Source organism: Loxodonta africana, chromosome 3 (assembly GCF_030014295.1).
Source record: "Loxodonta africana isolate mLoxAfr1 chromosome 3, mLoxAfr1.hap2, whole genome shotgun sequence".
In the NCBI taxonomy this organism is placed as follows: Eukaryota; Metazoa; Chordata; class Mammalia; order Proboscidea; family Elephantidae; genus Loxodonta; species Loxodonta africana.
Window position 1 is genome coordinate 62,648,988 of NC_087344.1, and position 140,159 is coordinate 62,789,146.

The window sequence follows — 140,159 nt, forward strand, 5'->3', positions numbered from 1 at the left end:
ACTGTACTTATGTGTTCTTGTGAAGGCTGTATTCTGGGTGGGTAAGTAGTTAAAATGTATACAGATATATAGTGCTATGTATGTGTGTGGCTGGATTTAGGCATGTGTATGTTCGAATTGCATGAGTATTTATGTGTGAGGTGTGTGTAATAGCATATGTGTGCAGCTGTGTGCGCATTATGTCTGTGATGGCTCTGAGGTCCATCTGTGGAGTTGCCTGTAAGAGTCTTGACTATGAATTGTGTGTACAGTTGTGTGTATTGTGGGGCAGAGAACATTAGGGAGCTGTTTTCACATGTCGTTGTGTATGTGGGTCCTGAGGCACCTATTTTGTTTATTGTCTAACTTGCCCCACCAGAATGTAAGCTCTTTGAGGGCTGGAATTTGTGTCTATTTTCCTCACGGTATCCCTGGCGCTAGAACGGTGCCCAAGAAATATGTTGTTTCTTGAATGAATGGTGAATGACTGTGTGCACAGTTAGCTATGTATGAATTGTGCGGTTGGCATATGTGTGTGCCTGGGTGTGTGAGTGGATGAATATTTTATGTGTCTAGGTGTGTGAGGTTTAAGGCATAAGTGGCATATGAACCAAGTGTGTGCACAGGTGCATGTGTGTGTTGAGGTGTGTGATTGTATACCTGAAGCTGGGCTACTTATGTGAGCATTGCAAGTGTTGGAGGACGTGGTCGTGTACGTGCACAGTTGTGTGTACATGTGCATGGGGGCGGGAAGGCGCTGTCTGCTTCTCCCAGCCTTCAGCACTCACTCAGCTTCACCCCAGGTCGCCTGCTGTGAAATGTCAGTGGCAGAGAAGCTAAAAATATCTGCTCTCCTCCTTCTGCTCACTGCTTGGGCTGATGGGACTGTGGGGCCCCAGGCGGCCCCTTGGGCCCTGGGGGGAGGAGGAACTGCTGGATGAGGCGGCCTGGTATGGGGAAGAAAAGAAGGCCCTCCTCAGGACACCCTCCCCCCTTTCCTCTTTGGCTCCAAAGCCAGGCCCCAGGCTCACCTCTTTCAGGAAGCCCTCAGGAACCCACCAGGAGCTGCCACATGTGTCTGTGGTATCCAGAGCCGCCTGGACTGTGTTCATGCAAGAGTTGCTGGAGGAGATATGGCCTCTATCAGTCTAGGGACTCATCTGGGCAGGGCTGTGCCTCCTCTGTCAGTCTAGGGACTCCAGAGGACAGAGTTGTCTTTTCCTTCAGACAGGGGGCCCCTGGGGATGGCTGTATCTTGGGTTGTATCTTCTCCCTCAGTCATGGCAGTGGTGGTGGAGGACCTCCCAGGACAGAGCTGGTGCTATTTCCTTCCTTGGGCTGAGGGTTAGGGGTGCAGTCCAGGCCATACATGGGTATGGCTTTATCTGGCCCTGGCCCAGAGGCCACTAGGGCCCTCTGACCTCAGGGCGGGTCTGCTGCTAATCAGAGCTTGTGGGCAGGGAGGAGTCTCAGCTCTGCCCACACCCTGGGCCAGTGTGTGTTTGTGCTGTGGGTACTTGTGTGGGTGTGGGTGGGGCATGTCAGGGCCCGTGGTCCTTCAGGGACCTTGCCTCATCACATGTTGGGCTCCTGGGTGTGTCTTTGCCTGTGCCAGTGACTGCCTGCCTTGTGCACTGTAGGCAATCAATAAAAGTTTGGTGAGTTGTGTTTCCTTGTGGTGATGTATATGCATGTGGGGGACTCTGTATGTGGGTCTGGGTCTCTGCCTTTCACAAAGCAGGCCTGAAAACACTAGCTGGAATGAACTGAGTTCATATGAGAGTTGCTGGTGTTAGCATGCAGGGTTTCTGTTTGTGTGTCAGTGTGTTTATGTGTTTGACCCTATTAGCTGGTCAGTGCCTGTTTATCCTCTGTTCGAAATGTCTGTGGGTGTATCTGTGTGTTGGTGTTTTGGTCACTTGATTACTGTCTTTCTGTGTATGCGTGTGTCTGATTGCCTGGATGTCATTATGTCTATGGGCATCTCTGTGCCTGTGTCCACATGTGTGTATGTATGTATGTGCCTGTCAGTTTGATTTTGTGAGTCTGTGTGTGTCCAATATGTCCCTGTGCATGTTAGTAGTCTCTGAGTGGGTTGGAATCTGTATACAAACTGGGCACTACTCTCTTTTTTCTTCTCTCACCCATGCCTTCTCTTAGCCTCTCACTATTTCTGCATTGAAGGCCTCAGGCTGTACGTGTGCAGGTGTGTGTATGTGTGTATGTCTACCCCTCCACCCACCCAAGGCCTCTAGCCCTGAGATCTGCCCTCCCACTCTCTCTCTATTGGACTTGAGGTGGATGCTTAGCAAAGAGGGCAGGCAGGCATAGAGCCCACGGCAGCCGGGGGGCCGGCGGCCAGGCTGCCACAAGGGCCCTGCCTCAGCTTTCCTCCAAGCAAGCGCTAAGCCAGAGCCTCGGTTACATGTAAACACCAGCTGTGTCAAGACGAAGCAGCTTCTTCTAGGTCAACAGACAGCTGTGGGGTTGCTAGGCAACCGCCTGGCTCCCCCCCATTAGCCCCCCCTCCCACAGCCTCTACCTGCAAACCCTCTGCTGGCTCCCCCCACCCCAGAGTACCACCACACCCCTCCATGCCAATTAACACAGCAGGGCAGAAGGGGCAGGGGGGTTAGGTGAGTGTGACCGGGGGACTCTAGGGCTGGGTTCAAGGTGTGGGGAGGTGTTAACTCTTCTACTGCCATTGCTCCCTTCCAGTCTTCGGTATACTTCTCCACAGCCCCCCCTCCCCACCAGTCCCACTAGGGCAGGACTGGAGTGATGAGAAGCAGGCGCTGTGGGAGGGGGAACGAGCTGTGGTGGTAGCTGCCCACCCCCCCCCCGCCCCACTCCCAGGTAGGTCAAGGCAGGACTGGAGAGATGCAGGAAGCAGAAGGAACCTTAGGGGTGCCAATTGTATTAAGGATTGGTCAAGTTCCCTCCTCCTCCCCAGCTAAGCCTGGAGAAGACTGAGGGCCCCCTAGCAATCAAAAGGTTAAGTTCCCCTTTATTTTCCCCCTCCCACGCCCTCCCAGGATAACCACCCCCATTTCCAAGGCAGCACCTGCGGTCCCAGCTGCTTTGCTGCTCTGTGTCCGTGCCCAGGCCGGGCAGCCCCCACAGCGCCTCAGGCCCTCACTCTGGTCCAGGCCCAGAGCCGCCTTTGACCTGGCCTGGGTCTTCTCTGGGGTGCGGGGAGACTAGGGTCCCGCAGCCCTGGGACTTCCAGACCGCCTCCCAGGCTCCAGGAAAGCGGCTCCCGCCCTCTGAGTGGGGCGCGCGGGGCGAGGCCGCGGGCCCGGCGACTTCGGAAGAACTGGAGGAAGGAGTGGGAGGAGGGTGACCGGCCGGCAGGGGGGCAACTGTGGGGGCAGCGCCCGTGGCCGCGCTATTAGTAAGCGGCCGCGCTCTGCGCGCCATGGCAACCGCTCCCCCCGCGCCGCGCCAGCCGGGCCGCCCCGGGCGCAGTGCGCTCCTCTCCTCCCACAGGTGGCGGCGTGCGCGGGCGGACACGCACGCACGGGCACGCACACACACTAGGGCTGCGGGAACGCCCGGGGGCGCGCCGTGGGCGCCAGGTGTGCTGGGTATCCCTGCCCTCCCTCTACCTATGGGCGTGTCCCCAGGTGCTCCTGATTGAGCCCGAGGGGTGTGTGTACTCGAGAATGTTCTGCTTGTGTCTGGGTGTGTCCTGGGCGTTTGTGTGTGCATTCCTCAGTGTGCCTGTTGTGCCTGTCTCTGTCCTTGAGGGTATGTTTGTGCTCGTTTGCCTTATTATCCCTAAATATGTGTCTCTGATTGTGACTGCGTTAGTGTAACTGAGTCTACCTCTTTGTGTGTGTGTGTGTGTGTGTGTGTTTCCAGTGTGACTGTGTCTGCTAGTGCCTGGAGGTGTGTGTGTGTGTCCTAAGTGCATGTGTTTATGGCCCTGGATTTTCCTCTGGATGAACTCCCTGGGTGTGTCTGTGACTGTGTGTGCTTGGATGAGTATTTGTGTGTGGATCTGAGCATATGTCTTGTGTGTGTGATCCCCTGGTGTCTGCAAGTGACCCTGTGTCTGGCAGGGCAACTCCATCTTTGTGTGATCCTGTCTGTATGTCCCTGTAAATGTCCTCAGGAGTCTGTCTCCCTATATATGTCACTGTGCCTTCCCGGGAGTGCCGTAAGTGTGTGTCCGGGACTGTGGCTGTGTGTCCAGGGGCTGCTGGCTCTATGCCCTCCCTGGCTTCACTCCCTGCTGCCTGAGCCAGCCAACACCTGCTCCCTGAGCACTGGCCCCCTCCCCCAACCTGGCAAGGACAGGGAAGGACACGGAGACAGACTCCGACAAGGAGTCAGAGACTGAGAGATAGGAGGAGGACACAGAGAGAGCAGAGGAGGCTGGAGAGGTGGACACCCAGAATCATGTGATCAGCCTCAGAGACCGAGACCCAGAAGTGAGAAACAAATGTCAAGATCCAGATACTTGAGAGAGAGACACCCAGAGGTGCAGAGACCTGGAGACTCGGAGACACACAGGGCCCAGAGCACCAAGTCCGGAAGTGCTGAGGCAGACCAGAGATCAAGGCAACCTAGCTTCCCTCCCTCCCTCCCTCCTTCTCACTCTAGAGTTTCTAGCCCCAAAAGTGCCTCCCTCACATACCCAAAGCAGAGTTAGCCTGACCCTGGGAGTCTGGGGCCCTGGGGCTAGAACCCAACCTCCACCTCACAACTGGCTTGTGTGTGTGTGCCGAGTGTGTGTGTGCTGTTCTGGGCTGGAGCCTACCTTGCACACAGCCCTCCCCTATTTTAAACCACCCTCCACACGCTGTTACCCACATTTTTTACAGGCTCAGATCATGTACACCTTTACACACATACCACACAGTTGACCACATTCATTCAAACCCAGAAACATGCCCTGGCTCTCCCTATCTCAAAACACATCTGCGCACAGGGCCAGAAGCTCTGCCACGCACACAGCTATACCAGCAAGTCTCTCATCTTCCTAAGCTCCTCACCTGGCCATTCACCCCTCAGCAACCCCCAGGACAGTTTCCAAACTCCTGCCCCTCACAGGGAAAGACACATGACCAAAGGTGTCAACTCCATCAGACTATACACTCAAAGGCAGTGACCCTGCCTGTCCTGTTTGCTGTTGTATCAAGTGCTTGGAACTTTATAGGTGCATAAGAAATACTTTTTAAATGAATGAATGAATTCACTCAAGGTCTATCTTACTCAAAATATCCATAGTAATTTACAGCCACCCTGAGTGAAAAACACTAATGGATATTACAGTGTACACACCAGAAGGCACCATGCATACACCCAGGACAACACATCTAAATGTAGGTGTGTGCAAATACCCAGCACAATAGCTAGGTTAGAGGTTCTCAGCTTTATAACACAGCACATTATAACTCCCTGGGGAGCATTAAAAAAAATCCCAATGTCCAGACCCCACCCTGAACCAACAAAATAGGAATCTCTCGGGAGAGGACTTGGGCATCAGCATTTTTGAACTATACACTCAAAGGTGTCTACACTCTCCAGGCGATTCCTGTCTACAGTAAGGTTGAGAATCACTGTCTAGAGGGATAGACTGTAAAATGTTGACGCAGGGGTTGTTACCAGGAACAGGGGTGGAGTGGCCTTTCGTTTGTAATAGTACAGTGAAGCACCAACTCTGGAACCAGGTTACTTGGGTCTGAACCCTGATGTCACCACTTACTACTGAGTCCAAACCAAAAAAACCAAACATGTTGCCGTTGAGTTGATTTTGACTCACAGAGACCTTATAGGACAGAGTAGAACTGCCCCACAGGGTTTCCAAGGAGTGCCTGGTGGATTCAAACTGCCAGCGTTTTGGTTAGCAGCCATACTGAGTAGTCTTTGCAAATCACCTCTCTTCATTTGAATTTCCTGTACGTAAAATGGGGATAATAATAGTTACAATAAAGCCTCACAGGGTTGGTGTGGAGACCAAATCAGTTAATAATATACATAAAGTGTTTAGAACAGTGCCTGGTACATAGTAAGTGCTATATAATTGCTATTGTTTCTGTCATATGAAATTTATTACAGAATGGATTAATTTTTGGATAAATTTTATAAGCAGAATTTTTTCCCTTTAAATTGTTATGAAAAAGCAAGAGCTTGGAGTCAGACCCTGGGCCAACTTAACATGTGATCTTGGACAAGTTATTTACTCCACGCCTCCAAATATGTCTTTTCATCTGTGTTGTTGTGTGCCTTCGAGTCGATTCCGACTCATGGCGACCTTATATGACAGAGTAAAACTGCCTCATAGGGTCTCCTAGGCTGTAATCTTTATGAGAGGAGATTGCTAAGTCTTTTCTTCTAAAGAGCGGCTGGTGGGTTCAAATTGCAGAGGGATACTTCAGTTAGCAGCCAAGCGCTTAACCATTGTGCTACCACCGGATGCCTTTCTTATCTGTAAATGAGATGAATATCTTTCTCCACCTCAAAGACTGTTTCAAGGAATAAACACCTCAGGGAGGTGTTTAACAAATGGTGGAAAAACCCCCAAATCCAGGAACCATGTTGCCATGATGCATTCTGGGACCAGGTGTGGTACTGTGGCTGTGCCCATCAGCTGAAAAAGAACAGACCAGGATGGGGTAACCCCACCCTGTCCTACTCACCTGGGTCCTTTTCCCCAGAGACCCCAGGGCCTAAGGACACAGAGCACCTTGCTTCTAAAACGATGGGCCCTGGGCCCTGGTAGGTCTCCCCTGAATCGGGTTTCCAAAAGACACCTCAGACCTCTACACTTTACTAAGCCACAGAACTGTGGACTGAGACCCTGCCCCTCCCTGAGCTCCCATTCTCTAGCTGCTACTTCCCTTCACCTCTCACAGAGCCTCTGTTCTCCTCACCAACCTCCCTCTCATCCCAGAAACCACAACTCCTTCTCTGGGTTCCTGTTCCTCTCCAGGAGCCCCAACTCTCCAAGTGAATCCACAAGCCCCCTTCAAGCTAATGAGTCTCCATGTCCCTTCACTGAGCTATAATCACCTCCCTAAACCCCCATTTCCTTCATGGGTCTCCCTTCTACACCCCTCCCCCTTTCCTGAGCCCCAGGGCCCATACCCTTCAATACTTTTCCTCTCCTTCTCAAGCCCCATTCTCATTGTTGAGCCCCAATCCCTTTTCACTGAATAATCCTCCAGCCCCCAGGCCCCTCGGCGCTCCTCCGGAGCCTCACCCTCTTACTGAGCCCAGCCCAGCCTGCCCCACCTGGACAGCCTCCCCACCAGCCACTGAACACATTCATTTTCTCCATGCAGGCGGCTCTGGGGCTGAACACAGGCTTCCCATTGGTTCCTCTGATGCCACCCCCTCTAACCGCCTCCACCCTGCTGGAGTGACCTTGCCAGAGCCTTCTCCCCTCCCCAAACACACACACAGTATCTCCTCCAAACAGACAACTGTGTGGCACCTACCTCCGGCCACCCTCTCACACCTCCAGTCCTTCGCCCACGCTCCTTCCTCCTCCAGGAGCTCCCTCATTTTTCTGCCAGGAACCCTAGCTAGCCTCCATTCTTTAAAGGCTTTCTCCTCTGAGAAGCTCACCTCCTCACCCTCATGGGGTCTTAACTGCTCCTCGCCCCCACTTCCAGCACCATACTGGATTGTCAGCTTGAGTGCAGCGTTGATGGTGTCTCCCTCACCGGCCAGGGAGGGTAGGGACAGTGTCGTCATCTCTGAGCATGGAGGGGGCTTATGCATGAGCCTTTACATTCAGCACAGAGGCTGCAGTTTTAGGGGACTGCTACCTGCTCTTGTCTGAGTCTTCCTGCCTCCTCTCTCGGATAGGGATGCCCTCAGACCAGGGGTTCCTCTGAGGCTCTTGAGGCCTGGGCCTTACTGGGTTGGGTTAGGAAGGGCAGGCCAGGTAGAGGCATCACTTGGTGTCCCCCTGAGCTTCAGCAGGGAGGGACACAGAAAAGCCACTTTCAGCAGAGCTTTAACATAAAATGGGTATATGGGAAAAACTGCTTCTTCAAGACCAGAAAGCCTGAGGGGGACACTTCTGGGTGGAGGGCAGCCAAGAGCTCAAGCCAAGAGCTCACCAAGGTAAGGGAATGGAAAATAGCACATCCTTCCAGGCCCACCAGAAATAGCCACAGGATTAGAATTGTCTTTTTTTCAAAGTTCACACAAGTTGGGAGGAAACACGGACCCAGCATGTGGGTTTCAGGGTGGAGAAAGGGGAAGGCAGAAAATGAAAAGTTGGGGTGACTTCTTGGGTCACACTCTGGGTTCTGCATAAGCAGACATGGGTGTTAGGGTAGAATGGGGGCTTGGAGGCAGAGGAGATCCAGGAGCTGAGGCAGAATGGAGACACACAAATAGGAGATACTTCAGTCCTAGTGGGAAAGGGGGGTTCCTCAAGGGTTCTTGGGCTTAGGATTAAACAAGTGTCTCACAGACAGGTATCCCTGAACCAGGGTAGAACTGTGGGGCCCAAAGGCTGGGGAGACATGGGACAAATGAAAGGATTAGAGGCAGAGACCTAGGGCCTGAGATGGAAAGGTAGTCTAGAACCAGGAGAGACCCAAGATCTGGCTTATAATGGCGGCTCATGGGGCAGAATAGGGGTCCTGGAGGCAAGCATCCCTGCACTTTGGAAAGAACGTATGGTCCAGGGGTAGAGGAGACCTGGGGACATAAAGAAGGGCTTATAGAAAGAGAGACCTAGGGTGAAATGGGGGGTGGGTAGGGGGCCCAGATGGCCCATATCTCAGGCAGAGGGCAAACTCAGAGGTAGGGGACCCGTGTAGACATTTCCACTTCTCCAGGGAACCAGTAGCTGGTGACAAATGTCAGCCGCGTCCCTTCCATTCCACCCACCCCCACTTGCCCCCTTTCACAAGACACAAGTTTTTGGTTTTTTTTTTTTTTTTTTTTGCTTTTTTTTCATTTCTTTTTAATACAAACTTGGATCTTTGGGTGTGTCCTGCCAACAGAAAACAACAACAACAACAGAAGAGAAAACCCAAAAGAGTGAAAAATAAGAAAGAAAAAAAAAAAAAGCTCCAGCAAGAGGTTCTTCTCCCTCCCCCCCCACCATGCGAAGTTGCACACCACGGGACCACAGCAGGTTTACAGAATGCAATATACAATCCACGATTTATAATAAAACAGTATATACAATAAATAGGATATTGTTCATTTTTGTCAAACGACCTGTAGATAAATTTCTCAGTGCATACTTGCAGGGGCTCTGGACACCTCGGGGCCCCGCTCGCAACCTCTTGCACACGCTCGCTCTCTCTCTCTCTTTTTTTTTTTTTGTCTTTTTCTAAAACTGTGTTTTGTTTTTAAGTTTTGTACATTTTTAAAAAGTATTTACAATTGCTGGTTTTGTGCAGAAAGGGCTCACCTTCGGCTTCTGCGTGGAGGAAATGGGCAGGGAGGGGTGTGGTGGGGGGAGATGGGGCACAGGGGGTGCAGGTGGGACAGGGTGGGAGGCAGAGGGGCAGGTGTTCCTGCCAGAGGACGATATGGACGCTGGGAGGGGTCTTGGTGTTGGTTTTCTGAAAGCTGCAAAGAAACACAAGAGAAGCGGCAGATGTTAGTGGAAGGTAGACACTGAGCTCTGAGAAAAGAGAGGATTGTGGGAGGAGCTGGTCCCATTGCTCCTTCTCCCAAAAAACTCCAAACTGGCCCCCATGTGACTTTGGGACTGCTTCCAGCCCTGTCTGAGCTCAGTTTCCCTATCTGTAAAACAGGTGTGTGTCCAAGCCCCTCATACCACTGAGAAGTGAAGGATGCACTAGGCGGGGAGTCGGGTTCCAGGCTGTGGAATTTGTTAAGAACTTGGGCTCTGGAGCCATACACAGTTGAGTTCAAATGCTGGCACCACCACTTACTAGCTCTATGTCCTTGGGCAAGTCATTGAACCCCTGTGAGCCTCAGCTTACTCACCTGTAAAATGAAGATAACCGAACTATCCCATAGGTTTGTTGGGAGAATTCGGTAGGTTAAGGACAGTAAACCCTGGCACATAATAAGGGCATAATAAATGATACTAATTACTATTTGTCATTATTGTTCCAGGGCCTGGGCCAGTCCCTAGCTCTCCAAGCCTCAGCTTCCTCATGTAACAATGAGCTTAGTGATTCCCCCAACCTAGGCTTTTCTGAGGGATGGCATAACGGGAAAGACAGCGCCTCAGCGCAGCACAGGTGTGAGCTGCTGCTTTAATTTCTTCTAAATTCCACCTTTTCCCAGCCCCCACCAGTGCCATTCTGTTCCTTGGAGAGGTGAGCTGATGAGGAAGTCTGTCTGAATGAAGGAATAAAGAAATTGCCCAACATAAAGCCATCTGTGTTTGGCTGAACCCTGCCTTCCTGAAACTCAGAAACTCCCAAGTCCCCAGTCCCTACAATCACCAGACACTTGAGGTCTGAAGTACCCCCTTTTCCTAGCTGCTCCTAATTGCGGGACCCTGGGGACCTGATTTCCCCATCCAGACCCTCAAACTTGGCTAGACCCTCTGAATTCACAACTCCGCTGGGGTGAGCAAGAAGGTGCCTGGAGGGACAAGGCTTGGCATGGTCATTCCCAAGACAGCCATTAGGCTGGCCTTTTCAGAGTTCTGTCCTCCTCTCAGAGCCCTGAGATTTACGCCTCCCACCCTTAGGGTGTGGCCATCCACCAGAATTAAGGGGCATGGGTCGGGGGGGGCGCTGCTAAAACTGCCCTCCAAGCCTCTTCAGCAAGCTCATCCATCCTCCCCCATACCTGCAGGGACCAGGCAGCAACAGAAAGCCTCTCCTCCCTTGTACTCTTTTCTTGGCTTCCCTTCCCAACAGGGCCACATTGAAATTCCGCTCAGCCTCGGCTGCTGTCTGCTGGGCAGTCAGTCCTGGGGACTTTTGTCCTGAGGCTGGACTTGCCAGGACTTTCCCAGGCCAGGGGAACCAGGTGGGCTCCTGCAGGCCCTGATCCTGGCACATCAGACCAGGCAGCAGACAGAGGCGTGAGAGGGAGGGCGAGAGCTGCATCTTTTGTTAAGCTGTCAGGTTTCCTGCACGTAAGGAGACGGAATATCACAGTAGTGGTAAGAGATGGGCCTGTTAGGGTGACAAATACATTACAACTGGGGTGACCAGCAGAAAAGCAGCTGTTGGGGCAGGGGGTACTTTGCCGGCGTGGGAGTCAGTTCCCCACACTTAAGAGTGGTATACAGGAACAGCTGCAGAGGTAAAAGGGGTATCCATTACGGGGGCAGGTCTTTTGTATCTGGGGTGACAGGTTCTGCTATAGGGTTAAGGGGCGTTCACCCGTAGGATGGCTTTACTGTGGTTGAAGAATAGCTGCCAAGCTAAGGAGGGAGCTCTGTTGGGGTGACAGGTATAGTGTATTGGGGTGACAATCGAGACAGAGATTTAGGAAGAGCTGCTTCAAATCACTGGGTAAGCCGACTGTGCCGAACCCCAGCCCCCCTGCTTCCCCAAGGGCCTCTGCACAAATCCCTGCTGCCCCCGCCCCCTCCAGCCCTTAGCCCCTGCCAGTGACCCTCTCCAAGCCAGGTCTCCATGGTGATCTCAGCCCAGCGGGTGGCTCCTGCCAGAACTGTTCCCGCGGTGCCCAGCGGCCAGGCAGCAGGGAGGCTTTCTCACCCTCTGCTAAGCCAGCCTGCCGTGGTCTCACCTTCCTCCTCCCACCACTCCCCCAGCTCCCATGACTTGGCCAGCCCCAGGCTCTGGCAGAATCTGGGGGCTGGGAACAAGGGAAGGGGATCCAAATCCAGGGGCTCTTTGGGTGCCAGGGAGGGGGAATGGTGCAGCTTTATAGAACCTTGACCTCACTAGGGTCAACTCTCTACAAAACAACCAATGCTCATGTGCCAGGCGGCCCAGTGCTGAGCACTGGGGACAAGTGGAGAACAAAATAGACCTCTTCCCTGCCTTCAGGGGCTCATAGACCAGAGGAGGCGGCAGACCCCAAACTAAGCTAATCACGATGCAGGGCAGTGGGGGCTGTGCCAAGGGAAGCCCTGGGGGCAGAGGGAGTACATAGGGAGCTCCTAACCAGCCTCGGCAAGGGGAGTAGCTCTTGAACTCAATGCTGAGCACAGTGCCCAGCACACAAGTAGGGGTCTAGAATGTGTGTTGATTGAATGACAGAGCAATGACTGATGCAAGTCTGATTAGCGTGTCACAGTCCAGCTCAGGTCTTGCATACCTCCAGGACGCCACCTTAGACCCCCTGTTGCCATAGCTACCGGTGCACTTGTCATTCCCTACCACCCTGCTCCTCCAGGGCAGAGATCTGTGTGTGGCACCTCCATATCCCCAATGCCAGCATAAACTGGTCCCCAGGACACCAGCCACTGTTTATAAGACGACCTTTTAAAAAAAACAAACTCACTGTCATCGAGTAAATTCTGACTCACGGCAACCCTACAGGATAGAGTAGAAGTGCCCCATAGGATTTCCAAGGCTGTAAATCTTTATGGAAGCAGACTGCCACATCTTTCTCCCGTGGAGCGGCTGGTGAGTTTGAACTGCCAACCTTTCAGTTAGCTGCCAAGCTCTTAACCACAGCATCACCAGAGCTCCCACACCACTGCAAAGCCACAAGTCACTGAGTTCTCATGCCCCGACAGCTTTACCATCTGAGGTGCCAGGGCATTAAGAGGTCTCTACCTGTCAGTGGGGGCTGGCACCAGGGGCACAGAGGGGTAGCTGAGTTGGGATTAAAAAAGAAGCATGCTCCCATGTATTCATTTAAGCAACCAGCAAACAAGTATTCACATTAACTGCCAGGCAATGAACTAAGGACTAGGAGATGCACTGAAGAGACAGTCTCTGCCCTTTAGGAGGAATGGTCTCAACATCAAACAAGGCAGTGGAGCAGAAGGCAAGGAGAATGCACTAGAATGAGAGACTGATGTGCTGTGTGACCTAGGGCAAGTCCCTTCCCTCTCTGGGCTTCAGTTTCTATGTCTGTAAAGAAAGGGGGTTGAACAGGTGATGGGAGAGACCTTCAGGCACTGAGATGGTGTCCCAAAGACGAAAGGGCTACAGGCAAACCACAGCTGCCCAAAGGCTGGTCTACCCCCTCCAACATTTTCAGGCAAAGCCAAGCTTGAGGGTCCCTTAAATGTAGAGAAGAAACTGCCTCCCTGGGGCTCAGACTACACCTGACAATGGAGACATCCCCAAGTAGGGTGGATCTGGAATTCTCTCAGGGATGAGGCTTCCAGTTGGGGATGGGGAGGCTGTAGGGTGTGGGATTTTCCCTCCACTCTGGGGAAGTTTTCAAAACCTGTGCCACCAGCAACCAAAGGTATACCTTAAACTCTGGCTCGGCTAGTCCTTCCCGCCTTAGGGATCTTCCCCCACCTGCCCGACTGCTGGGCATAAAAAAGGCCTAAAATACTTGCTAGTGGGGCCAAGTAGGGTTCACAGCCATGGTCATCTACTAACCTTGTGTGCCCTTGTGGACATCTCCCATCTCTCACCTGTCCTCGGAGGGGGCTACATGCTCCCCCACCACTCCCCACCGTCCTGGCTGGGAGATGCTGGGTAAAGACAGGCGTTGCTGATGGGTTGTGCTGGACATGCAACAAGTGGAGGCTGGGATAAGGGCAGGAACAGGGGAACTGGGCGGTCCCCAAGGGCCTTTCCTGGCTCTAACATTCCATGATTCACTGAGTGGGTGGCCGTGTGTCCTTGGCTAAGTCCCTTTCCTCTCTGTAAGCTGGGAGGGGCTGTTCTTGGAGAACTCCAAAAACCCAGTTAGCCCTGAGAATACGAATTTGTTTACTTACACACTGCTTCCCTGCCCCATTTTTAGGAGCGTATCCTGATGCTGGTTTGCACTTGACTACTAACTAAAAGGCTGGTGGTTTGAATGCACCCAGCAGCACCACAGAAGACCTGGTGATCTATTCTGTAAGATTATAGCCATTAAAAACCCTGTGGAGATCAGTTCTACTCTGAAACACATGAGGTCGCCATGAGTTGGAAATGACTCGAGGGCAACAGGTTTGGTTTGGCTTTGGGACTGAGAGAAATTATCCCATATTTACTCCCCAGTGCTCTATCTTTACCACCCCCCCCCCCCAATTCTCCCTACTCTACACACTCTTCCTTCTTCAACTGAAGAAAAAAACAAAATAACCCTGAAGTCTGAAATGTACATGGTATGGCATGTTGGGATACCAGTAGCAGGGAAATGGGATGTGGGACAGTGGGCAGAGCTGAGTAACCAGCCTAAAAAAGTTGATGGCGTGGTGAGGACATTCCCAGGAAGGGCTGTCATGGGTGCATAACAGGCAAGAGATTAATTAGGCCTGGGAAGGATCCTGGAATGCTTCTTGGAGGAGGTGATGTCTGAGTGAAAGACAAGAAATGACAGGTGGAAGATAGATGCAGGGCCGGAAAGGGCAACCCAGGCCAGGGAACAGCTAGAACAAAGGCACAGGACACATTCAGGAAAGAGCCCCTCGGAAAGCTTCCTCCTGATTCAACACATTCTCTGGCTGGTAAGGGAGGGTGTGAGGAGTGTGTGTGTGAAGGTCAGGGCCAAGAGGCTGGGTGCCATGATGGCAGCCTTGGCTACCTTGAATGCCATGTTAGGAAGCTGGCCTTTACTTTGTAGATAAGGAAGCTGGTGAAGGGAGGGATGCAATCGGAAGGTGTAAGACAATTGAGCCACAGGATGAGACGTGTTTCAATCGACTCATTCAGTAAATATTTCGGAGGTGCCAGACACTGTGCACCCAAAGATGCTGAAGAAAAAGCACTTTGGTGGCCACAGCAGGGAGAATAGACCCAAGGGAGCAGGTGTAGACGGTGGTTGCACTGACACAGTTTGCTGAGTCAGGGAAAACAGCCCCTGAAGCCTCAAGTCTGTTCATTTACTGCCTCTGGGAAGTTTCTGCTGCCTGTTCTACTCACATGGTTCAAGGGGATGATCCTTGATGTGTCTCGTGAGGATGTTTCAGCCCCTCACCTGGAGAGTGATGCCCACAGGGAGGTTTTTAACGAACACCTGTTTATAGGCTGCAAGCTCCACAAGGGCAGGGCTCTGCCTATCTTGTTCAGTGGCAGCCCCAGCACTGATACAACGCCTGGCTGACCAGCTGGCTGGTTCATCAACACTGAAGACAAATTTAACCTACTTTCCTCTGCCCTCTAGCACAGAGGGCACTATGGCATCAAAGGTTATGACAAAGACGGCAAATCTGCAGGGGAAAATCATGACTTATTACAAAGTCCCAAGGAGATATTTTTCAGCTGATCTGTACCAGGAAGGAGGGCTGGTGAGGATCACCAAGTAGACAGGGTTTCTAGCTGACCTAAGTCATTTATGAATCTGGGTGCTGTTGCCTATCAGGGTGGGGCCTATGACTCACCTTTTCCCTGGGCCCCCCAGGGACAACTCAGCCCAGTTGCTAAGACTAGGTGGTATTTCAAAGCTTCCCTCCAAAGGCTCCAACCACACACTAGAATACAAGATCCTTCCTAGCCAGGAAGCAGGGAGGACATGTGAAGGAGACCTGGCTACACAGTCCTAAGCAGAAGGAAAGAGTTGGAGGTGCGTGACTCAAACTGTGCGTAGAGGCCACAGAATTCAGTGTGTGGGGAGGTATTTACCCACCTGATTAAGTACATACTATGTACCAGGGGGAGTTCCTGGGTAGTACAAATGGTTAACTCACTCAGTGGCTAACCAAAAGTTGGAGGTTCAAGTCTACCCAGACGCAGCTCGGAAGAAAAGCCTGGCGATCTACTACTGAAAACCAGCCACTGAAAACCCTATGGGGCACAGTTCTACTCTGACATACCTGGTGTCACCATGAGTCAGAATTGGCTCAATGGCAACTGGTTTGTATGTGCCAGGAACTAGGTAAGCACTTCACGTATAATCTCATTTAATTCTCACAAGAGATGCAGAGAGGTGAAGTGACTAACCAGATCACGTAGCTGGTAAGGGATGGAACCAGTCTGTGCACAAAGGCCTGTCTCCATCCACAGGTAAACTGCTAGCGGCTACCCTCATTTCATGCCCTGTTCCCTTGGGTTCTTCCGAGTTCACACGGATGTGGGGAGATGGGAGAGGAGGAGCATGAGAGGGCATGTTCAGAGAGATTACACTTCCAGGAAATGAGGGCTCAGCACAAGAAGGCCTGGCCTGTAAATGGCTGTGGGGGAGGCAAGAGATAGGATCTAGGGGAGGACGACCTTGCAGAGAGCTGGGTAGAGATGCCCAGAAGAGGCAGGGCAGGAATGGCTGACCCCTGACGTGAGGGCCTCTTGCTCAGAGCCAGAGGCAAGATCGAGTGACTTCTTGAGGTTTCAAGATGTGGAGACAAAGCCCAGAGCAGCCGGGGCCTGGCCCAGGTCTGGGCATGCCCGCTGACCCCGGCTGGATGGTGGCCTTGGAAGCTGCTTCCTGCCCCTTTCAGGCCCCAGCTGGCGTAACCTTGGAGGACCTGTGACATTTCTCCCGGCCTTGAGTTCAGGCCAGAGAGGGAGTGGGGAGGGGAAAGGCCCTCAAAATTCCTCAACACCTTGAAGGACCCTTCCTAACCTCTCACCACTGTCCCCAGGGTCTGGTCAGGCTGATCTTCAGCCCATAAGGCTGCCCAATGAGGAGCCAGCCTGTCTGGCTCTGTTTTCCATCTAGGAGGCTGGGGAAGATGTCTGAACTGGCCCACGGCCCACCTCCCACCGCGTTCCCTCTCCTGACTCCTATCCTTCCCTGTCCCATCAGCCTTGGCTCTTAGGACCAGCCGGGTCCCAGATTCCCCACTCTGGCCCCTCCGAGTTTTCATCTACTCTTTCATACTGGGGTATAACCTGCCTGGAATGCCCTTCCCCCCAGTCTTTGTGTGTCCAAATCTTGCCTATTCTTCAAAGTTGAGCTCAAATGCGGCTTCTTCCACAGAAACTCAAAATCCATTTAAAATGTCAGACCCAGAAAGACTTTCAGGGATCCTTCAATCCAACCCCTCATTTTGCAGATGGAGAGTCAGGTGGTTGCAGGTGGAGAAAGCCAGCAGAATGGGAGAATACCCAGGGTATGGAGGGAGCAGTACAGGGTTCCAATCTTGGCTAAGTGTCAGCCAGCTCCACAGCAGCACCTGTTTCCTCAGCTCTGTGTTGGGTGGGGAGCACATCCACCCCCAAGACTGTGGTACAGTCAGTGAAGCAGTGCTACATAAAGGGCCTGGAACAAATGTGTGTCCCTTTTCTCACTAAGGTGGGAGGGAGATGGCTTCTGACCCCAACACCCACCTTCCTGGGCACAATCTTTGTTTCTCCCTGTTTCTGGGCACCTGTCACTTCCTACTAGGTATTTTCAAGTTGGAGGACCTGTGACATTTCTCCTGGCCTTGAGTCCAGGCTTCCTGGGGTGGATGCTGAACTCAGAACAGGGGCTGCGTCTGTTTCGTCACCCCGGTGCCTGGTACTGGGGCAGGCATGGAGGGGCTCATGAGGTGAGGCCGAGCTGAATTACTACTTCTCCAGTGCCCGGTGTCCACATTGCTCACCGTCTGTTGATGAATGGGCATGTTATTGCCCTCTGTTGACAGTGTGATGCCTTTAATTAACGCCTTTCTCTTTGCCACTCTCCTTCTCTACATCCCCAACTCTTCCTCACTCCTACAGATTTTAATCAATCCTTGGCGCAATCCCAGCTGTGTGTCATCTTAGAAAAAGATGGAGACAGCTCTACCACCACCTTGGTCCAAGCTACCATCGTTGCTTGCCTGGCTCTGCAGCTGGTCTCCCTACTTCAGTGCTTGTCCTGCTCCAATGTGACCCACAGCATTCCAGTTGAAAACCCTTCAATGGTTTCCTATTTGTCTTGGAATAAAGTCTGAACTCCTTCCAATGCCCTGCATGATCGAGCCCTGCTTACCTCGCCCCAGCACTCGGCATTACTGACTTCCCATCAGTTCTTCAAAGCTCATCTCCTTCCTGCCCCAGGACTTTACACACTGCTGTTCCCTCTGCCCACAACGCTCTTTCTACTCCCTGTCTAGCTGACACCCACTCATTCTTCAGGCCTGAGCTTCAAGGTCTGGTCAGCCTGTTGTAGGCTCTCATGGCCTCCTATCTTTTTCTCTCTTGCACAGTTCTCTCTATGGTTATCTTTACCAAATGCTTTGTGTCATTCTGTTTACTGTCTCTCCCTCTAGATTAAAAGCCCCCTGAGGGCCAAGGCCTTGTTTGTGGTGTTCCCTGCGGTGCCCCCAATGCCTGATGTGTAAAAGGTGCTAGACAGATGTCTCTGGAACAACCAAACGCGTTGGTTTGAGGATAGTGCCGTCAACTCACAGCCCTGAGAGGGGAGCAGGGCCAGAATGTGGGGCTGGATGGCGTCCCAGTTCCTCCTGCGTTCAGGCCTCATTGGGTGGTTCCATTATGTATTTCACTGAGCTGTGACCTGCCTGAACACCCAGCCCCCACACCCGTCCATTTTCCCATCCAGATCATGGGAGGAACAGTTTTTGGATTATTTCACATTTCTGGATTATCCATGAGACATCTCCCCTCTAGTGAGAAAGATCAAGAGTTTGACATTTTAAACCCTAAGCAGCTTCTCTCTGGCCTGCTTCAGATCTGTGGCTGTACAGTTTACAATGAGACACATGGGGAATGGAAGGCCATTTTAATCTTGGCCTGGCTTCATTAGCAGGGAAAATATACTGCGCCCCCCTCCCCCCTGCAAAAAAGTTTGATCCATTGTCTATGCCAAGCAGAGTTGCTGGGACCAAAGAGATGAACTAAGTCAATTTCCTTGAACAGATGAAGAAACTGAGGTCCAGTGAGGGGCAAAGGCTTGGCCAAGGGCATGTACTAAGTTGGTGGCCAACTGGGATATAGTCCTACTCCAGGCCTCCTGACTCCCAAGTGCTGTCCCTTGCCCCCTTCAGGCACCAGGGGAGCTGGGGCCAGGCAGAGAGGGGTAATAAGTTTCCATTGCTGATGACTCCAGGACCCTGAGTCACCCTGGCTTCAAATAGCCTCCCCAGAGCAGGGACGGGGCTTTCCAGGAGCCTTGCTACTGCCTTGGACTTCTCCAGGAAGAGAGGCTCTCAGGAGGCTGCAGTGGCAGCAGAGTGGAGGGTATGGGATTCAGACATGCCCCTAGCCCACCCTACTACCACCTACCACATCTGGGCCAATTTTGTGACAGGTCTGTTATCCAAAAGTGAGATCTGATGGGCCAGTTGTGACTGTATTTCTGGAGTAGGTTGTTCTTCAAGGAAACAAATTCCTCAGACCCTGTCCCCTTTTTACTGTTTTGGGGGCATTTCTGTCTCTTATTTTCCTTTCTGTAGATACCAAAGCTTGAGAATACTAAAACTGTGACCTCAGCTAATGAGGTCACAGGGCCTGACACAAACAGTATCTAAAACTGGACTCTCGGAAAGCACTAGGCCTTAGGAGAGTGACCGGCTTTTTCTAGGGCTGAAACAACCTGCCTGGGGATAGAGTACTGACTGCAGGCTTCCAGGGATGGCAGGATCCCAGCACCGCTTCTCCATTTTTGGATCCTTACCTGGCATGCCCCTGTATACCCTGAGCCTACCTCAGGTCAAAGACGTTGAATCATAGCCTCCAGGGGTGACCTGGAAGACTAGAAAAGGGTACTTTGAGCCATTCTGTAAAGCCCTTTGCATAGTGTGGCTAAGCCATATTGGCCACACCCTCGGCCTGACGCTCGCCACAAAAGGCACCATGAAATAAACGAAGCACCTGGGGAAATGAGGGTACCCGAAAGCGTCAGTAAAACACTAGGTCAAACCCTGATAAGGCCACTGGATAGGCCTTAGAGGGGTGATCACCTTGTTCAACCTGCTTCTCCCTTCTCTGGTCTCACACAGGGGGATGCAAATGTCCTCCCTTGCAAGAGGTCAAGTGGTGAGTGAGTGCTTCCTGGAGTTCAGGTGGCCGCTTCCCAGGACCTAGCATGGATGAGGAAACTAAATGCTTGTGACTCAAAGGAGGTGGCCCCATCCAGTCTGTAGTCCTCTGGCCATTTCAATAACAGGATCCCTTGAAATGCCCAAGCCCCCTGCTGGGTTTTCTACCCAGGTTCCCCATCTGCTCCAGACTCCTACCTGGATTTTTACTCCCTGTTATCAGGCCCCAGTCTTCTCTTCCCCCTCCCAATCTTATTTTTTAATGCTGCAATTTCTCCCACTCATCTCTATACCTCTTCCCCTTGCCCAAGCTCTAATGTCCTCACCCCTCAGCCCCCCAGGACCACCTCCCCCAAGCCTCTGCCCACTGCACCTGCATCCCCAGACTCACCCAGGAACAAAACCTCACGGTCCAGTCGGCACTTCAGTTGGCACTACAGGGAGGTGACGGTGAATGTGTCCTCGGGGTGAGGTTCTGCCATAGGCCCCAGGAAGCCGCTCTTGGGGCCCCCGCCCAGACCAGGATGCGCATGCGGCATAAAGCCTGGATACCTGTAGGCGGTGTCCTGCAGGGGCAGCAGCGAGTCCCTTGGCACAGGAGACAGGGTCAAGTCACTAAGGAGCGGGCAGCCATAGCCTGCAGCGGCTGCAGCAGGGCCACGGTGTGCGCCGGGTGGCCGGGCCATCTCCAGTGGCTCCTTGTCGGCCTTAGGCGTGGCCGGTGGGCTGGCCAGGTGTGGGGCACTGAGGCACACGGCCTCCGTCCTGCCCAGGAAGTCAGCCAGCAGCCCTGTGCCCACCTTGCCCTCATAGGGTGGGCTGCGGGCAGCTGAGCCCGGTGGGTACCAATAGGCTGTGCCCTTGCAGCTGGGGGAGTCGTAGTGGGGCTGGCCCAGTGGCAGGTCCCGGCAGCTTAGGTGGGCCTGGGCTGCGGCTGCATGGCCCAGGCTGGCCCCCTGGAGCCCATGCTTGAGGGGCTCGCAGGCGGCCAGCTTCGTGGGTGGCGGCCGCAGCTCCTCCTTGAAGCCAAGTGTGGGGGAGCAAGTGGGTGAGTATGCCTTTTGCAGGCCAGCATCAAACACTGTGGGCGGGTGGGCCAGTGGCGGGAAGTGCTTGCCGTCCAGCTCAGGCGCACCCAGGCTGGGCGAGTCGCAGTGGAAGCCTTGGCCAAAGGTGCCATCAGAAGGCGTGGATGGGTTCATGGAGTAGGGTCCCATGAAGTCACAGGGGTCTCGTTCACCCACACTGAAGGCCCTTGACTGTGAGGGCAGCGGTGACATGCTGCTGTCCCCACTGTAGTAGTCCAGGCCAAGGTCTGGGCTGTCCTGGAACAGCGGGTTGACAGGCTGTGGCTTGGGGATGAACTTGGCTTTGGCAGCTGCACCACCCCGCTCCTTCTTGGCTGAGCAGGCCCCGCCACCCCGTCCACCCCTTGGCTGCCGGGGTCCAGTGCTCCGTTTGGATGGGTAGCCTGAGGCAGCAGCCGAAGCAGAGGATGGGAAGCCCAGGTGTGAGGCCTCAAACAGGTCCACCTTCTTCCGCCGTCCTCGGCCTGGCTTGGAGCTGCTCTGGAAGAGGACGCTCTGGTTCCAGTTGTAGCCTGGGGCAGATGATGCCTCGTTCCAGTCCATCATCAGTTTCTCCAGGCTGGACAGGCTGGACTGGCCCTCACTGCTTGAGGCCTCACTGTTGGCACGCCGAAAGCCACTGCTGCCGACTGGCTGATTGAACTGGGTGCTGTCAGAGGACGACTCGGAGAAGGTCTCCGACACAGCTGTCTGCTGCTTTACCTTCTGTGGCGTGTAGTTGGAGATGTCCAGAATTACGTTGGGCTCGCTGACGTGGCAGTCGAAACCAGGATTGTAGAGCTGACTGAAGGCCTCCGAGGCCCAGTCCAGGCCTCCATAGCCCTGCCGGAAAGGCCACTGAGAAGCCCCCGCAAACTGCCGACAGTTCTCGGGCGAGGGCTGGAAGGAGGAGGAAGAGGAGGAGGCAGCGGAGGCGGCGGAGGTGGCAGAGGCTGTGGTGCCCTTAGGCACCATGTAGCCACCGGGTGAGACAGTGCTGGCCCGGCTGTCACAGCGCAAGGGAGTGGGAGCTGAACCGGAAAAGGGGGCTCCCTCAGAGCTGTTGAAGAAGGAAGCCTTGCTGGGTGGCAGGCAGGGGCCACCGGTGGGCGGTGGGGCATAGCCGGCACTGTGGGCGCTGCTGGGTGAGGCAGGAAGGCTGTTGCCACTACCATAGGCAAAGCTACAGTCCTTGCTATTGGCACAGTCCTGGCCCGTAAAGGGCTTAGCTGGGGCAAACACACTTTGACCAGCCCCGTAGCCACCATACTGGGGGGGGTATGTGTTGGTGGGCGGGTGGGTAGTAGGTGAGCGGGCCACAGCTGAAGGCGGGGGAGCCAGCTTCGGGAAGGTCTCGGCTGCCCGGCAGTCAGAAGCTGCTGGGGTTATCCCATAGCTTGATGCCCGCCCTGGCGGGAAGGTCTGGCGAGTGGGCAGGACAGGCTGGAAGGGCGGGTCCGCCCCAGCCCCACTGCTGCCTACTGCCACTGGGCTAGCCTTGGTTCCCCGGCTGGGGAAAGTGGCCAGGCCACGCTGGGCAGGCAAGGCGCTGGTGGGGGGACCTGCATAGGTGCCTGATGCCTTCCGGGACTCCGGGCGCGAGGCTGAGAGAGCGAAGTCCAAGAGGTCGGACGAGTCATCCGAGTCAAGCAGTGAGCGGAAGTAGCCGGTGAAGAGGTTTTGGCGCTCCTGGCTGAGTTCATTCTGGCCCGAGGGTGCACCTGTGCTGTAGTAGCTGCTCCGGCCTGATGCCCCACTCTCCAGCCCAGTGGAGGCAAAGGCTCGGGCCTCAGTCCCCTGGAACCCGCAGTTTCGGCCAGCCTGCCCACCTGGGTGCCCATGGTGAGGAGCCCAGCCACCACCCTTGTCCCCGGCCCACTCAGCGCCCACCTCCCCAAAGCCTGGGCCACTGGGCACCTGTTCTGGGAACAGAGTCCCGTTCTTCCGGGACCGTCTCTTGCGCTTGGGTTTCCCAGTTGTGGCATCCACCTCCCCTCGGCCCCGTTTGCGGGGGTGTCCTAACTCAGTGAGGCCGGGGCCCCCGACCCCAGCAGGTGCCACTGCCACCACTTTCTTTTTCTTGCCGATGCCCTCAAAGAAGTCACTGAAGGAGCATCGGGCTCCCTTGGCTGCATGGCCCCCACCTCGGCCACCAAAACCGCCGGCTTTGCCACCCCGCCGCCGGAAACCCTGCACACGATGCAGGAAGTGTGAGATGCTCTGGGTGTCTGGTGCCTGGTGCACTGACTCAGGCTCACTGGGCGTCCAGCAGCGAGGCGGTGAGCAGCGCCCAGCACACTGGCTCTGGCGGTTCAGGAAGGCCAGCTTCGCGAGGACATCAGAGTACTCGGCCTTGCTGTCGTTGGCATCTGCTGCATAGGACGGCTGGGGAGACGCCAGCTTCTGCTTCCGCCGCCGCCGTTTCTTCACCTCTGGCATGGCCATGGTGGCCGCTGTCACGGTGGCCGCCTCAGCTGCCACTACTACTGGCTCCTTGGGCTTGCCGGGACCCAGCAGCAGGTTCTTGGGTGGGCGGCCGCGCTTACGCTTGAGGATAATGGGCATCTCACCAGGTGGGAAGACTACCACCACATTCCGCCCATTGTTCTTCATCTTCAGCAGTGGGGTGGGCTCTGCAGACACACGCAGGCCCAGCTCCTTGCCTTCCACACTCAGACTGCTGCTCAAGGAGGACACCTTGTACGTGGTCTTGTTCCGCCGACCCAATGATACAGGGATTTTAGCCATCTTCACCACCATTCGCCGCACACCCCGGCACTTGTTTTTGCGAGGAGGGACCACCGGGGGATGGGAAGATTCCTGCTCCAGCTCTGGGACCAGGCCTGGCCCTGGCAGGGAAGGAGGTGGTGGTGGAGGGGGTTCGGCCAGGGCGGCTACCAGCCCTGTGGGCATAGGCAGGGGCAGCAGGCGGCCCTCAGGTCCAGCGTCTGCCTTGCGCCCCCGTCCGGCCTTCCGCCGGCGACACAGGATCTTTGGCCTATCAGTGCGCCGCAAGGCATACTTGGGGTGACCCTCAGGCCCAGGAGGGCCGTGGGGTGAGCACAAGTCCAGGCGCAAGGGCTCGGCCAGTGGGCAGGGTCCCAAGGTCTGCTGGGGCTCCAGACGGCGGCCTGAGACGTCAAGCAACTTGGGCAGGGGGTCAAGCGCCTGGGGATCGAGCAGTTGTGACTCTAGGGAGTCAGGCAGGCTATCCAGAGCCTGCAGAGCCAGGCCCGGCAGCCCCAGAGGATCAGCAAGAGGTTGCAGGGGTGGCAGCTCCAAAGCTTCCCCAAGCGGCTCTAGGGCCTGTGGGTCCAGGAAGTGGGGCTGGGGGTCCAGGAGCTGAGGCTCTGGCTCAGGTGATGGTGGCTCAAGGGCCTGGGCCTCTAGCAGCTGGGCCTCAGGGCAAGTAAGGGAGGCCAGCTCACTAAGGATGTCAGCATCAGCGAGCTCTGAGTAATCAGGCCCGTCTGGCTCAGGCTCTGGGGGCAGACCAGTGGCCACCGCTGTGGCTCCAGGGCTATGGCCTTGGCCAGGCTGGGGGCTGTCCCTAGGCTCTGGCTCAGGCTCATAGAGGGGGTGGCTGGGTCGCTCAGACTTGGGGTGGGGGGCGGCCCGCTCCTCGGGGCTGCGGATGCTGTTGGCCAGGCTGGGTGAGGAGAAGAAGCTGTACTGTAGGTCGCCGGGTGGCGGGGCGGGTGGGCGGCTGAGCCGGAGACCACCACAGTCCAAGTGCACGCCACTGTGCTGCAGGTCCTGGGAGAGCCGAGTCAGGTCCTTCATGATGTCAATCAGCTGTACCACTGGACGTAGGTTCACCCGCCCGTTGTCCCAACGGTGTCGGGAGTGGGAGCTGCTGCTGTCTCCGGCAGGTGTGGGGCAGCGGGCCTGTGAGATGGGACGGGCCGCACGCGGGGGCAGTGGGTCGTCCCCCTTGGGAAGGACTGGTGGGCGCCGGGTGCTGGGGTCCCGGCGTGGGGGTGGGCGTGGATTCTCGGAGAAGGTATGGGCGAAGGCCTTGTCAGGTGGGCTGGCAGGGGGCCGGGTGGGAAGCAAGGGCCGGGGGGTGGGGGGGCCGCCGGGGTAGTACTTGGGCTCCCGGAGGTAGTCAGGAGAGCTGCACACGGCACTGGAAGTCACCACCAGGCCCTGGGGCTTCACACGCATCCTGACCTTGTCCTCCGCGGGCCGCCGGGCGGGGCCGGGGCTGACATGAGGGTGCGAGAAGCCGGGACCAGGACCTGCTGGGCAGGATGGGCAGGAGGTCCCTCACTGAACACCCAAGTCCATCAGCTTCCCATATCCTCATTGAGCCCCTGTCCCCCCAACAAGGTTTTATTCCCTTTACCAAGCTCCAGTCCCCTCCTTAAGCCCAACCCCCTTGTTGAGCCCTTGCCTTTCCCAAACCACCACCTGCTCAATGAACCCCTCACCAGTCCCAGTTCCACTTATTCACAGTTCTCCCTCTTCTAGACCTCGAGCATCTCTGGGCTCAGGGAGAACAGGAACCCCGCGTTGAGAAGGAAACTCCTCAGCAGGGCAGGGTGACCGCTCCAGATCAAACTCTGAGAGGACTCTGCCTCTGCTAGAGGGCCAGGAAGCCCTATTAAGGGACATGGCCTCCCTCTTCCTTGTCTCCATCTCCAGGACTCCAGGAGCACCCAAGCTACTCACCCTCGGCTCTGCCGCCTGGGCTGTCACACTGGAGATCTCTGTGGGCAACAAGACAGGCAACAGAAGTCTAAATACCTCAAATGGTCTGGTGGCCATAGGGCTACCCCACCCACGTGCCCAGTTGCCCGGCCTCCTTCAGGTACCACCCCCAGCTTCCTCTGTGCTCCCCCTAGTATGCACACCTGGCTGACCTGGAAGAGAGGGGGCCCCCAGGCCTGGGGGCTCTGCCAGTCGTTGGCTGTCAGCTGGGGGTGCTGTGGAGCAGCTTTGGCCTGAGCCCAGGCCTCGGGGAGTGGACAGCACCTGGAAAGGACCATGACAGCTCAGGTTTAGTGTGTACCTACTGTGTGCCACACATTGGGGTGGAAGCTGTCCAGGCATCATTTAATTAATTCTTCATACCAATCCTGTGAGGTAGGGGCTATTAATAACCTCATTTTGCAGATGAGGAAATGGAGGCTCAGAGATGAAATAATATCATTTATTCACACACTCACTATTTATGGAGGGTCTACTTTGCAGAAGATCTAGGTAGACAGACTTTTATCAGATAATCATAAATGATTTAATTATTGATGGGATAAGAGCTGCAAAGAAAAAGTGAAGAGGGCCCGAGGTCAGCGATCTAATAATCACACCAGGGATCAACAATACAAGCTCATACTTTGGGGGCACTAGCATTTTATATAGATTATCTCATCTAATCCCACCTGTAAACCTGAGATCAATATGATTATCACCCCTATTTTTACAGATGAGGAAAACATCTACTGCAAGTTGGTAAGTACCAAGAGGGCAAGGATTTCTTTCTCATTCGCTGCTGTATCTCCAAACACCCAGAACAGTACACAGCTCACAGGGGTGCTTCAAAAATAGTTGATGGATGGATGGGTGGATGGATGGATGCAATGGATGGATGGATGGGATGGATGGATGGATGAGATGGATGGATGGATGGGATGGATGGATGGGATGGATGGATGGATGGACAGAAGACGGTCAGAGCAATTAGACTTGCCTCGTCCTGCGAAGACTTACTTCTTTCCAGACCCAAAAGTGTAACCCAAGAAGGATGCTGAGGGAGGGAGTGAGATAAGAATATGGAAAGGGATACTCTAACCCCTCTTCCACCTTCAACAGAAAGGCTCTAAGCCACCATCCCACCCTCAGCCTTGGTCTGGCCCTTCTCAGAGCCCTCTCTATTTTACCTTCATAGCACTTACCACCACTGTAATCAGTTACTCATGTGACTGGTTGTTTAGTGTGTCTCCCTCTGGGGTGTGGGCTCTTCAGTACCAGGGATCACGTCTGTCTTGCTTCCTGTTGTATCCCTTGGCCCCAGTACAGGGCCTGGACTATGGATGCTCCATAAATATCTACCAACTGACTCCCTGAGCTGATCAGGGCAGACCTGGGGTTTAGGCCCAGGCAAGTCTGACTCCCAAGGGAACCTGGGCACTCAGAGCCCTGGCTATTCCCAGGAGTTGGGATCTCGGGGAGTTGGGAGCTGAATGGGCCATGACCACCATGAAGGTATTAAAGGCTGACTCCAACCACTGCCTAGTGCTTGGCCGTGGCCAGACCCCTACGGCCTACCCCTCACAGACACACGTAGACTCTCTCCAGCTGCCATCCTGGCCAGTGTCATTACTCCACAGGAAAGCTTTGGGGCTGACTTGGGGACAGGATGGTGGAAGGGGACACTCCTCCGTTCCCCTTCGGTGGGCAGCAGTTTGCCAACTACAAAGCACCTCCACATATACGACCCACTGAATCTTCACAGCAACCCAGGAGGCATGGGTTATTATCCCCATGTTACAGAGAAAACCGGCTCAGAGCTGTTGTGTAACTTGCCTGAAGTCACATAGCTGCTAGGTAGCAGGATTCCTAATTCTGTCCTAAGTCCAAAGCCTCCTTCTACTCCCAGTTCCTGCAACTCTCCTTCAGTTACTCCTGAAAATGTTCCTTCTAGAGCTATGGTCTAATTTAAGGCTGGGAGGAACCTTAAAATCATCTAACCCACTGGCTTCCAAACTCTGGGCTGGGGTGGGGGGGTAGTTTGGGGGGAGCTGTGTAACATTCCAGATACCCAGGCCCTAGTCCAGGGGAGTGTGACTCATAGATCTGAATAGACATCTGGGGATCTGTATTTTTAGTTGGCTACCCCGGTGGGGACATTGTTCTAGTGCCATTTTGTGCCCCTCCCATTTTACAGATGAGGAAACTGAGACCAGAAGAAGGAAAGAGACTTTGACCAAGGCCACAGAATGGCATGGGAGGGGCTCTTCTGTTGCTCATCCAGGTGAAGCAGCTTTCTGTCCACTATCCCTTCCCTAGCTTCAGGGTCCAGGTTCGGCTCTTCCTCATCCCACCTACTCATTCATTCAGATTCTGCTCTCTCCCATGCCTGGCTGTGGACTGTGGACTGCCTCCCTCCCCTCAAGGGCCAGGCTCTCAGTGCTCTAAGAACTTCACTCCTGCTCTTGTAGGAAGGACCTCACAAAGAAGGGAAGGGGCTCAGACTGTGGAATCTCCCAGTCTGATTTCTAACAGTATGGGTGACCCATGGCTCTTGAGGCCCTCTTGGAGATGCCCACCAGAGGCTACCATCCCCCTTTATCGAGGGTGGGGCTCATCAAGCCTCCCCCTTCTGAGACATCGCACTTGGGGCCTGAGGGTGTGATCTTGGCAGAAAGGAAAAACTTCCTTTCCAGTGGGTGCTTCTGCTCCACCCACTCGTGAAGACCTTTGGGCATGTCCTCAGGCCAGATCTGGCTGTCTACTGCTCTCTATTTCAGCCTCCAGGATCTGAGGGAGAGCAGTTGGCTCCCCTCCTCACCACAACCCAGCAGCCATACTCTTGGCCCCCTCCCTGATCTGTGAACCAAGTCAAAAGGGCCCTTCTGTCCGTCTCTGTCTGCTTCTGGGTCAGTATGTCTGAACCTGCCCATGGGGACACCAGCTGGCTGGCAGGGGGCTGGGGGCCCCAACCTGCTGTGCACAGTGCCGGGAAGCGCCAGCCCACATCCTTGAGTCCCCAGCCCCACCCTCCCCACTGCGGCTGTGACCACCCCACCCCTTCCCCAGCTGCCTCCCCTCCCCCACCCACAGCCTCCCCAGGGGAGCCTGGCTGCCAGCCCCAGCTCTCACTTCCGGCCTCATGACCCTCTCTCCAGCCTGCACACTCCTCCCCCCACACCATTTCCCTCCCAGCCTGGAGTGAAGTCCCAGGGATGTCCTCAAATGGAAAACACTGCATCAAAGGGGCTCTTACTGCTGCTGTTAGACCTTCCCCATCACTTCCCCTCCTCAGATCTGTGCCCCTCTAGGACTTGCTCACCACCCTTCCCAGTCTCTTCTCCTGCAACCCTTCACCCACTCAACCTGATTCCAGCCTAGTGTCATAATTTTTAAAAATGGTGAAAATAATAATGGCAGCTGCCACTTATTTAGTATTTAAACAGAGACACAGAGAGGTTAAGTTATGAACTTAAGGACAAACAGCCATGACATGGAAGAGGTGGAGTCTGAATTTAGGTTTGTTGGGCTCCTTTAAACCAAACCGCCTTGTTGCCCAGAGTCAACCGTCTCCTCTGCAGCCTACTCCAACTGTCCTAGTCCTACTAGTTTTAATTTTTGACTTCTAATTTATCCCCCTCCCAGGTTCTAGCCAGCCCCTCCTACTGCGGCCATCAGATGCGCTACCCTCCCTTGCCACTAGGTGTCCCCTTGGAGCCATCGATGCCCCCAAGGGGAGCTAGCCCCGCCCCACCCCCTGGAGCTATCAGTGCCCCCCCCCCAGCACAGCACACCCCACCCTACCCTACCCCTGTCCACACAGAGCTCCTTTGTGCAGCCCTCGCCCACCCCCTTCCTCCCCAGAGCAGGGCACCTGGCAAGCAGGTCTGCCCCAGCCCCACCCCCTGCCAGCCCCCTGCCCTGGGTGCCAGGTGTGCGGGCGCCGCCAGCTCTGGCTGGACCCGAGGGTCACCCTGCCGGGCGGCCCTCCCTTCCTCCCTCCGAGGTCACCCAGGGACTGCTTCCCGTCCTGCTCCGCCCCCATCCCCTCCTGGCCTTGGCCCTTCCAGACTCTGGTCCTTGTCTTTCCTTCGGTCTCCCTAAGGATTCCCCTCCTCCAGCCCCACCAGGCCCTTCCCTCAGCCTCTCACCCCCGCCCACCTCCTTCCCCTGAGAGCTCCTTGTTCCGCACCCCCCTCCTCGCCCAGGTCTGAAGGACTCCTCCTCTTGGAAAGTTGCTGCTGGAAAGGAAGTGACTTCAGCGATTTGGCCACAAGGCTGGGCACTGCTGAGCCCAGCTCAGCTAAAGACTCACCCAGCCTACCCCCAAAGCACAAATGGAGCTGCGTGCACACACCGCCCCCAGTGTGCACCCAGGACCCTGAACACACACCCACTGGACACACAGATCCCTGTGTATACACATCGTACCATCCCAGTGTACCTACACACCACCCCAGTGTATTCAGATTCTTGTCTACACACATCTCTCAAGTGTATACGAGCTCCTTGCACACATACACCATCCAGTATGCAATACACAACATGCCAGTATTCACACACCTGTTCAGTATACACCTTGAATGTGCACACTCACCATTCCAATGTACCACATACGCAGCCCTCGAACGTCTCCCCAACACTGTCCCCCTATATGACTCCTGTGTACAGAGCCCTGTGCACCTAACCAAGCACCTGCTTGCACACAAGATGACCTGTACATTTACAGTCAGGTATACACATACATACACATCCTCATATCCTCCCACAGACATACGTCCCCACCCTTACAATCCCAGGAGGCCCCGCCCCCAGACCTCAGGCCCCAGGAATGCTCCTTTGGAAGTTGGGTGGGGTCCACCGGCAGGCTGGGCTCTGGGGAGCTTCCTGGAGCCCGCAGGCTTCATGTGTCAGTTCAGGGAGTTGCCTCTGCAGGGCAGGGCAGCCTTACCTGGCCTTTGCAGCTCCTGAGCCTGGGTGGGCTCACCACAGTGCCTGTTAGGAAGGCAGGTCCTGTCCCTGCCCCACCCTGTCCTGTGAGTGCAGCCTAGCGTACCTGTGCTGCCCAGGCCCTCCTGGCACCTCACCTTGGCCTCCTAGCTCCGTTTCCACAGACTCCAGGAGGGAGGGTCCTAGGGGAGCAGCAGTACACATCGGGCACTCTGGCTTCCACCTCAGCCCTGAGTTCTGGTACTGTCACAACCCCTTTCTCCTTCCAGCTCTCTCAGGCCATCAGGACACTGGGAAGAGTCCTCAGGCTAGGAGGCAGAACTCCGGGAGACTCACTGTATGTCCTTGGGCTTCACTTGCCCTTTCTGGATAGTGGGGAGTTTGAGTAGGTTGGGTTAACACCTTTTGATTCTATAAAGGGCCTCAGCCTAAGCTGGGAGGGGATCCCTGCCGGGACTGGGAAGCAGGTCCCCTGATGCCCACTTCCCTGGGGGTGGCCCTCCTGACACCGTTACCTGGGCAGGCTGTGCAGACAGGCCCAGCTCAACAGGAAGGGCCTGTCTCCTCCAGTGTCTCTGGGGTGGTTTCTGCTGCAGTCTGAGCGTTGCCCCGCACCCGGGGCCCTTTGCACATGCTCAGCTGGGGGCGCTGTGAGGTCCAGGCCGGTGGGTAGGCAGGCAGGCAAGCTCCCATCTATTGAAACAAACACAGCATTCCAGGCATAAGCACAGACACAGAATGAGCCAAGTGAAGGCACAGAGTGCAGAGGGACAGAGCACTAGGAGGCTGTCCTAGGTAGGGGTTCAATTCATCTCCAGTTTCATCCTATGGGGAGGTATGAGCCTGTGTCTTGGAACCTCAGGCTCAAGCAGTGTCTTTGGATGTAGGTAAAAGAATGCATGTATATGACATATTGTGGTAGAAGGAAGCTGGCCTCTGAAGTCTCACGGCCCTTGGCTCAACCCTCACTAGCTGCGTGGCCTTGGGCAAGTCAGTTGATCTCTCAGGTTCTCAGGTTTTTCATCTGGAAAGTGGGGAGAGTAAGATCTAGTGCATAGGAAGGAGCTGCTAGGGGAGGCTGTAAATGCTAAGAGCTTCTTTACAACGCAGGTGTGAGAACTGCTGTTCACAGAGGAGCAATGGTGAATGCAGATTCCATGAGGGGTGTGTATGCAGCTGGCCGCTGCCCTTCTCCATCAGCAACTGGTTATGTCTCTTGTTTTCTTTAATAGCCATGGCCCTCCTCACCATCCCCCTGCTTCCTGCCCATTTGTCTGTCTCCCTGAGGCCTGTACTGGAGCCCAGAGGGGGTCTGGGAACCAGGCCTCATGCACTGCTTCTAGGTTCTGGTTGCCTGGGAGTGTGTATGTGCGTGATGGAGAGCCTGCCTGTATAAGTGCATACCCGTGAATGTTGAGCTGTGCGTGTAAACGCACCTGTATGTGTGCTCCTGGGTCTGTTTAGCCTGTCTGTTATGCACCTCTGTGTGTATTTTTGATGTCTGTGTGGATACATGCATGTCTAAGGGTGTACATGTGTGGGAGATTGTACATTTGCTCAGTTGTGGTCTCTGTGGTTAGCCACGTATGTGTGTGCATGCCTAGGTTCAGTTACGTGTGTAGGTATGTAACCTGAGTCTCTTCAGCTTTGTGTGTGTGTCCAGCTGAGCCTGTGTTTGTACGCCTGTGGGGGCACACAGGTGTTAAGTGTGTGCCTATGTGTGCTCAGGTGTGGTCAGGGTATGAGTGTGCATGTGTGTGCATACCCTCTGCCTGGCTCTGTATCTCACTGTGTCAGGAGCCGCCCTGGCTCCTGCCTGGCTCAGAGCTCTCTGGATGTGTTTGGTGGGAGGTGGGAGCATGTGGTTGACCCTCTGCTGTCCCTGCAGGTTTCCAATCTCGGGGCCTGTGACTGCGGGCACTCGTGTCACTGTGGATCAGTGTTGTCTCCCTCCTTCCTCTGTCTTTCTCTGGGTTTTCAGGGTCATGGTGTGACTGGTCATGGTGTCCCTGTAGGTCTGTTTCACCAGGGGTCAGAATGTGCTTGCGTGTATCCATGCATGCGTGTGTTTCAGTGACCTTATCATTGTATGTAGGTGCATTGCCGTGTGTTTCTGTGTATGTCAGTGGGTCCCTCTGCTGTTATTGTGTGTCAGTGTCAACATGTGTGAGAGGGTCTGTGCCTTGGTGTTTGGGTGGTACATCTGTGTAACTGGTCAGTGCATGCATGTGTGTGTGTGTGTGTGTGTGTATGTGAGAGAGAGAGACCCTTTGTGAGACAGTGTGTCTGTGTCACTGTTTGTGTATGCCTGCTCCCCTCCTCCCTCCCTATCTCCTGCTCACGGCTCTCTCTCTCTCTCTCTTTCTCTCTCTCTGTAGGAGCCAGACAACTCCCCAAGCCTGGATTAGGGACAATTTATCCACAGGCAGAGAAGGAGAATTCCAACCTGCCAGAGCCTCCCTCCTCTGATCCGTCCCCCCTTTCCCGTGGTTGGGTGGGCACGGAAATGCAGCCCAGCAGCTCCCAAGCCCTTGGGGAGCCCCCACCCCTATAGCTCCCTAGAGGCCAAGGAGGGTGGAAAAGGTGGAAATCCTGGTGGCCCCTGAGCCCTCCAATAGGGGTGGACAGGCTGCCCCCCCATCTAGGCCCCCACAGCCCAGTTCATCTTGGCCCTGTTCTCTGACATGTGGTGGTGGGAGAGGTCTGCATGGGGTCTACCAGACCGTGGGGACTGGGGGGGCCTAAGGAGCAAAGCTGCCCCCAGCCCCTCCCAAACCTGACACTAAACGTCAGCTCCCCCCACCCCCTGAAAATGTAAATGGCTGAGGAACTTGCAACTGTGCCCACACAGGCTGGGGGGGAACTCGAGGAGGCGGGGGACAGTGGGGGGGGGTGCGGCGAGCGGGGAGCAGGGGCTGAGCTGGGACTAAGGCTCCCTTCACGGTGCTCCAGGCGCAATGCAGAATCACATGTTTCCCATTAGCTGCTCTGGCCTCCTTGTTCAGGGGGTGTTGGCTGGGGGAGATTTGTTCTGGTTGCAGACACCAGCCGAGACCACACAAGAGAGAGAGGAAAAGACAGAGAGGGAGAGAGAGCCTGAGGGAGAGAGGAAAGACAGAGAGCGAGAGCAAGAAGGATACACAGGGAGCCACAGAGACACACAGAGGGAAACAGAGACAGAGAGATGTGAGAGATAGAGACAGACAGTGACAGACAGAGACTGTGAGACTGGCACGCACAAACACACAGGCGGAGAAATAGAGCCTGGCGGTGGAGAGAGGTTAATGGAGTGGGGGACAGCAACAGGGACAGGGAGACATGGTCAGAGAGAGAGGATGAGATGGAGACTGAAAGTGGAGAGATGGGCGTCAGCTCGGCACGGGTGCTGGTCTGAGGCCAGGGAGGAAAACAGCACTGGGGTAGACAGCCTAACAGAGATGGAAAAAGAAGTGGGGAACCAAGGACTGACAGTTATAGAGTGAGAAGGGGAGATGGGCTAAAAAAGAGATAAGGAGGCTGAGACAGCATGGCGAGTGGCTGATGGGCCAGGGAACAGGGTTGAGGTGAGAGCCTGGTGTGGGCAGTAGACGGGCCAGAAGGGCAGGAAGGGTGTGGGCGGGTACACTGGGCATAGGTGGCAGAGATGGCCGGCCGTGTGTGGGCAGGGGGAGTGGATGTGGCTCCCAGGCTTGGCCGGGCGGAGGCGGTCAGGGCGCTCCGGAGCCTCCCGCCTTCTGACCCTCGAGCTTCAGAGAGATAACAGGCCTGAATAGTGCTGACTTGCGGTTCAGAAATCCAATATCCTCCCCAGCGCACTAATCGACTACCTGAGCTCCCGGCCCGCGCCGAGCTGCCCTGATTAATCCTGCGGCTCCACAGCCTTAATTAGTTTAACAGTTTCAGGGGCAGAAGAGGCAGAGGGTCCCCCAGGCCTGCAGGGATACTGCCCCCCATGCGAACCCTGCCTGATGCCACACCTCCCCAATCATACACCTGCTCCAGCCCCACAGGCCCCTTTTCACACTGTCTGAAAAACACTGGGTCCTTCCTACTGGGGAACAGTCCCAAGGGCTGGCATCTAGGTCAGGAGGTAGATGACAGGGGCAGAGATATCCCCAACTCACACTTGTCCCTGTGCTCAGGGCCTCTGGCCAGCAGCCCTTTGGGGCATTGTAGTCTTCATGGGAAGGCTTCCCCAACTGTTGACCCCATACTACTGGTCAACACATTGTCTCCTCAGGGTAAGAGAGAAGCTCCCATGTTATTGTCAACCTCCCAACAGCAAGAGATAATCACACAACATGTCATCCCTACAACAGCATGAGATGGGTACATGGTGGCGGTGGCATCCCTCATACACACACTCCCCCAACAATCAGAGAGACAGGCGTAAGGCATATAAGTCAGTGACAACCCTCTAATAGGATGAGCTAAGCATATAATCTGTCACTCTCCCCAAGGCATGAGATGGGCACCTCTTACGCCCCCAGACTGTATGAGACAGTAGGTACACAGGTTGTCACCCCTCACTATGGTATAACCAGCACACAAATGGGCACCTCCACACCCACTAACTGTACATGAGATACACAGTGAACCTGTCACATACACCTCACAAAAAGCCATACATGCAGACACAATATGAGACAAGTCTTATCCTTCAGGTGTGAATAAGGTACAGACCCTTCCAGCCCACTCCACAGTATGAGGCAAGGACGCAACCTTACCCCTTCCCCCTGAGCCCTCCCTCAAGACTGTAGGATGGGTACATGACATGTCACCTGCCTGACTGCTTGGGACAGGTGACAGCCCACTCCCTCCAACCCCTCCCCCATCACTATCGCCAGCCTGGGTGGTGCTGTCCTCTGCCTGCAGAGGCGTCACAGCTCACAGGGCATGAATGTCACCCCGGCACTGCCAGAGCCAGGCACAGCCGCATGTTGCCCCAGTGACAAACACCACTGGCCCCAGGAGGAGGTGGAGTTGCACAGGGCTCTGGGCGTGACCTTGGTCCCTGGACACCAGGAGGCGAGGCTCTGCAGCCTCCCTCCTGGGTAGCCCAGCGGCCCAGTGTGGGGCGAGAACTGCTGGGAAGGAAGCCACCTGGGCATACAGACAGCTTGGAAATGCCACCGCCCCCAGCCCCCACCCCCATTTCTTATTCAGTGTACCTTGCCTATGGAGGGAGTAGGCAGAATGAGTGCTGGGAGGGCTGTCCCTGAGGCCTGAGGAGCTATTGCTATAAGACTGCTTAGAGATCAATGGTGTGTGTAGGGGAAGATTTGGGGAGTTATAGTCGCCATGCCCTCAGGGCTCAGGACTGAGGAGGGGGTGGGAAAATGGCTTGAGGTCCCCATTGCTGCCAGGGAGTCCCCGTTCCTTACAAAGGTTTCCTCTCCAAACTTTAGGCCACAGAGCAGGGGACAAGAAGACCAAAGTTCAGGGGCATGACTCACTCAGGGAACAGGCCCAGCCTGCTGGCCAGAGGGTGGTGAGGGAGGCCAAGAGCCAAGAGGCCTGGGTTCAAGTCTGAGCTGCTCTCGGGCCAAGCTGGGTGACCTTGGAGCAGCAGCACAGCCTTTCTGGGTTTGGGGAAGGAGTGACCGACTGTGGCCGGGGAAGTGCCAGCATTGAAAAGAAGCTGAAGCTGGAGACCAGCAACCACACACTGGGGACCACAGGAACTAGAATATAATGGGTCCAACTCCTGGCTTCACTGCTTCCACACAAGGAACTTCACCTTTCTGTACCTTAGTTTCTTCATTGGCAAAGTGTGGACAATAACACCCGCCTCATGAGGCAATGTGGCATAAAGTGGGCAGGTGCTCAGAAAATGGGAGCTTTTTATTGAAGAGGGGGAAATAGGCCAAGAGAGGGCAAGAGATTTGCCCAACGTCACAGAGCAAATTAGTATCAGCTGAATTCAGCCTCTACCTCCCAGCTTTTTGCCTGGAGCTCGTTTCTGTAAGATTGCTTGGAGATCCCTGGTGTGTGTGTCTGTTGTCTAAGGGAATTTTAAGGGGTTCCTGGACACAGAGTTGCTCCACTGTCCAGTGAAGACCGGGGAGTCTTATATGAATCTGTTACACACATCCATATTTACCCTAAACCACACTTGGCCCCGCCTTCAAACCTTGGACCAGAGGGGGAGCTCTGAGGGAGGAAGGGGCCCACACCCCAGCCACCCATGACAAGCTCCAGCACTTGGTACTTGGAATGATGGAGGATGTGGGACATCAAAACTGTGCAGGGCCCTTTCCTACAAGAGCCCAGAGAGGGATAGCCCTAGCCTGAGGTCACACAGCATGACAGCAGTACAGTCTGGAACCCTGGCCAGGGACAACCTTAGAGCAGATTCCCTCCAGCCCCTGGGGGTGGCTGAAGCTGGGGGGCCCTGAGGGACTGAGCAAAACGTGGCGACAGATGGCCTGCCGAGGCAGCGGCGATCTGGGCGGCTGGCAGGCATGCTTGCTCCCGCGCAGGGAAGCGGCTAATTTTAGCTGAGGCCTCGATGCCAGCTTTGTTCCCCCCACCCCGTCCGCTGAGGGGGCCCAGCATGCCTTGCGTGCAACCCGCCTCCCCCAGGCACCCCTGCTCCCCCGCCTGGCCCCTTGGTGAGTAGTGCTCAGACCCCAGGGCCCTAGAACTGTCTGCCTGACCAGAACTCACCACACCCAGAGGCAAAGGCTAGGCCTTGGAGGCCTGGCTCCCACACCCCAGGGTCTGTTTCCCTGTGACTCCAAGTTCATTCCTTGAAGAGGGGCGGCAGGGAGGAGGGCCAGAGGCTGCTGTCCAGACTGGGAGGGAGGGCTGGACGGCAGGGGCTGCCAGTCTTGGGGGGAGGCGGGGCACTGTCCTCCACCCAACACTTAAGGAGACAGGACCCATTTCCACCCCTGCCCTAAGACAAACAAATTCTGTACTGGAGCCCCCCTAGTGTTAGTGAACAAAGTCACTCTCCCCTTCCTTGTTTCTCATAACTCTGACTTTGCTCCAGGATCTCAACATACCTTATAGAAGTCAGAGAGAGCAAGGGCAGGGCTCCTGGGGGATACTGAGGCATACTATGAGACAGTCATCATTGCAGCGGGGGGAGGACAAATCCCAGGAACTACTAATGAGACCTAGACATGCTCTTCTCAGTCCTTATAGGTAGAGGACTTCTTGGGCTGGCTCTGTCCCTACCTGGGCTGGTGGAAGGTAGGTTAGATGGATGAAGCCCATCCTTTGACCCCTTGGAAGGGAAGTGTAGCACTTTACCTGGTGTCCCGCTCTCTGTAGACTCTTTAACATTAGGCCCCCCCTCCCATCTTGGGCTAAGGACATGTACCCAGTGAGGCTGCCAGGGATCTGGCCCCTACTTGAAAGCAGGCTCCTTTGGAGTGACTCTGGAGGGCCCCCTCTCCTCCTCCCAACCAGGGGGCTGTGAGAAGAATGACCATGTAAGAAATAGAGGAATGAGACTTGAAAGGCTCATCCCTGAAAGAAATCTATATATGTAGGGGAAGGAGCCAGAGAGAAGAGGAGAAAATGAGAGAGAAACCAAGGCAGAGAATTAGATCCAGGAAGAGAGAGAGGAAGAAGGCGAGGCAAGAGAAACAGGGCAGAATGAGGGAGAGAGAGAGAAAAGGAGGGAGGGAGGGAGAGAGAGAGAGGAAGGAAAACAGAGACTCAGGAAGAGGGACAGAGAAGGAGGAAGAAAAAGACGCAAAGAGATAGGCAAGATAAAACAGAGACAAAGACAGAGACACAGAGACAGAACAAGATACACACAGAGGGGAAGAGATGGAGAAGGAGCCTGCCATAGACAGGGCAAGGCAGAGAATCAGTGACCCAGGGAGCTGGAGGCAGACGGAGGGAGTGACACACCCAGAGACCAACAGAGACAGTCACAGAGGGTGAGACACACTCAAAGATAATGGGGGCAGGAAGAAGGGGAAGACACTCAGTGATAGAGTGTGGGGGGAACAGCAGGAGTAGGCAGAGGCAAGGAGGGAGGGGGCGTGAGGAGGAGAGGGAGGGGAGATGTCATCACCAGAGCTGGGGGGGACAGAGGACAGAAATGGAATGTGGGTCTGGGCATGAGGCTCACAGATGCATCAGCTCCGGTTTCAGCCGGGGCAGTTGGCTGCTAGTGTGTGGGGGGAACAAGGAGCAGAGCTGGTGCGGGGGGGGCTTGTTGCCATGGCGGCGGGCACGGCAGGGGCACAGTCTGCTGGCACTTGGAGCTCTGGGCATGGTAGGGGGCTGACTGAGGAGGAAAAAAGGGAGGCAGCAATGAGGAGGCCTCGCCCCTGCCCTCACGACTCTGCCAGGAAGAAAGTTTCCAAGAGTGAATGGGAGATACAAGGGACAGAGGAGGCCTCTGGGCCCTGCTCCATCCCATGGAGGCTGCCTGTGGGCACCCCAGGTTTTCACCAGTGCCTCAGGTTGGCCCCTTAGGACACTCCGTCTCTGTCTTCTCCATTCTAGCTGAAGATCCTGCATGCTGCCGCTGCTGCCGCTGATTCTGCTTGCAGGGGAGCCAAAAGATTGTGAATTCAGGGTCTGTAATCCTAACGCAGAGCCCAGGCCTACAGGGCTCCAGTTGCCAAGGCGACGGTGGGTCAGAGGGCAGTGCGGGGCGCCCGCTCCTCCAAGTCAGAATCCCAATTGTTAAAGCCCAAGAATAAACAGCTGAAGCGGCCGTGGGGGGGCTGAGGTCTGCATCGGCTCAGTGTGGTGTTGTCAAGCGAGATGTCACTAATTGTCTGAAGGAACGGGCTGAGGCAGCTCTTAACTGCTTCTGTGCCAACGGAGACACCTTGGCTGCCTGGCCCATCCCCCGGGCCTCCGAGGGTTCCACAGGGCCCCAAGCTTGTTGGTGGGGGGAGTGCTGGCCCAGCATATCTGCCTCCGTTGCACTGAATCCCCACATACTTTGGCTCCCAGCACTCCTCTTGGCCCAACTTGGGACCTTCTATTCACAAGCTAAATCCTTATGTCCCCAGAACCAGTATCCCCAGTCATTGGGCCCATGATATTCCTTGTAGCCCAGACCTTTCTCTTTGGTCTGCAAAAGGCCTCCCAGCTCCCCCAACATCACCTTCTCCTCTTTCCCGAAGTCAGGGGTTCTAGTATAAGACATACGGATTTGGAGGGGGAGACAGATTTAGGGTTCTTCTGATCTTTGGGGAACAGAGACTTTCCCATGGCAGAAAGGAAGGCCTTTAGCATCTCTCTCTGCAGCTCCCTACTCCTGGTCACACATCAGAGTCAAAGAGGTAAAGGGAGCCAGGAGACCTGGTTTTGAGCTCTGACTGTTCAACATACTTGCTGGTGTGACTTTGGGCAAGGTACTTTCCCTCCATGGGTCTCTGTCTCATCTCTCATTCATCCTAAACGCTCAGTAGTGCCTATTCTGAGCCAGGCCCAGAAGAACTTCCAATTGAAGGGAGAAGAAAGGCTCACTAGTACATGGTAGAAAGCAATCAGAGATCCATTAGGTGAGATATTCTGAAAAAACACTGAGCTATGTCTGGTACACAGTAACTGCTCAGTGAATGGCAACTGGTGTTTGTGGTAGTAGTGGTATTGCCGCTGTTACAGGGAACCACTAAAAGAGTGCAGGTAATCAGGATGAGATTTAGAGGGTCGGTTCTAGGAAGACTTGCAGAATGTGGTGCCCGGTAAGATTTGGACAGGGGATAAAGAAGGTAGAGACATGTCTTGCGAGGTTCTTTAGGGGAGCTGGCTGTAAGGTCTCGGGCCCAGAGCAGGAAGAGCGAAGACTCCAATGGTCTCCCCGCCCCCTGGGCGGACCCAGCAGTCTCCTTCTCCACCTCCCGCGGACTCCACCCACCGCACGTTCCGGACACTAGGGAGCGGTGCCTGAAAGGCGGGCCGTTCGCAGGCAGGGCTCCCGGAGATTGGTAGTACCTGTGGTGATGTCACGAGGGGCGGGGGCTTCAGGCACGCCTGCTGCCCTAGACCCCTTTCCCAAGCCTGCAGTGCCGACGTGGGGGCAAAGGGGGACACCGAGGTCTCCTGGCTGCGCCCCTCAGGTGGGGGCCTCTGGAGGGAAGGGCCGGGGCTCTGTCTGTGGGCGGGGAGCTGGGCACGGAAACAGGGGATCCCCCAGAGAGGGCTCAGTCCAGCCCCAGGGCTGGACTGGTACAAAAGGCAACTTGTTCTTTCTCTGGATGCCTGCGCCTTCTCAAACATACCTACAGCCGCACTCCGGGGACAGCTACACCCACACACAGCCGCACAAAGCCCGCCGGGGTGGGGAGTGGGGACTGTCGCCTGCCCCAGAGGACGGCTGTAAGAAGAATCTTGCCCCATACTCAACACCATTCACCTCACCCCGTTCCACCCCCAGTCACCCGGATAGCCCACAGCCTCATGCGTGTAGCCCAGGGGACACTGACCTATTCACATTCCCGAAGTGACCCTCTCCCTCATACCATCTACAGCTTACTGATGTCCTGCTCCAAAGTCAGACTGCCAACTTCTATTCGAGCTCCACGCTGGTTGTGACTTGGGCCAGTTACTTGGCTCCATGCTTGGCACTGTAAGGCTCATGAAGGTTAACATTTTACTGAGTCTTTATTCTTCACCAATCCTCAAATTCTCAAAATTACCCTATATGGTGAATACCACAGTCCCATTTTGTAGATGAGGAAACAGAGGCTTAGGTTAAATCTCTTGCCTAAGGCAGAGGTAAAGATTTGAACCTGGGTCAAGCTCGACTCCAGAGAACGTGTTCTTCCAGGTATTATCATCTTTACCTCCCATTACACCATCTTACACCCTAATAGCCCACCACATTAACACAGCCACAGACAGCAGAGCCATCTCACAGTTTAAGTGTAATTTTCCACCCCAAACACATCTCACTGTCACAGTATAGTATCAGATGGTTTCCCTCACTAATCAGACAGAGCCACCCATTTACCACATGTTGGGGGAGAGTCTCTCCCACCTCTAAGCTCTCCCCACCCCCAATGTTAGCTGTCAGAGTCATTAAAAATGGGGCACAGAGTGAGAACAGGCTACCTCAAACCTTTCCAGCAGGCTCACCTCCACCTCCCTTGACCCCAGGATGACAAAGCACTGCCATAATGCTTGAAGCTCTCCCTGACCCCGTGGGTCTGGACCCTCCCCCAGCTCCCAACTCCTTCTGTGAACAAGTTGAAACAAACTCCTTCCGAGGGATGTCAAAGCACCTTTCCTGGGGGAGGCAGCTCTGTGATCCCCTGAGCCTGGCTGGAGAGAAGGATCGGGTTACTCTTTCCCCAGCTGTGCCTGGACTCCTTGGGGCTGACCTTTCACCTCATCCAGGCCAGGACCCAAAGGAGGCTGGAGTCCAGCCCTCACCTCCTGTTTAACCCTCTGCATTCCTCATCTTTCTATTCCTGGGCCCCTGCCAGGGCCTTGCAGGTCCCAGGAAGCCCAGCTGGGCATGCCAACCTTTCCCCACCCTCCAATCCTGGGGTCTGGTCCTGTTTCCCAGGGAACGTTACAGAATGCTCCTCCCTGCCCCCTGCCCAAGCTGCCCTGCCCTGCCAGGATCAGATACCTCCGCCCAAGCAGCTGAAAATGACCTGGGCTATTTTCGCTCTGGGATCACGTTGCAGACACCCCCTTGAGCTGGCAACTTCCCATGCCCCTCCAAACCATGATCCCCCGACCCCTTATCCCTCATCTAGAGTCACTGGCTAATAGGAGAGGAGGGCTTTTAGAGACCACTGGCCCAAGCCCCTCAAATGGGGACACTGAGGCCATGAGGAGTCAGGCACAGGGCCGGGCAGAGAACCAGGCTTATTGGGGCCCGCCCAGGTCTCTTTCTACCATCCAGCATAGCCTGCTCTGTACCTTAGATCTCAGAGCCTCTGACCCAACCAAAAACCCAGCCAACCTCCCCCAACCATCAGAAAGTCACACTAGAGGCTATCCAAAAGTCCCTGTACCTCCCTGCATGTCAGGAACTGTCTCTGCCACACTCTGTTTAGAATTGGGACCAGGTCTGTACCTGTGCCACAGAAATGTGGGCCACGAGAAAAGTTTTTAGGGGTACAATCAGGGAGATTGAAGCTCAGATGAGTGGAAGATACATTCAGGCTCAATACTTTCATATTCTCAGCAGCCCCTTGCCACAGTCTCTTGGTCCCCTACCCTCTCTTCCACTCCTACAAGCCCAGCCCGCTCCAGGCCCCTACCCCTCCACCCTAAGCCCCAGCCCTCCTGGGCAGGAATGTGACTGTTCAAGTCTGGGCTGACCACATGAGTGGCTATAAGGCGACAGACCCCCATCCTCCCATCCCCTCCAGCCTGGGGGAGCGCACATACCAAGGCAAGTGGGGGAGCTGCTTTAACCCTTTGCAGCCTGGCTTTCAGAGAGAAAAGAAGGGTACTCAAACTTTCTATGGTCCCTTCCATAAGAGGGCTTCCAGGTGAGGGCAGTGTGGGTAAAATCACCTTACTGAGGTTGGTAGGAGAATCTGCCTCGCTAGTCCCCTATTAAGAAAAATTATCCTTCACCCCCACAAATGTTTAGCCTAATTTCCTGTGACATTTGGAAAAACAGCCATGAGCTGCAGCTGGCGGGAGAGGAGAAAAGGAGGCACTATGACCCCAACCTCAGGAGCCTCTAGTCTGATGGGAGAAACACAACCCTGCCCTGGGGAGTCTGATGGGGGAGACCAGGCCCAGAGGCTGGGACAAAGAGCTGAGAGCAGAGAAGCATGGAGCTGCTGCACAAGTGGGAGGACACCAGGGCAGGAGCAGTGTGAGCCAGGTGGGGTCAGATCGGGCAGGCTTCCCAGAGGCCCCTAGGCCCACATTCCTCCCCCCAGGCTCTGGAATCTCGGGGGTCAGAGCTGAGGGACAGCCCCGCCCCCTGCTCCCCTCAGGCTCAGGAATTCCACCAGCCTGGGGCGGGGGGGTGCTGCTTAGGCCTCAGTCCAAGTAGGCTCCCACTGGACCGGGAACTGCAGCTCCTCCTCAGCCCCCCACCCCCACCCATGCGCCTGGGCTGGTCCCAGGCCCCCTCCCTGCTGGCACGGTGTGTGCCAGGCGCTGGTGGAAAACAAACCCGCCGGGGTGGGTTTGCAGGGAGCGGGGTAACCTTGACACAGTTGCGGCAGTCGCTAATGGCAGACACACACTCCGCCTGTTCTGGGGGGACTGTTGCCGTTGCTAGGAAACCAGCAGCCGCGTGAATGGAAATGGGTCAGTAAACCTGGGGAGAGATAGTGTGACACTCGAACCACTGCAGCTGCTCCAGCCCACACCGAAATCCCTCCTCTTCAATATTTATCACTCCCGCCTGGGCCCTCAGCTCCTGCCAGACCCTGCGCCAACCTGGCCTTCAGGCCCCCCCGCAAGGCCCAACAGGGGTGGTAAGGGAAAAAGAAGGTGGAGGGGTTTGCTTATTCACTCTGTGACGGGGGGCGGGGGGGGGGGGCCGGGCACCAGGCGGGATGGAACTGGTTCGGGAGGAGATCGAACAGGAAACAGAGTCTAATCCCGTGGTGGGGAAGGGGTTAAAAGGTCAATTCACGCCTGTTCCTGACTTAGGCACCGTGGTAAAATTACTGCTAGAGTGAGCGGGCTGCGGCTGCCTGCCAGCCTACCTGTGGAGGGACTGATTAAGATGATTAAGACAGGGGCCTTCCCTCTCTGTTTCCTGGGGCCTCCCTCTGTACAAGGGATGAAGGGGGAAGAAGCACCCAAAGTGTGGCCAGGAGTCCCTCACAGCCTGACAGCACCCTCCTGTACAGCCTGGCAATCACCCTAATACAGCCCAAGGCTTCCTAACACCCAGAACAGATGACCCCAGTGTAATCTACTAGCACCTCAAAGGGCCAGGTGCTGCGTTTTGCCTTACAACACCCTCCTGCACAGCCATACACACCCCAAGCAACCAGACTCTGTCAGAAAACCTTGAAAACACCCCTACACTGATAACCTCTCCAATAGTAGGTGACAACTACAATTCAAAACTGTGCCGTTCAGCTCAACACCCATACACAAGCCGACAAATCTAGGCACGGGCAAAACTGCACTGTCAGACTGTGCAGAATCTTCTGTCACTTCTCCATAAGGCTGGAGCCTTCCCAAACGGCCTGCCCTGACCCAAAGCCTGGTTCTTTGGTTCACTCTTTGTCATTTGGTCCCTCCCATTGCCAGCCTCCTTGTCTTGCACACACTCCAATGGATTGCCCCTGCGGTCACTCTTCTGGACACTCTAGCCCACAAGCTAGCTGCCTCATGTGCTGCACCCCCCACTCCCTGGAGGCTGACTGGTCACTGACACACACATTCCCTTCCCCTAGAAGCATGCATGGTCTTAGCCCTGCCTGACACAGCTCTTGTTCTTAGGCGCAGGCCTCTCTATAGACTATAGGGACCCTGGGAACCAGCAGTACCAGCTGCTTGGGTGATATGCCTCCTCCACCCACCAGTCTCTGCCAGCATCCCAGAGGGTGTGTTTTGGGAAGGGAGGTGCTCCAACCTTCTGGTGGGGGGTTGTTGTACCTCTCCAGGAATCTCCCAGTTGCCTCTGTTCTCTGTATGCTCCTATCTCCTAGGATACATCAGTCAACACAGGCTCTCAGAGCCTGTCAGAGCTAGAAGGCGCCTTAGGGAGCCACCAATCCAGCCTCCTCCGCTATGCAGGAGGAAACTGAGGCCCAGAGAGGGGAAGCACCTGCCCATAGTCACACAGCCCAACTGCTGGTTGCAGTCCCTTTCTCTTCTATAGCCCTTCACCAGGTGCCCTCCATATGTTGGAGAGAAACTCAAGGGGTGGGGGTAGTCAGCCCCAGGAAGGCTTCTCTGAGGCAGAAGGAGGTGGGACTGGGCTAGGTGGGAGGGGAAGGCTGTAGTCCTTGAGAGGAGATTATGAGAACTACCCAGCAGTGTGTTCAGAGACGTGAGCACGTGGGAACCCTGGGATCTGGGCCACATACATTTGGTCTAATCTGGACTTTGCCAAAACACTTTGGTGGACATTCGTCGCTGCCCCACTTCCTATCCTGGGAGCCCCAGGGCCAGAGAAGGCTGTCTCCCCCAAACCAAAGGAATAGGAAGGTTGCTCCATTTCCCTACACTTGTCCTTGAATATAAGTTCCCACTTTGTTCCAGGGCATCCTGACTTTTATTATTTAAATAGGTCTCTTCCAGGAAGTCTCAGGGATGCAGGAGTGGAAAGGTGTTCTGCAAGACAGTTTTTATTTCAACTCCATTTTGCTGACAAGCAAATTGAGGCTCAACAAAGGTGGGGTAATCTGCCTAAGCTCACACAGACAACAAATGGAACCCTGAGTTTCTTCCAATACACCAGCGTTTTTCTCACTGGATAAGGAAACAGGGAGAAGGTGGGTACAAGGTTGAGGAGATAACATAGTACCAGGCCCAGCATCCTGGGCTGAGGGGAAGCTACAGGCATTTGAATTTGAATCTGGGTTCCAATCCCACCTACTCTGGCAGTGGTGGAATAAGTGAAGGGTCAGCATGGGCTTGGGGAGATGAAACCAGAACTCGACCAGTGTTTCAGCCTCCCTGGGCCATACTCCAGGGAGCCAGGCCAGGGGCTGTCCCACCTTCCCCCAGCCCAGAGCTTTCTGCCCTCCACCACTTCCCCAGTGGAAGAGCAGAAGGTGCACTGTGAGGAGGCCCAGGCTCTTCATGGGCTTCAGTTTCCCATCTGTACTAAGAAGGGCTGACCTGGCAGGATGGGCTTCTATAAAGACCCTTCCAGCTTTAATATACAGTGACCAGTCTTAGTCCTCAGACCCCACCACAAATTTAGAGTCGTTGCCCCAGTTGGAGCTACCTGAGAGCAACAATAAATATATGTTTAATGAATAAATGAACGCTCAATAAAACCAATGTCTTTCCCTTCTTCCCAGCCCAACTGATAGGTACTACTTACCTTGGGAAGGCAAATGTCACAGAGCTGTTGGAGGGGAAGGGGATTCAAATACTTTGAATACTGCCTCTATTCCTCTGGATGGGGCTGTATATTACACAGACGCCCTTTATTTCCAGCCCTTGTTATATGCCAGACACTATGCTAATTGCTTTAAATGTGGTATGACTTTTAAACCCGGCAACAAGGCTATGGCTTACCTACTATTATCTAGTTTTTCAGATGAGGAAAGGTAAACTCAGGAGTAAATGGACTTGCTCAAGGTCACACAGCCAGTGAGTGGCAGAGAAGGGACTGGAACACCTGTCTATCCTCACTGCTTTTGTTTATGGTGCAGTGGTTAAGAGCTACACCATACAGCTGCTAACCAAAAGATCAGAAGTTGGAATCCACCAGCTGCTCCTTGGAAGCCCTATGGCGCAGTTCTACTCTGTCGTATAGGGTTGCAGGGAGTCGGAATCAACTCCATGGCTATGGATTTTTGGTGAGGGTGTACTGGGTTAGGGCAGGAAACAAGAGTTGAACAGGGGCCATTAGCAGGGAGAGAGGGGGCCCACCCCAGGTGGGGGAGGTGCCTGCTGAGTTGCCAAAGGGCTTATCAGTTTGCAGAGCCAAATGGTGCTGGGAAAAGGCAAAGTTGTGGGAAAGCATCCCTTCCCCTCCCCCCACAGACGGCAGGGTAGACCTCCTTCCCTCACCCAACCCAGAGTGCCAAGAGTGAGCCCTGAGGTCACTTACTTAACCCCCTGGATTTCAGGGCTTTGGTAAAAGGAAGCCCCTCGCTCCTGAGGGCCTTTTTCTGGACTGCTAGCCCTGAAAGGTACCAAAGGTGCAGAAGCACCCTCAAAGAAAGCTGGGGCTGCTCGCCTCCGAAGTTATCTAGGATTTATTCAGCATGTCCGCCCCCAACCCGCTCAGCAGTTGGGAGTGTTGCCTCACCTCTCTCCTAAAAGCCCTCAGACGTCCCCTGCTTGTGCAGGAGCCAGATTCCCCATTAGGGGACTACAACCCCTCCCAGCCTGGGCCTCTGGGAGGCTCTGGTCTGCAGGCCTAGCGGTTCCCAGACCCGAATGGTCCGCCTCCGTGTTTCCCGCCGCCGCCCCTTGGGCTACCTGGCAGGCCTGTGCTGCCCTCTGATCCTGCCACCCCCGCCCTCCCAGATGAGGCCGCGGAGCATCTGACTCTAGGAGGAGGTGACGGCGGAGAGGGAAACCAGGCCGCTGGGGGAGGGGCGCTGCCTGCACCTGGCCCCTCTCCCTAGCTCAGGCTGGGAGCGGCGGGACTGGACCCCCGCCAGACACGGAAAGAGGCGGAGAAGGGAGGTGTGCCTCTCTCCTCGCACTCAGTCTGGGGGGCCGGTATGGATGTCTCCCCCGCAAGGCCGGTCGCAGAAGCGCCCCCTAGAGTCGCGCCGCGAGGCACCCCTTTCCAAGCTGCGCCCGCTCCCCCGGCCTGCCGCGCTCTCCAGCTGCAGGAAATTCCAGAAGCTCTCCATCATCCCGGCGCAGCCCGTAGCCCGGGCTGCCAAGGCTCCCCGAAGGAGAGCCACATGCCGGCCGGCCGCGCAGCCCGCCCTCGCCCCCCCCCACCAACCCCGGCCGGGCAGCCACGTCGGGCCGGGCGCCCCTTCCCGCGCCCCGGGCCCAGCGGAATGCGTGGCAGCCCCGGCCGGGGGCTATTTTGAGCGGGAGGGGAGCGGCCCAGCCTCGGTGTTTTCGGCTTTTTCCTGGCCCCGGGCCCACCAGCCCGGGCCCTAGGCTGCCCGCGGAGTTGGGGGGGGGGGTGTCACGTGGCGAGGGGAGGGGAGGGGTGCCGCGATCTCGATCCTGCTCCGGCCCGGGCCGTGGTCCGAGAGGCGCCCGGCGGCGGTCAGGACCTGCGCTCTCCGCCCGCGGAGCGGCAGGATTATTAATAGCGCGCCAGTCGGGCACTGGCTCCTTGGCGCCCGCTACCTGCACGCCCCTCCTATGGTGAGCGCTGGCGGCCAGGGCACTCCCTCCCCAGAGGCGGATTCAGGCCTCACTGGATAGGGCCACTGTGCACCAGCAGCCAATCACCAGCCTTGATTTCCTCACCTGTAAATTGGTGATGAGATACCTGGCATGAGGTGGGGCACCATATAGAAGTTTTGTTGCTGTGTGCCTCTCCCTAGACTAGCCTCTTCCCTGTTCGGGCCTGTTTTTCTATTTATATAATAAGGGGGTCTTAGAGGGCCCTTTCCAGGGGGAAGAATCCCTTACATTTGAACAATGCATTTTCACTTATAGCCCATTTGCGCCTAGCGACTACCCAATGGTAATAGTCAACACTGAGCACTTGCCTTGCATGATTAACAAGTATTAACTCACTTGCTTATAAGGTCGCCATTAAAAAAAAAAAAAAAATCCAAAAAAACCAAACCCACTGACAGAGCAGAACTGCCCCACAGAGGAGCGCCTGGGGGATTCAAACCGCTGACCTTTTGGTTAGCAGCCCTAGCTCTTAGCCACTACGCCACCAGGGTTTTCTATAAAGTTCCCATTAAACCAAAAACCCACTGCCGTCGAGTCGATTTCAACTCATAGGACATAGTAGAACTGCCCCATAGGGTTTCCAAGGAGCGCCTGGCAGATTCGAACTGCCGACCGTTTGGTTAGCAGCCGTAGCCCTTAACCACTACGCCACCAGGGTTTCCAAAGTCCCCGAAAAAAGGGTAATATTATCCCCTTTTTGCTGCTGAGGAAACTGAGGGTTACTGGACTTGCCAAAGGTCATACAGTGACAGTGCCCAGTGTTAGCTAAACTCTGGCATGGGAGTCTGAGTTAACCACTAACCTATACTGCCCTGAGACAAACAGGATGAACATTGCCCCCTTCTTACAGAGAAGGAAACTGAGGTTCAAAGTGTGATTTGCCCAAACTTGCTTGGCCAGTTAGTGATAGAGCTTTTTAGCATCCAACACAGATCCTCCAACTCCTAGTCAGAATACCCCACTGCAGCACTCTGAACTTGGCAGCTCCTGCCCTGGGGTAGCAAGGAGGGCCCTCAGGATACAAAAATTAGGGCCCTAGAAATGAACACATAGGCGCTGCCCCATGAGCACCAACTGTGTCCAGAGCCCTGTGGACCACCCTTTCCTCCCAAGTGTCAGTCCTGGACTCCCAGACCCCCAGCGTTCACTGATCCACCAAATTCTAGACCCAGCCCAGGTTCAGAGCCACGGGGGTGGAGGCATCTGGGGGTCAGGAGAGATGGCATGCAGGGGGAACTGCCTGGGACAGAGCCTGGAGCTGCTTCCTGTCTCCCTCACAGCAAAGAAGCACAAAAGGCTGGCAGGCCCCCCACTCCGCCCCGGAAACCTGGAAGTTTATTTCTGTCTCTGGGCCCCCTGTTTCCACAGAGTCTGTCCAGGAAGGCTGGCAGCAGCTGGCTTGGAGGGGTGGAGCTACTGCTCTCTCAAAGGTCCAGCTGCCACCCTGCCCCCCGCCCCCCCGCAACCTGCCAGGCCAGACTCCAGAATCAAAGGTGACATTGGGAGGAGGAAGGGAGGAGATGGAGGCCAGTGCTCAGAGGTGCTGCAGGAATATCCTGGGACGCCCAGAACCCTGGCAGAGACTCTCCTGGGAGACCAGTCAGGATTCCAAAGGAGGGAACCCCCCCATTCCTCAACCCCAAACCCAGATGCTGTCCCAGGCCGAGCCAGTCTATCCCAGTTTGTCTGTTCAGACTGTAACCTCTGGTGCATTCAATCCTATCTAGTCCAGATCACTCCAGCTCATGATTCCTCTGGACCTTGGTCCCAAAGAAAAGCCTGATTTTAAACCTGTCCTGTCCAATACGGTAGCCACTAGCCACATGCGGCTACTGAGCACTGAGAATGTAGCTAGTTGGAACTGGAATATGCTGTAAATGTAAAATGGATACCAAATTTTCAAGTCTTAGTATGGAAGGGAAAGAAAAAAAAAAAAGTAAAATATCTCATTAAAAATTTTTACACTGATTTTATGTTGAAATACTATTTTGGATATATTGGGAGAAATAAAATATATTATTAAAAGTAATTTTATTTCTTTTTATTTTGTTTAAATTATACATGTGGCTCCCATTACATTTCTATTGGACAATGCTGTTCTAGATCATCTGGTGCTCTAGCTTAGGGCTCCAGCTTTGCCTGTTCTAGATGAATAATTTGTGTGGCTTTAGCTCACTCACTTCCCCATATCCAGACCACATGTGGGTCTAGATCTCATCTCCTGCCCCAGCTTCTGTGAATCGAGGCTCAGCCAGAGATTATGGCTTAGTCTTCTTTAAACCACTGTCTAGTACACTTCTTCTTCACCAATTCCCAATATCTAGATTCCAACAAGAGTACAGCTCTAGACCACATGCCATATTAATCTGCCACGGATCTAGGCTCTAGCCTGAGATCCCGATCTTGTTTGCTTAGAATGTTGTCTAGTAAGATTTAAGATACAGACACCCCTCAGGAGGAATACAGTTCTAGATCAGGGGTTGGCAAATTATGGCCTGTGAGTCAAATCTAGTCTACTGCCTGTTTTTGCAAATTACATTTGTTTGGAACACAGCCAAGCTCATTTGTTTATATATTGTCCATGGTTGCTTTTGTGTACAATGGCAGAACTGAGTGTTCATGACAGAGGTCGAATGACCCACAAAACCTAAAATATTTACTATCTGGCTCTTTATAGGAAAAGTTTCCCAACCCTGTTCTAGATGACCAACAAGGCCAACTCACCATAAATCTAGATTCTAGCCTGAGATCATGGCCTAGTCTAATCTAGATCACCTTCTACTATCGTTGTAGATAGTACACCTGACCAGGATCTAGACCTGAGCCTAACATGGGTCCCATGCTGTTCTGGTTGATGATTCTACTCTGATCTCCTTAGATAGGCCCCAGAACTCCTCTCTGGGATAGAAAGGGTATCTCTACTTCTGAACTCCCATAGAGAGATCAAGGCTCATTTGACCTTCTCAACAGCCTTGGGATGGGAGGAGGGAGGTGGATTCCAGAAACAGCATTGGAAGCTGAGTCAGGGGGTCAGGGATAAGCCCTTCCCTGAGAAGGGGGCAGGAAATAATCAGACCAAGAAGATAAGAGGAGCTCCATGTTCCACCCCTTCCCAGCAGACTCCGGGGCAGGTCGCTTAGCTGGTAGTCATGTGAGGACAAATACCGACCCTTCTGGAAGCCAGGCTGGGGCTCAAAACTGAATCTTCATTTCTAGCCAGCCCCTCACCTCCAACCACCTGGTGCCTATCACCTCAGGGCTAAGCTCGCACCACTGTCCTCCATTCCCACAGTTTAGCTCTGCTTTCTCCATGGCTGTCTTGGAAAACCCTTTCACATCTGCCCTCTCCCCTACCATTTCTCCTTCCTCTCTTCTAGGTGGTTAACATCTTGGGCTCTGGAGCTGACAAAGTGAGGTTTAAATTCCAGTTCTGACTTTGGACAAGTCAATTCACCTCTCTAAGCCTCCTCAGTTTCCTCATCTATAAAATGGTAACTTCTTCATAAGAAAGGAACCCTGGTGGTGCAGTGGATAAGTGCTTGGCTGCTAACCAAAAAGGTGGTGGTTAGAAACTACCAGCCACTCTGAGGCAGAAAGATATGGCAGCCTGCTTCCATAAAGATTACGAGTCTTGGAAACTCTATGGGGCAGTTCTACTCTGTCCTGTAGTGTCACTGTGAGTCAGAACCAACTCAATGGAAATGGGATGGGACTTCATAAGGTTGTTGTAATGACTGAATGAGATCGTGATGTATATCGCTTTGCCCAGCACCTGGCCCATAATAAGCATTTAATGCTAGCTGTTTTTATTGCTATTGATCATATAGCTTGGTTCTATGGATGGACTTTGGCAGGTTTGTAAACCACAAAGTTTTAATGAAAATTTGTTTTTGCCTTTTTCTGGAGAGAAGGCCCAAGTTCTCATCATCTTCTCAAAATGAATTCTTAGCCCAAACGGTACAAAATAAATTAATTAAATTAAAAATTGCTTTTATTTCAACCCAAATGAGGAAATAGAGGTACATATAAAGGAAGAGACTAGCCCAGGGTACCTTAGAAAATCTGAGGCAGACCCAAGGCTAGAGCCCAGAGTTCCATCTCCCAGAACCCACTTCTTCTACCAATCTAAGCTGTCCCTCTGACCTGGCCCCAACATTTCTCACCTGCTCAGCCATGACAGCGTCCTGGTGGACTCCCTACCTCCAGCTGCCTCATCGAACCTCCTTCACCTAGTGCCAGATTCATCTTCCTCAAATCCCATTCTCATGACACTGTGCCTCTGCTCCAAAACCTTTAATAGCTCCCTACTGCCGCCAACAACATCAAGGCCAAGGTCTTCAGCCTGACATTCAAGGACCTTCTCAATCAGTCCTGGCCCCTGTCAACCTCCTTGCTGTTCCTTCTCTTCTGGTCAGTGGGGTTGACTTCTCCATCTCCTTTCTTCCCCTCCCACAGTCTCAACACCACCCACATACTCACCCAGTTCCAGACAGATTTTGCCCCTTTGCTCAATCACACAGTGTCTTAGGCTCAACCTGCTGCCTCTGCTCTGCCCTCAGGGTTGCCCTTGGGTCCAGCTGCTCTCTGGACTCAGCCTGACCAGGACAGGCCAGGGGATGCTGACTACGATTCTGGTTCCAGGAACCAGGCCTCTGTCCCTACTCTCCAGTTCAGCTCCATCACTGGACACTAACCCACCATAACCACTGCTCACACCCTCCCCACCCTCCCACCCCCAACCCCTCCAAGCCACCCCCCCCCCGACTAACCAAACAGCTCTGCATTTTGTCCTCTAGAGTTTCAGGAACAGTGCTCCCCTCTGTCACAGGGAGTCACAGGGAGGCAGTGGGCATAATATTGTCCTCAGTCATGACTCCTGGGTCAGATTCTCCTCTTTAAGCCTCAGTATCCTCATCTATAATATGGGTACAGCAATACCTATACCTCACATGATTCTCATGAAAAATAAACACCTTGTAAACTGGAAAGGGATTTTTCTACTAAAACTTGCTAAACAAATAATACTAACAATAATCTCCATTTATACATTCATTTAAAATTGCAACAATCTTGCAACCTTGGCATTCCCTAGGCCCCTTCCCTGCTTCATTTTTCTCCTTGGCACTCATCATGTTCTAACAAACTGTACGCAGTGTCATGATAAACATAAAAAATATTGAAGTTCCCCAAATTCTCGTAAAAAGACCAGATTTAATGGTCTGACTGAGACTAGAAGGACCAGTGGTCATGGCCCTCAGACCTTCTGTTGGCCCAGGACAGGAACCATGCCCAAAGCCAACTCTTCAGACAGGGATTGGACTGGACAATGGGATGGAGAGGGATCCTGGTGAGGAGTGAGCTTCTTGGATGAGGTGGATACTTGAGACTATGTTGGCATCTCATGCCTGGAAGGGAGATCAGAGGGTAGAGGGGGTTAGAAGCTGGTGAAATGGACATGAAAAGACAGAGTGGAGGGAGGAAGCAGACTGTCTCATTGAGGGAAGAGCAATTGGGAGTATGTAGCAAGATGTATATAAGTTTTTGTGTGAGAGACTGACTTGATTTGTAAACTTCCACTTAAAGCACAATAAAAATTAAAAAAATATATATTGAAGTTGTCAGGGATTTCATTACACTTGATCCACAATCAACGCCCATGGAAGCAGCAGTCAAGAAATCAAACGATGTATTGCATTGGGCAAATCTGCTGGAAAAGGCCTCTTTAAAGTGTTAAAAAGCAAAGATGTCACTCTGAGGACTAAGGTGTGCCTGACCCAAACCATGGTATTTTTAATTGCCTCACATGCATGTGAAAGCTGGAGAGTGAATAAGGAAGACTGAAGAAGTATTGATGCATTTGAATTATGGTGTTGGTGAAGAATATTGAATATACCATGGAGTGCCAAAAGAATAAACAAATCTGTCTTGGAAGAAGTACAGCCAGAATGTCCTTAGAAGTGAGGATGGCGAGACTTTGTCTTATGTACTTTGGACATGCTTTTGGGAGGGACCAATCCCTGGAGAAGGACATTGTGTTTGGTGAAGCAGAGGGTCAGCAAAAGAAAGGAAGACCCTCAATGAGATGGATCAACACAACGGCTGCAACAATGGGCTCAAACATAGCATCGATTGTGAGGATGGCACACCATCAGACAGTATTTTGTTCTCTTGTACATAGGGTCACTATGAGTTGGAACCGACTCGACAGCACCTAACAACAAACAAACCATGTGTTTTACTTATTTTTCATGTTAACTGTCTGTTTCACCCTCTAAATATATGCTCCTTGAGGGCAGGGATTTTTATCTATTTTATTCACTACTGTGTTGTTGTAGTTGGGTGCCTTGGAGTCGATTCTGACTCATAGTGACTCCATGTGACACAGTAGAACTGCCCTCATAGGGTTTTCTTGGCAGTAATCTTTATGGAGGCAGATCACCAGGTCTTTTTTCTGCAGAGTCCCTGGGTGAGTTCGAACTGCCAACCTTTTGTGCCATTCCCTAGGAAACTGCCTAGTACCATGCACGCATTTAACATCAAATGAAGGAACCAAGTGCTTACTATGTGCTAGTCACTGTTCTTTCATTGCCACTCATTTTGAAAATGAGCTGTCAAGTGACTTGCCTGGACCACATTGTGGGAAGCAGCAGAACTAGGATTTGACTCCAGAGACTGCAGTCTTGATCACTATGCTACACTTCCTGTCCAGACTGGGCGGGGTGAGTATTTCTATTTCTATATTAACGAAGCCTCTTGGAGTTGTCACCTTCCCTATGCCCCTGATGCTACCAGCCCTCCCAGGATTCAATGCCCAAACTCTTCTGACCCTTCCCAGGCATTTCCTTTCTCTTCTTAAACCCTTCCAGTCATGCTGCTTGTTCCTACCCCCAGGGCCTTTGCTGAGACCATCTGCCCTACCTGGAAAGCCCTGGTTCCCCGCCTCTTTCAGCTCTGCCCATTTCTCAACACCCACCCCTTCTGGGAAGCCTCTCCTCCAGCCTTCACAGCTTGCTCCCTTCTCTGAGCACCTGTCTTGCTGTTTACTGCTAGGAAAACCCACTTGGGAGCAAATGCTGACTTGGTCCCTTCTCTAATTGTTTACTGAACTTGGCAGCCTTGCCTACCTCTCTCCCTTCCTTTCCATGCCTGTCCTTCTCCTGGCCAGGTCCCCCCTTCCCCCCGCCCCATCTCTTAATCAGGTTTACAGCTTTATGATTAAATGCATGGCTTTTGAGGCTCTCAAATTCCAACTCCATCCCCCACTAGCTGTGCTTCTTTAGACATGTCACTGCACCTCTCTGAACCCATTTCTTATCTGCAAAATGGGGGGATAATAAGGAACCTGTCTTGTGAACTAATGTGCCTGGCAATAGTAAGCACTTAATAAATATCAGCCATTATCAGTTCTACAGCATTTTATCATGACATTCATCCCCATTCTAAAGGCCTCAGCCTCTTCTTTTTCTTCTCCCCAGTCCCCCATCTCTCCAGAATATGATGACGATAATAAAATCACTAACATCTATTACTGTCTGATGTGCCTAGAAACATGCCTGGCATCTAGCAGGTGGTCAATAATATTTGATGAATGAATAAAATAATAAATTCAATCTTCACAACACCCTATGGGGGGGGGGACATTATTACTATACCCATTTTACAGACAAGGAATTCAAGGCCCAGAGTGATTAAACAACTTGCCATGATTGGGATGAAAACCCAAGCAGTCTGACTCCAAACCCAGGATTATCCTTGCCCTCCCCATCCTCACTACCGCCACTATTGAGCCCTTTGTCTTTTATGAAACTGCTCTGATGCCGAACTCAGGGGCAGGACCCTTGCTTTCTCCAGACTTTGGATCTTAGCATCTGGATAGATGCTTACTGAACCCCTGCTCCAGGGCTCAAACCCCTCAGATTTGATCTCATCTGAGCCTCACAGAGCCCTATGGAGTCAGTGCCGTTACTATTTCCCCTTGACAGATAAGGAAAGTAAGGCTCAGAGGGAAGTCAAGTAACTAGGGTCACACAGCTAATTTGTGGCAGAGCCAGGATTCAATGCCCAAACTCTTTGAGCTCCATGTTTTTCCTGATATTTTCTTCCCACTGTCTTACACAACTGTTGATAACTGTTCACACACATCTGCCTTGTTTTTGCAGTTAGACAGCAAGCTCTCTGATGGCACAACCTGAGGCCAACCCTTCATGTCCCCCCACCAGTGGCCAGCATGTAGTAGTGTGGGCTATGTTCCATGAAGGCTTCCTAACCACTGACAGGTCTCAACTGGTGGGCTATGTCTGCCCTATCAGACTTAGGGTTGGCGAGGGCAGGGCTGGGTCTTCCCCTCAACCTAGACTAGTGGCTCCCCAAGGATGCCATACTCATTGCCATCGAGTTGATTCCGACTCAAAGTGACCCTACAGGACACAGTAAAACTGCCCCATAGAGTCTGCAAGGCTTGTAATCTCGACAGAAGCAGAATGCTGGATCTTTCTCCTGCAGAGAGGCTGTTGGGTTCGAACTGCTGACCTTTTAGTTAGCAGCCTAGCACTTAACCACTGCACCACTAAGGGCTCCTTAAAGACGCCATATCTCCCAGGGGGTTATCTCCCACTTAGGGCATCAAGACAGCAGAATAGTGCTACATCACCAGCAACCTCAATGGCACAGAGGGTGATTTTGTGTTGAAAACATCGATTTGATAATTTTGATGAAAAGGGACTCTAAACATGAAGAAAGTTTAGGAGTGAGCGAATTTAATTCATTTGTATTTTTTTCCTTTTTATATGTGCCCGAGAATGTGATAAAACTCTATGTCAATTAATTATAAAAGAGCTTTTAAAATACCTTAAAATAAAAATTCCATGTGACTGAAAAAAATTTTTTTAAAGAGGCCAGGATAGTGTGGTAGTTCAGAACAAGGACTTGGGATCTCTGTGCTCCTAGTTCAAAGGCTGCCTGGACCAGTTACTGGCTGTGTGACCTTGAGGAAGTCACTTAACTTTTTGAAGCCTCTGATCTGCAAAATGGGGATGATAATAGATAAGGCTGTTATCTATTTGTAAAGCTCTTAGAAGAATGTCTACGTAAATGCTTGTTAAATAAGTAATATTAGGACTCCACCTAGCCACTGAAGGGAATGTCTTGGTAGGGTACAGAGCAAGTAACAAAGCAAGCCCCAGTCCCAAGCAGACAACTGAAGACACACAGAGAAATGGAAACAGGTGGCAGAGGCCTCACACCTCAGGAAGTGCCATGTGGCAGGGACCCAATCCTCCTCCCCTCCATATCCTCCAGAGCCAGAGGACACCATTTCCTGGCCCCATCAGTCTCTGGCCTAATCCCCCCATCCCAAACCCTAAGCCACTCCCCTCCCCTCCCCCCAACTGTTAATTCTTTCCATGCAACCAGACAGATTACAGCCAGAATCCAGGTCCTGCTTCTCTTAGTTGCTCTGTGATCTTGGCCAAGTTACTCAGCCTCTCTGAGCTTCGGCTTCTCATCTCTACAAGGGGATTAATTCCCCGCTGAAGGTCTGTCCTAGGGATTAAGTAAGAACTGAAATCATGCCCATGGATGTATGGGGCAGTTCTACTCTGTCCTATAGGTCACTATGAGTCGGAATTGACTTGACGGCAGTGGGTTGGTTGGGTTGGATGTATCCACAGGTACATGGACGTGTTAATGTCCCACAGGCCTGACCATATGATTGGCGGGCTGTTTAGGCGCTGGGGTGGAGGAGGAGGTTGCTGTTAAAAACTGATCCAAGTTTTCCCAACAGTCCCTAAACATCGTCCAAGCCAAGTTCCCTGTCCTTTAAACTACTACCCTATGAATTAAGATATTGTTTTTTGTGGGGGATAGGTAGAGGCAGGGGCCTCATGTCAGGCCTCTTATCCCCATAGTTATTGCATCTGAGGCCCTGAAGCAGACCTGGGGAGAAAGGGATGGATAGGAGGGACCACAAATGAGGAGGGAGGGTCAGGGGGAGTGGTGCAGACCCCTAAGTGGTAGAGGCAGAAGGGGAGAAAAACATGTCCCCAAGGCCCCCCTCTCCCCAACAGCTAACCCAGCAATCGCCTGTCCTGGCCTCCCACTCCTCGGAAAAGGTAGAGGAGCCTGCGGCAGCAAGTTATGATAGGCGATTACCCGTCGTTAATTAATTAAAATAAACAGCAAATTAAATACAGCAAAATTAAAATAGCTCAGGAAATTAATTCTCTACCAGCCCCACCTCACAGGTGAGATACTTAAAGGGCCCCTTGCGCCAGGATCCAGGGCAACTGGAGGGTCATGGGAACTCGCCTTACATCATAATTCCTGGCAACCCCAAATATCAATGCGGGCATTCACCTGGTCTTGCCACCTCACAATCAGCCTCCTGGCTCCTTACCTCCAGGGGACTCCAAGCCCTGGGTCACATTACTGAACCCCAGCCTTACTGCACAGTCAGTGGGTAGGAAGGGCCCTGACAACCTTGGGGCCAGAGTGTGGGTGCTGTGTCCTCTTGGGCACATGGCCCACATCTATCACCATATACGTCAGGGCAGGAGGGAAGAAGGACCTTGGCCCTCTCTCCTGGGTCCCCTCTGGGGCTTGGAGTCAGATCCTAGCAAGGACTCCTCCCGCTGTATGCTGAGCTCTTGGACCCTCATTTGGAGCACCCAAGATCCATCTCTGCGGAACCCTCACTTTGCTGCTTTCTTTTGCTTGGAATGTTCAGGAAGAATGCACTGCTGAAGCCGAGAGTCCCAGACCAGAAGATGCCTGACAAAGTTGGCCAGACCAACCCCTAGGGCACGATGCCAGAACTCCTTCCTATCCAAGACTAACCACCTCATCACACAGATGGGGAAACTGAGGCCAGGGAGGGCAAGGCATTTGTTTGTGGTCAGTGACCTAATGGCAGAGCCTGGAGCAGAATCTCTAACATACATGTTCCATGTCACCAAAAAACACTGGATTTCTAGAGTGCAGCTCAACTACAGGCTGACCTCCATTCAGCCTGGCAATCAAGGCCTTACCTCCATAATCTCATCCAACAACCCCCAAGTTTTCTGCCTTCACACAATTGTTCACACAGGTTCCTCTACTTGAAGCTCCTTCCCCAACCTCTGACTGCCCAAATTCTACCAGCCCCCTTAGGGTCTGAGCCATCCAGCCTCTCAGGTGCTTCCTCATCTTCCTCTAAGTTCCCAGCATGCTTCACCTCCACCCCTGCCCTTGGCCTCACTGCTCTCTTTGTGCGCTGTGGTCATCTGAAGCCACAGACCACCGCACCTCAGGGCCCTAGCACCTGGCACAGGACCCAGCACTCAGTAGATGCTCACTAAATCTCCTCCTCACCTCACTCCCTGTGTCCAACTGATAACGGACAATAATAGCTATAATTTATTGAGCATTTACTACAGGCCTGGCACCCGCAATGTCTCATCCTAGCTCAGGTTGTGTGACCTTCCTGAGCTGTAGAATTAGAACCCCACTGGTCCTTGGCCCTAAAAGAATCTCCTCTCCACCTGGTTTGCTTCTTCTACGTCAAACCACCATTATCTCCCACCTGTACTCCTCAAGCCTCTTGACTAGCCTCCCTGCTTCCAGTTTCGCCCCTTCCTGGTCTTGTCATTAAGACTTCCCATGGCTCCCTGTGGCCCACTAGACAAAAATCCAAACCCCTGAGCATGGCATCTGAACTCTGTGACATCTGGCTTCTTGTCCTCTCTGCAGCTTCTCCTTTGGACTCTGAACATCACCCTATTTTCCCAGCGTACCATACTTTGACTCACTTCCAGGCTTTGCAAATGTTCTCTCTGCTTGGAATGCTCTTCCCCCATTTTTCCTCTTGTGAACTCTTATACATTCCTCAAATCCAAGATCAAGGTTACCTTATAATCTAGTTGGAAGAGACAAGCAACAAACAAACAAACAGGCTGGTCACAAAACTGAGAGTTCTGTGAGGGAAGGGCCCATCCCTATCTTGGTCATCAGAGTATACCCAATGCTTAAGCCATAATCAATGCTCAATCAATATTCGTTAAATGAAATGAATGAACGCTCCCTACACAATTGCTGACTAAATGGAGAAATAACAAAAGAATACAAGGCCACAGTATTCTGGGGTCAGGGGTACAGGGGAAGGGACTGAGGCCAAGGAGGCTGTGGAAAGCAGAGGCAAATACTGTCAGAGGCTGCTCTGCAGCAGAGCTTACTCTTGGCAGAGTGTTTCTGAGAGACGAGGAAGGGAAGTGATGGTGGAAGGGAGGCTCTGAAAGTGTATGTGAGCATGTGCATGAGTGTGAGAAAGAGGTGAAGATGTATGTGAGGGACTGTATGTGTTTTGCATTTGTAAATTAGTCTGTGAGAGAGGTGAGGGTGTACGTGAAGGAGTGCCATGTGTGTGTTATATTTGCGTGTGGGTCTGTGAGAGAGGTGAGGGTGTACGTGAAGGAGTGCATGTGTGTGTTATATTTGCGTGTGGGTCTGTGAGAGAGGTGAGGGTGTACGTGAAGGAGTGCATGTGTGTGTTATATTTGCGTGTGGGTCTGTGAGAGAGGTGAGGGTGTACGTGAAGGAGTGCATGTGTGTGTTATATTTGCGTGTGGGTCTGTGAGAGAGGTGAGGGTGTACATGAAGAAGTGCATGTGTGTATGTTGTATCTGTGTAGGGGTCTGTGTGAGAGAAGGTGATATGTATGCCATGAAGGCTGTGGGTACACAGAAGTGTGAAGGTGAAGGAGTCTAAGTGAGGAAGGCTACGTGTGCACAAAATGCTTTAAGTGTGCCTGTGTGACATAGAGGTTGTACTTGTCTGCTGGAGAGCGGGGAGGAGTGATTGAGAAAGAAAGCCAGAGGAGGGGCACATGAGGGAGGGGTGTGAGGGAGAGGCTGTAAGTGTGTGGGTGTAGGGGAGTGTTGTGAGCATGTGCAGGGGGAGATGGTGTGCCTGTGAGTGTGTCCAATGAGGAAGGGAAGGTAGATGTCAGGGCTCTGCTAAGGGTGTGGCTGCTGTGGCCTCAGCCACAGGCTCAGTGCCAGAGGTGGGGGCTGGCTGTGGGCCCAGAGTGGGGGGCTCTGACAGAGCAGAAGATTTCTCAGAGTCCTCTCTAGAGCCACAGGCGCCAGATTACCATGTCCCTAGGCAGGGAGGTCGAGGAGGCCCAGATGTGTGTGTGCCTCTACATCTGTCCACAGCAAAACCTCGGGGCATTTATTTGTCTTTGTCTGTGTCCGGGTGTGCACGCCCATGCTTGTGTGAGCACTGCCGTCTGTGTGTCTGTGCCTGTCTTTCTCGCTGTGTATATCTGGGCCTTTGTTTCAGTGTGTGTGACTGTTGCTCTATGCCTGTTTGCAGGACCATGTCTGGTTTTGTGTGTCTAAGTGTATCTGTGTGTCCTTGGCTCTGCTCGCCTCAGTTGTGGGTGCAAGCATCTCCCTGGCCTGCGTGTTGTATTTGTGGGTCCATGTAGCCTCCATGTACAAGGGGGAATGCTGTGCTTTTGAAGCTCTAGGCCTAGATCTCAGTGTGTCTAAGTGTGAGTGCATGTTTGTGTTTCTGTATGAGAGACTATGCCGTGTTATAGTGTGGGAATGCTTACCTGTAACTGTGTGATGTGTTTGTGAGGCCAAGGATATGTGTGTGTCTCTGTGCCTCTGTGCGTGTGTGTGTTTGTCACAGACTGGTGAGCAAGTTAATCTCAGACTCTGTGACACGTGGAATAAAATCACGCTCCCATAATGGGATCATTCGTCTTCCTGTCCAAGGAGAGAACCAACTCTTCACCCTCTGCCCTGGGGGAGCCAGTGGGGCCAGGGCCAGGTACCAGCCCCCATCCAGGCCCCCTTCTGGCCCTAGCACCCCGCAGCCTCCCCCCCAGCCCCACGGGACCAGGCTCATCCTGCCTCCAGAGTACCCTGGTGCCCACTGCAGGCTGGGCTGCACTCCAAGACATGTGACCAGGCCTTAGAAGTCTGTCCTGGGGGATGGGGGGGCTGGCCCCACCTACTCTCTAGGAGGGCCCTGCCCTGAGATGGGAGGGGAGGGTGCAGGAAGGAATCTTTGGGCCCCTCCTCCTCCCGGAGGGGAGGGATGAGCTGCAGGCCTGGCCGGGATTTTCCATCTCTCAGCAACAAGATTCCTGGTGAGCAGGCTGCGGGGTTTGGCAGGGTGCCTGCTGGAGACCCGCCCTCACCCGCCAGGACGCCTGGGTCCCCAGGGCCAGGCAGCAACGGGTTCTCTGGGGAGCTGGGAGGGCCCCAGAACTCCAGCCTGCTGTTGCCCGGGGCCTGTGGGAAACCAGACCCTTTCATGCCCCTGCCCCCAGCCAAAGATGGCTCCCTAGCCCCCCAGGCAAACCCTCACCCTTCATCTGGCCTCCCTCAAGCCTCAGCCTAGCTTCAGAAAGCCTCCACAGGTCAGCCACCCAACACCACCCACTCCAGCCTGAACCTCAGCACACACCCAGCCTGGGTCCTAGACCTCACCTCTGGCCTTGAGGGCTTCCAAGGGCAGGGCTGGCTTCTCCCCTCAGAGCAGGACTTATGAGGACAAGACTCTGTGTCCTGCATCTGCTAAATCCCTTTTGGTGCAAAATCCCTCTTGGTCTTAGTTCTCCTTCCTGGCTGTGCTAAGAGGCACCAGGAGATTTCAAACCCAGAGTTGGGGAAACTGAGGCAGTGAAGCCCTCTGCCCCACCTACCACTATGAATCAGAGGCAAAATCTATAGTCTGGTTAAAAGGCTGTCTTAATCCTGCCCAACTGCAGTGGCTGCAAATCCTTCCTCCCTGTGCAGGGAGGGGGATACAATTTCAGGAGGGAGTGGGCATCAGCTGGAGGGAGAGGGGAATGAGCTGGTGAACCCCCTTAACCCCCAGCTCCTTGGATGAGCAGCTGGAGAACAGGTTTGGTAAGAGATTATTGTTGAGAAGCGAGATACTCCGAGATTTATGGCCCTAATTCTCCCTTAAATTCCCCTCCAAGCCCCCCAGTCCCAGCCTGGTCCCTCTAGGGCCATTCTGTGGCTCCAGGCCAATGTCAACTGTTGCCCATCCATCAACTGTTGCCAGGGAGTTTCCATCCCACCAGGTTCCAAAGGGAGAGGCTCAAATGATACTAGGGGTCTAGATTGATGGGGAGGGGGCATGCCCCTAAAGAGACAGCCAACAGCCCCCTGAACCTTCCCAGGACCTGGGGGCTCACAGACCCCAGGGAAGAAGCTAGGCTGATGGGTGGGGCCCAGGAGGAGGTAGCCTCTCAGCCCTGGCACCACACCAGCCCCACCCTTTCAATAGGCCAGGAGATCTGGGATCCCATAGGCTCTACAGCTCACAGGGTTTGTGACCTTGGGCAGTTGCTGCTCCTCCCTGGACCTCAGCCTCCCCAATGCACAATGCAACAAGTGGCTCAGATATCTCAGGTGTTCCCCCTTCAGTTCAGCCCTCTCAATGGTAAGCCCTGTCCTCTCTCCAGTCTAGGGGGATCACCCAGAATCTAGGCCAGATGGGATGAACCTGTGGCAGCCACAGGGAGGAGTCCCTGAAGCTTCCCAAGTCAGAGCCAAACAGCCAGATTCAAAGTGGTTACCCTCCACCACACAGGCATTTTATAGAAGAGTGAAACGGAGACCCAGAGAGAGGGTCTGGGGCTGTCCCAAGCCTGAGCTCTACTGGTGGACTGGACCCCTAGTGTTAACTGAGTCTCCCTGGAGACAGAAAGATCTGGATTAAAATCCCACCTGCTCCAGTAACTTGTTATGTGAATTCCCTCACCTTCTCTGGGCCTCAGTTTCCTCACCTGTAAAATGGGATCATCAGGGAACATAGCATAGTGGCTGAGACCTTCCGTCTGGAGGAGTACACACCTGAATTCAGTTTCTGCCTCCTCTTCCTCTTGGCTCTGCAATCTTGGGCACAAGTTACTGTAACCCTCAGAGCCTCAGACTCCTCATCTGCAAAATGGGGTAATAGTGCCTCCCTCCTAGGACTATTGAATTGAAATGAGAAAATGCATGGAAAGGGCTTGGCACAGTGCCTGACACATAGTAAGCACTTGAACAATGATAACTATCATGACTGTGGTTAGTATTAATATAAATCTAAGTAGCTGGGTGAAGGGGAGCAGGGATTCAGGCCAACCTCATCTTCAGCCAGTTCAGGACCTCCAGGGCCTCTACCCAGGAGGCCCAGCTGAATTCCTCACAGCCCCCCAGCTGGCTTCCCTATTCGTTAGAAGCATCTCATTAGTGAGCCTGGGCGCCTGCCCCTCCACCTGTAATAAGCCTCATTAGTATCTTAGCCCCAAGCTCTGAGCCCAGAGCCTATGCACATGCACACACATGAGGTGGGGGAGCTGCAACAGGCCACCAGCCAGGAGACAGCATCCCCGCCAACCACACCCCCTGCCTGTCATCCACAGGGCCCGTCACCACCCAGCTTGTCACCTGCCTGCCTCGCACCCGCGCCACCTGTCACCCACCCAGCTCATCACCCACCCAGCCCATCACCTGCACCACCTGTCACCCACCCAGCCTGTCACCAGAGCTGCCTGACAGGCATCTGGGTGGGGGACAGGAGATAGGGAAGAGAAGACCACAGGGGTGTGGAGCTGGGGGCCCCAGAGACCCTGTGGGACCCCCACTTCAGCTCGGCATCCTGCAGCATCGCCATGGCAACCTATCAGCGGCAACCACTTTCCCAAACATCTACCGCCCCCCCCCAAGGCCCTGCTCTTGCTGAGCTGAGGCTGAGAAGAGCCTGAGTGACAGCAGAATGGGGCAGAAAGGAGGGGTTCATCAGCTGGGTGGCCTTGGCCATCCTTCCGCCTCTCTGGACTTGGTTACCCCATCTGCAAAATGGAGGGGCTGGAATGGGTGAGGCGCCTGTAGAGCAGTCCATCCCTCTCCAGCCTGGATTGGCAGAGCCAACTGCCAGTTAATCTGTGAGAGTTGGGGGGTGGGACAAAAGGCCAGGGTTTTCTGGGTTCTTCCATACTCCTTTGCCCCTAGTCCAGCCCAGAGAGGCTAAGCCTCTGGCCCAAGATCACACAGCAGAAGGAGAGGAGTGGATTGGAAGGGAAAGGGGCTCTGCAGCAGGACTGCCAGCTGGAGACGCCATACTGGGTGACCCAAGGTGACCAGGGGCTGAATTGGCCCCCACTTCCGAGCTGCATTATTTATAAAACCCAGAGCTCGGGAGCTGAGCAACAGCTGCGGCACTGCCCCTCTGGGGGGCACATGCCACAATGGGATGGAGAAGACAAGGTACCTCCTCAGAGAAGGCCTCTGGGATCCCTGGCCTTCCTCCAGGCTGGCTGGGGCAGGGACTGAGGTGCGAAGGGGCAGCAGCTCTATCCCTCCCCTCTGCCCCCACCCCCTCTCTCCTCCAGGCAGGCAGCGATAGGATTACTTCTGCATGACTGCCTGCTCCACGGGGTTCCAGAGACCCTCCTGCCTGCAGCAATCTTTAAAATTCCTCCAGCCCAACCTCACTCCCTCTCTTCCCGCAGTGAAGGCTCCAGCGTCTACCGCAGTGTGTGCCCGCTGCCCACTGCTGCCGCCACCACCACCACCACCGCCAAGCGGGCTGGCGTTCAGGTCCCTTCTATCTGTGGACAAAGGTGGACCCATCCTTGGGGTGCAGCCCAGTGTCCCTCAGAACCCTCTGAGACAAGGCACTGACCCCTCTCCTCTGGTACCCTGGTGCTGGTTTAGCCCCACAGACCATGGTTGGGGCTGGGGTCAGGCATGGCAGCTGAGTCAAGGCAGATGGGCACCCACATGCAAATACACCCAGTGGGTCTTGGCATGCCTGCCTGTGTCCTCTGCTGTCAGAACCTGGCTGCCCCCACCTCTGTTCTGACCCCCTCTTCGCCCCATACCTCCAATCCCTGCTACCCGTAGGGTAAACAGGCAGCTGGGTCAAGACAGCGCCTGTGGCTCCCCAGGGCACAAAAGGCAGGCAGGAGATCGAGATCGATCCACTGAATTTTTTAAGGCCCTAATGGAACCAGCATCCCAGGACTTGCTGGACTGGGACACAGGCAGATGTCTTGGGGACACCCCCCCCCCAGCATTGCAATTGCTTCCCCTTTCAGGACTTGGGTCAGGGGAAACTCTCTGAGCCTTCCCCCAGCAAGAGAAGAGGCACAAGAGACCCCTGGGAAAGAGACGGCATTGGGGGGCTGTGAGTGATACCCAGAGGCTCCCCCAACCCCCCCAGCCCGAATGCAGGCAGAAGCAGCTCAGCCTCTAAATCACTCCCCTCACGCTGCCCTCTGAGGCGGATTCTGTGCGTCTGTAATTAGGGGGTGGAACAGATGGCGGAGATTCCGTTTAAAATCATGCATCTAGTAAAGTAACCTTCACTGTCGGAACTGACTCCCAGGGAGACCAAGCCCTGCAGCCGGATCTGGGGGTGGGAGGTGGGGGGACATCTCAAGCCAGAACCTTCCCCTTCCTGTTCCCTGAAGCCCCAGGCCCAAAGTCCCTCTCAGGTGAGCCAAAGAGGGGAGGAGGATTTGGCAGGCACCTGGGAAAGTGCAGGCGGGGGGTAACTCCCCCTAGTACTCCCGCCCTCCTACATGCCAGAGCCAGGGCAGGACTAGGTGCTCAGAGTTCTTGGCTGAGAGACCAGGGCGACCAGGTGCCAAGGGGGTCTGCCCCACCCCCAAAGAGGCCCAGAGCCCCCAGGCCCAGGCTGGGATACCAAGGAACCAGGGTCTTGGGTGGGGCAGCTTTGAACCAGATGTCCAGCTTCACTATCCAGGAATGAAAGGCCTGGGGCAGTGAGGGGGTGGAGGTGCCTCCCCAGGCAGGAGAGGCTGTGGGAAGTGGGGGAGGACTGGGCAGCAGGGAAAGAGAGAAAGCACACAAGAGCAAGTAAGTGTGTGTGAAAGGGAAGGGACAGGAACAAGGTGGGTGGGAAGCTGTGGAGAGTGCTGTGGAGAGAGGGTGTGCAGCAATGTGTGATTGGTGGGAGTGACGGCTGCAGAATTGAGGTGGGGTATGGGGGAGCTGGTGGGGTAGCTGTGGGTGCAAGAAAGAGCTGCTCATGAGCTCAGGGGTGAATGGGTCCAGAGCGGTGACAGTGCTGAGGCTGCGTTTGTGTATGACCCTGGTGCCTGCATATGGACAGGTGTAGGCACTGTCCTTGGGCCCTTAGACGGTGGAGGGAAGCACTGGGAACTGGAGCTGAGACTGTGTTTGGGGAGGTATTGGGGCTGTACAGAGAACTGCTTGTTTGAAGAGATGTTGGGATCTACGGGGGACCGTGTGTGTGTGTGTGTGTTCATGTGTGCGCACCCACGTACACACAAGAACTTGGGTAGAAGCTTGTTGGGACATTATCTATGTGGAGACATACAAGAACTGAAGCTATATCTATCTGTGAGGTGAATGTGGCTACACAGGGTGTTGAAGCAGTATGTATATGTGTGTGGGTAGGTTGTATGTTTGGAAAGGTGTAGGGGGCTATATCGGTGTGTTTGAGGAGGTGCTGGGGGAAATCTGGGGCCATTGGGAGAGTGTGTACATATGTGTCTGGAGAGATGTCGGGGCTCTGAGAGTCTGAATATGTGGGATGGTATTATGGCTGTAGCTGGGTCCTGGATGTATCTGGGGAAGTGCCGCTGACATTGTAGAAGGAGCTGATATGTTTGAGGATGTGGTAGGAGGGGTGTGTGTGTGTGTGTGTGTGTGTGTGTGTTGGGGTGTTCAAGATGTACTGGAGGTCATAACAATCTGAGAGTTTTGTGATGTGTCTGGAAAGGTACATGGCTGCACTGCGTGTTGGGCACGCACTGTGTATTTAGGGAGGAGCTGGGGGCTGTGCGTCCTGAAAGGTTACTAGAGCTGTAACCTGGTACCTGTATGGGTCTGGGGAGGCACTGGGGCTAAAAGGGGGCTGTAGGTTTGAGAGTGTAGAAGGAACTCTATGTATGTGTGTGCATTTGGGGAGGTGTTAGAAGCCTTAATACCTCTGTATTTGGGAAGAAAAGAATGGGCCTCTGACATAAGGGATGTTCTGGGGACTATAAACTATAGGTGTTGAAAGGTATTAGGACTATAATTGTGTTTTTGGTGTTTGGAGAAGTGTTGCAGATAGGTGTGTAGGTGTGTGATTGTTGTTTGGGAGTGTTGGGGCTGTGTGTGTATGTGGGGGAGTTGGATGTTGGAGAGGCGTTTGAATATGGAGCGGTTGTGTATTTGAGGAGGTACTAGGGGATGTGTGTGTGAGTAGGGTGGTTGTGTCTGTAGCAGTGTTGGAGCTGTGTGTTTTAAGTGAAGTAGTTGTGTGCTTAGGAAGGTATTGGAGCTGTGAGTGTGTATGTGGGTGACTGTATAGAAAGAGGGCTTGGAGCTGTGTGTATATGGAGTGATTGTATAGAAGGAGGGGTTGGAGCTTTGAGTGTATATGTTGGTAGCTGTATAGAAGGAAGTGTTGGAGCTTTGAGTGTATATGTTGGTAGCTGTATAGAAGGAAGTGTTGGAGCTGTGACTGTGCACGTGGAGTGATTGTATATAAGGAAGTGTTGGAGCTGTGAGTGTGTATGTGGAGTGATTGTATATAAGGAGGGGTTGGAGCTGTAGTTGGGTCCCAGGGCTCAGAAAGATGGTGGGGCTGCAGAGTAGGAATGGGTACCCCTCTGAGGAGATGAAGAGCAGAGCCCAAGCCTTTGTTCAGGGGCCCAACTGGGGGCTGTCCACTGGAGCTCCTCTGCTGGGGTACCGGCACCCCCCCAGGCCCTGCGTGGGGGCAGCGAGACAGCCGGTCCATCTGTCTCAGCCTGTACCCAGGCCTGAGGAGCAGAGCCGCCTCCTCGTTCCCTGGGGGATGGCAGCGGATCCCAGCCCACCCATCTGCCTTCAGATGGTCGAGGCAGGAGCCTCCGTGAAGCTGCCTGGAGGGCATCACTGTGCTTGAAGAGGCACAGTCTGGGGTGGGGGTACTGCGCAGTAAACAGTCCTCATGGAGGAGGCTCCTTTGCAAACCACTGACGCCAGAAGAGAGGAAGAGGGAGGACAGGGACTGGTAGGTCTGTCCTTGTGCTTCTGTGTGGGTCAGTGCCCAACGGTGAGCCCTGAAGCCCCTGTCCATGTGTTCCTGCTGACAGCCTGTTCCAGCTGCACCCTAGCCTTGGAGAACACACCTCCAGCTCAGACAACAAGCTCTCAGACACCCGAGCACAGACCCTCACACATGCAGCTGCACCCTCATATATGCACACCCTACACGCTCATACACAAACACCCCATATACCTCTACACATGCACACAACTACACCTCACATGTGCACACTCACATGGAACTCACCCCCATGCCCTTATACCTTCCCATTTGTACACCTCATTATGCATACCCCTATTATGTATCCCCACTCTACAAAACCCTTGCACAGTCACACACACCCACCTCACACACCTGTTACATACACAGGTATCCACACATACATACCTGACAACTACCTATCACACATATTGTTCATACACCCAAACACTCCACATACCTTGGCCTCCCTGTCAACCCCTACCCTGTCTCACATGCTCTTAGTCTCTGCTAGACACACACCTTGACTTGTCATCCCTTATACCTGCATATACGTGCACATGCTTGCACACATGCACCCCCTCACCAACTCTCAGATAGCTCTTTCATACCACCCAGCCCACCAGGCCAGGCCCTCCCTGCATTTTCTCAGGAGGGCTGCCACCAGCTGAGAGGCCTACTGCCTCCCACCCTGCTAGCTGGGTGGGTGGCTGTGGGAATGGAGGGGGGAGTGAACCAACCCCACCTGTACTCCAGACACCACTGCTCTCTAGAACTCTGCTCTTTACTCCGAGAGAACCCTCTCTCTGCACTGGTGTGACCGCCACTTTTTGTGTGAGGGGGCGAGCATGTGTGACATGTCCATGACAGGGCCTGCTGCGTGTCGCCACCTGTATGAGTAAGGAAGTGTAGGTGCATGTTCACCAGTTATGTTTGTGAGAATCAAGATGAGTGTGAGGGTGGAGGTTTGTACGTACAAAGCGTGTGGCAGGGGCACGTGTAGACAGGTGTAAGTATGGGGAGACATACACCCGGTGAGTGTGACGGGCTATGTTCTGAGAGGCAAGAGGTAAGCACATCTGCACGTAGGGGTCAGGGCCAGAGAGTCACTCTCAGCAACTCCCTCCCCCTACGAACAGGAGAGCAGGGAGGAGGGGTCTCTGAGATGCCTCTCTCTCACTCTGACCTCTTTAGCAGCTGGAAACTGAGCCAAGGGTGGAAGGAATGGAGACTTGGCTGGCCTGGGGGTTTGGGGAGGGAAGCGGGAGAAAACACCTTCCAGATTCTCATCAACTCCCTGTTTGTGGTTTATAGCCTCAAATCTCTCCTCTCTCTCTTTCTGTCTGGGTTTCCCCCTTTCTTTATCTCTCCCTGTCTCTCAACATCTCATATCTCTCCTTCTCCCATCTCAGTCACCCTGTTTCTCTCCTTGGATCTCCCTGTCTCCAAGTCTCTGCCTCTCTGTTTCACCCTCCCCAGGCCCTTCCATGTTTCTGACTCCTCTCTCTGCCAGCACTTGTCTGTCCGTCTCTCCTTGTCCTAATCCATCTGTCTGTCTTTGTCTGCCTGTGTGTGGGTGTCTCTGTCCATCTGTTCTACTACCCATCTGTCTGGCTGTCTGTGTGAGTCCTTCTAAGGGTACTCACTCGCTCCCCAAGGCCTCCTCCCCTAGGTCAGCAAAGGCCTCTCCTGGCTCAGGAGGTGGGGAGGGGGTACAGAGCTGCAGCTTCTGGAAGCTTCAGTAGCAGCTGGGCTGAACTGGGAGTTCGGGGCCAGCCAGCTGCAGAAGCGGCCCCTCCCTTGGGCTCCCAGGCCAAGGACCCCAGAGCAGAGAGAGGAGAAAAAGCAGGGCCTCACTGCAGCTGAGTTTATACATGTGTTTGTGAAGTGGGGAGGCAGTGGCCTCACTTCACCATCCCCCCAAAGCCAGACCCTGCAGGAGAGGAATCTTCAGTGCCCACCTTCCTCATCCCCTCGCCAATGTAAGAGATGCCAGGATTCAGGAAAGAGAGCAGGGGAGAACAGGCCTTGGGGGAAGCAGGGGCTGGGAGCCACAGCTTCCTGTCAGCTGGCCTGGGGGGCCTCCTTCCCCTCCTTTCCAGGCAGTCCCTGGGGATCCCTCCAGCTCTGGTCCCAGCTCCAGGCACAAGGGGCTGCACAAGCAATTCCTACCAGCTCCCGTAGGAACATAGAGGGAATCACACTAGTGTCCCCCCAACAGTGGAGGCTGATTCTGGATATATGAGGACCCTGGACCCTGTCTAGGCACTGACTATCCTGAGAGACCTAGGTAGACCACCTACCATCGCCAGACAAGCACCTCACACACATACAGTGGGTCCCAACCTTCATTGCCCCTACCCCGCGCCAGCCCCCACTGTCATAACCTGCAACTCAGAGGGCTCAACAGGGAGCCCACCCCTCAGAGACCCACACCCCACCTTGCATTGGTGGCAGGCTCCCACAGTACCCCCAGCACCAAGTCAGCAGCTTGAAACTGCATCCCTCACCACCCTCCCAGGCTTCTCTGCACTCGCACTCCCTCTCCAAAAATAGCTCACAGTCCAAATCCCATAATGAGTTGGGAAACTGAGGCCCAAGAAGAAGGGATGGGAGGCCATGGTCATCCCTCCTGAGAGCATAGGGAGGGATAAGAGAGGAATGGGGAAAGAAAGGGACACTACGGGGGCAGAATCTGGCTCCTTCCTGACCTGCTATGGGCAAAGTCTACATTGGCTACACCCTCCACTAACGCTGGGCCAGGGCCAGGGGCTGGCTGTCTCCCTTCGAGCTCTCCTTGCCCCTGGCTGGGCCCCCTCCCTCCCTTCTCCCCCTTCTGAGCAGTCCTCCCTGCCCTCTCCCTCCTGCCTCTGGCGCTCTCATCCTCAGCTCTTGGAAGCCTGACTCACTGTTTCCCCTCCTCTCTCCCCTCCCTCCCTCTCTCCAGCAGTGGCGCCTCCCCCTCCCCTGGGGGGGCTCTGGCCACAAGGGTGCCTGCCTGCGCCTCTCCCCAGGCTCCGGCCCCCCTCCGCACCCAGGAGGCCCCCTGCAGCTGTTCCAATTCTCTAACTAAAGCAAGGTGTCACACAAGGAGCCCAGGTCCCAGGCCTGGCCCTGCCAAGAATCTGTGACCCTGGGCAAGAGGCTCCCCTCTCTAGACTTGGTTTCCTCCTCTGTCAAACCAGGAGGGGGAAGCCCAACTGGATGACCTCCCCACCCCCAGTCTCTGTGGACCCTAACGTTCCTGCTTGTATAGCCCAGGTGCCTCCCAAAGCAGGGAACCAACGACCTGTGGGGCGCTGTACCTGCCTCAGGCTCCGCCCCCAGGCCCCAAGAAGAGCTCCAGCCACTTGGGGAAGGCGGAGATGTGACACCGCCCTCAGGGGCAGAAGCAAAGCCAAAAGTCAAATGACCCCTGGAATCCCCCAGTCTCTCCCTTCTCTCTCCTCCTATGGGAGTCTTCCCCTCTCTCTCTTCCCACCTGTCCTCCTCCCTCTTCCCAGAGACATCTGCTTGTCTCTCCTCCAAAAACAAGCCCAGCATTTGATCTTGGGTGAAAGGCCCTCAGTGCCCGCTCTTGTTTCTAGCTGCAGCGGTGCCTGGGTAGGAAGTGGTATATGCTGGGTCTTCTTGCTCCCCGGACCCCACCTCCAGGGACTGTGATCCTGGCTCTTCTCCTTGCCTGTTTGCTTTCTCACCTCTCAACACTGACCTCTGTCTCCATCCTTCCCTCTCTCAACTGCGCATGTGGCAGCCTGAGTCTCTCTTCTCCCCACCCCCTATCTTCCCCCTGCTCTCTCCCTGGGGGAGCCCATCTGCTGGCATTAGCAACAATGTTACCCTTGCTCCCTCCTACTGGTCCCCAGCTCCACCCCATCCTGGCTTCCTGCTCCCCCTCTGTGTCCCACGAGGCCCAGGGGACCCAGAGACAGAGCTGGGCTCCATCCCATAACAGTGAGTTTGCTTGACCTCACCCCGCCAGACCAGAAGGGCCTGGGCATCTGGTACAGCAGGCACAGTACCCCCTGGGTCTTGGGTGGCTGGCATGAGATACAGAGCTCTGTATTTCCACCAAAAAAAACAAAAGATGAAGTTGGGGGGGGGGGCGGAGGCGGGGAGGGGCGGGGTTCCAAAACAGAGGAGAGGTAGGGGGAGCTCAGGTTTGCCTGGAGGAAGCCCCTGTCCAATGGGGAACCGAGGCACAGAGGAGGAAGTGGTTCAAAGTCAGTGCTCCAGGCTGATTGAAGAACAAGCAATGTCTCTCTGGAGCCCTTGCCAGTCCAGAACAGACCCCCCCAAACGTCTTCTGCCAGGGACAGTCTGCCCCTCAAGCCTCCAGCACACCCACAACAATCAGGTAGAGACCCCATCCCTTAATCTCCTTTAGAATCCATGTCCAATCTCCCTTCAGTACACCCCCACTTAGCTCAGCAAGGGGTTCCAGAATCCTCCTTGCCAAGATCAAATCACACAGAGTGGGGGGAATAAAGCTCCCCAGCTCCCAAGCCCCTTCACCAAAGGCCCCATCAGAGGCTGGGGGGTCATGCAAAACAATCCTGAGATCCTCACACACCAAAACTGAAGAGCTAAGCTGTCCATCCAGAGCACCTGAGGGTGTTGGGGGCTCTCTGCCCCCACGACCTTACTCCAGACCCCCCAGCCCAGTAACCATAATAAACAGCAAGCTCTTTTTCTTTATGACACCAAATTTCTCCAAGCCCAACAGCTCCTTCCATCACTACCTCAGCAATAGATCACATTAAAAACTCACAGAGGGCAACTTAAACACATCACATTTGTTTCTCTCTATATTATTTCAAAAGTAACGGCATTAAAAATGGATTTTACTACAGAAAATAAATATCGGCACGTGGGCCGGGAGCCCAGGCTGGGGGGTGGGAGCCCACCAGAGGAATGTCCCTGAGGGTTTGGGCACAGCTTAAGCACTAACCAGGGAGGTGGCTGAGGGGACAGCTACACCCTGGGGCGTGGGGGGATGCCTGGGGAGGGGGGCAATACCTGTCCACCTGGGCGCCTGCCCCAGTGCCAGACCACAAGAGAGAAAGGAGTCACTGGTTTAGATTGGTGCCCACTGCTCCCCCAAAGTTCATGCCCTCGCTGGTCTTTGCAACCTCTGGAGGGTGGGAGCTCTGGGGCGAGAAGTTCACCAGTCCCTGGAGGTTACTCCAACTATTGACACAGCAGGAGAAAAAAAATGAATTCAACTTACTATCCAGTTTGATTTTCCATTACTATAAAAATAAATATACATCTGCTCAAAGGAAAGAGATGGCAAGCAGCATATACATGCCACCTGGGGAGTCCCTCCACAGCTTACCACCACAACCCAGCCGGGCACCCTCCAGCCAGGAGACGCTGATGGGGGGGGGCGGGGGCGGGCAGACTGGTGTTCTTTCCCTCATAGCCCCAGCTCACTCTGCCACAGACACTGGGCCACAGAGAACAGGAACAAGCCAACAATAGAAACACCCCAAATGCTCCTGGCAGGACTCTGCCCAGGCCTGGGCACATGCTCCTGCCCTGCCAGCAGCAGCAGCAGCAGCGGACAAAATGTGGCCACCCTGACCCGGAGGCAAAGCTTGTCCTCACACCCTGAGCTCTGCCCAGGGAGCTGGGGCCAAGTCCCGCCTGACACCAACTGGTCCGGCGGGAAACGCCTGCCCAGCCAGACGGGCACAGGCCCCCCAAAGGTCCCTCCTCATGCTTAGGGACCCAGACTGGTGCAGCATGGCCCTGCCTCCCAGAGTGACGCCTGGGCCCAAATTCAGCTGGCCCTGCCAGTCAGGCACTGGTGCAGAACCGAGGGCACCAGGCTTAGCCCCTCCCAGCCCAGCTCCAGGGCCCCCAAGCTGGGAAGGAGGGCAGACTCCCCACCCCTCCACATCTGGCCCTGGCCCCCAGGGTCTGCGGTAGAAAATTCCCGCCCCCGCTTCTCTCTCTCTCTCCTCCCTCTCCATGCCCGCTGCCCGCCTCAGGGACAGCCCCAGCTCCCGCCTCCGGCCAGCAAGGCCCACATCCTTCCTCCTTCAGCTGGCCCCTATGCCTGGCAGAAGGCTGAGGGGTCAGGCTGCTGGGAGCCCCCCCAGCTCCCGTCAGTCCTCATCCTCAGCCCTAAAACTCTGGGTTGCTGTCCCTTTTCCTGTCGAACAGGAAACAAGGTTATTTCCTAGACTCAGAGCCAGCCCCCTGCCCCTCTGGCTCTGCCGGGGGACCGGACCCAGCAGGGGAAGGCGGACCCAGGAGGGGAAGGCGTCCTCAGCCAGAAAGCCAGGGATTCGGCAATTCACCCCCAGCTCTGGACCCAAGGGGCTGACAGCTGTCGCTCAGCACCCTCACCCCCTGGGGAAGCAGGGGTCGATTCAATCAGAGCCCTAGAGGAAACGCATTGATAAGGCAATTATTTATTTATTTATGCAAAAGTGAGCCGACTTTGTTCGCCAGGTAACCGGGCACGCGGCCCAACCCCTCCGGCCCTGGCCGCCCCCAAATCCCTCCTCCGCCCCACACCCCCTACGGGTCATTAGGTCCCCGCCCCTCAACTCCCTGAGCACCAGCGGAACCTTGGGATTTGGGGGTTGGAGGGGAGGGGCTCCTCCCTCCGCAATCTCCCCTCTCCCCAGCGCCGATCCTAAAATCCAGCCTTGTTCTCCGCTCCCACGGTCCCCCCTTCATCCCCCCCCCACATTCCCAGCAAGCTGGAGAGCAAATTGCAGTTTTAAATCCAAAGGCGGAGGGAGGGGGAAGGAGGAGGGGGCGCGCGGCAGCGCTGGGCGCGCACCTCGCCCCCGAGCCTGGGGAGCCGCGGGGCGGCCAGGAAACCCGAGAACCCCCCCTCTCTGCCCCCCCTCCCCGACCGCCTCCCCCTCCCCCTCCCCGGCGCTGCCTGCCAGGCTTCGAGCCGAGCCCAGCCGAGCCGCGGGCCCCGGCGGAAACAAAGACCGATCGCACCGCGGGCACCGCAGCCACCGGGTCCGGTGGGCCGGACCGGGGGGCGCGGAGGGGGCGCGGGACCCCCCTGGTGCGCTGCACAAAAGAGCCCGGCCGCTCCGTCCGCAGCGGGGGCTAGTGGGGAGGAGTCACCACTCACCGGAGTGCTGGGCTGCCGGCTCCGTGGGTCCGAGCCAGGCGAGGGGCTTTGGGGGGCGTCTGTCTTCCAGCGGCGGCAGCGACGCGGGCGCTCGGCTGCTGGGGAGAGCAGTCGCGGAGGAGCCCTGAGCCGCCCGCCGTCGCTGACAGCATGGCTCGCGCTTGGGCTCACATTCTCCGCCGCTAACTCCGCTGGACACGGCCCCCGGCTCCCGCGGCGCCCCCCCACCTCGATCACTCCTTCGCTCTCTCTGCGCCCCCCGTCTCCCCCCACCGCGCACACACTCTCCCAGCCCTGGACACCCCCGCCCCCACCCCCCTAATTGCAAACCTGGGAGGGAACGCGCCCCGCGTAGTCCTCCTCCTGCTCCTCCTCCGCCCTCCTCCCTCCCGCTCTCCGGCTGTCTGTCTGTCTTTCCGACTGTCTCTATCTCGCGCTCTCTCTGCCTTTCTCTGCTCTCCAAGCTGGGTGGGAAAAGGAAATGAGGACAGAAAGCAGACGCTGGCTTTGGGTGGTGGTAGCTGGATTCCCTCTCCCTCCCTCCTCCTCCTCCCCTCCCTCCTCCTGCCTTCTGCTCTCTCGGCTGCGAGCGGGGCTGAGCGCAGCCTGGCGGGTGGCTCGCTCTGCCCGCCCGCCCGCCCGCCTGTCTGTCTGTCTGGTCTGCCTCGCTCGCTCGCTCGCTCCCTCCCTCCGTCTCTCGCCCTCGCCCTGCCTGCCTGCCTGCCTCTCTCCGTCTCCGTCGCCGCCGCCGCTGCCTCTGCGAGCTCGCCTTACCTTCGCGGCTCACCATCCGGAACCCCAGGGGGGAGCGCGCGCGCGGCTCGCCGGGACTTGTAGTCTCCGCCCCGCCGCTCAGCGCGCGAGGCGGGCGGGGCGGCGTGAGCAGCTCCGACGGCGCGGCCGGGCGCCGGCAGGGACCCAGCGCTCCCGGGGACCCTCTGGGGAGCCGCGCCCTAGTCTACACAGGGGCACCGATCCTCCCCACGGATTGGGAATGTTCCCCAGGTTCCAAGTCTCCTGCGGGGGCTCTGGCTCCAACGCAGGTTGCGGGCGGGAGCGAAGGGGCGGGGTCTGAGAATGGAATGGGAATCAAGTGCGGAATAGGGGAATTAGCCGAAAGGGCTGCGACTTTCTGCGGCGCCCCAATTAAGTCGGAGAGGAAGAGGAGAGAGCGGAGGGCACGCTCTCTGAATTTGGGGATGTTCACCCTTTCTGAAAAGGTTTCCTATTGAGTAAAACGTGAGGGTTTATGGCGGGAGGGCTTCTCGGGAAACCTCAAAGCCCGAGCCAGCGCTCCCTCCCCACTCAGTGACCTTCCTCTTGATCTCTGAGCTCAGGGGTTTAACCCCTCCAACGACTAGTTTTCCTAGAAGTCCAAGGGCGGCGAGGGCGCAAAAGCCCTGGCTAATTCACAGTAGCTCCCTTCCCGAATTCAACTGACCATTTACATTGTATCAGAAAGCGGGATTAGGATTCACAGTTCAGATTCCCCGCTGCGGCCGGGGGCTGGGCTCAGCACTTTCACCTACCTCCTCTTCAGGTCACATCTGTTATCCAGCCCCTGGCTCCGGGCACCCTGCCTGGCCTACCCTACAGCTGGAAATGTGCGCTGCGGAGAGCCTGGTTACCATGGGGAGGAGGCAGGACAGCCCGGGAAGGAGAACTTGCGGCGGCTGCCATTTACCCGGCACTGCAGCGCTTTTGAGTTCTGACAGCCCGGTGACAGGATACTGCTATTATCATTTCCATTTTAGAGATGAAGGCATATGAGGCCCAGGTCCCCCGTTTAGAAAGTGGCGGAGCTAGTGGTATTTGAACCCTGGTCTGGCTGATTCCAAAAGCCCACGTGCTTAAACCCTGGGCTACATACACAAGGTCGGGAGTTGTGACTCCCCAGGTCTCTGAGTCTGACCTTCTCTTCCTGCATCTGTGTGTCCTTCCTTGGCACTTCAATTCCGCAAATGTTAGCTGAGATATGCAGGCTCGCAGGGGACACAGAGATGAATAATGCATGGTTGCTGTCCTGTCCTCAGTGTCTACCAACACCAGCCCTGACTGGTCCTGCGGGGGGTCCCACCTCATCTCGTGTCTGACATTCCTCTTGCCCCATGTCTGCTGGCTTTGTCGTCTTGCCCCTTGTCTGAAGTTCCTCTGGCAGTGCCTTTGTTCTTGGTCCACCTGTTTCTGACTCCTTTGGCCCTGCAAGTTGAAGGCCAGCCTGTGACAATGGCATGTAGTGACATTTTGCCAACTGCAGCTCCCTGTCACCGCCTTCACCATACCTCCAATTCTCCTGAGCTCCTGAGTCTTACCTTCCTCTAGGACAATCTGGACTCCCAAACTGGATGAAAGAAGGAGTCTAGGGGGCACTCTCTATTGCCTTTCTGGGGAAGGGGCTGTAGCAATGGTAGGGAGCTAGGCTCTAACAGTACACCTATTGATTTGGCATGACATTGTGGGGCTAGCATGGCCAGCTGGAGAGGCCCCCATTTGCAGACAAGATGGGCTTTGGGTTCAAAGATGTATTCTTTGAACGGGAAGCATTATATGGTCAGATATTAATGAAAGCAGTAGTTAAAGCCATCAGAAGCCCTTTGCAGCTCCAAAGACTGAATCTGAAGTCATCATGAGTAGATGAGGCTCTGGCATCTCGCCCTAGCTAGTTCCACACGTGAGGTGAGAGACTTTAGCATTGGGGTGGGGGGGGGTGGGGGGGTGGGAGAGGTACAGGTTGCACCTTCTTTTGCCCTCCTCCTACACACACCCCTTTACCCATTAGGCTCTGCCCCAGGGCATTTGGGGAGGGAGTTGGGTGGCATAATCTAGGATGGCCATTGGGATTAGGGGAGCCCCAAGCAGGTTGGGGTACCCCAAGTAGGGGAGCTGGAAAGGCATGAGGAAGGGGAAGATTAAGTGAGGAGGTGAAGAGGGAGAGGTTAGTAGTAGGTTTCAGCTGGATGAGTGAGGGGAGAATAGAAGTAAAGTGAGGTTCTCCAAACATGCCCCTTTCTTCCTGGTTGCTTCAGCTGTTCACACCCAGGAGGTGGTGGGTGCTATTAGCTTCCAAGGTGTTGGACATCTCTGTAACCCAAGCACGACAGGGTTTCCCTGTCATTTGGTGGCTAATCTTGCTCTCAAAGCCTCTCAAAATTGTGTTGGGTCGGGGGTTCCCCAGACAAACGCAAACTGAGAATCTTCCTGTGGGCGGCTGCTGCCACCTAGTGGCTAACCTCCAAGTCTGCTTTCGCTACTGCAGGCTAAAAGCGGGCTACCCAGTCCTTTGCTATTAAACACCGGATTCTGTATCACCACTGGCTGGGCAGGGTGGCTGCAAAGCCCTGGAAGAAAACAGACTTGAAAGAGGAGACCTAGGTTCTAGAAGAGCCTGTATGATCCCTTTCTGGGCTCATCTCATTCCAACCACTTTTGTTTTAGTATCAGCCAAGGCGACCTGGCTAGTCCCTAGGAAATGTAGGTGAGTCTAGAGATAAAGGTGTGGGGCCTAAGGGTTTGGAGAGCAAGTAGAATAGGATCCAGACAGACAGTTTTGATCCTGCTCCGACTTGCTGTGTGTCCTTAACTTCTCTGAGTCTCAGTTTCCATTCACCATCTACAGACTGGGCTATTGGGGAGATGAAAGGGCTGTTGGGAAGATGAACTGTGCACATGGATATGAAAGCATTTTGAAAACTGGCAGAGGCAAGATGAGGGGTTACTGAGTCATGATAATAATATTGACCACAACCTGGAGCCAGGCCCCTGGGGCTCAGAGAAAGGGGAGAGCGAAGTGAACTTTGGGTGTAGATGGGCACTGCCCTGTCTGACTGAAGAAGTTTTGAGGCTGGCCTAACTAACTTTTAGGGATACCTCAGGGGAGGTGTGGATTGCTAAAGAGTGGTTCAGCCCAGTCCTCAGAAGGGGAGACTGAGGCTTAGTGAGGTTTATGGCCTGTCCTAAGTCACTGTGCTGCAGATCCAGGAACAAGAGGCCCATTGGCCTGGAGCCATTATGGCTCTGGCTTTCCCCTCCCCTGAATGGGAGCAGCTTGGAGCTGGAACCCAGAGACCTTGGAAGCAGGAAGCCCCCCTCATTGTAATACAGTGGAGCCTAAGGCCCCAGGCCCCCATTATCCCTCCTCCTGGGTTGGCCCCTCTCCCCTCCCCCCTGCAAGTCCTCCCACATTCCTCCAGGCAACAGGAAACCCCAGCTGCAGCCCAGACTTCAAACAGCTCCTCCCTCTGGGCAGGGGGTGTGGGAGGAGAGGCCAGAGGTCAGAGGGTAAAGGTCAGCTTTGTTCCTGCCGGAGGTGGTGAGGGACCCAGGGGAGACTGAGGGGGAGGGGAGAGCTCTTGACAGCCACACCACGTGCATGAATTCCTGTGTCCAGCAGGGTTTGCATGGCTCCTGCTTTCTAGATGCCTGTGTGGAGAATAAATTTCTGCGTCCTCAGTTTCTGCTCACGGACTTGAGTTATGTGTCTGAGTCGATGCCAGGGCATGTTTGTCTGTCAGTACTCAGCCTGGGATCCCCTGACACGTCATCGCATGTACTGATATATCTGGTTTCCAGGTCTGGTCAAAACTGTCCTTTTGTGAGTGTGGCCTGGTGTGAGTCTTTGTGTCCAAGAGAAGTGTCCCTCTTCACCTCTTCCTCTCACATCCTTTCTCCACGGTGGTCACCAGAGGGTTCCTTCTGAAAGTGAATTTGACCTTTTTCAAAACTCCTCTGCTCAAAGCCCTTCAGTGAGTGACTTCTCATGGTCCAATGGTTAGAGTCGCAGCGCCCCCCATGCTTGACAAATAAGGCCCACACTCACCTCGCCAACTTTACCTTTAAAAACCCAAACCCACTCATAGCAGCCACGTGGGGTTTCTGAGGCCGTAAATCTCCACGGAGGCAGACTGCCACATTTTTCTCCCACAGAGCTGCTGGTGGTTTTGAACTGTCGACCTTTCCGTTAGCAGTCAATCACTTTAACCTCTGTGCCACCAGAGCTCCTTAGCTACTACCACCCCCCATCAGATTTCACAGTCCAGGCACACCTAACTAATTTTAACTCCCTGCACAGACCTATTTCCTGTCTCTGAGCTTTGCTCGCTTAATGCTGCCATTCTAATCCCATATCCCACTTCTTTACCAGGAAAACTTACTCTTTTAAAAAAAAAAAAAAAAAAAAAACCTCAGGCAAGGCATCACGTGCTCTGAGAAGTCTTCCCGACTTCCACGTGCCCAACTGAGTTAGGACTCTCCCCTGTTCTCCCACACGCCCTGTAAGGTCATTTTCTGCTGGTGTCTGCCCCCTTGCTTCCTAATGCCGTTAGGCTATGCACTCTGAGGACAGGAATTGTGCTAGATCTCGCTTCCTGTAGTGGGAGAGTTCTGGTGGGACCTGGCTTTCCCATCCTTAGTTTCCTGCAGTTTTGGATGTAGTACCCAGTGTGGCCATTAGAGAGAGCATGGACATCACTGCAGGACGGTCCAGGCTAGGGGTGGGTAGGGTGAGGGAGCACTTGGATCCTGTACCTGGGAGGGAACAACTGGAGTGCATAGAGGGTCCACCCAGCTCAGCCATGGAGCAGTGGGATCCAGGATAGACTCTCCCCCAATGCGTCCCGCCCCCAGATATCTTCTGACTTTCTCCCACAACTTGGGAGCCATTCTCCTTGGTTCCCCCTCCATACCTCTTGCCTCCTGCCCCTTTTCTTCTTTCTGACTCTCCAACCTTCTTCTCCCAGGCTTCATCTGCACTTGCTTGAATGAGCTACACTCTCCCATATCTCTGGGCCTTTGCACATGCTGTTCCCTCAGGGGCAGATGTCCTTACCAGCTGGCTGCTTCATCAGAAAGACCCTTCTGTCACATCCTCTGAGATGCTTCCCTTGGCCCCTAGACTGACGTTGCCCCTAGGGGTTGTAATGGTTTGCTGTTCTGCCTCCTGGGCAGGACTGGCCTAAAGAAGACATCAATAATCGTGTATGGAATTAATCAATGATTTAGTTCTTTTACAGGTACAATCTTCAGCAGGCACCTGGCTACCCTAGGCCTGTATCTGCCCGTGCCCTCCCTGAGCCTGACTCAGTCAGTATTAAGCTTTGCCATGCTGCTCCATCAGACAGGGAATGTGATGGTGGGATGCTTGTGTTTTCGAAGTCAGACAGACCTGGGTTCAAACCCTGACTCTGTCATCCAGCTGTATGACCTTGGGCATGTGTTGTAGCCTCTCAGAGCCTTCCTTTCCTTTTCTGTAACACGGAATCATCAGTCTTCTGCACTGCCTCGTGGTGAGAATCACATTAGATGATGCATGTGAAACACCCAGTGTTAAACAATTAAACGGCCTCCTCCTCCACCATGAACTTGGAAATAAAATTGCCCTCTGAGTCTGAAGCCAGTAAAATACACGCATCACAGAGGAGAAGAGCCAGGTGGGGGAGTGAATGAGGCGAGAGACGGTTTTGTAAAGGAGCGACTGAAGAGTTTTGTGAACGGTGCAAACCGCAATCAAGGTGACCCGCCTGTAATCTCAGGGAGGCAGGGCGAGGATGTGATTGAAATTGAGAAAGCAGAGCCTAATCAATTGCATTGTGCTGTATCTGAAGGGACCAGAAGGATGCACAAAAAAAGAAGGTGCAAGGGAGAATTCATCCAGCTGCACCCAAGGGAGAGAAGGGGAACCAGTAGACCCAGGGAATCCAGGCCCCGGAGGCACTGACCTCTACTGAGGAGCAGCGAGAGGCAGGTGAACTCCGGATGGCTCACTGCCCTGCTGGGCGTTCATTTAAACCTAATGGGCGTGCTGGTATCTGTAGAGCAGGCAAGAATATTCTGGCCCCAGCAAAAGGGCACAGAGACTAAGAACACCGGTTTTGGAGTCAGACAGACCTGATTCAGGCTCTACCACTGAATTCTTGTAACCTTGGAAAAGCTAATTTACTTCTCCATGACTCAGTTTCCTTATCAGTAAAATGGGGATGCAATGGCCTCTCCTCATAGGGTTCTGTGAAGATTAAATGGCAACATGCATGCACTTTAGTGGGGTGCCTGGCACAGAGTAAACAACTGAGTGTTTTATTGCCATTTTACAGATGAGCAAATTGAGGCTTAAAGAGATTAATAACTTGCACGAAATCACACAGCTAGGGAGTGGTGGAAGCAGAATGTACACCAGGCAGTACTCTTGTGGTCTGATCCACTTACTGCATGGTAGGTGAATACACTGGCCTCTGGCTTACACATCAGGCGCTTATGAGTTTGGTCAACCAGAAACTGTGCACTTCTGGAATTTGAGTCTTGACCCCTGAGAGCCTGAGTCTGCAGACCCGAGGTTCCCACCTTCATGACAGGCTCTCTCAACAGCCACTTGGCTTCTCTCCATCTGGCCACGGGGAACTCTCAATCTGCATCAGCCACCTTGTCCCCCCTTTCCTTGAAGCCACTCCACTTGAGGGGATTTCCAGGGAACCTTTCGACAGGAGTATCCCCTCCTGTGCAGAGACGATCTCCTCCCAAAGCTTAGAGGCAAGGAAGCCTGATGAGAACATGGACCTTGGGGTGAGACCTGGATTCAAATTCCAGCTCTGCTACATACAACTGTGTGACCTTGGTACGTCATATCACCCCTGAGCTTCCATTTCCTCACTTGTAAATGGGAGCCCTGGTGGTGCATCGGTTAAAGCGCTTGGCTAGTAACCAAAGTGTTGGCGGCTCAGACCTACCAGCCACTTGGCAGGAGAAAGATGTGGCAGTCTGCTTCCGTAAGACTTACAGCCTTGGAAACCCTATGGGGCAGTTCAACTCTGTCCTGTAGGGTAGATATGAGTTGGAATTGATGGCAGTGGGTTTGGTTTTTTTTATTTATTTGTTTAAATGAGGACTAAGCTTTTTTTTTTTAATCGTAGAGCTGGGTTTAAGACTGGATTAAATGAAAAGATGGAGGTAAACACATCTGGCATTCAGCAGACATTTAAGAAATAAGTTGTTGTTATTACTATTGTTTCTCCCCAGCCTCACTGTGAACTCCTCCAGGGCAAGGACAGGTCTTGTTTATGTTTGTGTTCCCAGGGGTCCTGCCTAGTAAATGGCCCACCACACAGTCGATAACCCAAAAAAAACCATTGCCGTCGAGTCGATTATGACTCATAGCAACTGTATAGGACAGAGTAGAACCGCTCCATAGTGTTTCCAAGGAGTGCCTGGTGGATTCAAACCGACAACCTTTTGGTTAGCAGCTGTAGCTCTTAACCACTCTGCTACATGGCTTTCACAGAGTCCATACAAAACCAAAAAACCAAACCCACTGCAGTCAACTCTATTCTGACTCACAGAGTTGATACATAGTAATTATTTGCCAATTGCTGGATCCCAGCTCCCAGGCTCCATCACACATCTATTCTCTGAGAGAGCCAGGCAGTCAATACACATTCCTGAGAACCTATGGGCAAAGTGGGAACCCTTATTCCCAGTTCCTCTTGTTTCCCTGGGGAGGAACGTCAGCTACCAGAGTTCCTCACAGGGGGCACCATGGGACAGGACAATTCTTCATGGCACAGGCACATTACAGGTGTCTAGCATTCCTGGTCCCTGCCCATGAAAAGCCAGTAGTAGCCCCCCAGTGGTTGTGACAAACAAAACTGCCCCTAATCTTCTCCAAAAGTCCCCTCAGAGACACAGCTGCCCTAAGTGAGATCCACTGTGCTAGACTAAATCTCAGGCCTTCTCTTTCCCTCACTCTGCTCTCTTCTGGGGAATTGGCCAGCTGCAGAGGCTCCGCTGTGGTCTTCTCTCCTGCAGTTGTTGGGGGAGGCCTATGGTTGTCCTGTTGTGCCAGCGATGAGTGGAATATCTGCTTCAATCAGGTGAAGAATTAGCAAACCCTTTGCAAATCAAACATCACATCAGTAGTGAAAGAGATGTTTTAATCTCCAGTTGACTGTCTTCTGCATCCATCTATCCACTGGTTCTAAACTTACATGGGGATGAGTAGACAGACTTTTGGTCCCCTAAAACTCCATACCTTGGGTGCTCTGCACTTGGTAGGCATTAGGACACTGTCTCGCCTCCCCTTTCTGCACCCACTGGCCACCATCCTTCACTCACCTCCCACTGGCCACATCCCCAAAAAAGCAGGTTCAGAAGAATTTCATGGTTCAAGGATTCATATTGTCATTTTCCTTATTTACAAAAATCAATAAACACACACACGATCAGAAGAGGGTGAGCCCTCAACTTCTCCCTCAATCCTGGGCTTGCACCCCAGTCCTGGACCACAGCATCCACCCCGTGGAAAGACCCAGCAAAGATTTTCCCTGTCTTTGTAACTGACAAACACAAGAGAATTGAGAGTAGGAGGCAAAATCTGGGGGCCTGGGCCAGGATGGGATGACAGAAGGGTAGGAAAGAAGGAAGAGGTGATAAAGGATGAAAGGCATATTCATAGTTTTATAAATAACTAGACATGATCTGAGCATTTTGGGGACAGGCTAGAGGCCTGAAGGGGCCTAAGTGGGAAGGGTAAAAACTGTTTGGAGCCAAAGTGGGTGAGGGATGAGTTCTGAGCCTTGATTTGCCCCATCTGTAAAATGAGCAGGTTGCCCTAGATGGTGACAAAGTGTCCTATCTGCTTTGATGTGCTAGGACTTTGAAGGATTCTAAGCCTGGGGGCTTTGGGACCAGATTCCTAGGGATTGATAAGGGCTGGTGGGCACCCCGAGAGAGGTGGCCAGTGCCCAAGCAGGCTATGTCTGATCCCCAGGCTGGTACTGGGGTTCTGTGGAGGTGAAGTAGTCTTCCAGGAAGGACTGCAGGTACTCGAAGGTAGGCCTCTCCTCTGGGTCCAGACGCCAGGTCTGTTCCATGGCCTCGTACAGGGACCTGGGGCAGCCTGGGGGACAGGGCATGTGGTAGCCGTGTTCCACCTGTTCCAATACTTCCCGATTATTCATGCCTGCAGGGTGGTGTTCTGTTAGTCGGGGGCCTGGCCTCCCCAAAGGAACAGCCAGGAGGGAGTCCTTCCCCAAGTCCATCTCCTCACCCCTTACTGTACCCCACCCCCAGCAAACCTGGGTAGGGGACTCGGCCCTTGCTGATGAGTTCCGTGAGCAGGATCCCAAAGGACCACACATCTGACTTGATGGTGAATCTCCCATAGAGGGCAGCCTCTGGGGCGGTCCATTTGATGGGAAACTTGGCCCCTGGAGAGATTAGGGGAGCAGGGAAAGTTAGTGAGGAGGTCCCTGGGAACAGCTGGATTAAGAGAATGGAATCTTTAGGACTAGGGATCTTGGGGGGCTGTGAACAGGTCTCTGGGCATAGCAGAAAGGACCTGGTATCTGGCCAGCACCTACTATGTGCCTAGCGTAGTGCTGGGCACTTTACAAACACTGTAATAATTCTTTTAATAATTACAGCTAATACTTGGACAACCTTTATTATACACCAAGCACTGTTTTAAGTGTTTTACATGTATTAACTCATTTAACCCTCATAAAACCCTCGTAACGTAGATACTATTATTATCTCCATTTTAGGGATGAGAAAAAGGAGGCACTGAGTAGTTAAATAACTTGCCCAGATCACATAGCTAATAAGTTGCTGGGACTCGTACCCAGGCATTCTGGCTACAATCTGTGATCTTAACTATTAGATTCTACAGCCTCTTACTCAAGCATTACAGCAGTGTTTGGCACATAGTAGGTCGTTAGTATAAATATCTGTTGACTTACTGTTGTCTGAATATTCATCTTACAGATGAGAAAATGAGATAAGGCAGCTCTCACATATTAAGAGACTTGCCCAAGACCACATGGCTGGTAAGTGGATGAGTTGGGATTTGAACCCAGACTTGCCTCTTGTGCTACAACATCAGGATGGGGGGTGTCCGGGATGGTCTAAGGCAGGGGATGGTTCCTGAGTATGTGGGGCCTCATGGCAGCCCGTTGGTGCCCTGGGGAGCTCTCACAAGGTGGGGTGAGGCAGGGCACCTTGTCGTGAGTTGTACTCATCATCCGTGATGAGGCGGGCCAGTCCGAAGTCTGCGATCTTGCACACCAGCCGCTCCCCGACCAGGATGTTGGCTGCCCTCAGGTCACGGTGGATGTAGTTCATGCGCTCCATGTAGGCCATACCCTCTGCTATCTGGGAAGCCAAGGCACCGAGAGTTGGAAGCCCATGTGGGCTCACAGCATATGGCCTATGTGAACTAGAAGGGCCTTCGGGGACCATTTGAAAAACCCATTTTTCAGATGGAGAGACTGAGGCTCAGAGAGAGGCAGTGCCCTGCCTCAGGTCCCACTGATGGTTCAGTGGGCAGACCCACATTTCCAGGGGGAGGCTGGGTATTTGAGCACACAGGTTTTGTGGAAGGTTACTAGGAAGGGGGTTTGAGAGACAAGAGGAGTCCTGGTGGCACAGTGGTTAAGTACTTGGCTGCCAGCTGACAGTTTGAACCCATCAGCCGCTCTCCAGGAGAAAGATGTAGCACTCTTGCTTCCGCAAACATTACAGCCTTGGAAACCTTATGGGGCCGGTTCTACTCTGTCCTAAAGTGTTGCTGTGAGTCAGAATCCAATCGACTGCAACGGGCTTGGTTTTTGAGAGATAAAGGCTGCTATAAAAAAAAAAATTTTTTTTTCTTTTTTTTTTATCCCTATTTACCTGGGCTGCCATGTCCACCAGCTGGGGCAGCCTCAAATTCTGGCTTTTCTGATCCTTGAGAAATTCCAGCAAGGAACCTAGAAAATCAGCAGCAAGACCCAGCCCCAGCTCTAGGCCAGTCCCCTCTCGCTTGGCTCCTCCCCTTCCCAGACCACATCATCCAGTCTAGCCCTGCCCCTGCTCCCAGCCCTCTCACCTAAATTCTCTCCCCGCCCCCAGGCTCACACCGATAGGCTTCACACCTTCCCAAATCTCGCCCAGGCTCGGCTCCTAGATACCCTGACCTCGCCCTACATCTGTGTCTCCGGCCACGCCCCATTCAGACCCTGCCCCAGATCCCTCCAGATCTGGGATCCCGGCTTCTGCTGCCCAAGCCCCGCCCCCAGCCCCGGCCCCGCCCCGACAGGCCCCACCTTTCCCCACCCCCAGGCCGGCACTCACTCGGGTGCCACCGGAGGACTCTGCGCGCTGTCCCTCGTCCCCTCACGGATCGTGGCACCCCAGAAACACCCACCTTGGCTTTGACCCCAAGTCCCATCCCGCCCAGACATTCCCCCTGATCCCGCACCTCACCGTGGCACATGTACTCTGTCACGATGTAGATGGGCTCCTCGGACACCACCGCGTACAGCTGCACCAGCTTGTCGTGTCGCAGCATTTTCATGATCTGCGCCTCCTCCAGGAAGGCCTTCGGAGACATGGTGCCCGGCTTCAGCGTCTTCACTGCTACCTTCGTGCTGCCGTTCCACGTGCCTGCCAGGCAGCGGCGTCGAGTCAGGACCCGATGACCTCCAGCCCTGCTCCAGCCCCTCCCCCCGACCCCCGGGACCTCCGTACCCAGCCACACTTCCCCGAAGCAGCCGGTACCGAGCCGGCGCTCGAGTGCGATAGAGTCGCGGCTGATCTCCCAAGCGTCCTTGGCCAAACCCAACGTCTGCGGCTTCATGGTGGTGCAAACTTGCGTGAGCAGGTGGCACAGCCCATCGTTCTCCTCTGGGGGGCGGGAAGGATGAAGATCACAGGCGGGCTGGGACCTCCACACACTCCTCATCACACCCCAGCCTCCACGCCAGAGCCCACGATCATTATAAGTAACTGGGCCAAAGATGAGTTTGCAAGCCAGGGCAGAAGGCAGCCTGACCACCAGTCGGTGAACATGAGGGTCGGTGCCCAGGGAGGGGGCTGGCACCAAGAGACAGAGATGATCCCTGTAAGAATTAGGGGCCTTCCCACCTGGGCCTTGAAGGACAAGCTGGGATTCTGACAGGTGGAAATGAGGTTGGGGATTCCAGGCAAAGTTGTGGACATAAGGCCTTCACCCTTCAATGTATTTCATCCCTGACCTAACTAATCAAGGCAGAAACCTGGGCACTGACTCCTCCTTAATCCCATAACCAATCCTCTGGCAAGTCAGGCCTATTCTGCCTCCTATCCAGCTTTGGAATTGTCTGTTTCTCCTCACTCCCCTGCTCTGCTTTAGTCTGGCCACCCTCATCTCTCACCTGGACAGTAGCCACAGCTCCTAATTGGCCCTCAGCCTGCCTTGCCCCCTGGCACACCAGCTCCCACCAGCAGCCAGAGTTTCTCACCAACGTGCAGACCAGCCTCTATCACCACCTGTTCAGGGACCTGTGATGGTGACTTTCTGCCTGTCCTGGGGCCTTGGTGAGGCATTTGTAGCTGGCATGGTCTGGCCCAGGCTGGCTTGCAGCACTGCCCATCAGGTCTTCTTTGCTTGCCTCTGAGCAGTTCTTTCCACCTGGGCTCTGACGCCCCTATCTCTGCTTTAGCACAGCATTGTTACAGGCTTGAATAAATTACTCAGCCTCTCTGTACCTCGGATGAGGTTGTAATAAGGATGAAATGATCACATACGATGAGATTAGAACAGTGCCTGACACATAGAAAGGACTGAGTGTGGATTTTATTCTTGTCACGGTCGTTTATGTCTGTTGCCCTAACCAGACTGTGAGCTACTTGAATACAGGCGCCATTTCTAAGTTGTACCTGCAACACTAAAGCTCAGGAGTTTCAACAGATTCGGGCCTTGAGGTAGGAAACAGGTCAATTCCTCGCTCAGAGGTTAGAGGGCGCCACTTGGCCATGGACGCCTCAGTTTTCTTGAGAATCCCACAGAGCAGGATCCTGGGCTGGGAGCCAGGACACCTGAATTCTAGTCCTGGCCCGGCCACTGCTGCTTTGGGAGACTCTTTCCTTCTCTGGGCCTCGGTCTCGAACTCCCCATCTGGACAACGCATCAGCGTGTTGGTTCAGGGTACTTAAGTCCCCTCCAACCTGGGGGGGTCGCTCTTACCGACGTAATGTTGCACCAGCTCCTGCACTGTGTTGAACTGGGCCCGCGTGGTGATGTAGTAGCCTCCTGTGTCCAGCTTGCGGATCTTGTAATGTTTCACGTGATTGCCTTTGGTCTGGTCCCAGTCCCGGATGGACAAGGAGTAGGCACCTGTGGGGAAGAGGCAACTTCGGGCCTGCTTGCTCACCACCTTCCCATCCCAGGTTTGGGAGCCGGGAGAGGTTCCACAGGCTGGGGACTCTGTGATGGCCCCATCCCTTTAACTCAGCCCCAGTCTTGGCCCCACCGCCCAGTATAGACCTAGTCAGTTTTAGCCCTCATCAGGGGTGAATTAACTGGTAAACAAGGTACGCACGGGTTAATTGTGTTTATTTACTAATCTGTAGTGCAGAATTTCATATGAGTTTCATCACATCAGGTGAAACTGTGCACTACACATTAATAAATAGGCACAAGAAAGCCCGTGGGTACCTCGTTTGTTGGGTAATTCATCCCTGGCCCTGACCCAAGCCCCTCCAGACTGGCCTAGCTCCACCCCACTACGCTGGGGCTCCTAGTTACCCCTGCCCCCGCCGCTGTGGCACCTCCCCCACCTTTGGTGGTCTCGCTCTCACGAATGAGAAAGGCCCCCTGCGGGTTGCCAGGAGAGAGCAGCTGCCTCTCCGCATCCTTCCTCCCGATTTTTCCGAAGTACCACCTGTTGGGAAGGGCCGGCAAGAGTCAGGTACACCCCATTCAAACTCCAACTCAGCCTCTCTGAGCAAAGTCACTTCACAAGCCAAGCCTCAATTTCCTTACCTGTAAAATGGGGCTCATATGCCTGTCACAAAGGCTGGCCGTGAGGGTCACAGAGAAGGGGGATGTAAGATGCCTGGTGCACAGCAGGTGCCCATAAAGGTTAGGCTTCACCTCTCTACTCTCTGGGCGTCTCTTGTATTGAAATTGATAGAACCTCAGTCACTAATGACTTATCAGGGTGCCACAGGCCCTTAGTCCATCTTGCTTCAGCCCCTGTATGCATTCCTTTCACAGATGAGTGACTTGAGACTCAGAGAGGGGAAGTGATCTGCCCACAAGGCTGGCTGAGGAGCTCTACCTCTGCTGCCCACTTTAGTGGTTTTCCCACCAACCCAGGCAGTCGCTCAGATCCCTCTCCCCACTCCCACTGTCCTCTTTGACCTCTTGAGCAATACTCTGTCCTGCTCCTCCTTCTCTGTCTGCTGCTGCCTGGCTCTAACTGCTGCTCTTCTTCCACTCTCTTAATTTCGGATGTTGTCCTCAATCTCAGCTTTAGCCTCAGGCCTCAGCCACTCCTGCTGTCTTATAGGAATTCTTTCTAGGATTGTATTGTAGCTCTAAACTAACTGCTCAAGTATACTGGGGAAGTCGAAGTGACCATAGGCCACGTAGACAACTCAGATGTCATTTAACTGGCCCATGACCATTTTGGGCTCAATTAAAATAAGCATGGTTTCCAAATCAAGGGAGGGGGCCAGCAGTTTCGGTGAACTCTGGGTTGGTTGGTCCACACCTAGAGTACTAGATACAGTTTGGGGAGCAGAGGAGGCATTGGAAGTGAAGTGGCAAGGAGGGCAAGCATGATACAGAAGCAGGAACTGTCCAAGGGCTGTGTAGGCAAGACCAAGTTTTTTTCAAAGCCATCAGCCCTGCCTCCACCTACACCATGACATTAGCTACTTATTTAATAACTAATATAATTATACCAAAAAAACCCCAAACCCATTGCTGTCAAGTCAAGTCAATATCAACTCATAGGCAGAGAACTGCCCCACAGAATTTCCAAGGAGTACCTGGTAGACTCAAACTGCCAACATTTTGGTTAGCAGCCATAGCTCTTAACCACTACGCCACCAGGGTTTCCAGTATAATAATAGGAACACTTATTTTGTGTTGAGCTCCACTCTAATACATATATTTATGCATTTAATTCTCAAAATAACACTGTGAGGTAGGTATTATTATCGCCCTCCATAGAAAACAAAAATAACAGCAAAAAAACCCATTGCCATCGAGGAGCAGCTGTTGGGTTCAAACCACTGACCTTTCAGTTTGCAGCCAAGTGCTTTAACCACTGTACAACCAGGCTCCTTTCCTACATTAGACAGATGAGGAAATTGAGATACCTAGTGGTTAAGCAATGTGCCTAACACCACATCGCTCTTGAGCTGTGTTGCCAGAATAGGAACCCAAGCTGTCTGTTCTAGGGCCTGTGCTCTTAACCACAATACTGCACTGCGCCCTCTCAGAGCTTCGTGACCCTGACCCCAAGACGTCGACACAAACATGAACCCCCAGAAACCACCTGCCCTCCGTATTATCACTCCTCCTTTCTTCTCTGCCTCTTACTCCCCAGGCTAAGGCCTCACCCGACTCCAGCTCTAGGCCCTGCCCACTTCCCTCTGCTCAGGGACTTCCCACTCAGCAGCCCCCATCTGCAGCCTCTCTATCCCATCAACCTCTAAAGATGCCCAAATTTCTTCCTCTCCAAAGCAAACTGTTTTAAGCCCTATCTTGCCATCAACCGTCTGCTATATCTCACACCACTCTTCACTTGAAAGTGTTTCACACCTGGGTCTCTGCTTCCTCACCTCCCACTTCCTACCCCACTCTGTCTGGCCCCCACCCCCACTGTGTAGGGAGGCATCTCTTACCAAGGTCACCCCCATTGCCAAATCAGTAGCCAGCAGCCTCTGACACTCCCTCTCTTGTTTCTTGAAACTTCCCCTCTACTCTCTTGGCTGTTCTGACTCAACCTGGTCTGATTTTCCTCCTCTTTCTCCATGGCTTCTTCTCCTTCAAGGGCAGATTTCTCCCAAGCTGGGTCCTAGGTCCGATCTCTTTCTCACTCACCCTCCTCTTTCTTCACCCTCCTATGCAGTTTTAGTGCTGATCTCTGATGAGTCCCAAATTTCCACCCCAGCCCTCTGCAAGGGCCACAACAAAGATGTGAAGAGTCTTAGTGCTAGTTAGGAAAACGTGACCCTTCCTCTGGGCTGATTCAGGGACATGGCTTGGCAGGGGCTGGGCACTCCTTGCACAAAGCACAACCTAATCTAATTGCGGACAGCTTCCTCCATTTGGGTGCTCCTCCCAGTGAATCTCAGCCCATCGAAGCCCCCGCCCCCAGAACTCATTATTGCCCTCAAACCTGTACCTGCTCTTGTGTTCCCCACCTTAGCAAATGGCACCATCACCCACTCAGTCACTCAAGAAGACTTTGAATCACCTTGATTCCCCTCCCACCACTCCCCATAGTCTGATAGCAAATCAGTCACTAAATCCTGGTGCGCTCTGCAAAATGTCTCCAATCCTTTCTATTTCCCATATATGTGTGCATGCATATGTGAGAATAAGTAAAAAAGCTTTTATGAATCCCAATTTCCTCATCTGTAAAATGGGACAATAGTAATATCAATACTATTATTGTGAGAATTAAATGAATCAAAGTAGGTCAAGAACCTGTTATATACTTTTGTGGTTACAAAGGGGGAGGGAGGGAGGGAGAGGGCTTTTTATTGATCAATCTGTAGATAAGAACTGCTTTGGGTGAAGGGAAAGACAACACTCAATTCAAGGAAGGTCAGCCTAATTGGACTGGACTAAAAGCAAAGAGGTTTCCGGGATAAAATGAAAGCTTCAAAGGTCAGCGGAGCAGGGGCTGGGGTCTGGGGAACTTGGTTTGAGGGGACTTCTAAGTCAATGGGCAAAATAATACTATTATGAAAACATTCTGCATCCCACTTTGAATTGTGGCGCCTGGGGTCCTAAATGCCAACAAGCGGCCACCTAAGATACATCAATTGGTCTCAACCCACCTGGAGCAAAGGGAAAGGAAGAACACCAAGGTCACACGACAACTAAGAACCCAAGAGACAGAAAGAGCCACATGAACCAGAGACCTACATTATCCTGAGACCAGAAGAACTAGTTGGTGCCCGGCCACAATCGATGTCTGCCCTGTCAGGGAACACAACAGACAAATCCTGAGGGAGCAGGAGACCAATGGGATACAGACCCCAAATTCTCATGAAAAGAACATACCTAATGGTATGATTGAGACTAGAGGAATCCCAGAGACAATGCTCCCCAGAACGTCTGATGACACAGGACAGGAACCATCCCCGAAGACAAATCATCAGGCATGAAAAGGACTGGTCAGTGGGGGGGAGAGAGATGCCGATGAAGAGAGAGCTAATTAAATCAGGTGGACACTGGAGAGTGTGTTGGCAACTCTTGACTGGAGGGGGGATGGGAAGATAGAGAGAGAGGGAAGATGGCAAAATTGGCACGAAACGAGAGACTGTAAGGGCTGACTCAATAGGGGGAGAGCAAGTGGGAGAAGGGAGTAAGATGTATGTAAACCTACATGTGACAGATTGATTGGAATGGTAAATGTTCACTTGAAGCTTGATAAAAATTAATTAAAAAAAAAAAAAAAGAACCTGTTATAGTATCTCACATATATAAAAGTGCTCTGTCGATGGTACTTCCCTGCCTCCTTAATAGAATTAATTCTAAGTAATGCCCCTTGCATTTGGTTAGCCCTTTACATTTTTAAAGCTCAGACACCATTGTTATCATTGAGAGGAAATACGTATACGCCTAGCAAATGCATCCAGGCTATCTGGGTTCCAATACTAGCTCCACCTACTTACAAGCTGTGTGAACTCGGGAAGGCTATTTAATTTCTCTGTGCCTCAGTTTCCTCATTTGTAAAACATCATAATATTTACTGCAAGGTTAATCTATGGAAAGCACTTTCGATAGTGCGCAGAATACAGTACATGCTAGTATTATCTACTATTACTGTTATCATCACTGTCTTTTATTCTCACAATGTAGATACAGAGATTGAGGCTCAGAGGGAAACAATGACTTGCCCAAGAGGTGGCCTGGGAGTCTGGACTCCAGGGTCCTAGGCCAGCGTTGGCCTCCTTTCCACCTCCACTTACTCTTCAGCCTGGATGGAGTCCACAGGGGCCACGTAGTTGCTGGGAATGTAGCCAGTTTGTCCGGAGGTGAGGGACCGAACCTCCCACCAGTCACCTTCACTGCAGGGGGGGGGGGGAAGGAGGGGAGTGGGGAGGGGGAGGTGATCAGTGGCAGCTCCAGCCTCTGGGGCCCCCTGGGCCAGGCAAGGCCACACTGAGGATTTGGCAGAGACTGACCCTGCCAACCCTTCACCTTAGACCCCCCTCCCCAAGGGCTTTTTCCTGCTTTGCCCACAGCTATTGCAGCTGCCCAGGAAGATTTTTCCCTGTGAAGGGAGATGTTTGGGGACATCTGGGCCTCCAGGCTTCCTCCCTTGGCTCCTCAGTTGAGCTGGGGGTCAGGGATACAGTACACAGCTAAGTAGGTCACTTTCCCACTGAAAAGCTTCCAATGGCTTCACATTTCCTTCTGGATAAAATCCAGACACCTCAGCATAGCTGAAAAAGCCCTGCTGCCCCTGTTCCCACCCCCTCTCCAGCCTCTGCTCTCTCCATTCTGCACCTCATGCTTCCGCTCCACCTATATAGAGCCACTGTGGCTCCTGGGAGCCATCGGGCGTTCTCATTCTGTCTCACTTTCACTTTTCTCACCTTTTGCTTCCATGTCTATTCATCTTTCTGGTCTCAGCTGAAAAGTCACCGACTCAACTCCAAGAAACCTGCCCTAACCACCCCCACCCTGGGGACCATGTTTGGTGTCTGTGTCCACACTCCCTCATGCTTTCCTCATATGGTAACAATCACCTAGTTATTACCATCGTGTGGTGTGTTTGGCTCCCCCACTAGGCTGGGGGCGTCTGAGAACAGAGACCAGGTAGGATTCCTCTCCCAGTCCTGCTCCCAGCCCAGGCTGTGCACTCAGCTGGGTGGCCCGGTCACTTACCTATTGTTCAGGATGTGGAACTTCTCGCCCTTGGTGAAGGTGAGGTCATCCTCTGTCCGGGCCTTATAGTCATACAGGGCGATGAACAGGGTCACCCCAGTCCCTGCCAGAGTCAAGGCTACTCAGCAGGATAGGGCATAGGACTGGGGTCCCATGGGTTTTTTTTTTTTTTTTTTTTCCTCATCCAGGCACTGTGGGCCTCCACAGCCCCCCAACCCCCCCATATTGCTGCAGTGCTGTGGTTCTCAAAGGCCTTTGGAGTCCAGTGGATTTCTGATTTGGGGTTCATAGCTTGCCCAACCCTCAACCCATGGATTTAGGGCATACACGTTCAAGCCCACCCTGCCAACCCTGGGGAATCCCCAGGTTGTCTACTCTTCGTTTTCCCCACCAGGAAGCCTTTCCACCTAGGGAATGGCACCCAAGAGGGCAAGAGCGTTCTCTTTACCACTTGTATCTGCCATCTGGGTCCCCCTCTTAGACTGGAGGCCCCTGAGAAGAGAGTTATGTCTACCCCTGAAACTGGAGTTTCTGAAGACAGGGCTGGATGTAAATACTTCCTCAGACTGTGCTCCTGAAAGAGGGCTGTGTCTCCCATGTCATACTGGAGGCTCCTAAGAACAAGACCCCAGCCTTCCCTCCCCCAGTTTCTCCCAGGTTCCAGGCAGCCTGCCTCCATCACCACGCATCTCCCCCCTTACCTCAGCCTACTGGACTCACCTGAGATGCCCCTGATGGTGCTACCATCAAGGAAAGCAGGGCTGGTGGGTGAAGGGGAGAAGTTGTTGTAGTTGGGGATGTGGGCAAAGGAGGACACAGACCGGGCCTGAGTGGGGTCAGGGCAATAGCGGTCACCAGCCCCATAGCCCCTGAGGTTTCCTTCCAGGCCAATATCCTCCTTGGACTCCGGCTCCAGCTTCTTGCAGAACACACAGCCCATTCCAGGAGCCCTGCTACAGAATGGGGGTATACCTCACTGGGAGGCCCTGCCAGGTGTACCACCTTATGCACACGCACACTCGCACACACACAGAGGAGATCCCCATGGGGTCTACCTCCTGGCTGCATGGGTGTGTTTGGACCCTCAGGGTGACATGTGTGTCCTTAGCACTTCTCTTCCCATCCACTTGAGACTGCAGCTCTGTGGCTGATTTTCTACATTGGGATGATGCTGTTTATTTACATATTTTTGCCTCTGATTGATAGCTTTGATATGTTGTGTTTCTCTGACTCCTTCAGTGTGCTCGTGCATGTGTGTCTTCTGTGTGTCTCTAAGTATGTGTAGGGCACTGGGTTTTAAGTATGTGTAAATTTGCTTGTGGGAGTGTGGCTCTGTGTATGTGTAGCTGTGCAAATGCTGTGTCTGTGTGTGTATATATGAGTGTGTGTACATGTCTCTGCACACAGGCATGGCTCTGTGTGTGTATCTGTGAGTGTGCACATCTGTATGAGTGTGAGTATGTACGTGTCTCTGTGTGAGTGTGTATATGGGTGCCTGTCTCTGTGTGTGTATGTATCTCTGTGTGTGCAGGCCTGTGTGACTAGGTGACTATGTGTCTGTGTGTCTATAACTGTGTGCATAGCTTTGTGTGGGAGTGTAAATGCCTGTCTGTGTGTGTGCATGTTTCTGTGTGCAGGTCGGTGTGAGTATATGTGCAGGTCTCTGTGCATCTGAGTGTGTGTCTCTTTCTCTGTTTGTGTATGTGCATATCTATGTGAGTGTGTTTGAGAGCTGTGTGCCTGCACCTGGAGACTCCCTGCAGAGGGGGATCAAGGCCATTTCCCGTTGTGGGTCCAGCCTCTGGCCTCTCAAGCTGCCTCATTCTGGCTCCCCCCATCTGTTACCTAGCAACAGGCCTGTGTCAGAGGAGGGGGCTGTAAGGAACTGTGGAGACCAGGAAGGCCACCCCCACCCAATTTCCTGACCCTGAAGGCCCTCCACTCCCACTCCTTCCACTCACCCCTCAGGTCCCAACTGCTGGGTCAGTGGGGTTGTGGCATGGTCTTTGGGAGGGGCCAAGGACCTGAGGGGGAGACAGAAGGACATGGAAATTGAAGGCCCTGCCAATGTTCCTGCAAGCCAGCTGCCCAGCTCCAGCCGCCTCCGGAAGCCAGAGGGCCTGGGCTTGGCCCCAGCATGACTCCCGCCTTCATTTTCCTTCCCAGCAACCCTGGCACACTTACATATTCACCCTCGTGTAGGACACACCACCCACACCAACCCTCTCATACTCATATCCACCCGACACACCAACACAGTCACACACACACCACCACACAGTCACAACCAACATGGCATACACTTGCGCGAGTGTCTTGCCAACAACCACACATCAACACAAACTAACTCTCACACCAGCCCAGGCTCGGATGCATGGGAGCACACACACATATCCACATGCACACAGGCACCTCCTGAGCACACTCAGCTGCGCGTATTTTATATTTACCCATTGCTTTAATTGGATTTCTAACAAGCCATGCTCAGCTCACTCAGAGGCCCCCAGTCGCTGTCTCCTAAAACAAGCCCCTCCCTGGCCCCTACCTCTGTTCCCCCCCGAGGCTGTGTAAACCCCAGCAGTCCCAGGGTCACATTTGACCACAGGGCAAAGGTACATACATACCCTCACAGCTCTACTTGTATCCACACATCAAGGAAAGGTCTAGGCCAGGAGCTGGGGCCACCGGGGTCCCTGGGGGAGCCTCCCAAATGAGCCAAGTCTTTCCTGACAGCTTTTTCCTTCAAGTGACAGTGTGAAAGGGTCATTGAGCAAGTGTCCCCCACCCGCCATCAGAAACTGCCATTGCAACACTCAGAGAGGAACTGGCTGGGGGGAAGACATGGTTTGCTAAGATGTGAGAGGAATGGAGAGTTGTGGGGTAAGGCTGACCCAGTGAACCCTGATTTCTTCCCCTAGAGGAGCCTGAGGGCTGGGGACAAGGGTCTTTCCCTTGCCTTTCTGCTTCCCTTACAGAATCTTCCTCTTCTCTCTGGGTTCTGTCCTTTGTACACGGTATCACTCACCTCTTCCAGGAAGCCTTCCTGGATCCACCAGATCTAGCTACCTGGCCAATGGCTCTATCACATTAGTGCCCTAACCTCCACCCTAGCCCCACCAACCCCTCTCACACTTCAGTGTAACTGTTCTCCTGTGTGCATTGCCGGGGGGGCGGGGGTGTGGTGCTGGTGGTGGAAATATCACCCACGTGGTGAACTTCGAGGCGGGCTGTGGTGAGAGACTTGCCCTAAAATAGCCCCTGTTCACCAGGCCATTGCTGAGATCTTCACCCCAGGATCCTTCCCCTCAGGGTGAAACCACTCTGTCTGCTAGGCCCCAGGGTACTGGTAGTAAGGGCCAGGAAAGAGGATGAAAGTGGGGAAGGGGGCACCCAGGGCCCTGCTGAAGGAAATTCAGAGCCTGGTGAGAGGGGAGATGGGGATAAGAATATAAAGGTTACAGGGTGAGAATACAGGTCTCCAAATGGCATACACAGCTTACACCCAGATCCACACAATCCTCCCAACACATGCATAGACACACACACATTACCACAGCTACACACTGCACCTCACGTACAGAGACTCCGAGCTCTCCTGTACAGATTCACAGACATATACATCTTCAAGTATACCCATCCATATACATATGCCTCCACACACATGCTCCCAGTACATACACACTCACACCCATCTACACACAGATACATATACACACACATACAGCCTCTGTCCAAGAATGGCAAAACAGGATTTATAGCACTTGCTATGTGCCAGGCATTACATTAAGCATTTTGCATATAACACCCATTTTATTCTCACAGCAGCCCTGTGATGTATTATTATTATTATTTTTAATTCTGTTTTAGGTGAGAGTTTACACAGCAAATTAGTGTCTCGTTAAACAATTAATACACAATGTTTTGTGACAGTGGTTGCCAACCCTGTGACACATCAATACTCTCCACTTCTCGACCTTGGGTTCCCCATTTGCATTTGTGCAGCTTTTCTGTCCTCTCCTGTCTTCTGGTCCTTGCCCCTGGGCTGGTGTGCCCACTTAGTCTTATATACATTGTTGAACTATATGTGTTATTATTGTTTGTTTTATAGGCCTGTCGAATCTTTGGCTGAAGGGTGAACCTCAGGAGTGACCTCAGTACTGAGTTAAAACAGTGTCCGGGGGCCATACTCTCAGGGTTTCTCCAGTCTCTGTCAGACCAGTAAGTCTGGTCTTTTTTTTTTTTTTTTTGTATGTGAGTTTGAATTTTGTTCTGCATTATTCTCCTGCTCTGTCCTGGAGCCCCTGTTGTGATCCCTGTGAGAGCAGTTGGTGGTGGTAGCTGGGCACCATCTGATTGTGCTGGAGTCAGTCTGGTGGAGGTGGTGGTAGTTGTGGTTCATTAGCGTATTATTGTTGATGAGGAAACTGAGACACAGAAGTTCAGAAACTTGCCCAAGGTCACACAGATGATGTATCCTAGCATTTGGCTCCAGAGTCTGAGGTCTCAACCACTTTTCTTCACTGAGTGTCATAGACACGATAGTCACAGCCATTCCTGTAAGTATGCATAGATGCACAGAGCCCCCATAGGGATACACAGCCTCCCCCTTTCCACCATACACAGAGCTTCCCTCTGTAGGATACAAACTTATATAACCTCTACACACACAGATATAAGGTTGCCACTTGTAGCAATACTCAAGTACGCATTGCCACAATGCTTCTACACCAGTCCCAGAAAAAAAAAAAAAAAGGTCCCTGAATTCTGCATGCCTGGAGTTGGGGTGGGGGAGGGTGGAGTCAGAGGCTAACAGCCTCTGAAAAGGAGCAAAGAGCTCTGTGGGCCTAGGAAGGGCCCTAGCAGGGCGGACAGCCAGAGCCAATCAGGAGCCATGGTCAGTGGGCAGAGGTGGGCAGATCTCAGGGTGATAATACTCCTAGGCTTGTTGGAGATGAAGCCCCACCTGGGCCTGGCTCTCTGTGGACCATGCTGAGGGCGTTAACGGGGTGTGGGATGAAGAGTGTGAGGCACAGGGTCTGGGGTCTCCATGGCCCAGGGCAAGGAGAGCATGGCTCACACTGAATGTGCCATGCTCATGTGGCTCTGTGGGCGGGGGGGCGGGGGGGACAAAAAAAAAAAAGCAAAGAGAGAGGCTGATATTGAGAGATACAAAAACAAAGAGACTGAGAGAGCCAGAGAGACATAAGAACAGAGAGATGCAAAGACAGAGAGACAGAAAAAAGAAACAAAGAGAAACACAAAGTGGTGAGCTGGTAAACCAGCTCTCAAACAAAGAACAAACCATAAAGACCTGATGTGTAGCGTTTGCTGATTTCCGTGGTGTAAATATTCCCACCACAGCTGATTTCAAGCTACCGAAGTGACTTCACTGAATGCCGGGGTGGGGAGAAATGTGCAGAATCAGCTCCCTGGAGCCAGTGCTAGCTGGTTCCAGCACATCACTTCCAGAAACAGAGACTAAGAGAGACCGAAATGAGAGGTAGAAAGAAAAGGCAAAGAGATGGAGACAGAGACAGAGAGATGAATAAAAAACTCAGAGGCAGATAGAGAACTAAAGAGACAAAGACAGAAAAAAAGAGAGAAGAGGCAGGTTGGGTCCTCTCTGCTTTGGCATCTGTGTGAAAATAGTCCCCAGGATTCTTCGTCTTCCTCTTGCTTTGATCCCAACCACTTACCACCAGTTTGAGTGGCCATAACTATTAGTAAAAAATGCTCATTTATTAAACACCTCAGTCTCTGACATTGCCAAGCAAATTCCAGGGATGATTTCATTTAATAATACTCTGAGTTAGGTTTTATCATTACCTTATTTACAGATGAGGAAACTGAGGCACTGAGCTGTTAAGTAACTTGCCCAAGATTACACAGCAAGTAAGGGAAGTTAAAGTGCGATTCCAATCAATTTGCACTGTTTGGGGTTAAGTGTGGTTCTATTTTATGTTCTTAGTCAAAGCAACAATGTCTGTCCCTTAAGGAACACCTGCTACGTGCCAGGCCCTGTGCTGCCTGCTCTACAGACATGAATTTCTTAAATCTCCATGACAGCACACAGGAGGAGTGATCTGCCCAGGGTCTCACAGGCAGTATCGGATTTTCAAAACCCTGGAACCTGAATCCAGGTCTTTCTTTCCTCCAAGCTGAATTTGGCTGCCTGTTAACACCAGAAAGGAAGCAGCTCAGAGCAGCCGCAAGAGTTCTGGGTACTATAGGAACTTGGGTCTGGTTTATGAATATGTCTCTTGACTATCTGGTTGACAGGAGTTGGCTCCCAGAGCCCCATTAAAGTCAAAAGCAGGTTGTGGGTGTGCAGAGTTGAGGTCCAGCCCTGAACCACAGGATCTCCCCTTTGACATGCCCCCCACCCCCTCCTCCTGAGTGGCCCCCGGGCCCAGTTTTGTGACCTTACAGGAATGTCTTGTTTCTTTTGTGTGTGAGGCAGAAGTGACTTGCCCAAGGTTACACAGTCAGCTAGAGAACACGAAGCCAAGACTCAGGCCCAGAGTTCTGTTTCCAGTGCCATGGTAGTGTTCTCTAAGGCTTGCGCAAGAGGTCATGCTCTCTGACAGGTGAACGTCACACTTCCTCCCCAGCCCCTGGTCAACTGAACATACCACCTTGGCCATATGGCAGTTGGCCACCTGGTAGGGAGCCACCTTCCATCACTCAAGGGTGAGGCCCGCTTCTACTCTAGGACATGGAAGCCCCAGGCCCACCCATCCTTCCTTTCTTTCTTTTTAATTACTAGTAGTTTGAGGACTTTATTTTTATTGTATATGTGGGTAGGGACAGATGACAGAATGAATTAGTGCTAATGTTTTAAACAACATTATCATAAATATATGCAAAACCCTAGTCTATAAACATGAGTGGATAGGTTTCAAGATTTAGAAGGATATTGTGATCTCAAGTTTAATGATACTTTTCTCTTTGAGACAAAAACAATTCAAAATGTACATAGCCTAGTGATGTTAATTATCTGCGTGCTTTTGCCTCATCCCTTGATAGGTTTTGCTACTTTTCAACTCTTTTACTTTTACTTAGTCCTGACCAAAACCAAAAACCAAGCCTGTTGACATCAAGTCAATTTCATAGAGTTTCCAAGAAGTTCCTGGTGGATTCAAACTGCCAACCTTTTGGTTAGCAGCCGTAGCACTTAACCACTACACCACCAAAGGGCTTCCTTAATTATGGACATACTCAGGTAAAGTTGAATACAAAACTTACTGCATACCTGCAGAGACCAAGATTACATTTAACATATTGCTCCTTTTGAAAAGTGAAATGAAAAGACATAAATTCAGAAAAGAAACAAGATAGGGAAAATTTAGAGCTCTGGTGGCACAGCAGTTGAGAGCTACGGCTGCTAACCAAAAGGTCAGCAGTTTGAATCCACCAGCTGCTCTTTGGAAACTCTATAGGGCGGTTCTACTCTACAGAGTCACTATGAGTCAGAATTGACTGGACAGTTTTGTTATGGATTGAATTATATCCTTCCAAAAATATGTGTTGTAAATCTTAACCCTTAGACCTGTAGTTATAATCCCATTTGGGAATGGGTTTTCTTTGTTATGTTAATGTGGCAGTATTAGTGTCCAGTGTATCTTAAATCAATCGCTTTTGAGATATAAACCAAGCAGATTAGACACAGAGAAGCCAGCAGAGATGGGGTAAGATAGATGCCACACCACATGAAGATCACCAAGGAGCCAAAGAAGAGAGACAAGGACAAGCTGAAGAGACAAGGACCTTCCCCTAGAGCCAACAGAGGGAGAAATCTTTCCCCGGCTCCCTGGATTACAGACTTCTAGGCTCCTAAACAGTAAGAAAGTAAATTTCTGTTTGGTAAAACGATTTGTGGTAATTCTGTTATAGAGCAGCATTAGATAACTAAGACATGCCTTATCTTCCTGCCACTCATTCTTTCTTGAGGTCATACTTCCCAAAGCCATATCAGGATTTTGGTGTATCTCTGGGATCTGGAGACAGATTTGGGCTCAAATTCTACCCTGCCTGCCAACTAGCTTGAGACCTTGGACAAATAACTTCTCCTCTCTGAGATGCCGTCTCTTTGCTTATAAAATAGTAATACAAATCTCTTCCTCATGGGGTTGCTTCTGAGCATTTGATGAGGTCAAGCACCTCAAAGCACCAGAGACACATTAGATGCTCAATTAACTTTCACTTCCCCTCCTTTCCCTTGAGGAAGCCCCCTCTAAAGCAGGGAGTAGGTGGAGGCCCAGGGGCAGGGCTGGGCAGGGCTGAGAGAAGGAGAAGTTCCCTGGGTGAAGTGGGGAGGGCTGAGCTGGCCCTGATGCCTGGGGGATTTCACCAAAAGGGAACTGGGACTTGGGGCAGCCACAGGAAACCACTGGCCTGCAAGAGTTCCGGCTTCTCCTCAAGACCCTGGGCTGGTCAGGAGGCAGGCCAGGGCTGGAGGGGCAAGGGGGTGAACAAGTCTAAAGTCTGCAGGCCACCTCAGCCCCCTGCACCCCACCCCTTACCAAGACCTGGATCCCCTGATCGAAGATTCTCCCTACTTCACCCTCAGAGCTCTCACTGAACCCAAGTGCCCTACTGAGCCCCATCCCCCTCACTGAAGCCTCTCATTGGGCCTCCATCCCCCTCACTAAACACCAGCCTTTCTAGAAGCCTCACAACCTCCTGCCCTTGAATGCCTGGGGCCTAAGGAGAAATGCCCCACTCTGACTCTACTGCTCTGGTGGGGCTAGGGGCCAGGTGTGCACTGCAGGGTGTGGGGAGGGATGAGATGGCCTATCTGCCTTGCCAGATTTACCCTCCACTTGGTCCTGAAGGTACCAGCTGAGTTTTCTTCACTTTTTGTGGGTAAAAGTGGTTTCCCATCTGTTGCTGAACACTCACCAGCTTCTAAAACACAGTCTTCAGTCCCACCTTGCTTGGGACGCAGGGCTCACAGGAGATGGGAGTCAAGGATGTCCAGGGGGAGCTGGGGGATTGGAGTCTAGATTCTCTGGCAAGGCCAGACAGGAAGTGCTGCACTAATCCTGGGGAGCTACCCTGCCCTTTCCCACCTGAGGCCAGCCCAGTCTCTTCTTACACAAAGGGCCCTGGCTCCTTCTTCCCCTGCTCTGCTCCCCACTCCAGCCTCCCAGGGTCTGGCCACTTCCTGTCCCACGTTGGCCCCAGGTGGGTGCACAGAACACCTAAGCACCCACATATAAGTTTACATGCTCTTGCTCACTCCCTCAGAGCCCAGATCATACAAACACTCACACACTTTCGCTCGCAGCTTCACACCCACTGGGGAGCAGGAGTGAACCATAAAGTCCATTATTCCCACACCGTCTTCTACCTACTCTCCTTCCTCCACCCACTCCCCCTCCTCCATGTGCTCCCTACCCCACATTCTCTTCTCCAGAGGGCTAGGTGGGACTTGGGAGGAAGGAGGTGAGGACTCATACCTTAGCTCTAGCTACTTTGTCACATCAGGGACAAGATGCCCTGGAGTCCAGGTCCCTACTGCTGGCCCTGTCAGTCATTGCCTCCTGAACCTCTATCTCCCCACCTGTGAAATGGAAAGACAGCCCTGCCCCCCCACCCACCAGCACAGAGAGATGCCAACGGCCTCAGGATACCCAAGGGACTACGCGCCTGAGGGGGTGGCCAACTGGATATGGCGCCACGGGGATGGGGGACATGTCTCAAACCTGCTGACCTCCCCAGTGTGGGCCCTCCAAAGATCCACAGACATTTATTTATTAGACATCAGTGCTGGTCCCTGGAAGCCCTGTCAGTAGGACACACTCAGGCTTTCTGGTTCCTTTCCTTGCTTTTGAGAAGGCAAAGGAGAGGCTCGCTGGGTCAGATAACCCTTAATCCGTCAGCACAAACTATTTTCTGCACCTGATTTTCATGACTGGGGAGAGGGATGGGCAGGGCAAATTTCTCCATATTGTTCAGATGAGGAAAGTGAGGTCCAGAGAAGCCGCATAACTTGCTTAAAGTCACGTGGTTAAATGCACAGTCTGACTAAGAACCCAGGTCTCTGAGACTGCAGATCCTTGCCCCAGGATCCCCGAACACTGAGCCTCATCATCTCACCCCCCTGTCGGGAAGTCAGCGCCCCACTGAGGACCCAGAAGCCGGGAGGGGGACCGAAAAGGCTTCGCCAGCCAGGGGCCCAACGCTCGCCAAGGGCGGGGCTCGGCCTCACCGTCCGGCGTTGCCATGGAGACAACGCCTCCAGGCAATCGCGGTCAAAGGCAGGATTTCCGTCGGGGCGGCCAGCAATTCCCGGATCCCGAGGGGAAAGCGGACCGAGACTGCCACCGGGGGCGGGGGGGAGGAGGCACCCAGAGAGGCTGGTCCCTGCTGAGAGCGTGACTTCCCCAGGAAGCGGGGACTCGCGCCTCTAGCGCCTTCAGGAATCCCCTCGCGGTGCCGAGCCCGCCCACCAGTGCCCGGCGCAAGGGTCTCGGGGGCGCTCCTGGTCGCCTTCCCTCCCCTCCTGGCTGTAAGCTTCACCCCTGGCTTCTGCCGATTCGGAGTATGGGTATCTACTAGGCTCCCGTAGTGATTCTCCTTGAGCCCCTTCGGCAAATTCCCTCACTTGATTCACCCAGTCCCCCAACCTAGTTCCCCTCTCCAGAACCCTCAGATTCTCCCCAAATTCTCACTCTCAAGGTCCCCTCAGCTTCTCTCCCAGACCCTTTTGGGGGTCCCCTTAGTCCCTCTCCCTGACTCAGCTCCCTTCCTAAATTCTATCAATCTCACTCTGCAGGTTCCCTCTCTCTTGCCCACCAGATCTTTTTGGGGATCCCCTTCATTCGCTTTCCCGAAAGCCCTTCAGCTCCGTCCAAAATTTCATCAATCTCACTCTCTAGGTCTCCTCTTTTCGGGGTGGGGCCCCTTTGGCCCCCAGCTCCCTCAGCCCTCCTCCCACGTACTCCCAGGCCCCTGTCTCCAGCCCCTTGTCCCATCTGAAGCCCCCGCATACCTGGTCCAGGGGAAGCCGGTTCTGGCGACCCCCGGGCAAGCCACCTGGCGCTTCCAGCAGTGCCGAGTGCCGACGTGGGAGAGAACTGGGGTGCCGCCGTCTCTGACCGCCGCCCCCTCTGGGCAGAAGGAGGAAGCCGCTTGAGACTTCTCTTACTGCTGCGGTGGCCGGCGGCGGGGAGGCTGTGGAGGCTAGAACTCACAGTCACGCCCCCACCCCAGCCTGCTGCCCGCATCAGGGAGGGGCCCTCAAATCCCAGACCCGCCGGCCCCCACCGCCGGCCTCCTCCGGGTTACCAGGGTCGGCTCTCCCAGCCCTATCCCGGCACCCCAGTATCCCCAAAGCCCTGAACAGCCTTCCCAAAGGCCTCCTCCAAGGAGCAGGTTCCTCACCCCCAGAAACACCTGCTCTCCTAGAATCAATGGATTTGAGGTAAGGGCTTTTATCTATTCCTGAAGACCACTTCCCACTCTGCCCTTTTTACAGCTGGGAAAGCTGAGGCCCAGATGGCCTTAGCCAAGTTTTCACAGCCAGTTGACCTCAGGCTGTTGTCACCAGATCCACTTCAGATCCCATCTTGATGCCTTATCTTCCTCAGGAGGCGGTCTCTGGGGCAGGGATGTAGGCAGGCAGGAGAAGCCAGAGACCCTTCCCTTAGGAAACTGCTTTTGAGAGGAACCTGCCCTCAGGCCACACTGGAGGGAGAGAGAGCCCCTTTCTCCCAAGTCTTAAAAAAAAAAAAAAGGAAGATGATCCTTCTTTTCCAACTGATAGGGATCCCTGATTCCTTCTCAGTCTGGGGTTCAGTCTCACCTCCCACTACTGTTGCTTCTTCAGGCTTAATCCAAAGACCAGGAAAATCACTTCTTCCCTGGAGAGGAAGAGATGCATGAGGGAGGGCTGCATGGTGAAGTGTGTGTTGATATGTGGTGGGGAGGCAGGGAGGGTGGAGAGCACAGGGTAACTGTGTGTGTGTGTGTGTGATTGTAGGAAATTGTCTTAGTTATCTAGCACGGCTACAACAGATTTACCACAAGCAGATGGTTTTAACAAAGAGAAATTTATTCTCTCACCATCTAGGAGACTAGAAGTCTGAATTCAGGGTGCCAGCTCCAGAGGAAGGCTTCAGCTCTTGGGCAAAGGTTCTTGTCATCAATCTTTCCCTGGTGTAGGAGCTTTTCAGCGCAGGGATCCCGGGTCCAAGGGACACAAGCTCCTGGCTCCTCTTGCTTAGTAGCAACGAGGTCCTCATGTCTCTCTGCTCAGCTTCTTTTTTATATCTCAAAAGAGCTTGGTTTAAAACACAATCTAATCTTGTAGATTGAGTCCTGCCTCATTAACATAACTGCTGATAATCCCACCTCGCTAACATCATAGAAGTAGGATCTACAACACATAGGAAAATCACATCAGATGACAAAATGGTGGACAGCCACACAATACTGGGTATCATGGACTAGCCAAGTTGACACACATTTTTTGGGGGGAACACAATTCAGTCCATAACAGCAATGAACATGATGACTGCATTTTTGGAACCAACAACTGGGATGTGTTATGCACACCCAGGTGTTCCTATGCCTGAGCAGGGCCTCTATGTGTGGCAGGGAGGGGGATTCAGATGTGTACCAGTGTCTGTGGGATGGTAGAGAGCTGTGAGATGCAGGTAAGACTGCTTTTCACTTAGGAAAATGGAGGAGGAGCAGGGAGGAAGACACAGGGGAACCAGTGGAGGTACAGGGGCTTCAGAAGGGTGGTCTCACCGTGGCTGGGGCAGCATCATCTCCACCACCAAGTATCTCCTGCCTGGCCTTTGGTCCACACATTCAATTAACAAACTACCATTTCTCATTGCCTGTCACCTGCAACCTTAGGGAACACACAGATGAAAGAGACCTTTTGGGGAACCTGCAATGATTCTGCTCTGCAGTGTCATTATTCTCACATGTTCTTAGTGAAAGACTGTTTAGAGCAGAGCACAGATCAGACAGTTCTAATGGCTTGCTCGACAGGCCTTTATGACTTACAGAATAAACAGGACAGGGATGAGTAGAATGGCACACGTCATCATCAGCCTAGTTTCCCTGAAGTTAGGCTCCTGTCTACAGGATTAGATCACATTCAGCCGTGCCCCAGTTCACATCTCGGGAGGAGAATGCCTCAGTTCCTCTCTCCCAGGGTTAAATACTAATCGGCCAGCCATGTCTGTGTACCAGATAGCAGTTACAGAGAGCAGGTAGGGAGGGGGCAATTAAAGTGTGTGTGGTGGAGGGGAGGGTAATAAAAGTTAAAAGGTGATAATACAAGTGGAGGGCCGCCTGCAGGCAATGAACACCATTTTTTGCCCCGGTTGAGTCCTGGTGGCTCAGTGGTTAAGAGCTTGGCTGCTAACCAAATGGTCAGTAGTTCGAATCCACCAGCCGCTCCTTGGAAACCTCATGGGACAGTTCTACTCTGTCCTATAGGGTCTCAATGAGTCAGAAACGACCAGATAGATGGCAACACGTTGAGGCTATTCTAGATTTACTGGTGACAAAGAACATCCCTTTCTCCTTTGCCCCAGTAAGATAGAGCTCTGGGTTTCTCCAGAGGGCAATCATCTCCCCATAAAGCACACACTTTACTTCACGTCCATTAATAGCTATTATGTCCATTAGCAGCTAGAGAGATGGTGAAAGAGATATAGCATACCTGTGCAGCCAGTAAGCTCACTGTGTCATCCTTCTAGGCCCGGCTCACAGGCACTTCCTCAGGAGGCCCTCCCTGATTGCTGCCCCCATCCCCAGCAGAGCACTCAACACCTTCTGCCTGGTGCACTAGTAGTTCCTGGGGTATGGGTTTGGGGGGATGTGTTTTGCCCAAGGGTCGGGACTGGGTCTGGCTCTTGTCAGTGCCCCTGGTGCCCACACAGGGCTTGGTGCACAGCAGCAGGCCCTCTGAGCATAGGAATGTATGAATCATTTAAAGAACAAAGGAATTCACAGGTCAACAAGTGAATGCCTGATGAAAGAATAAGGAGTTGAAGGCATGAATTAAAGAATGAGCGAATAAATTTAAGAAGCAATGAATAGTCGAATGGAAGAACAAAATTGCTTCTGTTTTTGAATGTATAAATTAGACCACGTTAGTTGCTTGCTTAAAACTCTCAATGGCTGATTTCCTATTTGCTTGGAATAATAAAAATAAAGCATTAGAAAAAATAATAAAATCTGAACTCCTTGCCATGGCCTCCTAGACCCTACATACCTGGCTGCTACCCACCTCTCCATTCTCATATGGGACCATCTTCCTCTTCAGCCCCCTTGGAATCATTTTCAGTTCCTAGAGTACATTGAATTCTTGCCTTAGGGCCTTCTCACGTGCTGTTCCCTCATTTTCTTTGCTCTTCACAGTAGTGGCTCCTTTCTATCCTTCACCTGAAGTGCCACCTCCTCAGTGAAGCCTTCCCTGGCCACCCCATATAAGGAACCTGTTACTTAATGCTGCTGTAACAGAAATATCCGAAATGGGTGGGTTTAAGGAACATAAATTTATTTTCTCATAGTTTAGAAGGCTAGAAGTCTGAATTCAGGGCACCAGCTCTAAGGAAAGGCTCGTTCTCTGTGGGCTCTGGGGAAAGATCCTTGTCTCTTCCAGCATTCCTCTGTTTCTTGGTGAAGGTCACCTGGCATCTGTCCTCCCCCATTTGTGCTTCCTTGTCTCTGTCCTGCTCTATGCTGTTCCTTATAACTCAGAAGTGATCAGGTTTAAGACACATCCTACACTGATATGGCCTCATTAACATAACAAAGAAAACCCTATTCCCACAGGGGTTAGGACTCCAACACATATTTTGGGGGGACACAATTAAATTCATAAGAGAGCCCTCATTCCCCTATTCTTGGTCTCAGCACGTGGTTTGTCTCCTTCATGGCAGTCTGGAATCATGTATTTTTCAGTTTATTGTTTATTGTCTGATGCCCCTGGGGCTAAGCTGCCTCATCCAGTCTCTGGTCCTCCCTTTCCTGGGCCAGGGCTCTGACAGTGACAGGGCATTCTATGCCTCTCACTCATCCATTCAGAATAACCTAGTGATTAGGAGCATCGAGTCTGGACCCAGACTGCCTGGTTTGTAGGCCTCTTCCTAGCTTTATGGCCTTGGGCAAGTTATTTCACCTTTTTGTGCCTCAGTTTCCTCATATGTAAAATGGAGATAATAGCAGACCCTACCTCATAGGGGTCCTGGGAGAAACCAGTGAGCTGTTAGGCCAGTGCTTGGCACACATAAGTGGCATGTGAGTGTCTGCTTCCTGGCCAACTGCCTGGAAGAGATCCATATTTATGCCTATTCCCAAGAAAAGTGATCCAACTGAATGTGGAAATTATAGAACAGTATCATTAATATCACATGCAAGCAAAATTTTGCTGAAGATCATTCAAAAATGGCTGCAGCAGTATATCCACAGGGAACTGCCAGAAATTCAGGCTGGATTCAGAAGAGGACGTGGAGCCAGGGATATCATTGCTGATGTCAGATGGATCCTGGTTGAAAGCAGAGAATACCAGAAGGATGTTTACCTGTGTTTTATTGACCATGCAAAGGCATTCGACTGTGTGGATCATAACAAACTATGGATAACACTGCGAAGAATGGGAATTCCAGAACACTTAATTATGCTCATGAGGAATCTTTACATAGACCAAGAGGCAGTTGTTCGGACAGAACAAGGGGATACTGAGTGGTTTAAAGTCAGGAAGGATGTGCATCAGGGTTGTATTCTTTCACCATACCTATTTAATCTGTATGCTGAACAAATAATCCGAGAAGAATGGGGCATCAGAATTGGAGGAAGACTCATTAACAGCCTGCGTTATGCAGATGACACAACCTTGCTTGCTGAAAGTGAAGAGGACTTGAAGCACTTACTAATGAAGATCAAAGACCACAGCCTTCAGTATGGATTACACCTCAACATAAAGAAAACAAAAATCCTCACAGCTGGACCAATGAGCAACATCATGATAAACGGAGAAAAGATAGAAGTTGTCAAGGATTTCATTTTACTTGGATCCACAATCAACAGCCACGGAAACAGCAGTCAAGAAATCAAAAGATGCATTGCATTGGGTGAATCTGCTGCAAAGGACCTCTTCAAAGTGTTGAAGAGCAAAGATGTCACCCTGAAGACTAAGGTGCGCCTGACCCAAGCCATGGTACTTTCAATCACATCATATGCATGTGAAAGCTGGACAATGAATAAGGAAGCCTGAAGAAGAGTTGACGCCTTTGATTTGTGGTGTTGGTGAAGAATATTGAATATACCATGGACTGCCGAAAGAATGAACAAATCTGTCTTGGAAGAAGTGCGGCCAGAATGCTCCTTAGAGGCAAGGATGGCGAGACTGCGTCTTACACACTTCAGACATGTTGTCAGGAGGGATGAGTCCCTGGAGAAAGACATCATGCTTGGCAGAGTACAGGGTCAGCGGAAAAGAGGAAGACACTCAACGAGGTGGATTGACACAGTGGCTGCAACAATGAGCTCAAGCATAACAATGATTGTAAGGATGGCGCAGGACCGGGCTGTGTTTCGTTCTGTTGTGCATAGGGTTGGTATGAGTCGGAACCGACTCGACGGCACCGAACAACCTAACGACAACAAGCGTTTGTTACCATTTATCCATGAATTGAAGCAATCGAACCTCAAACCTTCACTGTCACCTATTCTGGGCCAGGCCTTATCTGGGGGTTCAGATATGAATCAGGTCCAGTTCTTGCCATCAGGAGCTTCCTGTGTGGCACAGGAGAATGACAGGGGGTGGGGAGGGGCAGTGCCATGTCTGAGGGGGAGCAAAGATGCCACAGAAAGGGCCTCTCAAACCTCCTGCTCCCTGTCCACAGTCTGCTAACCTTCCAGCCTCTGTGCTCACATGCTTCTTTAAAACAATTCTGAAAACTGATACCAAAACAAAAGCTCAAAGCTCAGCAAGTCTTTAGGAGCTCCCATCCATTTTCTCATCTAGCCACCTCTCTTCTGTTTTCAGCTGGGCCTTTCTGTCTTTAACCAGCTTAGACTCTGTTGTCAGTCCTTATAGTCTTCCTTTGCAAATACCCTGATCTCCCTCGCCTCTTCCTCCCCCAATGTACTCACCCGGGAAGCCCCAGGCCTGCAGGAATCTGCCCACCCACCTTCTCTGAGTGTGGAAGACAGTATTACGTGCCACACAGACAGGGTCCCAACTCCCAGCCTCAAAAGGACATTAACCAGACTCAGCAATCCTCTAGTGTGTTTCCTAGCGAGCTGGCCCTCCATCTCTCCCAGATGACCAGTTCATACCCTTTCTTCTGTCCTCCAACTTCCCACCACTTCTCTCCCCTACCCCACTTGGACTCAGAGTCCTCTCACCTTCTTGAGGGCTTCACACCTTCTGTAACCCCCTCTCCTGCACCATCCATCTCTCCCTCTGTCATGGATTGAATTATGTCCCCCCCAAAATATGTGTATCAATTTGTCTGGGCCATGATTTCCAGCATTATGTGGTTGTCCTCCATTTTGTGATTGTAATTTTATGTTAAGAGGATTAGGGTGGGATTGTAACAGCATACTTAACCCAGGTCAGATCCCTGATCCAATGTAAAGGGAATTTCCCTGGGGTGTGGCCTGTACCACCTTTTATCTCTCAAGAGATAAAAAGGAAAGGGAAGCAAGCAGAGTGTTGGGGACCTCATACCACCAAGAAAGCAGCACCAGGAGCAGAGCACGTCCTTTGGACCCAGGGTCCCTGCGCCTGAGAAGCTCCTTGATCATGGGAAGATTGAGGACAAGGACCTTCATCCAGAGCAGGCAGATAGAGAAAGCCTTCCCCTGGAGCCGACAGTCTTGAATTTGGCCTTTTAGCCTACTTTACTGTGAGGAAAGAAATTTCTCTTTGTTAAGGCCATCCACTTGTGGTATTTCTGTTACAGCAGCACTAGATGGCTAAGACACCCTCTTCACGGAATTATCCTCTCTGCATACAAACATGTTCTAGGATATCTCATTAAAAAACACAACAAAACACAAAAACCTTCCCTTAGCATTTATCTTGCCTTTTTTGGGAGAAACAGGAGTTCTTGTCTAGTTGATGAGGGGATGCTCTTCTTTGCAGAATGCCAGCGAGTAAGCATGGAAGAAACGCGAACATTAGAGAAACTTCATTTTCTAACAGCAATGAACAACTGATTTAGGCAAGAGTCATCAGGATGCGAAAACTAGGTGAAAGGTTTTAAAGAACAGAAGGTTCACACAAAGCTCAAGTGGCGCAGCACAGATGGCCTGGTACTCGCAAAGAGGAAAATGTACCTTTTTAATGGAGAGATCTGATGGACATCCCATAACCAGGGCACAGCTGACAGTCTTCCCCCCTCTTGGGATGATTATGAAGTATATACCGTCACTATGAAGAATTCTTGCCACATGTATTTAACCTAAGTCTAATCAAGTCTCTAGACCACAGGTTGGCAAACTAAGAGCCAAATCTGGTATGCCTCCTGTTTTATCTCAGCCTATGAGCTATGAGTGGTTTTGACATTTTTCAATAGTTAAAAAGATAAAAAGAAGACTATTTTGTGACATGTGAAAATTATGTTCAATTCAGATGTCAGTGTCCATGAATAAAGTTGTATTGGAACACAGCCACGCTCTGTTTTCATATTGTGTATGGCTGCTTTCCTGCTACAATGACAGAGCTGAGTAGTTACAACAGAGTCTGCATGGCCTGCAAAGCCAAAAAATATTTACTATCTGGCCTTTTACAGAAAAAGTTTGCCACCTTCTGCTCTAAACCTAACTTCCAGCTATGAGAGATACAGGAGATAGAAGAATAAGGTAAACAACACCAGACTCATCCACATGTGGGACATTCTACAGGACAACGGGCTACTCATTTAAAAAAATTATCGTCATAAAAAGAAAAAGCTGGGTGAAGGTGACAATTATTAGAAGAAACCAAAAAAGACATCACCACCAAATGCAGTGTGCAAACTTTGGTTAGATTTTGTGGGGGGAGAAAATCCCAGCTATCGTTGCTGTTGTTAGGTGCATCAAGTCAGTTCCAACTCATAGCTATCCTGTGTACAACAGAACGAAACATTGCCCGGTCCTGTGCCACCCTCGTGATCATTGTATGCTTGAGCCCATTGTTGTAGCCACTGTGTCAATCCATCTTGTTAAGGGTCTTCCTCTTTTTTGATGACCCTCTACCAAGTATGATGTCCTTCTCCAGAAAGTGGTCTCTCCTGATAAGATGTCCAAAGTGTGTGAGATGAAGTCTTGCCGTCCTTGCTTCTAAGGAGTATTCTGGCTGTACTTCCTCCAAGACAGATTTGTTCGTTCCTCTGGCGGTCCATAGTATATTCAATATTCTTTGCCAACACTACAATTCTTCAGTTTTCTTTATTCATCAGCTATCGTTATGTGAGTATTAAACCAGTTGCTGTCAAGTCAGTTCTGACTCATGGCAACCCCATGTGTCTCAGAGTAAAACTGTGCTCCATAGGTTTCCAATGGCTAATTTTTCAGAAGCAGATCTCCAGCCCTTTCTTCCAAGGCACCTCTGGGTGCACTTGAACCTCCAACCTTTTGGTTCGCAGCTGAGCACGTTAACTGTACCACCAAGGAACTCCATGTATGTATGAGTAGATGTGTGTATGAGCTCCTCTAGGGCAGGGTATCGTCAATTACCACAGTTTACCCAGCATCTTGCAAGTGCCTGGCACCTAGTAGGTGCCTGATAACTGCTGGCTGCAAACAGGATTGAAGGAAGGAATAAACTTTCCAGAGGAAGAAGCATCTGAGTGCATTCGGAAGCATGAATAGGATGTTGCCCACAGGCGAAGCCTCTGATGGAGCCCCCAATCAGTGCTGCTAGTGCCAAGGATGACACTCATTCTGGGAACCCAGACAGAACTCTGACCTGTGAGTAAAGGTCTGGGCAGGCAGAATTCAGCTTAGGAGTATGCCAAACTGTGAGTATCAGAAGGGCTCAGCAGCAGAATGGTTGATCTCAGGAGGTGCCAGGGTGAGCAAACAGAGGAGATATAAGGGCAGAGGACAGGCCCCCATGCTGGTTCACACCATAATTCCCAACACCAAGCCTTTGCCCAGAGATCTCCCTACCTGGTGATCTGTCTTACCTGTTTTTTGCCCAGACTCAGTCTTATAGGCCCATTTTACCCATTGCCATGGAGTTGATTCTGACTCATAGCGACCCTTTAGGACATTAGAACCGCCCCATAGGGTTTTCAAGGCTGTAATCTTTATAGAACCAGGCTGCCATATCGTTCCCCCGTGGAGCGGCTGGTGGATTCCAACTGCTGACCTTGTGGTTTGCCCCAAAGCACTTTAACCACTGAGCCACCAGGGACCCTTAGTCTCACAGGGCAGAAGTATTTTCTTCCTTCTCTGAACATTGAAGGAGCCCTGGTGGTGCAGTGGTTAAAGCATGGAGTGGTTATAGAATGCAGTATTGTAGTATGGCTAGAGCACTTCAGAGAAGACTGGAGTATTTCACAGTGGGGGATAAAGAATGTCACTGAGGGCTGGATTATTTCAGGAGGAGCTAGAGTACTGGTGGGGGGTGGTGGCGCTGGAATATTACAGAAGGTGGCTGGAATGTTACAGAGAGGGTTGGAGTCTTCCAGGGGAGACTGGTTTATTTCAGAGGGAACAGCAGTATTTCAGAAAGGCTGGAACTTTTTACAGGGTTGGCTAGCACATTTTGGAAGTGGGTGGGCATGGTGTAGATCCTGGAGCTTGCTCCAGGGAGTCCCCTGAGTCCTAAATCTGCGGCACAAGGATTTTGGGGGTCCCTGGAGCCCAGTTCCATGCTCTCTCCTTCCTCCAGAGAAGGCCGTCACTCTCCAGTTCAGCCACAAGCAGTCCTTCAGTGTGGGCTACAAGTTAATGCCAGTGACCATGGCCTTGAGGGTCAACATTCACTGCCTCCTCAATGTCAGTGGCATCAAGAAGCAGGCAGTCTAGGTGCAGAGCATCCTGCCTCAGCTCTGGGACTCCCAGGAGAGGGCCAGGTTAACTTGACCATCCCTCTGCCTCTGAGCAGAACTCCCCTCCCTTCCTCAGCAGCCTTCTCCAAGGAATGGAACTGGCAGTGGGTAGTATTCCTGGGCCCAGAGCCCTCTGCTTCCTGGGGTCTCTTCGCTGTCTACTTTCAGTTCCTTCTGTCTTGGTGGGGGGCTTGCTTATTTCCTGAGTCTTGGAGCACTGTTGGGGTGGGAGAGGCTTCTTTGCTTCGGTGACCCTTGGTACCTCCTGCAGTCTTTGAGATCTGAATGAGGCCCTAGGGGGCCAGGAGTGTTCTATGCTGGCGAGGGTGTCAGTGGGCAGAGAGTGGAACTGTGTGTAGCTCCGGGTGGCATTGGGCCTTCAGGGCCAATTCCCGTTCACTACGCTATGTATGGGCTTTAGCTACCTACTGGGCTCTCACTTCGATAATGCCAGCAGGGCTATGCCAACTTCCCAAGCTGATGTCCATCTGACACATTCCACCTTCCCCAGCATGAGTGGTCAGAGCCCCATCCCCACCAGAGCACCAATCTCTGGTCCCTGTGTCTACACAGCCCAGTTGTACGCCATGTGCAACAAGAGCTTCTCAGCACTGGGTTGAGTTTCTCAGGCAGGGTCAGGCCTGGGGCTGCTGTCTCCTCTTTTCAGTTGAGGTGGTTCTCCATCAGACTGGAGATTTTTGCTTTGCCTCCCAGCAGATTTAGGTTCCCTGGGAGAGGAGAGACCCTGAGAGTGTGGGTGAGAGGTGGGGGGTCCCAGCAGTTCCTCGAGTCTTCTCAGCCCAGGAGGAGGAAACAAAAATATTATCCCTCTGAGACAGCCAGCTCAGCCTGGCCTGGCAATTACCCAGGCCTGGGGTCCTGTCTTGGTTATCTAGTGCTGCTATAATAGAAATACCACAAGTGGATGGCTTCAACAAAGAGAAATTTATTCTTTCACAGTCTAGGAGGCTAAAAGTCCAAATTTAGGGAGTCAGCTCCAGGGAAGGCTTTCACTCTCTGTCGGCTCTGGTGGAAGATCCTTGTCATCAATCTTCTCCTGGTCTAGGAGCTTCTCAGGGCAGGGACCCCAGGTCCAAAGGACGCACTCTTTTGGCATTACTTTCTTGGTGGTATGAAGTCCCTCATGTCTCTCTGCTTGCTTCTCTCTTTTATATCTTAAAAAAGATTGGCTCAAGACACAATCCAAACTTGCAGATTGAGCCCTGCCTCGTTAATATAACTGCCGATAATCCCATCTCATCAACGTCATAACCCGATTCGGTCAAGTTGATTCTGACTAATAGCGACCCTATAGGACATAGTAGAACTGCCCCATATGGTTTCCAAGGAGTGCCTGGTGGGTTCAAACTGCCAGCCTTTTGGTTAGAAGCCACAGCTCTTAACCACTACACCACCAGGGTTTCCATAAACATCATAGAGATAGGATTTACAGCACAAAGGAAGATTATGTCAGATGATAAAATGGTGGACAATCATACAATACTGGGGGACATGGCCTAGCCAAATTGATACACATATTTTGGGGGGGCTCAATTCAACCCATGACATAGACCTTTACCTTACACACAGATCTTCATTATTTTTCCTAGCTGCATGGTATTCCATTGTATGAATGGACTGTGCTATATCTAACCTAGCCCCCAACTAATGGACTGTTGGGTGGGTTGTTTCCAGTCTTTTACTATTGCAAGCAGTGGTGCAGAGAATAACTCATTTCTCACTTGAGCAAGTATATCTGAAGGATAAATTCCCAGAAGGAGGATATCTGGGTGCATTTGTAATTTTGATCAATTTTGCCAAAATGCCCTTTTTGGGATCTATACCAATTTATATTCAGATCAGCATGTCTGAGAGGGCTGTTTCCTTACAGAATTGCCCACAGAGCATGTTATTAAACTTGTGGAATTTTTTGCCAAACTGATAATGATATCTCAATGTAGTCTTTTTGACTTGCATTTCTTTTGAGTTTGTGCTTCTTTTCATATGTTTAAAAGCCATTTGTATTTACTTTTCTAGGAACTGTCAGACCATATCCTGTGCCTATGCTGGTCCTTGTTATGGATTGAATTGTGTCCCCCCAAAATGTGTGTCTTCTTGGCTAGGCCATAATTCCCAATGTTGTGTGGTTGTCCTCCGTTTTGTGATCTGATGTATTTATTCCATGTGTTTTAAATCCTCTATGATGTTAATGAGGCAAGATAGAATCTATAGGATTAGGTTGTATTTTAAATCAATCTCTTTTGAGATATGAAAAAAGTCAAGCAGAGAGGCAAGGGACCTCATGCCACCAAGAATGAAGAACCAGGAGGGGAGCGAGTCCTTTGGACCCAGGGTCCCTGCACTGAGAAGCAACTAGACCAGAGGAAGATTGATGACAAGGACATTCCCCCAGAGTCAACAGACAGAAAGCCTTCCCCTGGAGCTGGAACCCTGAATTTGGACTTTTAGCCTCCTAGACTGTGGTATTTCTGTTGTAGCAGCACTAAATGACTAAGACTTCCTTTAATGAATTTTCCAAGAATTTTTTTATTAGAGAAAGCCCTTTGCCTGTGATCTGATTTGCAAATATGTCTCCCTTGTCTCCCTAATTTGTCATTAGTTGACTGTAACAATTTTTTTTTTTTTTTTATCGTTTTTGGATTTTTCAGTCATGGTTAGACTTTTTCACAGTATGAGGTAATAAATTCTGCCATGTTTTCCTCTATTGCTTTTATAGTTTCTTTGTTTCCTTTTTTTCTTCTTCTTCTACTTTTTTATATCTAAGTATTTGATCAATTTGGAGCTCATCCTGGTGCTAATTTTTGTTCCCTCTAGTTGGCTACCTAGCTGTCCCAAAGCCATTTATTAAAGTGTCCATCCTCTCCTACCTTGAGATGCCACCTTTATCAAATACACAATTCCTGTGTGCAGTTCTACTCTGACACACGAGGTCGCCATGAGTCAGAATCAACTCAGCGGCACCTGGTGGTGGTGGTGGCAGCATGTAACTGGGTCTCTCTGCGGACATCCTATTCTAGTCCCTGGATCCGTTGGTCTCGTCCTTCACCCACATCAAGTTGTCTCACTTACTGAGGTCTGAAATATCACCTAGCAGTAGTCGGAAGGAGCCCTGGTGGTGCTGTGGTGAAGAGACTGGCTGCTAACCAGAAGGTTGGCAGTTGGAAGCCACCAGCTGCTCCTTGGAAACCCTATGGGGGCAGTTCTACTCTGTCCTATGGGGTCGCTATGAGTCGGGATGGACTTGATGGCAACGGGTTAGGTTTTTGGGTTTTAGTAGTCATAGTATTGCCTTTTTCTTTTTTTTTACATGTACAATTCAGTGACATCGATTATAGTGTTCAAGTTAATTCCCTCCTGCCCTCTCCCCCCAAGTTTTTCTGGTGTTCTTTTCCCTCTTTCTCTTTTTCCTGTGATGGGAAACTGCAGGACGTCTGCTCATGGGACTTACATTCTTATAAGGGAGGAGACAATAAATAATTACAGGTCATTTGGTAGGTGCTAAGGAAAAAATTAAAGCTGGATAGAGGGGGAGAAGGGAACTAGGAAGTAGTATTCAGACGGGCAACCAGGGAAGGCCTTGGATGAGGTTGGAGACACCTGAGTGAACAAGGGAGGCTACGTAGACACCTGGGGGAAGACATTGCTGTCAGGACCAAGGGCAAGTGCAAAGGCCTGAGGCAGGAGCACATCTGCATGTTGAAAACAGCCAGAATGGAATGATCAGAGGGGAGAGTGGGAGGCGATGAGGTAGATCATGCAGGGCCTTGTAGGTCACAGCAAGGACGCTGGCTTTTCCTCTGAGACAGGGAACCACGGGAGAGGATGAGTAGAAGAGTGACATGTTCTGACCTCCGTTTTAACAGGATTGCCCAGACTGCATGTGGAAGGCTGACTGTTGGGGTGAGGGCAGCAACAGGGAGCACAATAGGATTTGGGTGTGTGAATGAATGGTAACTTGGTTTCCTTGTCCATCTCCCCACAGAACTGTGAGCTTCATCTGCAAGGACAGGCACTGAGCTTATGCAGCTCTATATGCCAAGGGCCAGGGACAGGGTGGGCATCAATAAACATTTGTGGAAGGAAATAGGGAAGACAGACTAGGCAGGAGTGGCCCCATGCCCTGGGAAATGGCTCCTCAAAGGCCACAGATAGTGGAGGGAGCAGACATGGCAAGAGAGCTGGTTCTCTAACAGGGACCCCCTCCAAGGAGAGAGGGGCTAAGGCTGGGGGAGCTGGACCTGCCCTACCCAGGAACTGTGACCCCATCAAGGACCAGGCTGTTTGTGGTTTGTGGTGGAGTTTTACCACCACAGAGACCCTGGAGGAGGCTTTGTCCTCAAGGGTGAGTTGGCCTGGCAGAGATAAGAGCAACTTTCCCCGAGTCCTGGCACACTGAGGCCCTGTGAAGGAATAATTGTCCATTTTACAGACAACTGGGCCCTCTGCAGTTTCAGGGAGTGACCAGGCACAGGAGGAAGGATGCCTCCCAGCATTCAGCTAGCCCTTCAACCCCGCCCAGGCACAGCTGCTGAGGTCCTACTGGGCACGACACCCACTTGTGGGAAACAGAAGCCATGAGACCCACAGGCCCTCCTGACACTGTGGGCAGAATGGGCCTGGGAGCAAGGGAGGTAGATAAGAGGTGTTAAGCTGAGGGACAGAGGAAAGAGGTCAGGCTTTGAAGTCAGGCCCGGCTTTGCCACTGCCTTGCTGTGTGACTCAGCAAGTAGCATCCATCTGGAACCTTGGTCTGTGCATCTGTAAAATGCAAACAGCGTCTGTCTCTTGCCTTACAGGACTGGCCTGGGGGCTGAATGAGGCAGCAGAGTTCAACACTTCCTGAAAGTGCTTCCTTCCTAGACTCCTCTCAGCCTGATTGGGGAGCTGGTATCCCTGTCCCAGCAGGAGTTCTCCTGGGCAAAGGAGAATATGGACTGTGAGGTTACCTCAAATTCCAGGCCTGTGAGGGGATCCAGGCCAGGAGGGATCTGACCATTGGGACCTACAGGGCCTACCAAGGCCAGGTGAGCCTGCATATACCCTCAGGGCAGGCAGGTGGGCCTGGCTGTGCATCAAGCAGCTGTACCTCAGGCAAGGCTTTTGCCTTCTTTGGGCCTCAGCCCCAGGAATCTCTGGGGCATTGGTTGAGGGCGGGCAGGAATCAAAGGCCTTCTAACAGGCAGATAGGGCAGGCTTCAGGAGTAATGAGCTCCCTGCCTTTGGCGGTAGGTAAGCAGAGACGAGCCAAGCACTGGGCAGAACTTCACTCACTCACTCACTCACTCGTTCATTAAACTCCTATTGAGAACCTGCTTTGTGTGGGGGACACAGTGACAAAAAAAGTCACCCTTGCCCTCCTGTAACTTACATTTTAATAGAGAAGAGAAACATGAATGGCAAGAAAGTAGGGGCTGGTCCATAGGGGCTGAAGCAAGAAGGGGAGTGGCTGAGGGGAGTGAGGTCAGGAGTTACTCACCGGTCACCATCTGGACAGGCGTCATTTTTTTTTTTTTTAATTTTTATTGTGCTTTAAGTGAAAATTTACAAGTCAAGTCAGTCTTTCATTAAAAAACTTATATACATCTTGCTATATGCTCCTTGTTGCTCTCCCCCTAATGGGACAGCACATTCCTTTTCTCAACCCTGTATTTCCGTGTCCATTCAGCCAACTTCTGTTCCTCTCTGCCTTCACATCTCCCCTCCAGATAGGAGCTGCCCACATAGGCTCATGTGTCTGCTTGATCCAAGAGGTGCACTCCTCACCAGTATCATTTTCAGTCTTATAGTCCAGTCCAATCCCTGTCTGAAGAGTTGGCTCCAGGAATGGCTCCTATCTTAGGCTAACTGAAGGTCTGGGGACCATGTCCTCCGGGATCCTTCTAGTCTCAGACCATGAAGTCTGGTCTTTTTATGAGAATTTGAGGTCTGCATCCCACTGTTCTCCTGCTCCTTCAGGGATTCTCTGCTGTGTTCCCTGTCATGGGAGTCATCAGTTGTAGCTGGGCACCATCTAGTTCTTCTGGTCTCAGGCTGATGTAGTCTCTGATTTATGTTGTTTTCTGCCTCTTGGGCTCATAATTACCTTGTGTGTTTGGTGTTCTTCATTCTCCTTTGGTCCATGTGTGTTCAGACCAATTGATGCATCTTAGATGTCTGCTTGCTAGTGTTTAAGACCCCAGACTGGACAGGTACCAATTTTAGGGGTTACAATGGTCAAGGGTGAGAAGGAGTTACCCAGGTGAAAAGTGAGGAGATGGGGCAGGGAAGATGTTGTTCTGGCAGAGGGAACCATGTGTGGTGTGCACAAACATCTGGATGATAGGAAAGAGCTGAAAGAAGTTAGTCTGGCTAGAGCCAGGGAGAGGCTTGGCTGAGACTAGAGACCCAAGCATGGCCTTATGGGTCTTGCTGAGTGGCCTAAGGGGCATAGGGAGCCACAGAAGCAGGAGAGTGATCCAACCAGGGTAGGAACATCACAGAAGGTTGTGCGGGATCTCTTTAAGATCCCTGCACACCCTAAGACCATGCACAATCTCTGAGGAGCCCAGGCCTCTTAGGCACCACCACCTCATTAGAGCCACCTCAGGGAGGATGAGGAAGCTCATTTGTCAGAGGAACCTCAGAGAAGTGATGATGCTAGAGGACCCAGGGCTGGGGGTGGCGAGCTTGTGGGGAAAGTAGATGAAGGTTCATGAAGGGAGAAGGCACTTGGCTGGACACCAGGAAGCCAGGGCAGGTCTCAGCTGTCATGAACTCAATGACACAAGAAGTCTTAGCTTGTAGGATCTCAGGCTCAAAGGACAATTCTCTCACCCAAGGAAGATGGAAGCTAGGCTCCCAGAGGTTAAGTGAATTGCTCAACGCCACAGAGGAAGTCAGGTGGCAGAAGTTAGGGCCAGGGAGAAAGCAACTATTTACGGAGCTCCAAATCTGCAAGCCCAGGACTGGACACTAATTATATCGCATCATTTAATGCAGGCACAGCTTCATTCTACAGGTGAGTAGCCTGAGACCTGGACGGCAAGACTCTTGTTCAGGGTCACACAGAGAGGGTTAGAAACCAGGTCTGCAACTCCGCATCCCGCGGCTCCTCTGGGACTGAGACTGGGGTTGGGGGAAAAGCGGAGAGTGTCCAGGAGTGTGTGGGAGGGTGGGGCTGTGTTTCTGGGACTTTCCTCGCTGAGGTCAGCGACCTCGAAATAGCCTTTGTGGGGTGATCTGCTGAGCGCCCCCGAGGCCGGGTCACACCCTTTCTGCCCCTCCCACCGCGGGCACAGGCAGCCGCAGAGCGTCCCCTCCGCTGGCCTAGAACTGCTTGTGCCACGTGAACCGCTCGGTGCCCACCCTCTGCCTCGCTGGCTGGTGAACTTGCTCTCGGATGATGCTGACAAGCTGAAGCTGGTGCTGCAGCTGCATGGCCCCGTGGCTGTCTACGCCGACGCCTCACGACGCTCCTTCGCCTTCCATTCCCAGGGCTTCTGCTCTGACAGCAGCTGCAGAGAGTCTGGCCAGGGCTGCCCCGCGCTCGCCAATCAGAAGGCGAGGCTGGCTCCGGGCACGCCTCCTTCCGTGACGTCACCCAACCGGCCCTGGAAGCCCCGCCCCGTGGCCTTGTTCGGGAAAGGCGGAGATGGGCGTTTCTCCAGGGCTGGAAAAAAGTCGTGTGTGAGCCGCGAGGTTGAGAAAACACTGCCTCGTCAGCGCTCGCGTTATAACATAAGCCCTGAAAAGTACAGGTAGGGAGAACAGATTCTTAATTTTAAAATGTGTTTATTAACGCAAACATTCCCTTATCCCTCCATCTGTCCATCTATGGGTCCTACACTCAAGATTTTGTGTGCAGGGCGCTGTGCTTTCTGGGTGCTGGCGATAAATAACGATGAAGCCGGTGCTTGACCTCAGGGAGCTCATAGTCTAGCGGAGAAGTCGGACGGTAAACATCACGCTTTCTTTAGAATCACTGTCATTCTAGGGAGGTAAAGTACTGCTGCTGAATAACGAGGTGTCTAAATTAAAAAAAAAATTATATATATATTTTAATTTGGATTGGGGGCTCAGGGCAGCCTCCTGAAGCAAGAAGGGTGTTCCAAGCAGAGGAGACAGCTTGTGCAAAGGCACTGAGGTTGGCAGGCACTTGGAGGGCTCTGAGAAGCAAAAGGAGGACATAGAGAAAAAGAGTTATGGAGGGGAAGCAAGGTGAGATAAGGCTCTGGAGGTTTGGGGGAGCAGATTATTCAGGACCTTGAAGGCCGTAGTAAGAAAGTAGGATTTTATTTTAAGTGCCTTGGGCAACCACTGGATGGGTGGGTGGGGGTTATCCTTTAAGCAGGGAAGTCACTTAATCTAATCTGTGTTTTAAGATCTTCTTGGCTTTGCATGGAAGACAGACAAGAGGATGCAGAGGGGCAAGAGAGGATACAGGGAGACCTGTTAGGGGGACTTATTAACTGCCCGCCAGGCTGGAGGTTGGTGGACTAGATGAAAGGGAGCCATGTGAGTGTAGAAATGTCAACAGACTCAAGAAATAATCAGAAGATAGAATCTTCAGGTTGATGGATTGAATGTAGGGGCAGAGGGACGTTAGGATGAAGTCATTCATCCATTTATTGAACAATTATTTATGGAGTCCCCTCTGGGTGCCAGGTTCCGTTCTCCAGAGGCAGACTGGGTTAAAATCCTAGCCCTGTCATTTACTAGCTGTTTGGACTTAGGAAAGTTTTTTAACCTCTCTGTGACTTGATTGAGAGTCCCTGGGTAGTGCAAACAGTTAAGCAGTCAAAAGGTTGGTGATTTGACCCACCCTGAGGGGCCTCAGAAGAAAGACCTGGCAATCTGCTTCCAAAAGGTCACAGCCTTGAAAAGTCTATAGAGAACAGTTCTATTTTTCAACACATGGGGTTGTCAGTCATGAGTTAGAATAAACTCGATGGCAACTGGCTTGGTTTATTGTTTTTGCCTTGATTTCTTCATCTGTAAGATCAGGATCTTTTTAACACCCAAGAGGATTGTTTTAAGTGTTAAATGGGATAATATCTGTAAGACAGTCAAGAGCAATTCCTGGTACATAGTAAACCCTACACAAATGATAGCTAGTATTGTTGTTGTTTTGGCCACTGGGGATACAGCTGTGAAAAAGACCAACGATTCTCATAAACTTATATTTGTGTGTGTGTGTGTAGGATGTAAACAAATGAGACAATAAAGAATTATCGGATAGTCTCAGGTGGTAGGCAGAAAGTTAGAACAGGGTGGTGCGCTAGAGCAGTAGTTCCCAAATTTGACTCTCGTTAAGATAACCTGGAGATTTAAAAAAAAACTCCACAGTCCAGGCTGCACCCCAGACCGATGAAATCACAATCTCTAAGGTGAGACCCAGCCATCAGTATTTTTTGAAGGTAGGTAATTCCGTAGTGCAGACAAGTTTGAGAACAACTGTGGTAGAGAGAAAAAGGAGGGTTCTTTCAAGGAGGTGGTCAGGGAGGGCTCCTCTGAGCAGGTGACATTTGAGCAGAGCCTGAAGAGTGAAGAAGGAGCCATCATTAGAAAGTCAAGAGGAAAATCCTTTGGGCAGGTGTCTGGCCTGGGTGCCTGCATAGCCTGGAGGTGCCCTTGCCCGAAGTGGGGAAAAGTGAGGCAGGGATGGGCTTGGGTTGGTGGTTCCAAGAGAATGGGTGAGTGAGTGATGATGACTGAGCGAAGACCTTCTTCCCATCCAGAGGTCAGCAGCTAGAGCAGCTGGACCGCATTGTGTTCCTGGTGGTGTATGCCTGCTGGAAGATTACCCTATTGGCTCATCAAGAACTCACTGTCGCTGCTGTGCGGCACCAGTGGCTACGTCCTCGTGTCTGCCAAAAACACTTGTGGCATCACCACGGCCACCAACTGCATTCCACTGCCACCTGTAGCTGGGCAGCCCTCAGCAGACATCCTGCCTTTCACCAAGACTTCCCATCCCCCCCCACCCACACCCGTCTCTTGAGAGAAGCAGGCAAGTACTATCCAGAGGCCCAGGCAGGGTCAGAGACCTAGTCGGAGTCACACAGAAAGCCTGAAGCATGATGGGCCCCAAACCAAGCCCCTGTCTCTGCCCAGGGCTGTTTTCAGGAGGCCTTCCTGTCCCTGACCCCTGACCCCTTGCTTCTGGCCCTGGTGGGTAGATCTGGTTCTCCAGTGGATGCAGGTATGGGTGGATGGGGGATGGGCACCACACTGGACAAGGAAATGTGTGTGAAGACAACAAAAGCAGTAGAAATGCACCAGTTTGGGTTTTATAATTACTCATCATGGCTAGGCTGGCATTCCCCTTGATACTGGCTTCAGGAAAAAGTCAATTCAGTAAATACATCCTGGGAGAATGATTGGGGACAAGGTCTCCTGTGAGGCCATTCCGCATACAGCTAAGTAAGCAGTGGGCCCTTGCCAACCACTGGCTGGGGACGGGTCACCTCTCTGGGGCTGGTGTTTGGAGGTAGGAACTTGGAGATGGACACTTGGGGCTAGAAATTTGAGGCCAAGTTCTTGGGCTAGGTTCTGGAGCTGGGTTATGTGGCTGAGTACTTGGACTGGGGTACTTGGGGCTGGGTGCTTGGGCCTGCTTCTTTGACTAACCAAGGCTCCATTTCTTTAGTGGCCTTATACAAATGAGCCCGCCTGCCCCTAACCTGACTCTCCTCTCTGTGGCTTCACAGTGCGTGGGAAAGGTGTGACCCTGCCAGTCTGAGCTGTTTCATGGAGATACCAGAGGAAGGGGAAAGAAAAGGCTCCCTTTGGTCTCTCCAGCAGGCCTTCCTGAGTGCTAACCCCCGCAAGCTAGGAAGCCCAAGCTCCCCAATCCTCTGCCCCTTCCCCCAAGCCATCTGCTTAAAGGAAGCGGCTTCTCAGTTCCTCACAGGAAGCCGCAAGCATCCTCTGCCTCACCTCCTACCAGCTGCTATTGACCCAGGCCCTCCATTGGCCCAGGTCCTCTTCCAGACTGGACCTAGGAATACTCTGTTCCCAGCTCCATCCTCTGCTGCTCAGCCAAGAAAAGGTGTATATGGAGTCCTTCTCATTTCCTTCAAACCTCTGTGGCTCAGGCTGTGGGTAAAACCTGATCACAGAGGCCCTCGAGTGCCATGCTCAGGAGCTTGGTGATCCCAGAGCTGTAGGACTGAGTATCTGGAAGGGAGAGGAGAGAACAGGCCTTGCATGGATCCCCAGGATGGACCCCTCCTGAGAGCTTCTGGAGTGTCTGCTGCAGAGCAGAGGTGGTGTCTGATTCATCTCAGTCTCTGGAGTCCATTCTGGGGCCTGCCCCAGGGAGCTGGCTGCTGGTAATTATGGAGGGGCTCCTGGGTTGAGAAGATTCCAGGATGAAGCTGTACTGCCACCTGGTGGCCGCATTTGTATATAGCATTAAGGGATGTGGGAGCCACTGCAGGGAAGGGATGTGAGTGGAGTTTCAAGGGTATGAGAGTGGAGAAGCCCTTAAAGAATAAGGAAAATCTCTAGATAAAGGGAAGACGCTTATTAAAGAGAAAGACACCCCTAAATTGAACATTTGGGAAATACATTCTGGGTCTGGTGAGAATCCAACTTCTCCCTGCCCCATTTTACAGATGAAGAAACTGAGGTCCAGAGATGATGACAGAGGATCTCAACATTTTACAGCGAGTCAGCCACAAAGATGGGATCTATTTCTGGACTTGTCCTAGGGTGTGGTCCCAGAATGCGGAGTCACCCGGCTAGTTTCTAGCCACCCTTATTTGTGACCAAACATGACATCTCCCAGTGTCGTTACCCACCTTAATCACCAAACTTGGCACCACAGGGTGGCTTTTGGCTGCTTCCAAAAATAAAATCTACCCTCAGAGGGCTGGGATCTGACACAGCTGAGGGGATTCAGAAGCCTGCACTCCAAGCTCAGCAGTCGTCTTAGAGCAGGAAGGGCCCAGAGGCTACGATGCCCTCTCCTCGTTTTACAAATGAGAAAACTGGACTCTGAGAGGGCGACCAGCTTTCCCCAGGTGACCCAACCCTGGACTCAGCCATGTGTCTCTGAAAGTCCATGGAGCACCTGTTGCATTAGTCAATTCTGTTCGGTGACCATCATCCTGCCTCATGCTTTGTGAATGGGATGATGTGGTCTGTGCATGCTGACAAGGGTGAGTGGGTGGATAGAAGGAGATGGAAGGTGAGGAGGTGTGACGGAGGGAGCAGGGAGATCATGGATGTTTGGGGGGTGTCTTAGTCATCTAGTGTGACTGTAACAGAATACAAGTGGATGGCTTTAATAAACAAAAGTTTATTCTCTCACAGTCTAGTAGGCTAGAAGTCCAAATTCAGGGCATTAGCTCTAGGGGAAGAGTTTCTCTGTTGGCTCTGGAGGAAGGTCTTTGTCATCAATCTTCTCCTGGACTAGGAGCTTCTCCATGAAGGAACCCCGGGTCCAAAGGACGTGGTCTGCTCCTGTCACTGCTTTCTTGATGGTGTGAGGTCCCCCTGTCTCTCTGGTTGCTTCTCTCTTTTATATCTCTTGTAAGATAAAAGGTGATACAGAGCACACCCAAGGAAACTCTCTTTACATTGGCTCAGGGATGTGACCTGAGTAAAGGTGTTATAATCCACCTTCATCCTCTTTAACATAACCCAATCTTGCCTCATTAACCACAGGCTGAGATTAGGATTTACAACACTTAGGAAAATTAGAGGACAATCACACAATACTGTGAATCATTGCCTAGCCAAATTGATACACATATTTTGGGGGGACACAATTCAATCTATGACAGGGGGCTCCTTGTTTGTGCACTGCGAGCTCCAAGTGGGTGGGAACTGGGTCTCTTCCACTGTATGGTGCCTGACACAGTGCCTGGCACAGACCAGCGCCCCGTAAACGGCTGCAGTAAAAAGGCAAAGAGTTCTCCCACACAGCTCCAAAGGGAGGCCGCACCTCTGTGGGAGGTCAGGTCTCCTCTCAAGGGGCTGGTCTTTTCCATTGTCATTCATCCTGAGAATTGCTGAGGCCTCAGATCTCAAACCCTGGGGACATAGTTGCCCACCTTTCTCTGGCCTTGATGTCCTTCAAGGGCATAAGATGCCAGGGTGTATGCTCCTGGGTTGTTAGTTGCTGTCAAGTCAATTCTGACTCATGGCAATCCCATATGTGCAGAGCAGAACTGCTCCATAGGGTTTTCAAGGCTGTGACATTTTGGAAACAGATCACTAGGCCTGTCTTCTGAGGAATCTCTGGGTGGGTTCAAACTATGAACCTTTTGGCTAATAGTTAAGAGCTTAACTGTTTGCATCACCCAGGGACTCCATGCTTCTGGGTGAGGGCCCTAATTTGGTGTGCACCCTTTGGAGATAGGCCAGGAAAAGCAGGGCCTTCGAGCCCCAGAGAACAAGCCCTGGCTCCAAAGTTGGATTATCTAATTCCTGCTTGTTATTTGGCTATTTACTCTTGATTTTATGCAGGTCCTTAATAGTTACAACTGACATTGCAAACCCTCATGGCATAATGGTTAAGAGCTATGGCTGCTAACCAAAACGTCGGCAGTTGGAATCCACTAGGCACTCCTTGGAAACTCTATGGGGCAGTTTTACTCTGCCGTATAGGTCACTATGAGTCAGAATCAATTCAACAGCAATGGGTTTGTTTTTTTTTGTTTTTTAACATTGAATTATTGAATGCTCACTATGTGCCAGTCAAGCAGCATGCTAAAACCCTTTTCATTCATTATCTAATATCATAACAACAACCCCTAGGCAGTAGGTACTATTATTATCTCAGTTTACAGAGGAGGAAACTGAGTCACAGAGAGATGAAGAAAAAGCTTCCCTAAGAGCACATAGCTAGGAGGTGACAGAGAAGGACATGAACCCAGGTCTGTGGGATTCCAGAGAATTCTTGACTGTGAGGCTCCACTGACTTATCTGAGAATCCCAGCCTTGTATGTGCTAAAGAACACTACGTAAAGGGTTAGAAGCCTGTGTCTGTTTGGGCCACAGTGTTAAAGGGGATGCATGGCCTCCTCTTCCCCATAGGCCTGCTCAATATGGACATCGGTATCATGGGGGTGGGGGCCAGGGAAAAGGTCTGGGAACAGGAGATCCAGCCCCCACTTTCCATGAGGATTGGGGAGGGACAGATGGATGGGAGTGGAGGAGACTGGCCTCAGGCTGAATTCTCACATATATTGAGCCCCTACTGTGTGCCAGGCATGTACCCAGAACTGGGAATGAGATTAATTCGACACAGTGCCCTCCCTGAAGGGGCTGGGAGACACATGCTTATGTCCCTGGATGTTAACCTTCCAGACAGAGGTGAAATTAACAGGTCTCAAGGGGGTGGGATGTTTGAGACCCACCTCCTTCCAAGGGCAGAAGCCCACTGTACTTGCCCCTCTGTGAATGGCCCTGGCCGAGGCAGGACTTTGCTTGGGCTTGAATGGTGAGTGAGCATCACATCACGTCAGGGGGTTCAGCACCAGCTTCTGCTCTTGGACACAAGCTGCGGAGTTAGGATTTGGGACACAGACAGTGCCCCCACCAACTCTGCTACAAACAGAACTTCTCTGGGGCCCCGGGGCAAGCCAGCTGTGGCAAACATTGGAACTGGGGCTCCAGTAAGCAGGCTAGGGCCCACCCCACCCACACATGCACAAACACTTAACTGCAAAAGAATTTCTGGATTATAAGAGGGGCTGGGTGGGGGAGGCCTGAGGGGCAGCTGCCTTGGAACTGCTCCTCACTGTTTTTCTCCATTGTGGGGAGGAGGGCTCCAAGCCTCTCGATGTTATAGCCCTTTTGTGAGCAGCTTTTGTGGTTCACACGCGGTCACTTGTCTGGGGTGCAGGTCTTCCCAGGAGGGCTGGGCTAGCATTGAGGAAGGTGTGCCCACTCACAGACAGTCCCACCTCTCTCCACCAGTGCTGGAACCGGCCCTCCCCTTCAGTGCCATTTGATTTCCAGGCCTTCCTCTTTGCCTTTCCCCTGGACAGGCCTCCCAAAGTTCAAATGTCCCTGACAGGGCCAGGGCTGTCCTTCCCTTCCCATCCAGAAGGCCTATGCACTTCATGTGCAAACCGTCACCCTGTCCCCAGAGCTCTGTTACATACCCCTTCCCCAGGGCAAGGGGGCTGGCCTTGTATTCTCTATCTGAGGGAGACCACTCTAGTTCCTCTTCAGGGAATGGAGATCTGGCCTCTGCATCTCTGCCTAATCAGAGCAGCAGCTGGAAGCTTTTCTCACTGAGAACAAACTGAGCTCTGGCTCCCCATGCACCCTGAATAGGGATGTCTGAGTTGGGTTTGGAAGGATAGAAGGGAGTTTTTTAGGTAGGTGAATTTCAGAAGGACGTTCCCGACAGAGAGAGCAGCATGAGAGACAGTATCAGCTGGTTGTGTTCCAGTAGCTGAGGATGGCTTTGGGGGAAAATGAGGGTGTGGGAGTGTGGATGAGGCCGGCAAGAGCCAGATCTTGTTGGATCTTCTCATAGCAAGGGGATTCACAGAAAGACAAAGTGTTTTCTAAGAGGAGTTTATTTTGTTTTCTCATCTAGGTCATTGAGGAGACTGACAAGAAAGCTCTGAACTCCAACTGGAAGAGGGAGGGCAAGGAGGAAGGAGGGAGTCCTGGGAGCTGCTGCTACTCCTCATCATCCCCTTCTTCCTTCCCACTGGCAAGGGTCTTATGGGCCACGTAGCCCAGACCGGCACCAACCTTGGCCATGACGGCACTGCCGCCACCGGTAGCCCCTGTGAAGCAAGCACAGAAGGGTCACTGGTTTCTGGGAATCCAAATGTCTGGAAATCACTGGTTGAGCCCAAAAAGGCCTTGAGGGGGAAGGCAACGGCTGCGAAGTGAATCTTATTTCCCGCTTACTTGCCTCTCAAATCAGAAATGTGTTTCAGAGAAGAAAAAGACACAACTAATGGCTCAGTCTGTGGAGCTGTACCTCATGTCTGCGAGGAACACACTGTGTTACTAGTAACGCTAATGACAGCCACCTTGTGGAGACCTCACTGTGTGGGTGCTGGGAGGTTCACAAACAAGAGGTCCTTCATCCTTGCTGCAGCCCTGGGACCTATGAGAGGACAACCATCTTATAGCCAACTGGAGAGTGTTCCTAGCCCTGTCCGCTCCCTTCACCCCGTCACTGCAGGGTGTGGTCTGGCCAGGGCCTTCCCCCTGCCCCCTCTGAGAAGGCTCCATGCTGCCCAACTGGTTCACTGGGCTTTTGCCATCCATAACTGAGAGAGAGATGTGAGAGTTCAGGGAGCCAGAGGGGGAGTTTGTCAGGGGTGGTTTTTCTCCAGGATTTTAGAGGCCTCAGAAAGAGAGGGAGAGGAGAGGAAATGAGAGATAAGGGAAGGAGGAAGGAAAGGGGAAGGGAGGAGGGAGGGAGGAAAAGAGAAAGGGGAGGGAGGCAAAGGGGGAGAAAGAGGGAAGGAGGAAGAAGGGGGGAGGGGGATGGGGAGGGAAGAATGGGGGAAGGGAAAGGGGAGGTAGGAGGAAAGGGAAGGGGTGGGAGGAGGAGAAGGAGGAAGGTCAGAGGGAGGGGGAGAGACAGAAGTTTTGTATCTTCCTTTTCCATGGTATTCAAGAAACTCAAGTTAAGACCAGGGGTGGTGTGAGCTTGATTTGAGTTGTTCGATCGTGTTTCTTTGCCACTATGACTCTCTGAAATCGAGCATGCTAAATGCTAAAGGGGGATGATTTTCCTGGTTTCCAGATGAGGGAACTGAGGTTTGTGGTGACTTGGCCAAAGCATCAGTGGGGCACCAGGCCTCAGAGGCTAAAAGTGAAGCTTCTGGAATCAGACTAAGTTTGAATTCTGGCCCTGGTACTAACTAGCTGTGAGAACCTGAGTAAATTACTTAAGCCCTCGGTGCCTCTGTTTTCCCACCTGTATGTTGGGGATAATAAGAGTGCCCACCTCACAGGGCTGAATTAGCCAGAGAAAAGGGCTCAGAATAGTACAGAGGACCAGGTGGCCCTGGTGCCGCCGTCTAAGGGCCTGTGCCCCCACTCACCGAGGCTCTGGAGAGTGGCCACCAGGCCTCCAGCAGGCACACCGCCACCGTTCAGCACCGCAGACCAGCTCATCATCCAGGCGGCCATGGAGTTGGCGGCGATGCCGGCACTGGTGAAGCCCAGCACCGGCAACCCCGCGGCCATGAGCCCTGGAGGGAGAGGAGGGGTGAGCGCCCCCGCAGCAGGGTCTCGCCCCACCTGCCCACTCGCGCCCCCAGACGCACCTCCTCCGACCACCATGTAGGGCAGGGCATCCCAGAACCCAGAGCCGCTGTCCTTTGACCTGTCATCGGAGCTCTTGCCTGTTGGGAGAGCGGACAAAGAGGAGTGAAGTGGGGAGGAGGCCACGCACTGTGTCCCGCGCTAAGATCACTCCCAGAGCTGGAAGCCGCCACCCTCCCGTAAAGGAGAGCGGCATAGAAGGGGAGGGACTTTACTCCAAGCACCGTGCCTGGTATGTAGCTGGCATTGACAACATTTCGGAGGAATGGAGAAATTGACAGAGTAGGAATTCGAACCTGTGACGCTGGCTATAGCAACATTGTGCTGTCCATTGTAACAGCTTCTCGCTTTCAGAGGCACACCAGAGATCCTGAAACTGTGCTCAAACCTCCCTCTCCTTCTTTATCCCACAGAGACTCCCTCCTCCTTCCTACCCACCCCACTGACACCGCCCCCCAGGGCAGAGTTCTTACCTGCCTCCACTCCTAGGCAGGTGAAGAGTAGCAGGTAGCACAGAACGAGCGATACCGCCTTCTGCCGCATGGTGGCGCCGCGCACTGGCTTTGTTGCAGGCCCTGGAGTGCGGGAGAAAGGGAGGGGAAGGACCACAGGCCGTCGGATGGAGCCCAGGACCCTCTCCGGACCTTGGGTTTTCGGATTCCTCACAGCAACAGTGGGAGTGAGGTTTCTGCCTCACGGGGTGGTTAAGAGAATTTAATGAATGAAAGTTCTGGTACGGTGCCTGCACATGGTGAGCCTTTATTATAATTATCAGTGTTCTAGGTTTTGTCATCACTTGGACAGGGTACTAGAGTAATCCTCTTCTCTGGGCCTGTTTATTTATCCTTCAAATGGCGGTATTAATTCAGCCTCCTTCAGAGCGTGGTTGTCATTTAGAAACTGTTCACCATATATTCTTAACACTTAGAAGAGGGCCCGGCACATTAAAAAAAAAAAAAAAAAAAACTTATAGTGACTGTATTGGGTAGTGTAGCACTGTCCCATAGAGTTTCCCAGGCTGTAATCTTTACAAAAGCAGACTGCACATCTTTCCTCTGGCACAGCTGCTGGTGGGTTGAAACGCCGACGTTAGCAGCAGAGTGCTTAACCACTGCGTCACCAGGGCCCCTTACCTGGCACATAGAATGTGCTAAAAAAAAAATGGTTGTTAAACTTATTTTTAGAATCCGTTAAGTACCTACAGGTACCAAGCACTGGCCTCACATCAACTTCATTTTTCAGATGAAGAAAGAATAACAGAGCAGTAAAGGAGATTGCCCAAGGTCACACAGCAATAATAATAGTAAAAATGGCCCTTCCATGTACTGAGCAATTACCAGTACTCAGCCCTTTATGGCACAAGGTCACTTATATCCATAACAACTCCATGAGGTAGGTACCATTGTTATCAATCCCTGTGATAGCTAAGGAAACTGAGCTCATAGAGGTTAATACCCCCAAGACTGCTCCACCCACACTTAACAGTCACTCCAGTTAGCTTCATCTGTCTTCAAAGATGACCTTCCTGTCACCTTATCTCCTACAATAACAGGGTTTCAGAAATTGTCCAGTCCTTTGGGAGATAAGGTGGTTTGATCTCCATTTTACAGATGAGGTAACTAAGGCCCAAAGAGGTGAAGTGACAGGGTTGAGACCACAGAGAGCTGACCTACCACCAGTAAAGTAGGTCTCATGCATTCTGAGACTGTCCTAAAAGCCCCAACCCATCTGCTCAGACCAGTCCCAGCCTAGTGCACTAAAAGGGACCCAGGGAGGTAGCCTGGCAGAGGGTAGCAGCTTGGCATCCCCACCCCATAGCTCCTGGGTTTACCTTGGAAAAGGGAAGAAAGAATCTTCCTGTCCAAGATCTGCTGATGGATGGAGCAGTGGCGAGGAAAAGGCTGTTGGGCTGAAGGCTGGCTTTTTATAATCGATTTGGCTACCCTCCACCCTGCCCCAGGCAGCCAATTGCTGTCAGAGTTTCCATTTCCTGCACTCCTCCTAGTTTCCTTTTCCTGGTCTTCTTCAGCTCTGTGCACCGGCAGCATCTGTGCGCTGCCTGCTGGAAGAAAGATGTAATTCAAGCTGGGAAGAAGGGGAGGGACTTTTCCAAAGCAGGCCACACTGTGGTGGAGTCCATGGCCCTAGTCAGCTTAGTGAAGCGCAACCATCAGTTCCTCCCAGGGCACAGAGGCTTTGCAGGATTCAGTTCAATTAATAATAATATCTGCTATTTATTGAGGACGTGCTGCATGCCAGGACTTGGGCAAAGTGCTCTATGTACATTGTCTGTCTCCAATCCCACAGCAGCCTTGTGAAGTACCATTTACTGTTTAGAATCCCCATTTTGCAGTTGAGGAGATTAAAGCTTTAGAAATGTAGTCATTCTATTCCATTGTTCCCCCCGGATGGCTGCTTCTGGGTATAGGCTTATAAAAAGACTAGTGAACCCCATGCTCACGAGGCCATTGTCACATATCCTTTGCTATAACATGGGTCCCCTTGCCCTAGATGGTACCCTAGATATGAGTCGGAATGGCCTTGAAGGCAATGTTTTTTTTTTTTTTTTTTTGGTCTTAGTGGATTGATCATTGTTTAAGCCTTTGGGTAGTGATGCTTGCAGAGGCACTATGGATAAGAAGTGCAACCTGTATTTGGAGTACACAGCAATTCCCGTAAATTGCCTTTTCAACTGGAAGGGGTCTGTTGTAATTAACCTGCCACCAGGGGGTTGACTGTTCTACCTGAGTAATATTGCTGTGTTGCTGCCTTCTGCTGGCAGATTGGCTATTTGTTGGTTGTTGCTAGGTCAGCCTTGTAGAGGGAGCCGAAGTTGTTGGACCCATTGATAGACTTCATTCTTGCTACCATGGCCACTCATTTACAGGTCAGTTGCAAAGCAATGTTTTGTTGTTGTGTGCCATCAAGTCAATTCCAACTTACAGTGACCCTGTAGGACAGAGTAGAACTTCTCTACAGAGTTTCCTAGGCTATAAATCTTTACGGGAGCAGGTCGCTAGGTTTATTCTGCAGAGCAGCTGGTGGGTTCAAACTGTCAAATTTTTGGTTGGCAGCAGAGCCCTTAACCATTTCGCCACTAGGGTTCCTTTGCAAAACAATTGTTCTTAGGTGCTGTGGAGTCGATTCCGACTCATAGCTACCCTGTGTACAACAGAGTGAAACACTGTCTGGTCTTGTGCGGTCCTTATGATCGTTGTTATGCAGCCACTGTGTCAATCCATCTCATTGAGGATCTTCCTCTTTTTTGGTGACCATCTACTTTGTGAAGCGTGATATCCTGCTCCAGGACTGATCCCTCCTGATAACACATCCAAAGTATGTGAGATGAAATCTCGCCAACCTCGCTTCTAATTAGCACTCTGGCTGCACCTCCTCCAAGACAGGTCTGTTTGCTCTTTTGGCAGTCCATGGTATATTCAACATTCTTGGCCAACACCATAATTCAAAGGCAGCAGTTTTTCTTTTGTCTTCCTCATTCATCGCCCAATGTTTGCACGCATATGAGGTGATTGAAAACACCATGGCTTGGGTCAGGTGCATGTATTTGTCCTTAAAATGACATCTTTGCTTTTTAACACTTCAAAGAGGTCTTTTGCAACAGATTTGCCCAGTGCAATATGTTGTATGATTGAACGTTGATTGTGGATCCAAGTAAAATGAAATCCTTGACAACTTCAATCTTTTCTCCGTTTATCATGATGTTGCTCTTTGGTCCAGTTGTGAGGATTTTTGTTTTCTTTATGTTGAGGTGTAATCCCTGCTGAAGGCTGTGGTCTTTGATCTTCATCAGTAAGTGCTGCAAGTGCTCTTCAGTTTCAGCGAATAAGGCTGGCTAAATATAGAGGCTGGCTGACATCCACAGGATGTGACATCCTGACCATCTGCCTGTAGAGCCTCCTTTACAGTGGATGGTCTCCAGTGAGCATTAATCAGCATGCTTTGTGCCCACTCCTATACTCATTGCCATTGAATCAATTCTAACTCACAGGCACCCTACAGGAAGAGTAGAACTGCCCCATAGGGTTTCTAAGGCTGTAGTCCTTATGGAAGCAGACTGTCATATTTTTTTCCCACGGGGTGACTGGTGGGCTTGAACCATTGACCTTTAGGTTAACAGCTGAGTGCTTAACTACTGTGCCGCCAGGGCTCTCTCCCACTCCTATAGGTCCACAGACATGCTTCTCCTTGACCAACTAGCCAAACCATTTGCCGCTTAATAAAAATGAGTGTATATCCATATCTCAGCCCATTGCTTCCTCCATGCAAATGGGATGACAAAGAATACTGCTCATAGTGCTGCCCCCTGGAAGGATCATCCTTGTCCTTCAGGGCTACCCCCAAATGGGCTGTAATAGAGTGGTCCATTTCTAGCTGGTACCAAAATATCATACTGAACTATCTGTAAATTGGATCTGACTCCTTTTCTCCTTCATCAGTTGTTTGCAGGGAACCCTTCATGAGGCCATGGGTATGAGACAAAGGAGAGGTGTCAGGTCAACAGGGTTAGATGCCGTGGTAGTCTGGCTGCCTGTTCATTTAATTGACTCATGTCTTCTGGACCCTTTTGAGTTCAGCCTTGAATGTACCATTTCTATCACAGATTGGATTGCTATTGTGCCTGTCTGCTAATACGCATCTTAAGATATACAGCTGCTTGGTGTCCAGTGGTCAGATACTTAATCACTACTGGTACCTATTGACACATCAGGACCTTTTCTTCAAATAGATCATGGTGAGCACGGCCTTACTCTAAAATCCTAGGGATCCTCACTGCCACTCTCTCATTTTGGCTTTCAGAGACTCAGTATAGCATCTTTACCTACTGCAGATACCTCCAACATTGAACCTGCTGGATCATTTAATCCAAAGTGGTAGTATAGCTTGTTTTGTGGCCTAAACCTCCTGTATAGCCCTCTCTTGTCCTGGACCTGACTCACAATTGGCAGCCATCCAGACCACCCAATAAAGGATTGGAGACATATTTCCAAATGTGTATATTCTGTCTCCAAAATCCAAAGAAGTCCACCAAGTACTATGTCTTTTTCTAAGTGATACAATATGTGAGGTGAGATGGCTTGTCCTGGCATGCCCCAAACCACTGAACTCCTAAAAATGTTACCAAGGTGACAGGACCCTGAATCCTCATGTAATTTGTCTTCCATTCTCTGGCAAACATGGTACTTATCTTCCTGTTGTTGTTTTATGCCTTTGAGCCAATTTCAACTCATACTGACCCTATATGACAGAGCAGAACTGCCCCATAGGGTTTCCTAGGCTGTCATCTTTATAGGAGCAGATTGCCCAGTCTCTTCTCCTGCGGAGCCTCTGGGTT

General features: G+C 52.6%; 4 protein-coding genes across 13 annotated transcripts; 1 reads left to right on the forward strand and 3 right to left on the reverse strand.

The window, feature by feature from the left end:
• Nucleotides 1-8,881: 8,881 nt before the first annotated feature.
• AHDC1 (AT-hook DNA binding motif containing 1) lies at nucleotides 8,882-77,247 on the reverse strand. Of its 6 annotated transcripts, XR_010321333.1 has the most exons (8): nucleotides 76,997-77,247; nucleotides 76,667-76,764; nucleotides 31,110-31,287; nucleotides 25,818-25,929; nucleotides 25,627-25,664; nucleotides 20,277-25,193; nucleotides 19,808-19,927; nucleotides 8,882-9,531 (listed from the first exon to the last, which is right to left on the reverse strand). XR_010321333.1 is itself a non-coding variant. In XM_064281557.1 (7 exons), the coding sequence occupies exon 6, from the start codon at nucleotides 25,117-25,119 to the stop codon at nucleotides 20,320-20,322; it is 4,800 nt and encodes a 1,599-aa protein (XP_064137627.1). In that variant the 5' UTR covers nucleotides 25,120-25,193; nucleotides 25,627-25,664; nucleotides 25,818-25,929; nucleotides 31,110-31,287; nucleotides 76,667-76,761; nucleotides 76,997-77,247; the 3' UTR covers nucleotides 8,882-9,531; nucleotides 20,277-20,319. The 6 variants fall into 6 exon arrangements, 5 of the variants coding, with proteins under 5 accessions (XP_064137627.1, XP_064137626.1, XP_064137628.1 ...); XM_064281557.1 differs by lacking the exon at nucleotides 19,808-19,927 and having other exon boundaries at nucleotides 76,667-76,761; XM_064281556.1 differs by lacking the exon at nucleotides 19,808-19,927.
• An 8,313-nt stretch (nucleotides 77,248-85,560) lies between these two features.
• FGR (FGR proto-oncogene, Src family tyrosine kinase) lies at nucleotides 85,561-107,655 on the reverse strand. Of its 5 annotated transcripts, none has more exons than XM_023554410.2 (14): nucleotides 107,524-107,655; nucleotides 99,152-99,267; nucleotides 98,489-98,551; nucleotides 97,248-97,477; nucleotides 96,528-96,630; nucleotides 95,606-95,704; nucleotides 91,226-91,329; nucleotides 90,633-90,782; nucleotides 89,156-89,311; nucleotides 88,892-89,071; nucleotides 88,319-88,395; nucleotides 87,646-87,799; nucleotides 86,725-86,856; nucleotides 85,561-86,609 (listed from the first exon to the last, which is right to left on the reverse strand). In XM_023554410.2, exons 4-14 carry the CDS (start codon nucleotides 97,465-97,467, stop codon nucleotides 86,401-86,403), a joined length of 1,584 nt encoding a protein of 527 aa, XP_023410178.1. In that variant the 5' UTR covers nucleotides 97,468-97,477; nucleotides 98,489-98,551; nucleotides 99,152-99,267; nucleotides 107,524-107,655; the 3' UTR covers nucleotides 85,561-86,400. The 5 variants fall into 5 exon arrangements, with proteins under 5 accessions (XP_023410178.1, XP_023410176.1, XP_023410179.1 ...); XM_023554408.2 differs by having other exon boundaries at nucleotides 97,248-97,480; XM_023554411.2 differs by lacking the exon at nucleotides 99,152-99,267.
• Nucleotides 106,755-135,776, forward strand: LOC111752025 (uncharacterized). Its single transcript, XM_064279936.1, has 6 exons — nucleotides 106,755-106,906; nucleotides 107,449-107,597; nucleotides 117,388-117,494; nucleotides 122,527-122,592; nucleotides 124,772-125,304; nucleotides 127,285-135,776. The coding sequence occupies exons 1-6, from the start codon at nucleotides 106,755-106,757 to the stop codon at nucleotides 127,595-127,597; spliced, it is 1,320 nt and encodes a 439-aa protein (XP_064136006.1). The 3' UTR covers nucleotides 127,598-135,776.
• On the reverse strand, nucleotides 133,072-136,756 carry LOC100675777 (interferon alpha-inducible protein 6-like). The gene is made up of 5 exons (XM_003415265.4): nucleotides 136,638-136,756; nucleotides 135,280-135,381; nucleotides 134,809-134,886; nucleotides 134,584-134,733; nucleotides 133,072-133,305 (listed from the first exon to the last, which is right to left on the reverse strand). The coding sequence occupies exons 2-5, from the start codon at nucleotides 135,347-135,349 to the stop codon at nucleotides 133,196-133,198; spliced, it is 408 nt and encodes a 135-aa protein (XP_003415313.1). The 5' UTR covers nucleotides 135,350-135,381; nucleotides 136,638-136,756; the 3' UTR covers nucleotides 133,072-133,195.
• Between the last annotated feature and the right edge of the window lie 3,403 nt (nucleotides 136,757-140,159).

Coding starts and splice junctions, on each gene's coding strand:
- AHDC1 (XM_064281557.1), bottom strand. CDS start 25,119: ATGCGTGTGAAGCCCCAGGGCCTGGTGGTGACTTCCAGTGCCGTGTGC.
- FGR (XM_023554412.2), bottom strand. CDS start 97,467: ATGGGCTGTGTGTTCTGCAAGAAGCTGGAGCCGGAGTCCAAGGAGGAT. Junction 89,312..90,632: donor GCTGGTGCAACATTACGTCG/GTAAGAGCGACC, acceptor CCCGCCCCCCAG/AGGAGAACGATGGGCTGTGC. Junction 86,610..86,724: donor GGGCCGAGTCCCCTACCCAG/GTTTGCTGGGGG, acceptor ACCACCCTGCAG/GCATGAATAATCGGGAAGTA.
- LOC111752025 (XM_064279936.1), top strand. CDS start 106,755: ATGGAGACAACGCCTCCAGGCAATCGCGGTCAAAGGCAGGATTTCCGT. Junction 106,907..107,448: donor GGCTGGTCCCTGCTGAGAGC/GTGACTTCCCCA, acceptor TTTGGCCCCCAG/CTCCCTCAGCCCTCCTCCCA. Junction 107,598..117,387: donor CAGCAGTGCCGAGTGCCGAC/GTGGGAGAGAAC, acceptor TCCTTCCTCCAG/AGAAGGCCGTCACTCTCCAG.
- LOC100675777 (XM_003415265.4), bottom strand. CDS start 135,349: ATGCGGCAGAAGGCGGTATCGCTCGTTCTGTGCTACCTGCTACTCTTC. Junction 134,887..135,279: donor CTGCCTAGGAGTGGAGGCAG/GTAAGAACTCTG, acceptor CTCTCCCAACAG/GCAAGAGCTCCGATGACAGG. Junction 133,306..134,583: donor GGCCACTCTCCAGAGCCTCG/GTGAGTGGGGGC, acceptor CTTGCTTCACAG/GGGCTACCGGTGGCGGCAGT.